At 35.8% G+C, this 144,179-nt stretch overlaps 4 protein-coding genes and 1 pseudogene across 7 annotated transcripts in view; 4 read left to right on the top strand and 1 right to left on the bottom strand.

Annotated features, from left to right (window-relative positions):
• LOC105057580 (probable glycosyltransferase STELLO1) overlaps positions 1-4,433 on the top strand; it is an 8,661-nt gene extending 4,228 nt beyond the window's left edge. For both annotated transcript variants that reach the window (XM_010940228.4, XM_010940227.3), the window contains 2 exons: positions 3,586-3,712; positions 3,806-4,433. In XM_010940228.4, the coding sequence (XP_010938530.1) occupies positions 3,586-3,712; positions 3,806-4,282 (604 nt within the window). In that variant the 3' untranslated portion in view covers positions 4,283-4,433. The remainder of the gene's footprint in view (positions 1-3,585; positions 3,713-3,805) is intronic.
• Positions 4,434-31,409: 26,976 nt separating this feature from the next.
• Positions 31,410-61,423, top strand: LOC105057579 (alpha-N-acetylglucosaminidase). Of its 2 annotated transcripts, XM_010940224.4 has the most exons (19): positions 31,410-31,814; positions 31,995-32,068; positions 32,474-32,685; positions 33,379-33,500; positions 34,633-34,718; positions 36,852-36,946; positions 37,604-37,685; positions 42,808-42,914; positions 45,650-45,680; positions 49,744-49,861; positions 50,414-50,464; positions 53,074-53,183; positions 53,393-53,495; positions 55,234-55,332; positions 56,935-57,045; positions 59,890-60,134; positions 60,435-60,672; positions 60,754-60,832; positions 60,945-61,423. In XM_010940224.4, exons 1-19 carry the CDS (start codon positions 31,584-31,586, stop codon positions 61,178-61,180), a joined length of 2,430 nt encoding a protein of 809 aa, XP_010938526.1. In that variant the 5' UTR covers positions 31,410-31,583; the 3' UTR covers positions 61,181-61,423. The 2 variants fall into 2 exon arrangements, with proteins under 2 accessions (XP_010938526.1, XP_073104485.1); XM_073248384.1 differs by lacking the exon at positions 32,474-32,685 and having other exon boundaries at positions 31,769-31,814.
• An 82-nt stretch (positions 61,424-61,505) lies between these two features.
• LOC105057577 (protein DECREASED SIZE EXCLUSION LIMIT 1) lies at positions 61,506-97,103 on the bottom strand. 2 transcript variants are annotated; one of them, XM_073248530.1, is made up of 14 exons: positions 96,810-97,103; positions 96,660-96,722; positions 96,502-96,570; positions 96,339-96,395; positions 95,826-96,070; positions 87,939-87,997; positions 87,720-87,813; positions 86,696-86,762; positions 75,473-75,555; positions 75,240-75,331; positions 73,304-73,459; positions 72,071-72,177; positions 62,771-62,834; positions 61,506-62,133 (listed from the first exon to the last, which is right to left on the bottom strand). In XM_073248530.1, the coding sequence occupies exons 1-14, from the start codon at positions 96,914-96,916 to the stop codon at positions 62,029-62,031; spliced, it is 1,368 nt and encodes a 455-aa protein (XP_073104631.1). In that variant the 5' UTR covers positions 96,917-97,103; the 3' UTR covers positions 61,506-62,028. The 2 variants fall into 2 exon arrangements, with proteins under 2 accessions (XP_073104631.1, XP_010938523.1); XM_010940221.4 differs by lacking the exon at positions 73,304-73,459 and having other exon boundaries at positions 96,810-97,100.
• An 11,928-nt stretch (positions 97,104-109,031) lies between these two features.
• LOC105057576 (iron-sulfur assembly protein IscA-like 2, mitochondrial) lies at positions 109,032-115,720 on the top strand. The gene is made up of 5 exons (XM_073248668.1): positions 109,032-109,193; positions 109,434-109,699; positions 111,080-111,210; positions 111,324-111,432; positions 115,398-115,720. The coding sequence occupies exons 2-5, from the start codon at positions 109,559-109,561 to the stop codon at positions 115,458-115,460; spliced, it is 444 nt and encodes a 147-aa protein (XP_073104769.1). The 5' UTR covers positions 109,032-109,193; positions 109,434-109,558; the 3' UTR covers positions 115,461-115,720.
• A 150-nt stretch (positions 115,721-115,870) lies between these two features.
• LOC105057724 (uncharacterized) lies at positions 115,871-139,546 on the top strand (annotated as a pseudogene).
• The last annotated feature ends 4,633 nt before the right edge of the window (positions 139,547-144,179 follow it).

The following is a 144,179-nucleotide window of genomic DNA, read 5'->3' as shown; positions in this document are numbered from 1 at the left end:
ATTGTTTCATTAATGGACCTTGTCAGAAAGCACTTTCATAGACATGCTTCTAAGTCAGTATTGTAAAAGCACCTAGTGTGGGAGTTTTTGTGCAGGTGGGTGCTATTGGGATCAGATTTGACTTGGCCATGACCTAGAACACTTTTGGTTAAGGACTTAAATTTGAACTTAACCAGTGCACCTACCCACCATAAGTGGGTCAGTTTCAGGTCAGGTTGGTTTGCATTATCTGCGTCTGACCATTCACCATGAAGCATTTGAGTCTGCTTCAGTTGGCTTTGGCTATAATTTGCTATACTTGCTGGAACTGTTCGGAGATTTGGGGTCAAGGCATAGAGTTTCTTTGACCCATAGATAACTATCAAGTTCATGTTACACCAATCTTTTTGCATCAACATTGAACCTAAGAACTTGACACACATTAACCTCCCTTGGAAATGAGAAAATACCTAAATCTTACCCTTAAATGGGTCTAACTGAACATCATAGACATGCAAAACCAGAAAATATCTTTCTAGCTTTTCTTAGAACTTACTTTTTGATTTTTGCTTGTATCAGAATCAGTTTTAACTGGGTATGCCAAGCACATTTGTTTGTGTATGCTACGTGCTCTCTCTCTCTCTCTCTCTCTATCTATATATATATATATATATATATATATATATATATATATATATATGCATGCATGCATGCATGTATGTATGTACATATATACATACGTGTATATATATGCACATGTGTGTGTTTCTCACTCTATCTATATCTGTGCGCATCACTTTTTGTTTGGAAATGTAAAAAGACAATTTCTGAAGCACTAGCAGAAGTTCTTTAAATTTACGTGATATTTGCTCCAGCATTTGCTTCCTATTGCCATAAATTTAAATGTTTTATTCAAAGTAAAAATATTTCTAGAATTATTTGACATGCATTTGGTTGAACATGGCTCTTTATTTTCCATATTAATCCTCGGTGTCTGTATAGCCATGTAAATGTTCTTTTCCTCCGAAGTATCACTTTTAGCTCCTTTATGCTAGTATATAAATATACTTTATTGACATATAACAGTTTTTATCTAAATTCTTAAAGTCTGGCATCATAAAACATGCTATTCATATTCTATATGCTGATTATTATTGACACATGCATTGCGTGGTTTCAAGATATTTATCATACAAGGAGACGCAACACAACTAAATCTATAACCTAACAACTCAAATATGCTTAAAACTAATGGTAACAACTATAGCGACATATATCCAACGGAAATGCTGAGGAACATACAACTTAGCATGTGTCTCAAAGATATGATAAATGGAGGAGTAATTCTCCGTTACATAATATTAGTGAGATACTTATAAGGCATAAATGCACTGTAAATTTAGTAATTAAGTTAACAGTGGTCAGAATTTTTTTCAAGAGTTCTTTTTTTTTATTTTATTACTAAAAGTATTTTTTACAAAATAGTTCGTAACATTTCTTTTCTGTTTTATATAACAAGGTGAGCATGTGGATTAGCCCCCCTCCCACCATTACATAACCAGAAAAGATGCACCAGAAAGGAAGAATTTTTTTTCTAGGGTGATTTTAGATCTGTCTTGATTTTGGCTAATAAATTTGGGTATAACCCATTTCTCGGCCATGTTATGTTAATTCTTAGTTGAATTGGCGACTCATTTATGATTCTGGAGAAGAAGGCTTAGTTCTTCAATTTCCATGGTCTAGCTTGAATTTAAATCAAGAAAAATCTGATTTATTAAAAACTTTTTAGATAGATCTAGAAAAGATAAAGAAATTAGTTACCTTAGTGTTTTATTACATGTAGAGTGATTGTTTTGCATCATTACCATATCCACTCCATAGATTGGGCCTTCAAATCCATAGGATGAATCCTAAAAGTCAATGGAAAAGAGCTCAGAGCATCTTTAGGAGCAATTAGTGGCTGTTTATTAACTATTAAATGGTAGATCTGTGTGCAGACAATTGATATCAAAGCAATAAGCATGATGCAGGTTGATCTGTGATGATCAAGGTAGTAAATAAAATAAAGTGGTTTGCACTCTTTTCACTGCTCACACCCTTTTGGTCCAGGACATACTCTAAGGTATCTATTGGTAGAGATGACAACTTGGGTTCCATTGTTAATACTGTCGAATCAGTTAATATACAAGCATAAAAAACCAGAAATTATGATATAATCATCCAGTATTTTGTCTCATCTTCTTTAGTTGTTTTCTTTTTATGCTTTGTCCTCCAGGTGGATTTAACATTTCCATATTTGCTGTATGCAAATAGAAATCCCACAACTTACTAGATAAGATTCAACTTTTCAATATGTAAAGCACCCTGTCCATTGCCCAAGGGCATCTCTCTTTTTTACCTTCTCTTTGAGAAATTTGCCCAACTACCAATGTCCTCATGATCCATTAGATTTCCTGTTCTCTTAGAAGTGTATCCCGTTGATTATGAAAAGCCACCTACTCCATTAAAATTTGAAGCAACCAGTAATATTATATATACCAATAAATCTCAGATTCTTAATAATGTCATTATATGACAGTGGACCATATGAAAAGGTACATGGCATTATTTTGTACCTTGAATTGAAATAATTGTTTAATTAGAGATGATTTTATATTTGTTAAGCTGAAAACTGGCATAGTTAAGTAATTTAAATTTCAGTTCAGATGGGTATTTGTCCCATAGTTTGGTAGTTGGTACTCGTAGTACATGAGGATCAGCACATGATAATCATTGCAAAAAGACGATATGGTTCATCTAACCTTCGATTTTAAATCTGTGAACCATAGCTAATAAATATCCAGCACATTTGTGATCTTCACACTCCTTCAAACTCTATAGAAGTTTTAGTCTCCAGATTGTGACACAATGGTTCAGGTAATATCTCCCTGTAGCATACCAAGAATATATATTTTTTCGAGTGAATATACCAAGAATAAGTTAAAAGTTATTTAATTTCTTTAGAACATGACTTTGGTCACTTTCCATCAGGACCTAGCCCCCTCCATCCAAGAAAACGTTGGTTGAGTGCAGATAAATGACACAACAACCAGTGGAATCTGTCTTCTTCTTGAAGGGTGTTGTTCTTGTGATACTATTTTCTGGTGAATTGGTTCCTCTTAGAAAGCTGTAGATGTATTTATGCTTTGATAGTATTATTGTTTGGGATATCATTTTATGCAATGTCTTCTTCGTCTGTTTTTCTGGAGGACCAAAGTGGGAAAGCTCTTCTAGGAAAACAATGAGTGCCTTGTTAAAAGTATATAATATTGCATGCAGGTCCCTCACAAGTATGCTTAACATCATACTCTTATGTCACTGCAGTAGATAAGCTATTTTCATAGAAATATCTGGAATAAATCGTTCATCTTTGTTATTTTGCATGCCTTTTCTTGGATTCTTATTTTCCCTTTTTAGTTTGTAAATAACCCTCTTGTTATATAATTATACACTGGATTATCATTGTTTGTCTGTAGAACTACATGTATGGGATTCTTGATGTTTATCATACAGTTGATGGTATCTTTTGATCTTTTAATGATTTTATTTGGTGCTGTGGTGCCACAGGTACTTGCCAAAGGTGTTCGATCAATATAAAGGTGCAGAGGGATTTCTATTCATTCAGGATAATATGATTCTTAATTATTGGAATCTCCTACAGGCAGACAAGACGAAACTCTGGATAACCGACAAGGTAGTTATCTTCCACAGTTGTTTCCTTGGTTTTTTACTGAATTATCCTCCAAAGATACACTAAGCAAATATTGCCTTTTTTTCCTTTTCTCAGGTCCCTCATTCTTGGGTTTCTATTCCCTTTGATGACAATGGTGAGCAGTGGTTTAAAGATCAAGGAGCAATGGTGAAGAAGGTTGTAAGCAACTTTCCGGTACATTTCCAGGTCAGTTACAAAGAAAGCATGAGTGAAGATAAGCTCATCATCTGTGGTAGTGAGATATTCTATGTTCCTCAAAGATTTGTGGGTGATTTTGTTGATCTTGTGGGACTTGTCGGAGATTTAGATATTCATCACAAGATTGCAGTGCCGATGTTTTTCCTGGCAATGGATTCACCACAAAATTTTGACTCTGGTGCTCTAGCCACTATTGTTTATAAGCCGAACTTGTCAGCTAATGAGTCATTCTCAAGCTATTATACAGCTAAAGCACCTGCTGTCTATCCATTGGAAGTGCACAATGAGCCCGATTTCATAAAGCTAATCAGAATCATGGCTGCAGGAGATCCTCTCCTGATGGAGCTGGTGTGATCTATAGGCAAAATTTATTTAAGTGCATATTCTTACGACGGGATGGAGAAACAACATTATTGTTTGTTCCATCAGAGTTTCCGCTTCACAAAGCGGGAGACTGCTGTAATTTCATTTATTTTGTTTTTGTTTTTGTTCCTTTTTTTTTTCATTTTGGTCATTCCCTTCTTGCTCTCTCTGTGTCTCTCTTTTCTTTTTTTGGTTGGTGTATGCTGTAATATTCAATTTAATTCAGAAAGATTCTCCGTAATTATCTATTGTAAGTTTCCATGTCTAAAGCAAAAGAAAGAACTTATTGAGACATGCTTTTGGTGAGGCAAATCTTGTTGCATACTTCATCAAATCAGAAAAATCATAGTTTGGATCACGTTTCATAGGACTGGATGGTTGAATTGGTACTTGCAGAGTGAGCTATTCCTTCGCTTTGTACAAAGAAAAAGTGTTATGTTCTTAGGTAAAACCGAAAGATTTCTTTGGTTGCTGTAATATTCCAATGCTCTGAGGTAAGGTTTCCTGGCTGAAGTTCCCAGATCTGTGTATATCCAGGTACAAAGAATGAAGGGAAAAGTTTGGATTAAGGTCAGTAAAGATGGATTAAGGTTTGAGGAGGGATTTCAAGTAGATCTGAGAGGGAAATAGAGAGGGAAGAAGAATTTAGGGAGGAGAAGGAAGGATTTGAGAAGTAGATCTGAGAGGAAGAAGAAGGAAAATTTAGGAAGAAAAAATATTCATTCATTCATTATTTGGAATTATTAGTTCTTTATTATATATTATTTATACTTCAGCTGTTAAGTTGAGTTTATTGTGAAATGCTTTTAAAATGAAGTATATGGTTAGTATTTGAATGGATTTAGATAGGTTTTTACCGGTTTGGACTTGGGCTGCACTTGCTATTTTTTAATGGGTTCGGAGGAGTTCGGATTTGGATTTTATCTGTTACCCGTACACCCATAGAGATCCGATATTTCAGGTTAGTCTAGTCGAACTTTCTGAAATCCTTCGGTCTCTATCTTGTTCGACTCTCCTCTTTTCTCCTCTTCCCACTTGGAAATCTTAGTCGTCATCCAAGGTTCAATCTCCTTCATTAGCCTCAGATTAGTGTTCCAGATAGACAATGAAACTCTTCCCTCCCTTTCACTGATTTTTCTTCACAGATAAGTACTTTTCTCTCTTGTTGTTTAGCTATTTCCTTCTTTTCTATAGCTAAAGGTTTCTTTTTTATTGCAGAGGGTGTTACATTCCCTCCTACTCCAAAGGATCCTTGTCCTCAAGGATCAAACTGAGGGTATTGGCTCTTGAGGACCCAATAGTCTTCCCAGATGGTTTTTTCTTCATCTAGATTACTCTATTTGACCAGCACTTAAGTAACTGCTTTGTTTCCTCGACGGATCATTTTGCGGTCCAATATCTTTTTCAGTTGTGCTAATAGCTATCCATCTTTCCCAGTGAGGAGAGTTGTCGGAGAGGCCTGTTGTGGGTTCTGTATCCCTCGTTTAAGCAGAAAAATATGAAAGACTAGATGTATTTGGGACCCTTTGGAAAGTTGTAGCCGGTAAGCCAATGGTCCTATCCATTTTAATATTCTGAATGGATCGTAGTATTGTAAGGTAAGCTTATGATTCCTGCGGATGGCTACTGTGTTTTGCCTGTATGGCTGAAGCTTATGATATACCATATCTTCAACTTGATATTCTTTGTCTATTCTTCTTCTGTCTGCATTTTGTTTCATATGGTTTTGAGCTTCTCTCAATTTATCTCTCAGTATCTGTGTTATCTTGCTTCTATCTTTGTTCCAATCTTTCACTGTGGTGTATACTTCCATCCCCAACTGGACCATGGGATACATCGGAGGTGGCTACCTATACAAGGCTTGATAGGGTGTCATCCCTAAGGAGGAGTGGCGGTTAGTGTTATACCATCATTCAGCTAGGGATACCCACTTGTGCCATTTGTGAGGGCTCTGGAAACAAAAACAGTAAAGGTAAGCTTCCAAGCAATGGTTTATCCTCTTTGTCTGTCCGTCAGTCTAGGGATGGTAAGCTGTACTAAGCTGTAATTTAACCCCCATTAGTTTGAATAGATCTTGCCAAACTTGACTGATGAATACCCCTATTGGATATTATGCCCTGAAGCATTCCATGCAATTTGTACATATTATCTAGGAGTGCTCTTGCTACCTCGTATGCTGTATAGGGGTGTGTTAGGAAAATGAAATGTGCATACTTAGTAAGTCTATCTACCACCACTAACAGGATATCTTTATCTTCTGATTTGGGCAGTGTCTCTATGAAATCCATACTGATTTCTTACCAAGTCTGGGTTAGAATTTATAGTGATTGTACCAGATCTGCATAAGGAGTTCCATCAGTTTTATTCTTGATACAGATTTCACATTCTTTCACCTTCTCTTCCACTTCTCTTTTCATTCCAGACCAGTAAAATAGCTGCTTGATTCTTCTATAAGAATGACTCATTCCAAAATATCCCCCTAGAGATGAAGCATATATGACTTCTAATAGTTTCTGTCTTAATCCTCCTGTGCTTTCCACATAAATTTTTCCTTTGAATTTGAGCACTCCTTGATGATAGAAGTAATCAAGTAGGGATTCAGGTTGGATAAGTATCTCTACTATGATCTGTTAGGTCTGTTAATCTCCTTCATAACTATCTGCAATCTCACTGCTCCAAGTGGGTACTACTGCAGATATAGCCTTTGTGCTTCCTTCCTCTAATCCCCATCTGGACAAGGCATCAGCTACCAAATTTTTTTTTTCTTTTTTGTACTGTATGGAATAATCCAACCCCATAAGCTTCAGCATTCCTTTTTGTTGAACGGCTATAGTAATCTTTTGCTCTAGTAAATATTTCAGGCTCTGGTGATCAGTTTTAATGATAAAAAGTTTGGGGCTGATGTAATGCTTCCATTTAGATACGACCATCAGTATGGCTAAGAACTCTTTTTTGTATATTGATAGTTTCCTATCTTTCACTCAATCCTTTGCTAAGGTAAGCTATGGATCTCCCTTGCTAGGTAAGCACTGCTCTAATTTCATGTCCACTTGCATCTACTTCTAGAGTAAAGGGTAAGGTATCGTTGGGCATTACCAAGACTGGTGCTGTTGTCATTATCTCCTTTAATTTCTCAAAGGCCTCTTGAGCCTCCTCATTCCAATGGAAGTTATCTTTTTTGAGGAGTTCAATCAAGGATCTACTGATGGTTCCATACCCTTTCATGAACCTCCTGTAGTACTCTGTGAGGTCTAGAAATCCTCTTAATTTTTTGAGTGTAGTTGATGTAGGCCATTTTCTCATTACTGCCACCTTATCTGGATCAGTGGCCACTCCTTCACTTTTAATAATGTGCCCAAGGTACTCCACCTACTGCTGTCTGAAGAAGCACTTGGACCTTTTGGCATACAATTGGTTCTTCCTCAATAGGTTCAAGACCTCCTTGAGGTATTCCACATGCTCCTCCAATGTTTGGCTGCATATAAGAATATCATCAAAGAAAACTAATACAAATTTTTTGAGATAGGAAGAAAAAATATCATTCATGATGGCTTGGAATGTTGTAGGTACATTGATTAGCCCAAAAGGCATAATCAAGAACTCATAATATCCCATATGAGTCCTAAATGCAATCTTGTGCACATCTTCAGGGCTCATCCTTACCTGGTGATATCCAGACCCCAAATCTATTTTAGAATAATATTGAGATCCTACAAGCTTATCCAGAAAATCATCAATCAATGAAATGGAAAACTTGTCCTTCACAGTTGCCTTATTCAATTACCTGCGGTCTACACAGAATCTCCAACTATTGTCCTTCTTCTTTACTAGGAGCATAGATGAGGCATAAGGGCTGATACTGGTTTGTATGATTGCAGATTTAAGCATTTCTTGAATCTGCCTTTCTATTTCATCCTTTTGCTCAAAGATGTATCTGTATGGTCTAATGTTAATAGGACTGATTCCTAGCAGCAGGGGTATTTTGTGATCCTGAGGTCTGCTAGGTGGCAATCCCTTAGGTTCTTGAAACATATCTGGATACTGTTCTAGAACCTCTTTCACTGTAGAAGGTATCTCTGCTTCTCTTTTGCTTTTTTCAGAATTCACCAAGTGCACAATAGCACAGCAATTATCCTTCAGTCCAGCCTTGTACCACTATGTAGCTATAACCATTTGGAGTTTATCCTTAATAGATTTTAGTTTTGATCCTTCTGTTATGTCTTTAAGTATCATCTGCATCCCATCCTTGGTAAATGTAACAAAATTATTTTGGTAGTTAAAAATTATCTTCCTATAGATTTTCAATATTAGATGTATGTCCTAGAAGCCAATATAGCTGGCACATTATAATAAAGCTAGGACACAATTTTATACTTAATACATTGATTTGATCAATAAAAGGATAAGTTTATTTTTCATTCAAATGTGATGTATCCTTGAATTGTCCATGGAATTAACATTTCAATACATATTCTTAAAGTGTTGAGAATTAGAGACATATATTTAATTCTTAAATACTCCTGATCATAGTATCATCATGAGGATGGTGATCGATCCGGATAGACCGACGTACAGATCGATTCCTTCAGGGTAGATGAGTCTCTGATCGATAGTGTAAAGATACTGAGTGATGAATGCAGATAGTTGTTAGAGAACAACTAGTACTGAGCATGATCATACAAGAGATCACTTGAATTTTTACTTGATCGCAGTGATTGTCTCGATGCTATAGTTGTGTGAATGATCTTTTGACCTGCGAGGTATGACTGCTCATAGTGAGGCTACTGAAGTTTGACTGACACATAAACATGGTCTCAAAGATCCTTGTAGTAGATGTTGGTGACAGTTGGTCCACTGTAGGAGGAAGGTGTGCATCAAGATGGAATCTATTGACTTGATAGAAAGAAGTTGTCTTATAAAATTTGAGAGGCTAAATCCGAGAGTCTGTGGCCACAGCAATGTAATTGATGAAAAAGAGTTTCTATAAGGATCACAATTGGACTTGAGCTGATCAAATCTATCATATGACTGATGATGAGGTTTGATGATTTATCCATGACCTGTCATCTAGTCGGAACTCACGATAGAAAGACTGAATCATACGTTAACTATACCTTGAGATTTATTTTCGATTCTATTGGGTTGCCACTATATACTGCTAGGTGTCACTGATGGATTGTGAAAGCTCACTAGGATTGCTCAAGACCAACAATTCTTGATTAGTCAGAGTAAAATTGTTTCGACCCATTGAAAAAAATTTCAATGATACTATGATAGAGATCATTGTGTATCTTACTATCAGTTAAAATTGAACCTATGGGGTCACACAATAAAGGGATTAGATAAGGAATAAGCAATTGGACTTATGAAGTCTCAATTGGGTTTAGAAAAATCCTAATGGGTTCAGGATAATCTTACTAGCACATGGTTGGACCCAATTTTTTTTTATGTTTGAATTTCTTATTTGATAAGATTAATTCAAATTTAATTATCTACTAATAATCTAAATGAATTAGATTCATTACGCTCCAATTGTTGGGTGCTTAGGATTTTGGATCAAATGAATTAAGGGTTCAAATCTTTAATTAATTTTCTTGATAGTTTTGATTGGGTGCCATTTGATTTGATCAAGTTGGACGTGTCCACCCATTAGAGGGTATGTGGGACCATCATGGGGCATCCCATGGGTGCCATGTGGGGTGTGTATTTGTGAGTGCAAAAGCTTCAATAGTTGGCCCCTAAAGGATCTTCTAAAGGGAGTCAAATAACTAAAGGAATAAGGATTCCTAATACAAGTAGGAGTTGTATTAAGTGGTTGTTTGATTTTGAATAGGATTCAAACCTTATGCTTATTTAAAGGGACCTTTCCTAAGGTCTCTCAGCAATTGAACCAGCAGCCCTATGCCTCCCTTGAAGTGCCCATGCCCCCTCTCTCTTCTCCCCACTTTCTTCTCCCTTGAAGAGCCAATGCCCAAGGTTGGGCATCTTCCATCTTCCACACCCAAAGGAGTTTGGGTGTCCTCCTTGTTTGCTGGTTTTCAGTCTCTGATTGCTTCATAATTAAGAAAAAAAAAGTAAGAGAAAAAGAGAAGAAGAAGATCAAGAAAAGGATCAAAAAGTTGATCGCGATTTAGGCTTCGTTCAGATTCACAGACTGATTTTTCTTAGAGAAGAAAAATCAATACCAAAAAAAATTATTCCAGACTGATCCAAAGTGGAAACCCATAGAGGCCAGGCTAAGGGAGAACCTTGTTCCAGGCTAAGGAAGAACCTATTTTCTTTCAGATCCAGATTTAAAAAAAAAATTTGTGAAACAGTATATGACTCGATCACATATTCAATTTCAATATATATTCAATTTCAGCATATGAAGTAGATCCTAGTACTTTGTATTTTATGCATGCATGATGTAGATTAAAATATATTTTAATCTTCTATTTTCATACATTATTTAAAAAAAAAAAATTTGAAACATATATGCATGCCCCAACACAAAATCCAACTATGATATCAGAGCCATGGGTTTCATATGCATGAAATTGACATGCATATTTTGAAAAGTATTTTAAAATCTGATTTTTTCTTAATACATGAGATGTATAGATGAGTGTTTTGAATCTAAAATTTATTTTAGATTTAATTTCAGAATATATAGTTGATATGTGAAATCATGCATAGATTTGAATTTTATTTTAGAACAGTTTCTAGTTCATATTCATGTAATAAGTAGATACATGCATAAATCTGAAATTTAATTTAACCTGATTCATGATTCATATATGAGGTATATGATTGTATATTTAGGTCCAAAAATTATTAATGATTTGTATATCAGATATATAATATCATGTTGTAATCTGAATTTTTGTTTAGATCTAATTTTACATACATATATGAGATATATGTTTGTATGTTAAATCTAAAAATTAGTTTCATGATTTAAAACTTACCTTTCATACAAAGAATTTACATCTAAAATTTAATTTTAAAATCTAAAATTTGTATTTGTGCATAAGAATTTTGGTTATGGAAAAATCAAAAATTAGGTCATATAATTAGCTTGCATCTAGAATTTTTAATTTAAACATAATAGATTTAATTTAATTAAGTAATTGATCAAACTGAATCAAATATTAATTAAGGATAGATCAATTAAGTTATTTGATCATGTAATTATTGTTGATCAAATCGATTGAATCCCATGTGTAGAATCGATTAACCTAAGGACCTAATTCGGCTCGATGGCTTGAGCCTGATTCGCTTAAGCTAATCTATTTGGATCAATTGACCTATTAGTGTCTAAGAAAAGTAATTGAAAGGTGGTTATTTATTTGGTTTCATTTGCTGACCTGACTAATTTATTGATATCTAAAAAAAGCAACAGGAGGACTCCTACCGATCTTCACTTACCTGATCAATTTGAAAGATTGAGTCTTGAATGAGGTTGCTTGACGGTTTGGTTTAGCCCATACCAATTAAATCAATTATATGATGACTGATTAGATGAGACCTAAATCTAAATCTCTCCATAAATATTAAGTCTATAGGTCTTTCACTATTGTAGATGTACGGACGTACTGCTGGTCTTGATTGTTCTTGACTGATTACAGTGGTTCAGTTGCACCGAGAGCACACAATCACTCTATTAGCAAAGAGCTACTCCAAGATAAGGATGGGGTTGGGCCCGATAACTATTAGGTGAGAGACCCAATGACGACTTTGCACCTGCTTGTGAACGGTGGATCAGGCTTAATTAAGGAGTGTGGTCAATAACTATTAGGTGAGCCCACATGACTTAGAGATTAAATCACTGCAATATACTTAGAAAAGTATTTGGGCAAAGAATTATCCACACATTGGTGTATATATTATCAATAACTGTTAGGTGAGGTACATGGCATTGGTGGAACCATAGCACCTACTAAAAATTTATTTATCGCGTTTGAATTTTTATTTTCCATCCGGAGAGTGGAAGGATCCAAAAAATTAGTGAAAGTCATTATTTGCATCTTAAAATCTTTAAAAGTAAATATAATTTTAAAATATAAAACTCTAACTTGAATCTTTACTCTCGCAGTTAAATAATGTCAGCCTCAAACCCTCTAGTCCGCATCTTTTAATCAAATCGTTTGATCGAAACAAACTATAAAGACTGGCTAAGAAACTTCATGATTATTCTGACTTCTGAAAAACTAGATCATGTACTCAATCAGGAACCCCTAGTGTTACCAAACCATACTACTACCGAGCAAAGAACTGCTTATGAAAAGTGAACGGATGAAGATAGTCGAATCAAGTGCTATATACTGGCATCCATGTCAAATGAGTTGCAAAATCAGCATGAGTATATGCCCACTGCCAGGACTATGATCACTTACCTACAAGAGTTATATAGTGGGCAGAGCCGTACTGGATACTTTGAAGTATCCAAGAGACTCTTTAATTTGAAGATGTGCACAGGGCAGTCGGTCCATGAGTACTGTATGATGGTGATTAAGGATATTGAGGAGCTTGAGAAGCTCGGACTTAAATGCAAAAGGAATTACAGATGAATTTGATCTTTCAATCTCTTACAAATTCATATAATTAATTTATTATAAATTTTTATATGAACAAATTTGATTGTACTATACCCAAACTGGTCAGCATGTTGGTCACTATGGAAGGAACCTTGAAGAGTTCAAAAGGCACTGTTCTCACTGTGGAGCAGATTTCTTCGACCAAGAGAAAGTCTAGTTGGAAGAAGAAGATCAAATCTGCTAAGAAGCAGAAGAAAGAGAGCAAGCTAAAGAAGAACATTCCAAAGAAGGCTGAAGCAAAGAGAAAGTATTTCCACTGTGATGCTGAAGACCACTGAAGGAGGAACTATCTATTCTACCTGGAGAGCCTAAAGACTAAGAAGAGTGATAAACCTTCAGAAGATATGCTTGTAATTGAATCTTACAGTTTCTTCTACTTTCAGGTGGGTATTGGACTCTGGTTTGATTACTCATATATATACGTCAATGCAAGATCTAATAGAAAGTAGGAGATTAAGGGAAGATAACATGATCCTTCAGATCGACAATAGAGTAAAAGTTGCTGCAGAAGTCGTTGGCACTTATCCTCTTCGATTACCATCAGATTTTAGATTAGATTTAAAAGACTGTTATTTTGTTCTTATAGCTAGTCGAAAATTGATTTTCATGTTCGTACTAGCATAGACTGGTCTTGAATTTAATTTCAATAAAGATTTTTATTTTATTTATTTATAAAATAAATTGATTACATGAGGTCTTTTAATTGATAGTTTATATCACTTGCATATTGATACGAATGTGAATTTGAATGAGCAAATAGTGAGTATCGTAGATCAAAAAAGATCCAGAGATGAAATTAACCAGAAGTACTTGTGGCATCATAGACTAGGCCATATTGGAGAGGACAGAATAAACAAACTGAAAAAAGATGAGACCCTTGGATCTCTTCGTCTAGAGTCGTATCCAGCTTGTGAATCTTGCCTTCGAAAAAAAATGGTTTACCTTTTGTAAGATATGGAGAAAGGGTCATTGAGTTACTTGTCATGATACACACCAATGTATATGGGCTATTTGATGTACAGGATGGTTATAGCTACTTCATTATTTTTATCGATGATCTATCTAGGTATAGGTATGTATATCTGATGAAACATAAGTTTGAAGCCTTTGAAAAGTTCAAAAAATTTAGAAATGAAGTAGAAAAACAAACAGGCAAACCCATTAAGGTTCTTTGATCTGATCGAGGAGGTGAATACAGAAATTTCTGAGATGTCTTAAGGACAACGGTATAGTCTCTCAATAGACTCCTCTAGAAATACTTCAACTCAATGGAGTATCCGAAAGGAGAAATAGAATCATATTAGATATGGTCAGGTCTATAATGAGCTTCACTGATTTATTCTTATATCTTTGAGGACATGCCTTATTAACTGTAATTCACCTATTGAATAGGGTTCCATCAAAATCCGTTCCTATCATACCGTATGAGATATAGTACGATAAGAAGTCGAGTTTAGGTTATCTTAAGATTTGAAGATATTCGACCTATGTCAAAAGATATATGGCTGATAAATTAGAGGATAGATCTGTAATAGTTTATTGTATAGGATATCCAGAAGAATCAATGGGATACTACTTCTACTTTCCACAAGATCACAATATAATTATGAGTCGGAACACCATATTTCTAGAAAAATAGTTTATCCAGAATGATGGCAGTGGAAGGTTAGTTGAGCTCGAAGAGAATATCTCTGAAGAGCAAGGAGCTATAGATCATCAGAAATCCGTTATTCTTGAGCCAGTAGTTGATGTTCCTCAACCACCTAGTAGATCTAGCAGGATCTTACGACCTTCTGAAAGGTACATGAGTATGCTTACAAAGAAAATAAAGAAAATATTTCTTATGAGAGATAAAGATCATGGTGATGATCCTAATACCTTTGACGAGATGATGTCTGATATTGATTTCGAGAAATGATTAGATACCATGAAGTCAGAAATTGACTCGATACATTTGAACCAAGTATGGACCTTAGTGGATCCACCTAAGAGTATAGTATGCATTGGGTATAAATAAATCTACAAAAGAAAAATTAGTGCTGATGGTAAGGTACAAACCTATAAAGCTAAGCTTGTGGCAAAAAGTTATAGCCAGCGCAAGAGCATTGACTATCAAAAAAAATTTTCATCCGTAGCTATGCTGAAGTCCATTCGCACTCTACTTGCTATTACAGCTTATTATGATTATGAAATCTGACAGATGGATGTAAAAACTGCTTTCCTGGATGGATATCTTGAGGAAGATATCTATATGGAGCAGCTTTTGGGTTTCACATCTGGTGATGGTGATCACAGAGCCTGCAAGCTGCAAAAGTCCATATACAGATTAAAGCAAGCTTCTCAAAGTTGGAATCTTCATTTTGATGATACGGTCAAATTATTTAATTTCATCAAAAATAAAGAGGAACCTTGTGTATACAAAAGGATCAGTGGGAGTGCAATAACATTCCTCATATTATACGTGGATGATATTCTTCTCATTGAAAATGATATTTTCATGTTGACCACGGTTAAAAGATGGTTGTCTAAGAAATTCTCTACGAAAGACCTAAGGGAAGCATCCTATATTTTTTAAATAAAAATTTATAAGGATAGATCTAAAAGGATGCTAGGCCTGTCTCAAAAGCTGTACATAGAGAAAGTGCTAAAGAGGTTCTGCATGAAAAACTCTAAAAGAGGATTTTTACCTTTTAGGTATGGTATTCATCTTTTCAAGATGATGTGTCCGACCACATCTAAAGAAGTTCAGCACATGAGTAAGATTCTTTATGTCTCAACCATAGGGAGCATCATGTATGCCATGCTGTGTACTTGATCTGATATTATCTTTGCTGTGAATATCATGAGCAGATATCAGTCGAATCCAGACGAGGAGCATTGGATAGCTGTGAAGAACATCCTTAAGTATTAGAGAAGAACTAAGGATTTGTTCTTAATTCTTGGAGGAGGTTCTGAGATGCGAGTCGAGAGGTATACTGATTCAGACGTCATATCTGATCCTAATGATAGAAAGTCTACATCATGATATATATTCGTATGCAATGATGGCGCAGTCAGCTGGGAGAATTTCAAGCAACCCATCATAGCGGATTCGACCACAGAGACTGAATATGTCACTGCTTCGGATGCTGCAAAGGAAGGTTTTTGGTTCAAGAAGTTTGTCACGAAACTTAGAGTTATGACATTAGATGCCATACCACTTTATTGTGACAACAATGGAGCCATAGCACTCGCTAAGAAGTCAAGATCTCATCAGAAATCAAAGCACATCGAACGACGATACCACATCATACGTGACTACCTCAAAAAAAATATGTCGAGGTGTGAAAAGTAGACTCTACAGATAACATGACAAACCTGCTGACAAAGCAATTAAGCCAGCCGAAGATCGAAGTCTGTCTTGAAAAGATGAGACTTAGATTAGTGGCCAATTGGCTTTAATCCAAATAAAAGATTGTTAAATGTATGTCCTAGAAGCCAATATGGCTGACACATTATAATAAAGCTAGGACACAATTTTGTACTTAATACATTGATTTGATCAATAAAAAGATAAATTTATTTTTCATTCAACTGTAATGTGTCCTTGAATCATCCATAGAATTAATATTTCGATATATATTCTCAAAGTATTGAGAATTAGAGATATGTATTTAATTCTTAAATACTTTCGATCATAATATCATCATGAGGACGGTGATCAATCCAGATAAGCCGACGCATAGATCACTTTTTTTGAGATAGATGAGTCTCTGATCTACAATGTAGAGACATTGAGTGACGAGTACAGATAGTTATTAGAAAATAACTAGTACTGAGCGTAACCATACGAGAGATTTCTTAGATTTTTACTCGATCGTCAATGATTGTCTTGATGCTGTAGTTATGTGAATGGTCCTTTGATCTGTGATGGTATGACTGCTCATAGTGAGGTTGCTGGAGTTTGACTGACATATAAACATAATCTTAAAGAGTTCTTGCAGTAGATTTTGATGACAGTTGATCCATTGTAGGAGTAGGATGCGCATCAAGATGGAATCTATCGACCTTGATAGAAAGAAGTAGTTCTATAAAATTTGAGAGGCTAAGTCCGAGAGTCTGTGGTCACAGCAGTGTGATTGATGAAAAAGAATTTTCATAAGGATCACAATTAGACTTGACCTGATCAAATCTATCATATGACTGATGATGAGGTTTGACGATTTATCTATGACCTGCCATCTAATTGGGACTCACGATAGAGGGACTGAATCACATATGAACTACACCTTAAGGTTCTTTTTTGGTTCTACTGGATTGCCACTACATACTGCTGGTGTCACTGGTGGATTGTGAGAGCTCACTAAGATTGCTCAGAATCGATAATCCTTGATGAGTCATAGTGAAATTGTTTCGATCTATTAAAAAGAGTTTCAATGATACTATGAAAAAGATCATTGTATATCTCACTACCAGATAGAATTGAACTTATGGGGTCACACAACAACGAGATTAGATCTGAAATATGCAATTAGACTTATGAAGTCTCAATTGGATTTAGAAAAATTCTATTGGGTTCAGAATAATCTTGCTAGCACATGGTTGGATCCAATTTTTTTTTTATATTTAAATTTTTTATTTAATAAGATTAATTTAAATTTAATTATCTGCTAATAACCTAAATGAATTAGATTCATTGGGCTTTAATTGTTGGGTGCCTAGGGTTTTGGATCAAATAAATTAAGGATTCAAGTCCTTAATTAATTTTCTTGATAGTTTTAATTAGATGTCACTTGATTTGATTAAGTTAGACATGTCTACCCATTAGAGAGCGTGTGGGACCAGCATGGGGCGTCCCATGGGTGCGATGTGGGGTGTGTATTTGTGGGTGCAAAGGCTCCAATAGTTGGCACCTAAAAGATCTCCTAAAGGGAGTCAAATAACTAAAGGAATAAGGATTCCTAATGCAAGTAGGAGTTGTATTAAGTGGTTGTTTGAATTTTGAATAGGATTCAAACTTTATACCTACTTAAAGGGGCCTTTCTTAAAGTCTCTAGGCAATTGAACCAGTAGCCCCATGCCTCCCTTGAAGTGCCCACACCCGCTCTCTCAACTCCCCTCTTTCTTCTCCCTTGAAGAGCCAACGCCTAAGGTTGGGCATCCTCCATCTTTCACGTCCAAAGGAGTTTGGGCATCCCCTTTGTTTGCTGATTTCTATTCTCTGATTACTTCATAATCAATAGAAGAAAAAGCAAGAGAAGAAAAAGATCAAGAAAATGATCAAAAAGTTGATCGCGATCTAGATTTTGTTCAGATTCGCAGGCTGATTTTTCTTAAAAAAAAATTAATACCAAAGATGATTATTCCAGACTGATCCTGAGTGGATATCTATAGAGGTCGGATACTTGCGTGGCTAAGAAAGAACCCATTCTCTTTTAGATCCAGATTTGAAGAAAGAATTTACGAAACAGGTATGTGATTTGATCACATATTCAATTTCAGCATATGTTCAATTTCAGCATATGAAGTAGATCATAGTTCTTTATGTTTTATGCATATATGATGTAGATTAAAAAATATTTTAATCTTATATTTCACTGTATTGCTTAGAAAATTTTTTTTTGAAATACACATGCATACCCTAACACGAAAAATCCAATACTCAACCAGTCTATTCTCAAGATTATACTTGATCCATCTAGCCTGATCACCCTTAAATCAGCCTTATATAGTTCTCCTTGCATAATCCATTAGAAGTTGGCACAATTTGGTTTGCATAGGGCCTTGTGTCCATTGACTACAGTTACTATAAGAGGGGTTGCAGGGGTAAGAGTAACCTTCACTTCTTTAGCTACTTGGAAATCTAGAACTATGAGTACTACCGGTATCAATCAAGATAATCATTATTTTATTACCTGCTTCTCCTTGTATTTTAATGGTTTCATATTGATTCTTTCCAACTAAAGCATATACCATAGTTTCCAACTCATTCTCTTTTCCTTCCTCCATCATATTCTCCTCCTCTTCTTCTTTCTAATGTAAAAGATGCTCATCAATTACTTCATCTGCTTCTAATATGGCATTGATGGAATGGGCTGACTTCTAAGGGCATTGGTAGTCAATATGATATTTCTCCCCACATCTGAAGCATAAGCCTGCTGCCTTCCTTTGTTTCCATTGCTGCCTTCCAGCTCCTTGAGGTAAGTTTGCAATTCTGGTACTTTGGGGCTTGTGGGCTTCTCCTTGTGTAACAATTTTTGGAGCATGATACCTAGCAAGTTGTGAGGGAGTTGTTTTATTGGCCATTTTACTCTTCCTCCACATTACTGTCAGTGCCATTTATGTAGTTTAGCCTATTCATATACTTTTTTCAATGTGGTAGGATGAGATAAATCAGTAAAGGGTACCAGCTCTTCTTTTAATTTACTGATGTAACTTTCTATAAAATGTTGTTCAGTGAGGATTGGATTGTGGTACAACATTCTAGCTCTTAGATCTTCAAATCTTTTCGAATATTTTTTCACAGTTCCTGCTTGCACCAATTTATTAAACTCCTTGACCAATTGTTTCATGCTATTACCATCAAATCTCCTGCATATTGCCTCTACCAATTCTTCCCATTTCACATTCTGTTTATCAATAAAATAACATTCTTTCTATTTATGTGCCCTTCCTGTGAAATACATTATCACTATTTCCATCCAATGAAGAATAGGTATCTAGTATATTCTAAAATATTATTCACATTTTTAGCTCCATTCTCTGGGTTCCTCTCCACTAAAGGTTGGAAAATCTAGTTTTGGATAAGGTACATGAAAGTTTGTTCTGCCTTGATTTTCTTCCATGCTGTCAGATGGTCTGGGTGGAGTGGGTAACAGCTCCTTGCCCTTACCTCCAATAGATACTACAAAGGTACTAGTGTCAGGATGTTCTATTATATTTGTCTTTCCTTCTCTTATGGTGATGGGAGTATTGTGTGCAGGGTACTGATCAGTGGACTGAGATATTAATGGCTGAGGATCATAATTTCAGCAACTACTTATGTCTATGGTTTTATTTTTGCATCATAATCTCATGCATCTTTGCTGCTTCAATCTATAGTGCTTCATATCTTTATTTTTTCTTCTGTTGCATTTCATCTAGCTGTCTTGCTAGGATTCTAATTTTGGAATTATAATCTTCTGTAACCTGCTGCAATCTTTCTTCTAGCTGGTTGTGACATTCAGTGGTGAGTATCTGTATTTTTTCTTCTAAGTTTCTAATATTTTTATAGATTTTTCTCAATTTAATTCTCTCTGCCATGTTTTTCTCTACTATTTGGATTTGATTGTTGTTTTTCAATTTGTTTGTGTTTCACCCCTATTTTGGATACTTTGAAACTATTTTGAGTAAATTTTTTTACAAGCATTGGTTACGTACTACTTTACACTCCTAACTATAGAAAAATTTACAGCCAAGACGGCCAATGATGATCTTGAGGCTTGGTTGCTATTTCTAACTTTGAAACAGTAATCACTCCCAGATCTTAGTATAGATCAGATCTAATGCTATTACTATCTACTATGTATGAAATTCAGAGATCTTGATATAGATCAGATCTATTGCTATCACTGTCTACTGTGTATGAAATTCAAAGTTCAACTGAATACTTTGTTGATCTGCTAAACTTGATAGATCTATGGAGAGTGGCATCCATGCCTTCAGATTCGAGGAATCCACTACTCTAATATCAAATTTGTAATACCCCAATGCTCTGAGGTAAGATTTTCTGGCTGATGTTCCCAGATCTGTGTATATCCAAGTATAGAGAATGAAGGGAAAGGTTTGGATTAAGGTCAGTGAAGATGGATTAAGGTTTGGAGGGATTTCAAGTAGATCTGAGAGAAAAATAGGGAGGGAAGAAGAAGAATTCAGAGAGGAGAAGGAAGGATCTGGGAAGTGGATCTGAGAGGAAGAGGAGGGAAAATATTCATTCATTGCTTGAAATTATTAGCTCTCTATTATATGCTATTTATACTTCCGCTGTTAAGTTGAGATTACAGAGAAATACTTCTAAAATGAAGTATACGGTTAGTATTTGAATGGGTCTGAATGGGCTTCTGCTGGTTTGGACTTGGGCTGTACTTGCTGCTTCTTAACGAGGAGTTTGGATTTGGGTTTTACCCATTACCTGCACACCCATGAAAATTCGATATTTTGGATTGGCCTGGCTGAACTCTCTGAAATCCTCCAATCTCTACCTTGTTCGACTTTCCTCTCTTCTCCTCTTCCCACTTGCAAACCCTAGCCACCGTCGAGGGTTCAATCTCCTTCATTGTCCTCAAATTAGTGCTCCAAATGGACAATGAAGCTCCTCGACCCTTTTCACTGGTGTTTCTTCATAGATAAGTATTTTTCCCCCTTGTTGTTTCGCTAATTCCTCTTTTTCTACAGCTAAAGATTTCTTTTTTATTACAAAAGATTTACAGTTGCAAGCTATTGTAATGCTTGACTGTTTTTCTGTGCTTTTTATATGTTTTCTTCAATTTACTTGAAATAATTTAGGTATTTTTTTGTAACAAATTTTTGAACAGAAGGATAATAAATTCTAGAAAAAAATATAGGAGTATCATGTACTTAGTAGGATGAATTCATAGAAAATAAAAGTTCATGTTTTAGACTATATTGGAATGTGACATAAGTCAGCTTTGATCCTGTGTGAAAAATAATTAAAGTGGCATTCAGGATAGCAATAGGTTTAATATTAGTCAGATCTTGATATTCCATCATTTATTGCATTCAGATGTTTGAGGCCTGTGTTTTGATTTTTATTCTCCTCACTCATGTCCTTATACAATATGTATATAACAAGAAGTGTTTCGTGTAATTGGATATACTAATCAGTTTAGTGTCATTTCAGTAGTGAAAAAATAAAAACTGATAAATTCTTTAGCTAAAAGTTGTCCATTTGAGGGTGTCAGGATAGTTAAAGTACTAGCATTGTTGAGAACATTAAGGACATGATCATTTAGGTGGAGAAGGAGAGATCTTTTTTTTTCTAATTATTAAAATGAGTTAATAGGATAGACATATTGAAATTTTATTTTATACTTTTTTCCCCTAAGAGCATCTTTGAATTTTTGTAGGTATTAAAAAAAAGTGGGGGGGGGGTTTATAGGATGGGAATTTATCATTTTTAAAAATTATCTCTTTTCTAATTAATTGACATTTAGGAGCAAAATTAGTCTTTGGTATGTTTGGCCTCGCTCTGCTCAATCAATTAATAATGTGTTGAGATTTTTTTTGAGCTTGAGTTAAGCTCAACAAAGAGGAGTGTACATAGTCTAATTTGAAAATATTTTTCAATCAAATTAGTAAATTATAATTTACTAATTTTATAAATCAAATAAGATTATTTTATCATCCAAACCAGACTAGACTAAATTAGTAAATTATGGTTTGGTCTGGTCTGATGAACGGTTTGACATATTACAATATGAAAAATAAAAAATTATGAGAAAAAAGATATTCTAGCCAAATAAAGATTAAAATTATCAAGATAGCTTTCCGACCAATATATAGCTTCGATTTCTGGAACCATTAAAGTGAAGATTATGCTTTTAGGTCTTATTGCTGTTATAAGTATATTTACTAATTATTTGACATTATTTGAAATCTGCAAATAAACAACCAAACAAAAATATCTATAATTTCTAGAGAATTTAGATTATGCAATACTCCAAAGTGCAGAGTAAATTTACTATTACTAAAAGAAAGTATTAAAATTCTTGAGATCAAGAGACTAGTTTAACATTCAGTTCTTTAATCCTCTAACTAGAGATTAAAAGTGTTGCATTATAAAAACTATTTAGAGTGAAATACGTAAAAGAGTGTTTATAACCCTTGTCAAAACAATCTCTAGCTGCTTCGATCTTTATTACTTTAAGGTACTTTAACTGAAAATCAATTACTACTATTATTTTTATTTCATTACTATAGAAATAAAACTTAGAAAACATAAATGCAGCTAGATAAGTAAAAGTTGTAGAAGAGAAAATAATGCAGACATAATGAAAAACACTAGCTTAGAAACATGTGCAACATAATTATGAAATCAAAGAAGTTTTCATCCAAATTGACCAAAACAAAAGTACATAATCCTCTAAATAAATACCTAAGCATTATGACATCATCTGAAATAAAAACATGTTCCAAAAAATTAACATCTGAAATGAATATGCTACTGATCTTAGAAACCTATTCATGCATGCCTCTTTTAAGCTGGTAAAGACTCGAAACATGGAATATCAATGATAGAAGGTGCACATGCTATACTTGCAAGATCTGTAAAATAAAAAATAACATAATTTAATATTAAAATATGATTATGAAATAAATGATGTCAAAAAAATAAAAATTAATTATTATCATTTTTTAATATTTCAATCTCATCTAACTTTTCTTCAACATCGAGAGGTTTAGAAGATGTCCGAAGCCAATCTTGAATGCAAATAAGAGCTTCCACCATCTTAAGAGTCAAAAAGCTTCTAAAGAGATCTAGTAAATAGCCTTCGGTATTAAATGCCGACTTTGATGCAACAATAGAGGCAAGAATCACGAACATCTCATGTGCTAATTCTGAGAGAATGAGAAACTGTGTGCTATTGACTTTCCACCATCCTAAAACGTCAAAGGAATCAGTATCTTCTTCTCCTTTTCTTCTAGATATAGATCCAATTCTGATTTTGAATCCTCACAATCCTTTTTGGCCCTCAACTTCTTGCACATACATCTAACTAGGTACTTCTTTTGCAATTGGGTCTCCACATCATCACCACTTACACTACCACTTTGAGACATTTTCCTTAGATGGTCACTTAGCTTCAAGTTTCTAGTCTTGTACTCATCAAATAAAGTATAAAAAGCTTTTTTCACCTTCTTAATTGCTTTTGAAGTTTTTTTGGTTCATACATTTGAGAAATCTCAAAATCTAAGTACTCAAATTTGTATCTAGGATTAATCACAACTGGAATAAATAACATGACATTGAGTTTATCCATATTTTCTTGATACTTATCATATTTTTCTTTCATTTTTTTGACTATCTCACTAAACTCCAAATCATCACTTGCACACCATTCTTTTAAAAGAATAGTAATGTTGTTTATTTCATGAAAACAAATATTGGAAGTAATATATAATGAACCTGAAACATGCATAGTAAAATCATAAAAGTGTTCCAATAGTTGTGTCGAGTTCCTAGCCATCTCCCATGCCTCTTCTCTAGGTTTTTCTCTTACTTCCTTTCCATCTTTGCTTTCATTAAGCTCACTTGCATAAAAAGGGTTATGTTCCTCAAATCTCTCAAAAGCATTTTCAAACTTTTAGATAATGTGTAGTATCAAACAAGTCAAATTAATTTAGCTGGGACATCAAGACATCATAAGCTCATATTTTGTGTTTTCTTCTCCTCCACATATGCTTTAAATTTTTGCAATCTAGATGGAGATTGCCTCACATATCTTACCACATTTCGAACATGCACAATTGACTCATTTGCAAGCTTTAAATCATCATTCACGATAAAGTTCATAACATGAACTACACATCTCATATAGATAAACTTCTCTTTTAAAATACTATCATTCTAATTATTAATTTTCTTCTTTAAATATGCAACCGTAACATCATTAGAATTTGCATTATCTACCGTAATAGTCATAACTTTCTTAATACCCCAATCAAGCAAGTATTTTTTAATTGTCTTACCGATAGCTTCATCCTTACGGTTAGAAATTGAATAAAAATTCAAGATCTTTTTGTGTAAATTACAATCATTATCAATAAAATGAGTTGTTAGACATATATAGTTAGTTCTTTGTATGGAAGTCCATGTGTCTGTAGTAAGATAAATCCTCTTATAGTTAGTCTCTAGAAAATTTTTTAACTTTAGCCTCTCCTCCACAAACATTTCATAGCAAGTTCTTGCAACTGTGACTCGAGAAGGAACACGAAACTTAGGTTGCATTTGACTGCAAAAGTATCTAAAGCCCTGACCCTTAACAAATTTAAAGGGGAGCTCATCAATAATTGTCATATGTGCTAATGCCTTCCTAACAATCTCTGAATCATACTTCCAAGTTGCTAAAGTACCCTCTCCTTGTTGACCATTAGGGGCTAATTGAAAATTCAATTGTGCTTGCCTAGGTAAGGTCTAATTGTGACTACTATGCGGATATTTTGCACATCTAGTCAAATGGCCTTCTAAATATACCAGTGTCTCGGAACTTAGTACCATATTTATAAATTTGGCCATCGTAGTTACACTTACACTTGAAATCATTTTCTTTCTTAAACTTGATAAAATGATGCCATATATATGCTCTTTCCTGTATCTACTTTCTTTTTGCTTTTGACCTCGAGCCTCCACCCGTTTGAGTTGTCACTTCCTCCATTTGAGTTGTCATCTTTGGATTTGTACTTGTTGCTTCCGTTGTATATAACAGATCACCCATAGTCATCATCTAATAAAATGAGATTTTAAAAGTTAAAAATTTAGTTACAAAATAAAAAAGCAATCTTAATGAAAGATAATTTATAATTAGAATCTAAAGTATAAACTCATATTATAAAATGTGCAAAATGATGCTGTTGTATCAATTGATAGAAATTGATGAGATGAATTTAACCCTTCTTAAGTTCAAAATTTAGACTTTGGCTTAAGTCTTGCACGAAAAAAGATGGAGTCTTTTTCTAAGAGAGAAACAGAGTTGGAAATGAAGGCTCCTTAGTGAATGAAGGAGATATGACTTTGTAATGAAGGAGAAATGACTTTGTAATAAAGAAGAAGTAGAGCTCTTTGGTTCGGACTTCAGTAAAGGAAGGGGAAAACCTTAAAGGGCAGAGATAATGAAGTAAACGGCTAAAAAATAAAAGAGACATATATATATATATATATATGTGTGTGTGTGTGTGTGTGTGTGTGTGTGTGTGTGTACACACGCAGGCATGCACATATGTATTATGGTTTATGGTTATATCTGATTTAATATTTTTGTAAATCAAACTAGATTGTTAAACTGATTTATATGAAAATCATAAATCAAACCAAATCATTTTAATTTTCAAACCAGACCATATTGATAAAAATGGTTTGATCTGATTTGGTTTAACGGTTTGAACCATTTAGTGAATAGCCCTATCAACAAGTACTATTCAAGCTCTTATGAGCTACAAAAATAATTTGAGCATGAAATTATATTCATTTTTGAGAGCAGTAGGTTAAAAGTATTTCTAAATGAATCATTCTATAGGATTGTTGTTATAAAATAGATGATATGGTATCTTTTATATTACTAGATACCTCTAATTGCTAACCAGCAGGAAGATGTGATCTGAGAATAAGTCCTAGCTGGCTGGCCTAATATCTTCAAAAATTTAAAAATTAGTGTAATTCTTTATCCACCGCCTTTCTGTGGAGAAAAAGCATACCATCTAATTACATTGGGCCATATAGTGCAATAAATAATGAAGCAGATATTTAATGATGCTCAGTTTTTTTTCTCAAATTTTTTCTAGCAAAAATACTCTTTTTCTCTATAGAACAAAGAAAGAACAATATTATTACTTTGTGATACCTTATATGACTTTCTATGAATATATATGATATTCTAAATAATATATATAATTTTTTGTGTCTTTGTACGATACATTGTTAGTTATTATCATTTCTTAATATCTTATATGACTTCTTGTGAATATATATGACATCCTAAATAATATATATAATTTTTTATGAATATATGAGCCCTTTTGGATAGAGGAGCTTTTAACTTAAAGTAGACTTAAAGTAGATAGTAAAAGTCTTGGGAGTTTGGCTATTACAAATGTTAACTTAAAGTAGGGTCTTAAAAGTTCAAAATAAGCAAGAAACAAGAAGTAGGTAGGTACTTACTTTGAACATAAAGTTCAAAATAAAATATCTATTTTATCTTTATTTGTCTATTTTAATTCCCAACCAACTACCCCCTAACGTCTCTTTCTTTTTCTTTCTCACATCTTCCTTATCTCTTCCACCGAAAGCAATCCCTTATCTCTCTTGCCAAAAATAGCACCCACTACCATGAGTAGAAATGCTACTGATAAGCTGCCTCTCCTCCTCTTTATTTAGTTTTCTTACACCACATATTATGGACATTGACATCAGTGTGTGTGTGTGTGGATGGTCATGCTCTGTATTTGGTCTATTGTATTTTGCTCAATATGTTAAGGGTTTGAGGGATAATTATTTGTAGTCTTAAATGTTGTTCTATAACTTATTGGTTTTAGGTGATGGCTACAAGTAAGAATAGGCATGCAGCTAACTGGGATGACAATCCCACCTTGTATTCATTGAAGTTTGTGAAGAACAAATTACTAAAGGAATTAGGCTAGGTGATGGAACGAGCAAAATGGTTAGGCCAATATAGCCCGATTATTCAATATGTATTCTGGTAGAAATTACACCAAGAAGCAATTGATGAATCATTGGACCTCGATGAAAAGTGAATGGCTTCTTTATAAGAATCTTATCAAAGGAGAAATAGGATTAGGATGGGATGACACTAAAAAAACTATTATGATGTCTGAGGAGTGGTGGGCAGTAATACTTGAGGAACCATCTATTAAACTTGTTGTTTGAACTTTCAAGATTTCATAATGTAATATCTACTAATGTATATATTGATGTTGTGCTTTTTAGAATGATTGCAGGCTAATACGAGTTACAAGAAGTTTAGAAATAAAGATTAGAGTTTATTGTATTTTTGTTATGATGATTTGTTCTCTGATATTGCTACAACTAGTCATAGAGCGTGGGCACCATGCCAAATTCATTTAGCCACTCAAGAGAGTACAAAGAATCCAGACTCGTTTGACAATGCCTGGGGAGATACACTAACCATAGCCCAGATTGATGCTAATCAATAGGAAGAAAGTGGTGACAGTGATGACCCGGGGATGGATGTTAGTGCTCTTGGTGATCCCATATTTTCATCAGCTCTTAAGAAGAGAAAAAGATGAGAGGGAAGAAATAATGCTAGTAAGAGAAAGGGCATTAAGTCTGTACAATCCACTGTGAATCAAAATGTAGAAAAACTTCTGAAAGTTGTCAATGATTTGAGCACTGGTACATCATCTGACCCACAGGCTCCAAAAGTATCCATCATTACTGAATGTGTGAATGTTATTAGAAGTTTGCCTACAATGGATACAAGGAGCTCTATGTATTTTTACAGTATCAACCTAATGACAAAGCCCTACAATCGAGAGTCTTTCATTGCTCAGCCAACCGATGAGGACAGCATGGGCTAGATTCAGTATAACTACTACGAGTACTTGGAGAGTAAACAAAATAGATTCAAATGATAGATAGTTATTCTAGAAAGAATATGTGATGCACTTTTAAGTTGTTTTGTAGCTGTCTATGTCATCGAATTTGAAAATGACAAACTTGTCATGTTTATTTGATTTTTCTAATATGTATGCATGGTTGGACAATTATTATAGATATGTGATTAATGTTATAGCATGTGGATATTATCTTTAGACAAACTTGCTTATGGATATGTGATTAATGTCATCATGTCTTTCTCCAGACTTATGGAATCTTCAGATATCTATGATGTTGTGAATGCTAGTTTCACTGATGGCGACGATGAAGAGGAGGATAAATCGGAAGAGATCAATAAATTAGCAATGATGAAGGATATAGCAAGGCAATCTTGTCAAATAGTAGGTCAGTACCTGGCAATATACTATGCCAAATACTTTTGCAAAGAACCATGGCGTATGTCAATTCGTGAAAGGCATATAATTATTCTTGAGATTTTGAATAGAAATGATGCTCAATGTTACCAAAATTTTTGCCTACACAAATTAATTTTCAAAGATTTATGTGATAATTTGAGGGATAATTATGGCTTGAAGCCCACAAAGAATGTCTCAATTTATGAAATGGTTGGTATATTCTTGCTCACTTGTGCTCATGGGGTTAGGAATCGACTGGTTCAAGAAATGTTTAACCACTCAAGTGAAATAATTTTGCAATATTTTCATAGTGTTCTACGGGCAGTTGTATTGTTGGCGAGAGATATAATAAGGCCTCACCCTAACTACAATAATGGATCACAATTTCACGAGCCAAAACATCCTTGCTATAAGCCTTATTTTGATGTAAGTATACTTTCATAATGTATTAAAACTTTTACTTTATTTTTTATGTAACATCGGAAAGAGCATATTCTATAATTGCTAATATGATTAAAGGTTATTTTTGTTATTGTTTGAGTAGGATTGCATTGGCACAATAAATGGTACACATATGAAAGCTTGACTTCCTACAAAGGAAATCATACCTTATATTTCTTACAAAGATTATGTTACTCAAAATATCCTTGCAGTGGTAGATTTTTGTACGTGTTTCACCGTTGCATGGGCTGGATGGGAAGGAGCTGCCCATGATGCTTGTATACTTGCTGAGGCTCTTCGAAATCCCGACCTTCAATTTTTTCATCGAGCAGGTAAGAAGTATTATCTAATAGATGCAGAGTATCCACATAAAAGGGTTACATGGCTGCTTATAAAGGTCAAAATGTAAGATATCACTTTCAAAAATTTAAGAGGACTAGAACTCTATGATTGAGTGCACCTAATGGAGCTAAGGGAAAAATTCAATTATTTGCATTCATCTTGTCGAAATACCGTGAAAAGAACATTTGGCGTGTGGAAAGCATAATGGTTTATTTTAAGAGACATGCCTTTTTACACTATTGATGTCCAGATGGAAATTATGCTTGCTACTATGGCAATACACAATTATATTAGGAAAAAATATGTCATCGACAATGCTTTTCAAGTTGCAGTAAGTGAAGAATATATCTCCAGCTCAATGAAGCTGGTTCACCTTCTACTCAAATTAATGAAGATGGTATAGAAAATGAGATGGGCAATACTGATCTCTTTTGGATGGCTGTACGTGATGAAATTGGTTAGAATATTTCTAGGGATATGTAACAAATATTGTTGAACTATTTTATTGGATGATAATACTAGTTCATCAAATTGTTAAACTATTTAATCCTTTACGATATTCTATTTGTTTAGAAAATTTTTATTTTATTAAGATGTTATTAACTTATCTTTTCCTATATATATTGCCTACCATCGATTGTTTTTGTTCCACTAGAATAAGATTAAGAAGGAAAAAAAATTTATTTCAAAAGATATTTTTATTCCTCTAAAAAACTCAATATCAATATGCAAATTTCAGTCTACATATTCTTTTTGGTCATTTTGACTGAATAAGTAACTTTTCAGCACTTTTTATCCAAGCAGCCAGCCGCTTATTTTTTTACTTTAAGTAACTTTTTAGCACTTCCATGCAAATACTAAACAGCTTATCAGCAAAATGACTTTTAGCTAGAAAGCTACTTAAGTCACAAGTAACTTTAAATCTACTTTAAATAAGTCAATCCAAATGGGCTCTATATGATATTTTGAATAATATATATGGCTTCCTAATATCTTATCTGACTTTCAATAAATATATATGACATCTTGAATAATATATATGATTTCTTGTAAATATATATATATCATCTTGAACAATATATATTACTTTCTGATGTCTTATATGACTTCCTCTAAATATATATGACATCTTAAGCAATATATATAACTTTCTATGAATATATATGGCATCGTGAATAATATATATGACTTCATAAATAACATATATAATTTTTTATAGTTATTATGATTTTTTTATATCTTATATAACTTTCTGTTAGTTATAATAATCAATAGAATATTATATAAACACATAGAAAGTCATATATATTATTTAGGATGTTATATATATTTACAGGAAGGAAGTCATATATATTATTTAAGAAGTCATATAAGTCATCAGAAAATTATATAAGATATTAAGAAATTATAATAACTAATAAAATATCATATAAAGATATAAAAAATTATATATATTGTTCAAAATGTTATATATGCTCAAAGCTATATAAGGCATCAAAAAATAATAATACTATTCTTTTTGTGTTTACAAAAAAAAAAGATATTTTTATTAAAAAAAAAAAAATTGAGTGATATTAAATATCTATCTCATTATTAATTACACTATGTGGTCTAATATAATTGGATGATATATTTTTTTTACTGAAAATAATAAATAAAGAATTCCTCTAAAAATTATTAAAATAAATTAGTTGATTAATCTGTCCTATAAAGGGCCTACCAAGTATTTCTACTGCAAAAATTGGACCTACCTATTTTGGCCGGAGAAGCTGTGTACACCACCAATCACAGCCCATTATTTTTATAATAATGCATCGAGATGAGCAATTAATGAACAAGATCTATAAAAATGAGCGATTGTGATCGATGGCATCTACAATGATATGGTGCATACCGCGGTGGATTTAATTTAAGCTGTATGCACCATCTACGGTTTTTGAGTAACAAACTTTAAGATTGGTCTTCTTAGTTCGTCGGACTTGAGAAAAGACGCAAGGAAAACGGCATCTTGCGCTTTCTCTATCCCTATTCCAAGCCCAACCGATGCGTACCACCAACAGTCCATCAGAAGCCTCCGCAGCCCACCTGTCTCTCGGATAGGTTGACAGGATTCCTTCTCTGACCACTTTCGTTTATTATTCCATCTATAGAGAGACGAAGGGGAAGAGGAGTCCTGAACTACAACAATGAGGGCTCTCAAACTTCTTCTCCTTGATCTCTTGCTTCTTCTTCTGTTGCTGCCCTCCTCATCACCTTCTTCTACTCCTCCGTTTGGGAAAGCGGCAGTGAAGGAACTGCTGAAAAGGCTGGACAGCAAGAGAGCTTCTCCTTCAATTCAGGAGGCCGCCGCCCGGGGAGTTCTCAAGAGACTGCTCCCCACCCACCTCTCCAGCTTCCGCTTCGAGATCGCCCCCAAGGTGGACTCAAGAATCTTGATTTATTTTTTTAAAAAAGTTGTAGTTTTGATGAGTTAAATTTTATATTATTGAGATCTTTATCCATCATTAGACGACAAGCCCTTTTTGTTCTTGTGTTTCAGCTTGCCATTTTTTTTTTTTTCTGTCTTGCATTTGCTGACTAGCTGGATATTTTGGCAGGGCATTTGTGAGGAATTCGGTTGCTTTCGGATAAGCAATATCGACAATTCAAGTTACGGTGGACCGGAGATATTGTGAGTTATTCTACCACTTGCCAGAATACTTTTCTTGATTACTTTCCATTTGGTATCCCATTTTTCAATAACTATTGAATTTTAATAGTTTTTAACATCTCTGAAAGAATTGTTGATGATCACGATAATTTCCTGAAAGACTGCAAGCCAAGTTGGATTTCATTTTGCTGGCTTATTCCTTTGATCTCTCTGCGGGATCTTAATTCGTTCAGATTAATGTAACTGAAGCTGGTGAAATTATGGAGGTGCTTTGTTGAATATTTTCTAGCCAATAAAAAGTCAAAACTTTGCATGCTAGTTTCTTTCTTTTTCTTCACTTGCAACTTAATCTCTAAGGGTCTTGTTATGATCATATTTTAGCTAGTTCTTAATTTTATATTTGCCATTTTTTTCTTTGCTTTGTAGAATTCAGGGTACTACGGCAGTTGAGATTTCATCTGGCCTTCACTGGTATCTAAAGTACTGGTGTGGGACTCACATTTCATGGGATAAGACTGGTGGCAATCAAGTTGCTTCAGTTCCGCCACCTGGGTCGCTTCCAAGGGTAGAGGGCCAAGGGGTGAAAGTTGAACGCCCTGTTCCATGGAATTATTACCAAAATGTTGTGACTTCCAGCTGTAAGTACTCCATAATTTACTTTTCTTTGAAGAAAAAGAAGCACTTGGTTTCACAGCATCAAATTCAGTTAGGTGTAAAAGAAACGCAAAGTTCACCATGGGTCTTAAAATCCTTTAATGTGAAAATGGCACAAGAATATTGATTTTTGATGCCGATGGGTGGACAAAATAGTCAAAGAGGGTAATTCAAGTCATAAGCTTGTTGGAGATATGTCAGCTGGTAATGAAGTGCTGATATTGCAGAGTATTTCTTCTAGAAACTTGATATGATTTTTGTATCCTAGAAGCTGGACCAGTCCCCTTTTACAAAAAGCAATTTCCTGACGGTCATATAATTTTGATTTGGCTGTAATTATTGCATTTGAATGCAGTCTTGTTATGAAATATATCCTGTATGAATTATTCTCATTTGAGAATATTCATGGTCAAGGACTGTCAGTGCATTAACGAGTGATGATTTTGGAGATTTACTTGACAATGTAATTATCTGAAGGCTTGCTTTGAACATCTGATATTTGCCCACATTTTCTTGTTTTAGAATTCGTTCTTTTGTTTCTTGTAAGTGTCTTTCATTTCTTATGACCTGATACTTTAAATTCTCTGGTCTTTTAGCTTGTTCTATCCTTCTAAATATTGGATTATATGGTCATTTTCGCTCATCAGGTTTTCTTTCTCAATTAATCATTTGTATAGACTCTTTTGTATGGTGGGATTGGAAAAGATGGGAGAAAGAAATTGACTGGATGGCTCTTCAAGGGGTGAACTTGCCTTTGGCATTTACAGGGCAAGAAGCCATATGGCAAAAGGTTTTCCAGGTGAAGTAGATAATCTTATGCTACTTAAATTAGGTCCATTTCTATCAAATCTTTCTTCACAAACCATCCATGAAGCATGGATTTGCCTTCAAGACACGGGTATGATACGACACGGGCATGCTGATACAACAAACCTGGGAAAACATAGAACAAGATACAACTAGGGTATGGCAACTAATAATTAAATGTTATTTACATGGATGTAAAGTAAGCATTCTTGAAGCATAACGTGGTATCATAATATCAGTCCATACACCATCAATAACACCCCAAAACTTCTTCACTTAGTCATAATTCAAACATGGAACATAGGCCATATTCCATATCATGACAACAACATCACAAATTCTGAAATTAATCATCCATTGTTTTCATCATTAATAGTTTATATTCATGAGAATCAGCTGCATGCATATCCAGAAAGTATTCCAGGCATTTTGTAGGAAGTATCCAGAATCTTCTTTTTCTAAATTAACAAAATATTATTGGGAAGTATTTGAAATGAATCTTAAATTATCCGACAACGTGTTGGTAATTGATACAGATGGAATACAGATGCAATATGCGATTTAAGGTGTCAGTGTATCCTAGCAATTCTTTAAATGACACCTGTTTCCTTCTTGTGATTGCATAATGCTTGGTTGTCATTTACCCAACGAATCACTGAGTCTTTCCAGAATTTTCCAATAAACTATTATTATTCAACTTGTTGCTCTAAAATGAATGATTGACATGAAACTTTTGCTGTATTTGGTTCATGTTAAAACTTTAATCTAGTTGTCATTCATAGCAACATCCACTGGAATGCTTTCATATACCTGTAGTACTATGGTTCGGTTAACATTTGAGCATATTAATAGCTTTTATCCATTTTATTGAGAGCCAACATGATTGGGTTGGTACACTATAATTGTTCCCTAAATGGTCAAATTATCTTTTAGTTCTATTGAATTTTATATCTGATTTACACTCCAGGGAGATAACCACTTCCATCTCTGGTGTTTGAAGTATAAATCAGCAGGTTTATTTTTATAACAAATATCCTTGTTTTAAATAATGCTGCAAATCCATGTTGTTTCATTTCCTTTTTCATGTTTTGTTAAGTTCACTGATTATGAAATTCTTATTTCAGGATTTTAATGTTAGCAGTAAAGATTTGAATGATTTTTTTGGTGGGCCAGCCTTTCTGGCTTGGGCTCGAATGGGAAACCTACACGGGTATATTAAAGATAAATCTAGAATTGCTGGAACATGCTATTTTACAGTCATGTACACATCATGTTTTAGCTAAGAGATGCAGCGACAAATATTTATATATCATCTGAGTTGATTGTTTAGATTTGAAGTATCTGTAAGCAGGATTTCAGTGGTATCTTTGATCGTGATATGTTCTACTCTCTTTCAGCATTACTTTTGTTAGATCAAACCTTTGTTTAATGGCTTTTTCATATAGAAAGAACCTTTTAATTTTTTGTTTAATGAGTTAGGGTCTGATGCTAAGTTTAGAAAGGTTGATGGCATTTTAGAATTCTATCATTGCACCAGGCATCCCTAGGCTTATGTGAAGCAACAAGTCAAAATAATTGTTCTTTTCGCTATTGGTACATTAGCAAACTATGGATGGTTATGAAAGAGGACATCAGAAAATGTTTCTCTATTTGGTTGCTCAGTACAAGACTTTCCCTTGATTAGGGTCGTTATATGGGTTTCAACTTTCACTAAACTGGTTAATAATTTTATGTCATTTATGATGCAGTATTTTGTCATCAACGATGTTTTCACTATAGAGAGACATTGATGGATAATGATTCTTGATTCAGAAGCCAACAAGTTGGAGCTTATAGATTTTGTCCACTTCACGCCCTAAGACTTGAACCAACTCAAATCCCGAGGCATGATGATCAGTTTGATACATAGTAACATTAAGATGAACTATTCTTTGAAAACCATGTGATTGAACAAATTATTGCTGAAAGTGTTACCAACCATGAATTTTAGATAAAATTTGAGTCATAAAACTTTCAGTGGCAACTTATATATAATAGTAATCTTTCAGTCATACCCGACTATACCCACAGTGCTGTCACAACTCACAATTAGCACCACCAAGAAGCAACTGTGGGCATCGAGGCCACAGAAAGGTCTACCACAGCTATCACCTGTCACTTTGAAAAGGGTCTTACAGTTGTTGGAGTGAGCTATATAACTTGATACCAAATTTCTGCCATTATCAAAATCTAAGTTTCCATTGAAAACAAATGCCTGTAAGATGTACAGCATAAATCAAATTGCTATTGGCAAACCTCATGCAAAAGTTCAATGAAACAATTTTGTGATGAAATATCAAAAATTAGAGTTTCCTAATAAAAAATGAGATAATGTGAGATGATCCAGACATATTTATCTTAAGTGTTGAACTTTTGATGATCCATGTAGGTTCTTCCACATATATCTTCATTGTTCATTGGATGAGGTCACATATATTAATAACTTGGGTGAGGCAACACACATGTCACTTGGCTGGAGTTCCATATATATACTCATTGATAATTTCAGAAGTCTATAAAATAGCACCTCACCAAGATCCACAGATATCTAACAGAATATCTTTTTGGTCATTATAAATATTCCTCAGAAAGCTCCCTTGAAGACAAACACTCCATTACATAGCATGTCTGTAACAAATTCTAATAAGAGAAGGAAATCAAATCAGAATGCATAAATACGAGTTCAGAAACATCAATTCAAAAACTCCTGATTTTGGAATATCCAAGTAAAAGCAAAGCACAATTTTAGCTAACATATCACTGGGTTCCACAGAAGATGAAATTAGGATCCTTTCAACTAACTATAGATTTAAAAAGACATGCAAATCCAAAATGAAGCTAATTATAGTCCAAAATTTCAGAAGTTGGAAATGGCGATAAAGGAAGAAAAAAGAAGAAAATAGTATAACACTTGTGTGGAAATGCTTGCAACTTGAAGATGATATTGTCTAATACTTAAAAGAGTTAAAGAATAAAGTGTATTTTAATGGGATACTCCAGAAAACCATGCTATATGCTGACGCTTCTTCATGATATTAGCTAGATGATCCTTTTTTGGGGTGCTTAGGAGCAACATGTGTCTAGAAGTGTCAAGACTGTGGAAATATAAAAAACTTACTTTCCAAGTAACGTTGTCATAGACTTGAGCATGGTCAAGTTTGATAAGCTAAATAGATTACCTTCAATGCTAGGGACATGCAACTTATCGAGTCGTCATTAAGCAAGATAACAAAGCTAATTTTGACCACTTATTGTGTTACTTCTTATGATGTCTTGTTTATTTTTTCTTTCATTTGTGTCATAGGTGGGGTGGACCACTTACACAAAATTGGTTGGACCAACAACTGAGACTACAAAAACACATCCTATCTCGTATGATTGAGCTTGGAATGACTCCCGGTAATTCTTTTATTGGAGATTAAAGGGTCTTATGATTAAATGTGCCGTACCTAATGAATGATTGGGATGTAAAGTATCATGCATCATTTCTACTTTTATTAGGGCTTGGTATTCCAAAATGCACTGTATCTCACAACATACAGACCAAGGTTCGCCATCTTGGTACGGGACCCCGTGCCAATTAAATTTCATTATAGTATCGATATGCGGTACGATATGGTATGGTGTGTCAGTATGGGGTGGTTCAGCGTGTATCAGTACAGTACGCCCCATACCGCCTAGTATGGAGCGGTGCGGCGAATGCTAACACAGACTATAATGAAAAAATATAATTCAGCATGACATTACTTTGTGTTTGTAGAAAAATAATTTAGTTAGTAGCTAAAGGGATGATTTCTGGCTCTTCTCCTGATCAAACATATGCTTTGATGCCATTGTCATCATCTTAAATTCTCTGCAGTAGAAAAATAGTTCATAGCTGTTCCCATATTTGTCATAAAGTATTTATATTTGTTTAGGTTTTTTTGTAGCTTGCATCATTATATTGGTCAACTGCAAAATACATGAAGTTTCTAATTATTAGTTATAAATTCTTATCAGTATCACCAGTAATGGTTATCTCACTTTTTCGTTTCCATAATCTTCTAACTTCTTCAGTGTTACCATCATTCTCTGGGAATGTGCCGGCTGTATTCAGAAAGATATTTCCAACAGCAAATATAACCAGACTTGGAGATTGGTATTTTGCTGTTCTGAATTTTTTATTTGTACCTTTCAATATTTTCTTTTAGAGATTTATAGCTAACATCAGTTTTATAGTCTTTTGTTAAACTGTATTAGTGCAAATTTATCATTTTTTTCATTGCTACCACAGTGTACTAATTATGCTCCATATTTTGGTATAATGTCAATGCCTTTTTTTAATTATTTTTTCTTAGTTGATTTTGTTCTGCAAATGTTGATTTTGAATCATCATCATATTAAACTGGTTGTGTTTTCCGTATTTTCTACATTTGGTGCACAAAACTGCTTTAAGCATATTAGCTTGGAAAGTAAATCTCTTAATCTTAGTATGCACTGCATCATCTTAATACAAGAGTATAGGATGCTATGATATGATCTGCATTCAGTCTTTTCCTAGGAAAATATCAACTTGGGAAATTGAAAAGTTCAGAAGCCATATGAACATTAGTTCAGCAGGAAAGATACTTTTCTTAATTTCCTATTTTTTGTCATGAGGAAAGTTGGGAACATGCATAGTTAAATCTATGTGTATTTTTGATGGTGGAAAGAAGACAAGAGAATATAACCATATTGTCAGCCTTGGTTTCCAATGCTGCTCCTTGGCATGAGTAACTGGTTGCAGGAATTTATTTGTGCAAATAAAGTAATTATGCTGCTGAAGATTTCTTTCATCTAATAGCTGATCAGTCTGCAAGTATGCATTGTGGACTATATTGCAAAAGAGATGAAAATGATTCTATGCTATAGTGGTGCTCTTGGTCAATTCAAAGGTTACTTGCATTGCTAATTACCTACATCAAAGTGGCACACAAACTTGTTGAAGGATGATTAATATAAATAAAATTTTGAAAGCTATATTTCATCCTAGGTAAAGTCTATGCTGTTGGGAATGGTGCTGTTACAAAGTTATGATTTGTTGTATGAGAGACAAAATGAGGCATTAATGAAGTTATTTATTCCTTTATTGTACATACTTGGGCATTATTTAGTTGACATGAGATATTTGACAGTGTTAAAGATACATAAGATCCATAGGGACTTGTAGGAAACTAGACTAATTTCTTTGAGCAACCAAAAGAGATTTGGCGTGGTAGCTTCTTGTTCTTTAAACTTGTGACAGCTATGGATAAGTCAGAAGACTTAATTTTTGTGGTTGCTAGTTGTGGATAATGATCATAAGAGGGTGGCAATTTCTTTCAGTTATTAGAGAGTGACTCTACATCGACATTTGAATCTATTATGAGACATTGACGAGGTGACCTGAGATCAAGTCTTGTTGAAACTGCACTGTCAGGAAGACTGAGCTTGCAATGAGGTTTTGAAAGCTGATGTTTAGCAATTAGGACCATACCAATCCCATGTTGGTAAAATATGTACTATGGTGCATGACATACTGGCATTGTGTACTGGCCAGCATGACTTGGGTCAGCCGATGCTCTTGGCCATTTTTGCCCTCCAAAATTTTTCTGGCTTTTTTTTTTTTTTTTTTTTTTTTTTTTTGATGCTCATTTTGCACAAATATATGATAACTTCAGCGATTAATACTGAAATCATCTTATCCTATGTGTTTTGAAGTTTCCAATTGCTATTTAACATGTCTTTTGTGGTGTAGTACATGATTTCATATAACTTATCATAAGATTTACATCGAATAATTATATTTTGTACATTTTGCACCAAGCAGAATGGTGCAAGTTCGAGACTTGTAGAGCTTCCCACTGCTTCCTTTCCTTCTCCCACCTTCACATGATGAAAAAAAACAAAAAGATAAGGAGGACTATAGGTGTCTTGCTAAGTATGATAGTATCAAGCAATTCAGGCTCTGTCTGGGCTCGATGTACCCTTATTCTATGCAATACAAATGGTTTACGCCTAGTTTTTCCAGATAATGAGATGTACCAAGGACCTGTGTCCCAACACAAGCCCTGTATTGTACATACAAGCCAGCAAGGGGCCAGTATGTCTGGTACAAGCCCTGATTCTTAATTTGTGATAGCATTGGATATTTCCTAACCTGAGGAATCCGTATGGGCTAGTGTGATTCATAGGCACTTTGATAGCCATACCATGCATATGTCAAATTAGGAATATCTAAATGCATATTCACATTATGGGCATAGAATGCCCAACCAGGGATAAACTATCAGATATGGGAAAATAACTCAATTAGGGTGATTGGATATTTATGGTAGGCTGGTAGTTCACTGGGAGAATTGTGTATTTATTTTTTGTAAAAAAGTAATGAAACAGTTGTATAAATTTGTTCTTTTTGGGATGAAAGAGTTTCTTTAGTGTTCAATAACATTCTTGCCATGTTATCCTCGAGAACTAAAGCAAGTTTTTGGCAAAGGTGGTGGATGCTAGCGAAGATGATTGCACTGTCTCACTGGGGGCTTAGATCCTCTTTTGCATTTTAGGGAGTTGGTTGCAATGCTATTTCTCCAGGTAACCTACATCTTAGGTGTTAAGGTCATATGAAATGTGATAAATCCAACTAATTATGTGTGAATTAGTCATATACCTAGATAAATCTAGTAACCAGCCTACCTACATAGTCCCATATGCACAAGATATGATCCTACTTGTTCAGATATGCATTTAGATGTGATCCTAGGCCGTAGGGTAGGCCTTGATGCAGGCCCTAACCCTAGCACTGTAGGGTGAGAAGCACAGGAAACAAGAAGAGAAAAGTGGAAGAAAAAACCATGAATAAAATTCTGTTAATCAATCAAAAGTCTGCCCCAAACTAAACCCCAGGCTGCCTTATATAAACAAGCTTTACAAGTCATACTACAGATAGGAAATCCAACCCAAAATAAAAGGAAAACATGCTAATACTATTTAACCCAAAAATAGGAAAATTTGATAAAAAAAAAAAAGCTAATTCAAATATTGGATTTTTGGAGTCTCTGGCTATGAATCCACTAGCTTCTATGAGGTTTAGCATGGTCCAACTGATCATAGTACCTACCAGCTATATCCTTCACTGCATCAATTCTAAACTTGCCATTGAAGTCATATGGATGGTTATAGAGTGTTTAATAGTAATAATAATAGACCATGTCACATGTAGAGGATGTCTTCTGGTCTTTCTTTAGGCCTTTGGGAGCATGTGGAAGAGCACTTTTGAGTTTTGTGTATCATCTTACTAAAGACACTATCTATGATTATGGGTTACTAGGCTTTAGAAGCCATGAGGAGGCTTTCTATCAGAAAGACCTAGCCCTGTCCTGAATATTAGGAGAGCTAGCAGTCTGGCCTCACTATTGAGGGGTTTTCATCTCTCTTATTTGTGATTGTTTAGTGGTGGCCAACCTCCTTTTAAAGAGATCAGGAGTGGGCTCACCTCCGAATAAGTGTGGCTGCCCTTTCTTGTTGGACTGGGATGAAGATGTCTTTCTCATTATAAAAGAGGAGAGTTCGGTCTCTAATCCCTTATCCTGATTGGATTGAAGTTGCACTTGTCTTCTCTTGGTTTTCTTGTATTCGGTCCATGTCACACCATCACTCTTAAGGCTCTTTGCTCATCATACCCTTGGAAAAGAACCTCAGATCACACCAAAGATCAATTCCACACGACAACAAAAGAATAAAAAGCACTCATGATTAACCAATTTTGACTCAAAATCTATTTCATCTTTGTAAAAAGCAAGAGTACAAAGGTTGACATGGGTGTTACGACTCCATACCAAGGATGGCGGAACCAATATGGACAAGCATGCCGGTTGGCAACCAATATGGTACAATATTGAACTATGGTGTATTGCAACCACAGGAAGGGTGAGGGAGAGGGTACTTGAGGAAGAAGGAGAGGGAGAGAGAGAGAAAGGGGAAGAGAAAGAAGGAGAGGGAGAGGGGGAGAGAGAGAGGGAGGGAGGGAACTCACTGGAGAGAGGCCGGATCTAAAGCCACCACCTCTTCTTTACTGGAAGTGGCCATGGGATCCCAACCCAACCTTATGGCGGTCAAAAGATGTCGGCCCTATCACAATCAAAATATGCTAGCCCTATTGTGAGAGGAACAGGGGGAGGTAATGCACGGAGCCTTCGCCTTAGCCTTGGTGAGCAAGAAAGAAGTGACCATGATTCGAAGGGCTATTTCAAAGGGCCATCAAAGAGAGGTTCCCTTGGAGTTTCAAAGGGTTGGAGGAGGCAGAAAAGGGGAGAGGGGGGAGGAGACTAGAGGAGATGAGGGTTTCGAAGGGTCACAATGGGGAGCAAGCACTTCTATTTTGGTGATGGCAATGAGCATTTCAAAGGAAGATTTATTGTTTCAAAGGGTCACAATAGGTAGAGAGCTTTTCTTTTGTGTGTGTGTGATGGCTGCGAGCGTTTCAAAAGGGGATTTATTATTTCAAGCCCGGAACCATATCAATAACCAACTGGTCTGGTTCGTTACATCCCAAGCCAACCAGTTCGGTACATCTCGAGCCAGCCGGTTCGGCATGGTTTGGCAATCAATGCTCGACACTGAACCTAGACTCCACCTTTTGACTCAGATAAATTAAATCTCATAAACAATCTAAAATTTGATCAAAACTGATATATGTACCGACATAATAACAAAACCAGTATTTTTGACAGTTCTAGCAGCTCTTTAGTAAAACAATTACAACTTCGTATTATCTCCAATTAACATGACTGCAAGCTATTAGATGGTTTATTCAGTGAGTTAATTAATCAATCATTTGGCTCTCTTGTTAAACAACTAGGATTAATAGTTGGTTCCCAACTGAACAACTCTAAATCAGTTTTCTACACTTACAACTTGACTAAAATAAATGCTTAAAAGTCAAAATAAAACTCAACAAGTGAAACAATTTTGTACTCAAGTTGCTGATCAAATGGCAATGCACTTGGTCTTGCAGAACACTGGGGCCATATCTGCTATGACATGCAGATATATCTGGCTGGAAGACTTACCTACCTTAGCACTAGGTAGGATGTTGCTATTGGGCTTGTATCAAAAATATCCTCTACTTGCATTAGGTTGTGTTTAAAATCTTTATGCACATGTATAATGATTTTTTTAGTTGTTTAGAAGAACACAAAATTAAAGATGCTGCTTTTCTTACATGGGAATTCCTCACTGATAGTTCAACTTTGCCTTTATTTCAGGAACACTGTAAATGGTAATCCCCGCTGGTGCTGTACATATCTTCTTGATCCATCAGATACTTTATTTGTTGAAGTGGGGGAGGCATTTATTAAACAGCAAGTGGAAGGTGCACTTTTGTATTATGATAAATGCTGTAAATTGATCTACAAATTACTGACATAGAAATTTGAATTGGGAACTATGTGATTCAAGATTTTGAATACCGGTATTGGTAGCCATTTTGTCCGACTGATAGCACAGTCCGACATGGCCCCGTGTCAAACTGGACCGAACCAGTGCGAACCAACGAAGCGAGGAAGGGACGAACCGTGGAGGAAAAGAGAGAAAGAGAGGAAAAGAGAGAAAGGAGGGGAGGGAAGGAGGTTGAGGTGGTGGAGACACCGCTGATGGCCACATGAGGGCTGCGCAGGCCCTCGGAGGGCTGCGGTGGCCATTGTGGCTCCGCGTCGTCTGCGGGAGAAAAGACATAAGAGAGAGGGGGGAAGAACCGGACCGAGGGGGGTCCGGTGAAAAGGCCGTCGGTTGGCTGCCGTGACCGTTAGACGGCGTAAACGCCACCTCCGACTCTGCGGCTGTGAAACAGGGGGCTTTTTTAAGTCTCCTGTTTCAGGAGTATTTTAAAAAAGCCCGACAACAGTGAAGCTGGCGAAACAGTGAACCTGGCTTCATTGTTTCTAAGTTTTTTTAAAAAAGCATTGAAATGGTGAAGCCGGCAAACCGATTGCTGACTTTACTTTTCAAATTTTTTTAAAAAATTCTTAAAAAATAAAGCCGGCAAACCAAGTGCCGCTTCACTGTTCATCTTTCTTTTTAAAAAAGGGCTAATGCGTGAACAGAGGTGGAATGCCGGCTTCATTGTTCATCTTCCTTTTTAAAAAAGGGCCAATGCGTGAACAGAGGTGGTCGCCCCTATTCCGCGGCCGCGACTCTACCTGCACTGCTTCCATCGTCCGGTGGTCACAACGACCATCCGAAGATCTCCGGCGGCCCCTCTACCATTCTGTCTTTCTGTCTCTGATGGCCTCTCCCCCCCTCTCTCTTTTTCGCTCGTTGCAGCAGCCCTATTAAGCAAATCGAGCCACAGAGGCTTCCGTGGCCCTTCAGCGGGCATAGAGGGCCACCGCCAGCCTCCGGCGGCCTCTCCCTCTCCTCCTCTCTCTCTCTTTCTCTGTTTCCCTCTCTTTCTTCCCCTGCACTGGCATGTGTCATTTTCCCCACTAGTCCGGTACGACACACCCCGAACCGTCCGGTTCGGGACGGTTCTGAAAATCATGATTTGATTAATAATTTGCAATCAATTAGTAAAGGAGAATTATATGATTACTAAATATCATTTCTAAAAACAAAAGAGAAAATGGGGATATATCTTTTAAAGTCTTTTGCAGTGGTATAAAGGTATACATGGAATGCATGATAGCAGAACATGTAAAATAAACTGCTTTACTAGTGATGCTGGTTAACTTAGAGAGGGCTTGTGATGCTTAGGTGAAGCTAAGGGTTAGAAAAATTTAGGGGCTTTGATTACAGAAATAATATCTTTTGTGTGAATACAAACGATCCAGGGATGAGTTGAACCTTCTGTGTGCATTAGAGAATTGCTAAAAATGTAGGAAATTCTAAAGGTCTTATGGGACTTCCAGACACTTTAGAGTTGATCATTAAGTGAATTTCAGATTACAGAGACAAAACTATGCAGAAATCTGGATACAGCTTGCAGATTTTAACATCAAATGGAGGCGAGATAGTTTAAAGATGTGATGAAAGGGAATAACCACGATAGTAATTATCCGCTGAAGTCAATCTCTTTGGAGTAGATAGTAATTAAAGAATTAAAACATATCATATATAAGAAAAGGATTAGAGAAAAGGAAAGGAGGAAAAGAGAATAAATAGGACAGACTGAAAGAAATAGAAAATTTTAGGAAGAAAAGAATTATCATAGCATGATCTTTTCTTCTCTCTTCTTTCACAAAACAAAAATGTCACATCTGGATTTTTAGTTTCTGGCCATATGGCATTTTTATGGCCTTCACTAGTAATCTAAGTTGTTAAACGAACTAAGTAGTTGTCCTTATGGACACCCAAAACCTTTCCTACTAAAACATTCAAATTCCCATGAATCCCTTATTCAAAGTCACCTCAAACTAAGCAAAAATCGCAATTACTATAGGACTTAAATAATTTCAATATACATAAACCAGGAACTCCAGAGACGGTCCTGCACATAATATAACTCATTAGCCAACACTAAACATTATCTAGATTCTAGATACAAGATCCAAACATATATTAAGATCTAAGACTAAACTGATCTGCTCCCTTAAAAGAGATAGTTTCTTCCAATCTTCGAGATAGTTTCTTCCAATCTTCTAATCATGGTCTTATTACATGCATGGAAGTTTGAGCTTGACTCAAAGGATACTCCTCGTGGCAGGATAAGGGCCTAAAATATCCTCCTAGGCTCTTGATTGAGTGATTGAAGCCGTCTATCATTTAAGATCTTGCCTTGGAGGTCTTTCTTCTTTGGCCTTCAATATATTATCAGGAAGAATTTCAACAAGTATGATTTTGTTCTGGTATATGTGATATCAAACATGTAATGGATGCTTATTCTCTGTTGTAAACAATGCATGGGCAACAACTAAACTTTTCAACAATAAAAGCTCATTAAAATTCACACTTAAGACACCATTTATTATTATAGGTTTTAGCTTTGTTACAATTTGATTGTCTGTGTAGTTTAGATTGATACATTGTTCTTTTCTACTTAATTATACTTTACATATAATGTATATTTATTGGTTGTAATCTTGAATTTTTGGCTACCTCTACAACTTGCAGAATATGGAGATATAACTGACATCTACAATTGGTAATCATCTTCTCTTTTGCATTTTAAATGGTTCATATTGGATATTGCATAATCAATTTAGCCTTCAAATACTTGGATTTTTTTCCCTAAATGCTTTGTCCATATAATCAATATCATTCATAAATCATATGATGCTATGATTTAATCCTTCATGTTTTAGTTTGAAAATACTTGTCAAGACCATGGTTAAGAAGCTATTTCAAGAAATTCAGGCTTTCCAGGAAAATAAGATCTCATAGGATTAGTAATATTGCTAATAGAAGATAAATTTTAAATAAAAGTAAAGAGCAAAAATTGCAGTTTATTTATTTAACTGAATCATCTACTCCTTCATTATCACTAATCTGCAACAAAACAATTTTTAGGGCTCTACTCTGCCAGACATTTTATTGCCCTGAATCGTTGTTCAGGACCTGATTTCTTGTTGGATCTGAAAAGTGGATGACAAATTTTCGTTCACCTGCATTCTTATTTCATACCCTGAGGCCCGAGCTCAGATTTAAGAGCTTGAGCTTTTTGGTGAAAACATATATGCAGAAATAAGGAGAAAAACGGGCAGACAGTCATGGATGCATCAAAATCTGTATAATCGAGCCTTGTTTTGTCTAACTGGAAGGCCTTGACTAGAACAACCCCATCATCTAGTCAATCATGTCCAATTACGTTGCTGATGAATCAATCATTTTAGAAATCAATGCACTCTTCAAAGCAAAACTCTTCTGAGCATGGTTGAGTTGCTTCTTTTTCAACCTTTTTAATACATGTTGAAAGTGCAACTCCTACAGACCACAATTATGTTTTCAACTGTTGAAGAATCTGTCAGAGAATAGTCCTCCCTCCTCTGGTCATCTCAACTCAATCCAGACAAAATGAGCTACCAAAGGCGGATATGCCTTTTCTCTGAACTTGCTAGAAATCAGAACTTGTCACTTTCAGATTATAGATTACAACCCTCTAGTTAGCCTCCTCTGATCATAAACTTTCTGAAGTCCACTAAAGTGGAAACTTCAGACAATGACTAACTCTGAAGTCCAGTGAAATGGAAGCTTCTGACAATGACTGGCTTTCATCTTAAAACAATTAGCTTCATTGAATGAGAATGCTGCACCCCAACTTTCAGATCAGACTATTCATCCAAATATGGCTTTAGTCCCAAATCTGGAGTGTATTTGGAAGATCTTGGATACTTGAGCAAGGCCAAGGACCCCAATTAATTGACTTCTGTCTGTAGCCCTTTTGGGTGAGGTCTTGTTACAAAAATAATTGGGTGTTCAATCCAACTCTCTCATTCATGTCCATGAAACATTGCACCGAGGAGCTCCATCTCTTGTTCATCAAACTGTCGTGGCCAAAATTTGAACTTACTCACATCTTGAGCTGTGGCCATCAAAGTCATTCAAAATTTACACTAAAATTTAATCATCCTCGAAGAAATATCACTAATATTTGACATCCTCAAAGAAACCATTAGATTGAACATGGCATAACCGAAGTTGTACCATAATCCATCTCTTAAGTAAAATTCACTTACACACTAAAATCATAGCCTTTATACACAATATCATACCTTCATAATGTAAGCAACTGAACACAAATTGAGGCGTTGCCAATGCCACTTCAACAACCACTGAATCCAAATTCAACTTAAGAATATCAAGTCAACTTCTTCAAATAAGTCCACTAGAGCTCTCACTTATCACTGTAAAATATTGTATAATAAATGAAGTGATCTCCAAAGCTCAGCAAGCATATTCCTACCATGATTAACGAAATTAATGGTCTACTAAAACACAAATGACTTTGATATGAAACACATGACCAAATTATATATGGAAATAATTTGAAATCATTTTTATGAAATTCCTAGAGCATAGTTTTATATAAGAATAAGATGTTATAAAGGTTCAAACTCAAATGTAGAAATGAATCTAAATAATTTATAGAATATCATAAGTCGTATACATATTCAATATTAGATGGCCAAAGCATAATTTATATTTAAGAAACTCTTATATTTCACATAGTTCCATATTCTCTTTCCAAGGTTCACTTATGCCTTAAGACCTTACAAAATCCTCATTATAAACTACATTAGAACATATATATCCTGATGACTGAATCGGTAAATGGATGAGGTTACTTAAGTCCTCCCTGCTAATGTGGATGAAGCCACATAAAACCCTCGAGGTCCGCATATACCACTTGGCTAGGGGTCCATGTAAATCCTCATCAATAATTTGAATGACACTACATATGCCACCCAGCTAGAGGTCCAAAGAAATATCAAAAGAAACAGCTAAGACTGAGATTTAGAACCTTGGAACAACATATAAACTTCAAATTGGCACAAACTTCAGAAAACACAATAAATCCTAAGTTTTGAAAACTAATTGGAGTTTTATAGTTTTAAAACAACTCTTAGGCTTAGAATTGATTATTTTTAAAAAACATAATTTGAAAACATACAAAATTTAATTCAAGCATGGAAAAATTACATAGAATGGACATCATAGTTTTTAAAAAGATGATTTAGGTTAGAAATCCAAAACAACATGTGAGCTTATATCAAGCAAAAACAGTAACCAAATCTGAAATTCAAATTTGTGGTGAGAGGTTTACTTACAATTTGAAGTCAATAAAATCCAATCCAAGCTTCCGATTTCATCGTCATCATCATCTCTTCACTTTTTCTTCTCGTCCTCCTACTCCTAAAGGACCATCCACCTTTTTCCCTTTCCTTCCTAGGTTGCCCTCCTTAGCCATATTTATAGGCAAAGGAGGGAAGTTCAAATCGGTGCCTTGCTTAGCTGCCTGGCTAAGTCTGCTGCCAAGTATGTTGGTTGAGGAGGATGTCTTAGTTGGATGGATGGAAGAATACCAAGATAGAGACTAGATAGGCGATTAAGGCTAAAGATAGGCTAGTAAATATCCTTGTCTTCCTTTTATTTATTTACTTGAGAACTAGGGCTTGAGAAATCCTAGCCAAAATTAAGATGAGGACAGGACATAACTTGTAAATAATGAAGTATCCCCAAATTCATGGTTCCAAGTAAATATTTCAACTCTCAAATCCAAGGTAATTCTTAATCTTAAAGTTTCATAAATTCTAATATACCTAAATATTACTAAAATTTAGAAATCTAGCTAGAGAATTCTTGTCCCCTTTGAAGCGCTTCTTTCCACCAATGGGATCTTCAGCCAAAGGCATATGGGAAGCCCTTTTGTCTACTGACTGAATGCAGGATGTCCCAACCAATGGACAGGAAATTATTCTCCAAGGCATATTATCTATTAGTGCTATTCAGCACTTGGTGCATTGACAGAAGGGTTAATATATTGATCTTGCAAAAATATATCTAACTGCCTAATTTGTTATTACAAAACATGCACCAAAGTTCTCTAGTGAACTTTGGTCATGATATTCTACAATGACCATTATTTCTTTGAACTTATAGATGTCCCTAGTTAGTAAGATGTCCAATTCTATCCTTGACAACCCTTTAGTGAAAGTATGATGAATGTCCTCTAGTTTTTAATTAATTATATATTGTAGATATATATAGCTGCTAGACCTTGATTACTTGGGACCATTATTAGGTGATAACTATATTTACTTAGCTATGATATTATTTGGTTAACTAGCTTCCAATATTCAATGAACAATATCATATAAGTAGCATTTCATGATGTTCATCAAATTCATCCTTAGGTATAACAAGTTGTTGCACCTAGGTTGACAATTTATATCTGCTTCTATCTTTATCTTATAAAGATCAATGTATTATTTGATGTTATTGTACAATTTGTTCCCACCTTTGATGGAGTTCATATTTATTATTTTCTTGTTTTGTAGTGCCCTAGCCTTTCTGTTATCTATTTATTTGTTTTACTAGTTTCTCTCTATTTTGAGAAATACAACATGATTATAAGTACAAATGGTTTTCATGATTTGATAAGTGGTTTTATGAGGTTATGTTGCTGAATATAGTTACCTTTGTCAATGGTTTGAATTTACATATATTATTTGTAAATGTGAAATATAAATTAATAACATCATTAACAGTGACACATTCAATGAAAATTCCCCACCTACAAATGATCCGACATATATCTCATCTCTTGGAGCTGCTATTTACAAGGCCATGTCGAAAGGTGACAAGGATGCTATATGGTTGATGCAGGTATAAATATAATAACTCTATTGCTTCACATGGTTAATTGCATTAACTATCCTTGCATACCAATGTACGCTTATTAGGAGCTTGTGTCGATGGTCTCAATTGAAATTGCATATCTTTCCTTAGATGGCACGAATGAATTTGTAACTTTTGCTCCACAATTTTTGGGGAAACATGAATTTTGCTGATAGTGATTTTAGTGCCGATCAGATGGTGAGGTGTCCAACGATCCCAAGTGTGGGGATGGGACACAATGGGACAGGCGAGACTAGGATGGGAAGGGACATCTACCATCCTAAGTGCCGGGACACAACTTGTCCTGTTCTATGTGAAAACCAGGATGGCCCTGTCCCATGAGATTTGAGTCATTGTTTGGTAACACTCTTAAAATAGTTATAACATGGAAAAAGAGCCATGACAAAAGCATATGTATTCTTTTGTCTAATTAACATACTCTTTTTTTTGTCATATTTGTTATTGAGAAAAGGATTTTTATCTTATGTTACACACTTACACCAAATCAGTGCTTGTCATGACTCCTTTTCTGGCATGCAGGGTTGGCTATTCTCATCAGATGCAGCATTTTGGAAGCCACCTCAAATGAGAGTAAGTGTCTCTCCCTCCCTCCCTCCTCTCTCGTATATATAGGTCAAGGTGTCAAACAATGGTGGGACGACGGGGCATTCCACCATCCTGATTGTCCGGACGTGATAAGTTGGGAAATGGTCTAGATACGCACGGTGTCCTATTCCACAGAAAAAAAATGATACACCCCAACCCACGGTATTGAAAACCTCAACACACACACATGATATCTGTCTACTTATCTGTCTAGCTGTGAATACACATGGATAAGTACACATCTTAAGAATTTGCTAGAGATATATAGACGACCAATAATCAAATGGTTACGAACAATTCTTTCATGAGTGACAGTCTTTATCATTATAAGGATACTAGAGTCCATTACATGCAAGGATCACTTTTTTTTTTTGACTTTTTTGGCGGGGGTTGATTGAAAGACGTGCATGAGAAAGAGAAATGCATTTTTATTTGCAAATGTTGAATCTGCAAAGGCATGCGAGCAACTCTTTTTTTTTTTCTTTTTTAGTTAGGAGGGAGAGGGGTGAGGGTCGTGCTCATGGGTAATGGGGAAAACCATAACCCTTTCTTGGAGGTGGAATGCTAAAGCCACAAAGGCTTCAAGCTTTGGAGGATGGGTGGCCACATGAAACCAGCCTCCAAGCTCCTGTCATTGCATATAGGAGAGAAGAAATATCGAGAAGAGAACTTGCCACCTTGCTTTATCATGTGAATGACTGATTTCCTTATTCCATACCTGTGTGTCTAGAAATTAAATAATCATGTTTAAGTGCATCCATGTTGTCACTTGTTATTTCACTTTCACCATCATTACTATTTTGTACCCATGCTCTAGCCATATGATTTTTGCAACCATAGTTCTAGCAAAAAGAGATTGCGAGATAAGTAAAGGCTGTATGAAGATAGGATTCATCCTGACTCCGGCACTATCTTTCATGTTTGGGAATAGTGCTTGGATTTGTGCCCAAACCATTGCTGATTGAATTGAGTTGGTTCGTGGAAAAGAAAGAAACACTGTTTCATCAAGTGCATACTTGAGAGTTGAGACGAAGTGTGTACTTGGTCCATATTAGTCAAGTGACAGCAAAGCGATGAAGCATCCACATGGAAGAGGATACATGGCTATCTAGGAGAGAAAATGTGGCTGATGAGGAGAAGAAAAACCACATGATAGAGGAGATAAGTGTCATTAGAGACAAACATGAAGGTCAAACAGGAGAGGAGGAGGTTGAAGGGGAGAGGGGGAGGAGGGACAGCACTGGATAAGGAGGATGAGGCCCAAAGAGGGAAAGGAGACTAGAGGTCGGCAAAAGCCAGAATAATAGAGAGGGGAGGTTTTGTTATATGATAATATCATAAAGGAGGCTGGATTAAGCAGGAATCATTGATGAGGTCGACTAAAAGTTCACATGTTCTAGACTTGTAAATTATAAAACTTGAGCTATTTTGGATAGAAATATAGGGAACCAACAGGCTCCCTTTTATTTAGCAGGTTAGTTTTCAGGTCTGGTTAATCTAGCTATTTGGTCCAGATATTCCTGGGTCAGATCACTGGTTGATGCTCCCATCTATAAACCTAACCACAAGGTTATTCATATGTCCACCACCTATTGGGATGATATATTTAGGAGAGTATTACATCTCTTGTTTGTTCATGCCATGTTGAAGGGTATACTTGTGTACTCAAAATACAATGCCTAAGTTGCATTTTTACAATACGTAGCCCCTTATTTTGTCTAAAATGCTAAATAGTGGTTGTTGACCTACTTCGTCAGGAGGCTTCACTTGCTTAACAGAGAAGTCCTCAATTAACAAATAAGAAGGATGCTCATCCAAACTATATCTTGGCGCAACTTTCACCATTTGGGAATGTCCTGAAGACTTTGGCTCTTTTTCCAATAAAATGAGTTGTTGAAATCCTAATATAAGGAGTCTCTACTGCATTATCATTTGAAAAGGTTAGTTCCAAATAATTTTATACAAATCTAACAAATTCATAGTCATTGAGCATAAGAAAGAATGTTGAATATCCAATGAGATCTAGTTGTTCTGAAGATACAGTGACTAGCTTTAAGCGAAGGGCCCCTTTTCCAGTTCAAAACTTTTAATCATTAGCCTATTATCTGTATGCATAACTGTGCACAAACTTTTGTTGGTTGATGACAGTATTTGTTCCTGTGAGGTCATGGATTTAAACTCTGGCAATTCTTCATATCTACAATGTCAATGAGCTATCTAAATTATGTTGAGAAATTTGGAAAATATATTTCACATACATGAATTTCTTCTATGACTGGTTTCTGTTGTTCCATTCAAGATCATGTGTATGATTTTTTGACTACCCTTAACATTCGAATGAGCCATCTATGGAATCTAAGTTACATGGCTAACCCAAATAAAACCAGTTTATATTGTTGACATTTTTTTAATTTCTCAGGTTTAGAATAACAACCTTGTTTTGTTACATCTAAATTATATGACTATATCTCTTGGTAATGTAAGTAATTGCTGCATCTTCAAGGACATTGTTGTAACGTTGTTCCTGCCTATCTACTGCAACAAAAAACCCTTTACAACAGATTATAGTTTAATTGATCATACTCAAATTGCAGGCACTTCTGCACTCAGTTCCCATAGGAAAGATGATAGTGCTGGATTTATTTGCCGACGTCAAACCCATATGGAAAACATCCTCCCAGTTCTATGGTGTTCCATATATCTGGTATTTATTCTATCATGCATCATTTTTTTTTCTAATTCTGACTCCAATATATTGCTTCCCTTCAAAGTCTGAAGATCTAATATTTCATTTTAGCTGTAGAAAATCCACTTTTCATGGATCAAAGATTTATCATACTACATTTTTAAGCTCAAATTATTACTTATTGTAGTTGCATGACCTATGTTTTCCTGATTGGCTATTTTTAACAGGTGCATGTTACACAACTTTGGTGGAAACATTGAAATGTATGGCATGCTAGATGCGATTTCATCAGGTCCTATTGATGCTCGTGACAGCCAAAATTCAACTATGGTATGCTATGGGTTTCTTTTACAGTATTTTGTTTGTCATTTTCAACAAGGAAAAATGAAAATGGCTATTAGAATAATTTCTTCTTTGGTGTGGATGTTGTCTTTTGCATTGAGAAGTAGGTTAACTTGTCAAATTCAGCTGCATGGTTGATATGGATTTACAAACCAACAATTTCCATTAGTATATATATCCTCTGATTAGACCCTGATGGCCAACAAAAATAATATAATTCATTTTTTTGTATTTACGGAACCTTTATGTAATTTTAAATAGGTTATAGAATCCTATTTTAAGTGAACTTGGTGTGAGCAAGTCCTAGAATAGGTATATATTGGGTTGAACAAGTCATGGAATCATTAGAGTTTGATTTTTGGTTGTTTAAGTACCTTTCTATATATAGGCATAGGAGTTGTTCTGGATTTTGTTAGAAAATATTTTGAGGATTGGTTACTTGCCTATCAACAGTCCTAGCTTGATTTGTTATTACACGATTTGTACATGATAAGTATATTTTACGACTATTTATATGCAAAAGAAAACTCATCAAAGTAATTTTGGAAAACAATCAAATTTATTTTATTTTTTCTGACCAATCCCCTTAGCTTTTATTGTGCTCTTTTTGTCCAGTAGTAAATTCCTTGTTGGTTTCTCATTTATCCTCAAGGCAAGTATCTTACACCTGAGAAGTCACTATAGATGTAAATCTTCATCTATGCAGTCTAGCATCACAATGACTTGTCCTCACTTCTTATTGGTTTACATGGATCTCTTGATGTGGAGGACAATCAAATGCTATTACAATGAGATTATTATCAATTTTGATAAGTAGGTTCCAACTAGACATGCTCTCATGTCAAATAGTCAGTGTGATGCACCTAAGGGTTGATGTGGAATCTCTACACCATCATCTAGAAAGTCATGGTTATCATCCAAAGCCAAGAACCATTTGAATGATATCTCCCAACCTCATCCTTAATACTGGTGTATTTAACGAAACAAGAACAAGAGTCCTAGTTCTACCTAGATGGCCGTAATAAATTGGCAAGATCTCCTATAATATTCTTGGCAAACGAGGATCCATAAAGCCAACTCCTAATTTTTGGGTAAAGGTTGGATGGTTATGGCTGAGTCTCCTGCAATAATCTTGTGGATTGTTGGTATCTAATGCCATGTAGATATCTCATGCTAATGTCAAATACCCAAATAATTATAGAATTATAAATAGAAAAAGGTAATCTCATTGCTGCCTCAAAATAATGTATCTTACACAAGATCATAGCTTTGTTAATACATGAACTCTGACACCTAAGACACTAGCCACAAAGCAATGCTTGACTGAGAAAAAATCTCTTCATTATCTGCTTTCTAGGAGATTAGAGACTTTCAAAGTTATGCCAAATAAGCTAGTTATATATCAATAATCCATAATAATGCTAGCAAAATTAGCTTCTTATTAGGCACAAAGCACAAATAGAGAGCGAAGAATGGTGACATTCATTCCTCATGAAAAGGCAAATCATTTCCTTTAGCTCTAAATTGCATACCTTGTAACATACTACCGTGAAATGCTTTCAATCAACAGCCTTTTCAAGTAAATCAATATTACCGTTGTGTATCATTTGATTCCTCATAGGTCTTCTTTCTTCATTATTTAAAGGCTGTATATTATTATTCATCCATTTTTATTAAAATGAGGATGCATGCTTACATTTTTGTTAATGTGCACACTGTCCTTTAGGTCGGTGTTGGCTTGTGCATGGAAGGAATAGAACAGAATCCAGTTGTCTATGAGCTTATGTCTGAAATGGCATTTCGGAATCAGAAAATTCAACCTGAGGTGATAAAATTTGTTGGCTTGCTGAGTATTGAATATATATTTACATAAGGGAAACAATAATCTTTTATAGAAATATTCATGTATTAGTTTCATATTTGGTAGTTCAATGGATTATACCTTTTCTAGTAGGTTATCTGCATATAATTGTCTGGTTGAACAAACAATGTTTTGTGACCCACCATTTATCAGCAGACCCAAGATTTTGGACAAGCAAAAAGCTTTTTTCTTTTTTCACTGTTGCATGGGCTGGTTTTCTCTGTAGAAGAAGAAAATGTTAGTGAGGTTTGACCTGAGAAATGATGCAAAGCAACCTCACAAAGGTCACCATTTGTCTCCATTCCTTTATAATGGTGACATAATAGATAAGCTTTAGTTGCTTTAACATGCAAATTGATTTGTTGCATTTAGTATTTCTATATGATGTCATCTATTCCTTTTGTTTGTTGTGAATTTTACATCTAAGCAGCTATTATCTTTTAACTTAAATTTCCTGAATTACCAAATGCATAGAATTTATTCGTGATCACCTTTCTTTCGCCAAACCTGAATTTGTTAAACTTCCAGATAATGCTTAAGGAATTTATAAACCTCTCTCTCTCTCTCTCTCTTTCTCACACACACACACACACACACAATCTACAGACTGATCCATCCATCTATATCTCTATGTTGGCAGCCATCACCTTCTTAAGAGTCTCTAATGAAAATTTGATCTAAATTTCTCTTTTCAATGGAACCTTGAAAGCTCAAATCTCGAATATCTTCTTGCAGTACAGACAAAAGCCTCACATAGATCTTTGCTTCAAAGAAGTTGCCTTATATGCAAGACATATGACTAGATAAAGGAGCAATGATACAGAACTGAGAGAGAAGAGACGAGGAAGGAGAGAAGGAACATACGGAAGGTAGAAAGATGGTTGCACAGACTAAATTGTCCAGCCATGCACCTCTATATTTTATTAGATAGCTAAGCCATCCCCTCCCCAGGTGGTTAAATGAGAAAAAATAATTGTAGGGAATCTATTGGCTTATACACTAGGGTGATGCAAGTTATTATGGACAGATAAAAAACAAAAATTTGACCTTCAATCCTCTGTACTTCCCGATAAACAACAGCATAGATATCATAGCATCGAAGCCTGGAGCAACAGTCAAATAATTTTGTCTGATATGATAATTTATGGACATGTCAGCCAGCTGCTCATCAAATTTTGTATTGGATATTATAATATATATTTCCTCCACTTTCTCTCCAATGACATAACAATCCGCTTCAATATGTTTCAGGTTCCCTTTCAGAATGAAGATTATTTTCATGCAAGAGTCCTTAACCAGAATTGTTCAATAAGTGATCCTACCCAATAAACATCTAAAGTATATACGGCCCTATATAATTTTTGGTAGCACAGCACCCTATAGATTCAAGCATATATGGAAGGGTTTAATTTGTAATGCTAGCCATCTCTTTTTTATTATCTTATTTCAATTACCGAAATATTTATAACATACTGATTATGATTTATGACCATGAATTTTTAGAGGCTGATGCATTCGAGTGCTGAAAGAGTGTAGGTTATAATTAAAGTTTTGCTAATCTTGTAGGCCTGGTTAAAGAGCTACTCTTATAGGCGTTATGGTCAAGCAATACCCCAAATTGAAGCAGCATGGACAATTTTATATCACACAATATACAATTGCACAGATGGAATTGCGGTATGTTTCTTATCTTATTATTGGCATTCACTTTCTGCAGTCCTACATCATTTATGGTAATTCCTTGGTAATAATGTTAAGTGGATTCTTTAATTGACTAGCTGCAACATGTAAATGTCACTTTCCTTGCCTACTATTTGTCATATTCTAGTTTTTTTTAAAAAAAGATATCTAGATAGTTATTTTTTCTATGGTCATGTCCATGTCTGAGTTGCTAGAAACCTTTGCTGTTTATTGTTTGACATGCAAACTATAGTGAGTGACTAAATTTTGAAATTTACTAATCATTAGAATAAATATGCAGAAAAAACTCAATGAAGAAGATCAAAAAGAATTGCAAATACAAAGAAGAATATGTAGGATGCTGGGCTTAAATTTATCTATAATTGTGGGTATCACTGTTCAGTTCAACACGGAAGAATACGGTGACATGGTCCAGCAGAAATGTTGCAGAAATATGCACCCCTGTGCCATCCCTGTAACCTGTTGACGCAGTGCATGTCGTTGAAATAGAATGACATGAAGAACATATAAATCCTTGCTTGCAACTATCTAGTTATTACAAAATTTAATTATGAGGTTTTGGCATTACCTGATACGTTGGTTGTCTAAGTTATATTATTACTTGGAGAGGGAAATAAAGGAATGCCAAGCCAAAAATATGTTTGTGTCAGGAAAAGTGTGAGGTGTGTAGGCCTGGTAGAAAAGTGAGGATGCTGGGCTTAAATTTATCTATAATTGTGGGTATCACTGTTCAGTTCAACACGGAAGAATACGGTGACATGGTCCAGCAGAAATGTTGCAGAAATATGCACTCCTGTGCCATCCCTGTAACCTGTTGACACAGTGCATGTCGTTGAAATAGAATGACATGAAGAACATATAAATCCTTGCTTGCAACTATCTAGTTATTACAAAATTTAATTATGAGGTTTTGGCATTACCTGATACGTTGGTTGTCTAAGTTATATTATTACTTGGAGAGGGAAATAAAGGAATGCCAAGCCAAAAATATGTTTGTGTCAGGAAAAGTGTGAGGTGTGTAGGCCTGGTAGAAAAGTGAACCGCAACTCAACAATAATAAAAGGAGAAAGGAAAAGGAAACATATAAATATTATGTATGAAGATATTCACTCTCAACCCCCTCCCTCAGGGCACCCAAGACAGGAAAAAGAAAGCCATGATGGACTATTAATTGAGACTTCACCGAGAAGGGAAGCATTAAAGAATTTTGTGTTTTTGTGGAGTAGGCAACTTTATTGGCCGAGGAAATTTGTAAAAAGAACATTCTAACTAGCAATGTTGCATAAAGAGAAATTGTCAACATCCCCAGTAAAATAAACACTCAAGCAGCAATCACATTATAGTTCTTAGGTTTCCAAGAGATGAGAAAATTTCAGAGAGGATATAAATCTTGTAATGCAGTTGTTATCCATCAAAATTTTCAACACATTGAGGGTCATGAAAGGCAGAAAGATAGAGTTCCCATGAAGAGGGAAAAAGAGTATGCTGTTTACATAGAGATATCTGTAAGAAGGTGAAAGATAACAACATAGAAAGCAGTCTGGCAGGGCATCTTACCCACTGCATGGGTAACAGGCAATGTCTGGGTCAGATATTATTAGGTTGATAGCAATTTTTTTGGATCAAACAAAAGGCTCGCCATTGTCATTCCTAAGCTTCTGGCAAATCAGAATAGTAGTAATACCTGTACGAGTATTCGTCAAATGGGCATGAGAATAATGTCATCAGCATTCTCTTGATTGGTGAATATCATCAATAAGCCATAGTGAGAGAAGAGCTTCTTTTCTGTCTTTTCAATTTGATCTTCTGCAAACACTATCGACTGTCTTTTTGTCCTGATGTGGCCAATTCTTTGGGAAGCAAATGAAAAGAAAGTGTTTTGCCTTATCAAATATATTTGTGGATCCAGATTTTGAACTTCCAAATGCATCGAAGATAATTGCTGATAAATACTGGTGCTAGTCTGCCATTTCTTTTGTCAAAATAAGGAATTGCAGTATTTTATCTCCTTTTCCAATACAATCATGAAAATGCTTCTTTTCCAGTATGATCATGAAAATACTTCAAATACCCCTTTGTCAGGAACATACATCTAGAATTTCCATTAAGGACAGTTATTTTCTTTTTCTGTCTCTTGACAGCTATCTTGCTGATCCACTTCATGTTTGGTCGAGGAATCTGGATGTCAAATCCAGTGCATTATGGCGTTTGTGAGTCAACTAAAGGGATCCAGATTCATAGACAAGCTGTGTTCACACAGTTATCAAGGCTCAATTCAACCACATGGCAATCCCAATCATTTGCAATAAACGAAATTTATTTGATCTCCAAATAACTCGATTTAAACAAGAAAACATGTGTAGCTTCTCTGTTACTGCACACAAGATGCTCCTATGCAGCATGGTGTAGATGTGAGCTCTTTCTTGTAGTATCACCATGTTTTTTCACTAGACTGGTATGTCATACATAGTATGTAAAGTTAATTACAATGTATGGATTTTGCATGTTTAACATTGGCTTGATCAAGCTTCTGATCAGGGTCTGAAGCAAGCGTCATTATCTAGTCCAGTTCGTCACTATAACCATAAAGCCATAAATATAACCTGCAAGCCTTGTATATGGTTGTAATGTAATTTGGTTTTAAACTGGTTGATGGTTATATAGAATCTAATTCATAGTGTATGATTTGGAATTATGAGTACTTATCTTTCAGTACTTACTCTTAGATCTTAACATTGTTGAAGTTTGACTCAGGCAGTAGTGTGTCAAACTGAAACCTTGTCTTGATCTGTTGCCTACTTGCTGGATATATTGAAACAGGACCATAACAAAGACTACATAGTTCAGTTCCCCGACTCCAGTCCATTTCTAACGGATTCTCAACTTTCTAAAGAAGGATGGATACAAAAGCTCCCAACGTTGGAGCAAAACCATAGATTCTCCTTCAGGGAGACCAATGCTAATGTGCCACAGCCACATTTATGGTATTCAAACAAAGAAGCAATCAAGGCCCTCAAGTTATTTCTTATTGCAGGAAATGATCTTGTGGGAAGTCTTACATATAGGTAAAAATGTACTTTCAATTGTAAAAACACCTTTATTTTTCTGATTTAAATCCTCAATTATGACCATAGTCTTTGCTCAATTTTTGCATTTTCTTTGTGCCATAATTTTCATTAGCATTATAGTTGTCAAACATAGTGCTTAATATGTAAAAGTAAAATAAAAGATTAAAAAATTACAAGCCAAAAGGAAGAACACCTAAATGTCGAGTGCCAAATAGTCAAAATCCACCCGATATTTACCAAGAAATTTGGGTTAAACAATTTTTATGAAGTTGTACCTAAATTATTTTTTTTAAACAGATATGATCTTGTTGACCTTACAAGGCAAGTACTATCAAAATTAGCAAATCAGGTATATTTAGATGTGATGATCGCCTACCACAGCAATAATGCCAGTGCAGTAACTCTTTATAGCCACAAATTTTTGGAGCTCATTGAGGATATTGACACACTTCTGGCTTCTGACGACAATTTTCTACTGGGAACATGGTTAGAAAGTGCGAAAAATCTATCAGTAAATAAGAATGAAAGAAGGCAGGTCAGATCCAATTTTCGTTTTTAAGTACTTTATGATGTTAAATTTCCTTTATGTTTGTAAGTAAATCATTTTTTTGTTCAGTATGAGTGGAATGCAAGAACCCAAGTGACAATGTGGTATGATAACACAAAGACCAATCAGAGTAAACTTCATGACTATGGTAATTAATACCCTGCTTTATTCGGTTAGGAATTATGATAAATTCCAAAGAGGTGTGACATAACATCATGGTTCGTTTTGCTTTTCTTCCTTGTCATCTATGTCATTATCAGCTAACAAATTTTGGAGCGGGCTATTGAAGGGCTATTACCTGCCGAGAGCTTCAACTTATTTCAGTTATGTATCAAGAAGTTTGGAAGAGAATGGCAACTTTCCATTAGAGGAATGGAGGAAGGATTGGATATCTTATTCTAACAATTGGCAGGCAGGCACCGAAGTCTACTCAGTTAAAGCAGTTGGTGATGCTTTGGCCATTTCTAAATCCTTGGCAGCAAAATATCTAAGCTGATCCCTGGAGGGCTTTTAAATTAGCTGACTTGCAGTCTCACTGCTTCACTTGCTATTTCCAATTTATTGTCTTAAAATGCAAGACTTACATTTTGTAAAAGACATTGTAATTTTCTTTTGATTAAGATCCTCCTCAGAGAATAAATTTCATGTTGGTGTAATTGACGGGTTATGTTAACTTTAGATGGTTTGGGCCTGTATTGTTTATCATAAAGTTATGAATGTCAAATATTGAAAACTCAAATTTCTGGTGACTAGTCTGCAATCCCTTTCTGAGCAGCAAACTTAAAAGTTAAACCTTTTAAATAATGAGTTTGAAAATGAAGTTTGATTAGACAATAGAGGCATTCACCTTTTCCCCTTTTTTTTAATATTTGAAAGGTAAGGTAATTCATTAATGAGAAAACGTGCATCAAGTTCCAGCGTACATCTCTGCCGCAGGGCATTCTTACGAACCGTCGGTGATACAAAGGAGAAACAGAAACATGAAGTTTATCAGGTACATACACCTCTGTAAATTTGTGAGATACCCAGAAAAAGGAAGGAAAAGCCTTGCTGCTTCAACAATTGACCTTCTTGCAGATTGCAGCTGTTCATAGGTAGTATGTATTCTCTGCCACCATGCACTCCATAAGGATTTCCTGTCCCTCTTTGAATTTCCATTTTGAGTATATATATATATATATGCGCATCAAAATGGCATAGGCGCCAGATTGCTGATTACTGAGAGAATATCATGATTGGCTCAGTATCGCCAAGACTCGAGCCAAACAAGCACACTACCGGACGAACAGCCAATTGCTAGAAATGACTGCTCTAAGTTGTTTTGCCCTAGTTTATTGACTCCATTCATGTTGCATTTTGAGGAGGGTACAGTTCCCACAATGCCACTGTTGCATCCTCAGAGCAGGAAGCCATCAGCTTGCAGTCAGTTGAAAATGTCACCGCATGACACTGCAGATCCAATAAAGTCTCATCAATTAGATTGGCAGTCTAATCATCATGACACCAAATTTGATGTTGTAGGTGATTAATTAGAGGCTACAATTCTGGAGTCTGGCCTTGAAAAAGACTTCGAATATTCCATAAACTGATGCTGAAGAAATATAAACTTACATCTTCAAGAACTGCAAAGTTACCTTTTAGTTTTAGAAGTTTTAATAAAATCTACATTTGAATAAATAATCTAACAGTATTTATAGACTAAACCTGTTAGAATGAAGAGTACTTATGAATGAATTTAGAAGTACTCTGACACAGCCAACAATTGGTCTTTGATGCTAGCGTTTCAAAGATTTTAGCTTACTAATTTTTCTTTTTTAATTATTTTAGTTAATGCTGCTATTTTTTGTCAATTTTAATAAGTGACATCATTGCGATGTTATCTTCTTCATGAAACATTAAAACAGTAATGGTGTTACAAGCTACTTCTCACTTTCTTATTTCTAGAGTAAGTCCTTCCATCACCAAAAGATACAGGATTTAAATAGCAACAATATGATAATGAGCTGACAGCAACAAACATATTCATGTTGATAATTGTTTAAATCCATAACAACAAAATTTAAATTACATAATTATATAAGCATACCAAAGCACTGTGATACTTCAATATTGCAAGAGCATTCCCTTTACGATAATTATATACTCGTACTCTGCCACATTAAGTAAAATACTTTGTGAGACAAGCACAAATTGCAAAACTATAAGAATGAGGAAAAAACAATGCATATGCTCGGCAAATGAACTTTCTAAATGTATTCCAGTGTCTGGATACTTGGAGAACAGGAAAATTTAAACAATAAAGTCAAGCATCCACTTTTGGCCATTGCCTGCGGTTCAAAAAGATATCATGCTTGAAGGATAGGTCTGCCCAAAGCATGTGATATCTGGCTTATTTAATGTGGGAGCATATGATGAGCAGCAATAAAGAAAAAAAGCCAGATACGGGAGTATATGATGAGCAGATGTGCAAAACTAGCAGTATATGTGAAGCCTAAGATTTGAGGAGCATAACAATATTCACAATCACCAACTTACAATTTTCTATAGTCCCTGTTCTACCTAAGGAGACCAACATTCAATTTATTTGAGGATTCCCTGTATCAAAAGTAAGATTATGATGCATAGGCCAAGTAATAATCATCTTTGGGGAGAAACCTAGCAATTTGACATGTTCTGACTTCTGAGAACTTGAATATTAATACCCTTTACACAAATCCAGCATCAAATTCACACTAGAGGCGCATGCCTACTACCAACTAACAGGCCCCTAAAATATGCATTACTCTGTTAACAAAAGGACAACATACAAATTAAGAGTGATCAATATTAAATTGGATCATCCTAACAACGAGAAGCTAAAATTTAAAGTGAAAATTATAAGAAGAATAGCTAATATATAATATACGGAGCATATGAAAAGAAACAAATTAATCAGCAAACAGGCAGAAAAATGAACATAGAATCCACTCGTTCCCTTTGCATTGACCTGTATTGCAGTCTGATGCACTGATGCACTATAATACAAACAAATACAATGGGATATGGGCCAGTAGTACATAATGCATCATGTGCGGAAACTAAATCTTCACTTGCACACATAATATGATATAATATGATGAGAATCAATTTTCAACCCTTCGTGTTACCTGGGCACATGAAGGAAACCACCCTAAACTGATGAGATCATACAAAAAAGGACTTAAATGTTAGATTATATTTTCACGAACCAAGGTTTCAAATCTTTACTAAGAGACTGCAGATCACATGTTGGATTTGCAGTCCAGGACTGTGATGGTCACATCCTAGCAGCCAGAGTTGTGCAGGTTCATGGTAGACTGTTTCCCATTTGTGAACTTATAGGTGCTTGCGCCGGACTCAGGTTTGCTATTCATGAGCTTCAAGCAAACAAGATTTTGCATCAAGGGGATTCTATTACAGCAGTAGCATGGATTTAAGGAGGTTCATCCTCATCAGTGCACCCCTACTTACTGGATTTGGATACTAAGAATATTGTAGACACTTTGGTTTTGCATATTTTCCATACATTCAGAAAAGGAAATCAAGTTGCTGATTTTATGTCTAGAACTGCTTGCTCTATTGATAATATTTTAACCTGGACAGATAATTTCCCAAATGGACTCACTGACTCACTTAATACTGAAAGTGGAGGGTATGGATTCTTGAGATTGCAAGTGTAAGTGGTTTTGTTCTAGTTGCTATGGCATCGGCCTTCTTTGTTTACACACAAACACACATACATACGTACATATATACACACATATGTACATAATACATTTTATGTATATATATATATATCCCCGCCGGGGGGGGGGGGGAGGGGGCAGTGTGTATGTTGGGCTTTGCTACATTCGAGTGGATCTCCACTCAGATTTGGTCAGATCTATATCAGACAATAGGAGTCCTACATCAATGATATAAGCCATTGGATATGATCTACTATCTCTAAAATGCTTACATACCAAAAATTACATGATTTAAAGTGTAACATCCGGCCCATTGGGCCTTAAACCCAGCCCACAAAAAAAAAATGAAGAAGACTCCCGCAGGGAGTCTTCTTCTCCCGACCGGCTCCTAATCGGAGTCGGAAACCTCATCGGAGAGGAGTCAAACTCCTCTCCTCCGGTTCTATTTAAAGGGGAGACCCTTCTCCCTTCTTCCCACCAAAGAATCCTGGAGCGAAACGGTGAAGATCGTCGGAAATTGCTCGCAGAAACCGTCACCGTGCCCGTCGCAATTCCTCGCCGGAGAGGTCGCCGGAGCTCGAGATAAGCATGTGGTTCTCTTCCTCTTTTCTCTCCCTTCCTTCCCGTGCCGGTGTGCACGCTCGTCGGTGATCGGAGTCGCCGAATTTTGTCGTGGGAGAGGTTTCGATTTTTTTTTATTTTCGAACGTCGGTGGTCGTCGCCGGCCACCGGTTTGGGACCCTTGGAATGGCGGTGCGCTCTCCTTCGGCTGCCAGCCATTCCCGTGCCGGCCAATCGTCTGTCGGCCAACCGTATGAGGGGACCATTCGGTCTCCTGTTTCATTTTTTTTCACCCAGGGGAGGCCACGGGAAGAAGTAGAAGAAGGAAGAAAAAAAGAAAAGGAAAAAGAAAAGAAAAAAAAAGAAAAAAGGAAAAAGAAAAGAAAAAGGAAAAGGAAAAGAAAAGAAAAAATAAATAAATAAATAATAAAATAAAAATGAGAGAAAGTTTCTCTCTCTTCTCTCTCTTCTTTCAGTCTGAACCCTTACTTTCTCTCTCTAAAATTGGACTTTCTCTCTCTAAAATTGGACTTTCTCTCTCTAGAATTTTTTCTCTCTAGATTGTTTCTCTCTCTTGATGGATTTCTCTCTCCAAAGTTATCCTTCTAAGATTAGCGTAGTGAAAGGCTTCATTTTGATGATTTTGATCGAGTTTAGGGAAGAATCTGATTCTAAGTGAGGTTTTGATTTGAAATTTGTTTAGATTTAATTTTGAATTAAAATTAATGTAAAAATATACTTTTGGATAATAAGCACTGAAGAATCTCTTAGAAGTTAGTCGATCTATTCATTCAGTACTCTGTGAAAGGTAAGTAATGAATCATCTTCTCGAGATATTTCATATTTATTTTGAAAATAAATAATTATTCTCTGAAATTATGCATGATTTATGAAATTATGTTTTGAAAGAAAAGTACTTTTGAAATATTATGGTACGTCGATTATGCACATGTTCAGTAAAAAATTATGATATATTATGATACAAAAGTATTTTGATACAGATCGGATCTATGCTCTCAGCCTAACTATATTTCAGTGGGCCCTGCCAATGGGGATTATAAGTTGGTACTCAGTGGACCCTGCCAGTGAGGGCTGTGCGCTGGTATTTAGTGGACCCTGCCAGTGGAGGTTGTGCGCTGGTGTTTGTGGACCCTGCCAATGGGGATTGTGCGCTGGTATTCAGTGGACCCCGCCAATGGGGGTTAAACGTTGGTCATTGTCGAGGCTGTTGAGTTACGAGTGTTTTGAATCGAATCGGATTTATGATTATATTATATGTGAATATTTGAAAAAATTGAATTTGTATAAAATCAGCATGAAATATATTTTTATATTTATTTACAGCATTATTCTTGAAAATTATATAATATCTGAAATATCTAGTTGAGATATTTGTTACTTACTGGGCTGTCTAGCTCATTACCTTTCTTTCTATTTTTCAGATTCAAATAATTAATTACGAACGTGGGAAGAAATATTGAGACAGAGCTTTTAGAGACGAGATTTAGCATTGTCAACTTCATTGAACTTAGATCTATTGTTTTATTTTTAGTAAAATTTTATTGGATGTAAGATATTTGATTTAATTACTTGAATTAAAGTTGAATAATAATTATTTGAATTTATTCCACTGTAATGCATTGATATCGTGATAAGATGCCTTGCATGCTTATGGAGAGAGTTCTTTATAAGTATGTGGCGGTTGCCGCGACCTCCTGCTCGCGATCTCGGACCGGGGGCGTGACAATTAATATGGTATCAGAGCATAAGTGGATAAATTATGACACATAGAATTAGACATAGTATGAATGTAGGTGGGTAAACATTAGAAATATTAGGACGTTAAAGTATGAGCATCATAATAAACCCATCCTAACAAATAGATAAATGAATCTAATAAGGTTTTACTACTACAAGGTTATCATGCCTCCCCGTAAAATGACAAGAACTACTCAAGGAATTGCAAGAGAGACATCACAACCATAGGATGGTAGCACTCCCCATCTGACCAGTGGCACCCCTCAGGAGGAGGGAGTCGTAGATCCTAATGAGAGTACTTCGAGAGCACGTCAGGAACCAGATATGGCTCAGTTAATGCAGACCCTAATCGGGATAGTACAAACGCAACAACAAATACAGCAGCAAATGCTTAAACAACAGCAGATACAACGAGATACATAACAACATCAGCATCCACCACCACAACATGGAGAGCAACCAGTACAACGAAACAACATGTCAGAATTTAAAAAGCTTGCTCCTCTAGCTTTCAAGGGGACTACTGAACCTTTGGAGGCTGATAACTGGATAATGGAGATGGAGAAGGCCTTCGCTGTCCAAGAGTGTCTTGATGAAGAAAAGATTCGATATGCAGCTTATTTACTACAAGGAGAAGCATACAACTGGTGTCAGCGACTACAGCGCAAGTATGAACAAGACGGCGAAATACTTACCTGGAAAAGATTTCAGATTACATTCTACGATCAGTATTTTTTTCGAAGTATAAGGATCCAGAAAGAGCAAGAGTTTATTTATTTGAAGTAAAAGGGTATAAGTGTGACTGAATATGAAGCAAAATTTACAGAGTTAGCAAAATTTGCTCCGAGATTAGTGGATGATGAGCAAGAACGTATTCACAAATTTGAGATGGGACTGAGAACTGAGATTCGAAAACAAGTGATTCCATATGAATTGACAACTTATGCAGATGTAGTAAACAAAGCACTAATAATTGAAAGAGAAGTCAATGAAGAATGCATGGAAAGGGAAAGAAAGCAAAGAAAGAGAGCAAAATCAAATGATACACAAAGGTAGAATAATAAAAACATCAAAAGTTCAGCTAAGGGAGCAATAGATAATAAGACTCAACAGATTGATGGTGAGCAGTGCTCCAGATGTGGCAAAAATCATGCAGACAAGGATTGCCATTGGAATACAGGTGCTTGTTTCAAATGTGGTCAGATGGATCATAAAATTGCTAGCTGCCCGCTAAATACTGAAAATCAAGTTGGCCAAAGAACTTATGAAGGACAACATAAGGGTGGTGGACAGATTTCTAAAGTCCAGAGAAGAGTTTATGCGCTTACTCAACAGAATGCACAGGCTTCCAATACAATGGTGACAGGTAAGAAAAATTTCGAGGACGAAATTTATTTTTAGGAGGAAAGAATGTAACATTCGGCCCATTGGGCCTTAAACCCAACCCACAAAAAAAAAATGAAGAAGACTCCCGCAGAGTCTTCTTCTCCCGACCGGCTCCTAATCGGAGTCAGAAACCTCATCGGAGAGGAGTCAAACTCCTCTCCTCCGGTTCTATTTAAAGAGGAGACCCCTCTCCCTTCTTCCTACCAAAAAATCCTGGAGCGAAACGGCGAAGATCACCGAAAATCGCTCGCAGAAACCATCACCGTGCCCGCCGCAATTCCTCGCCGGAGAGGTCGCCGGAGCTCGAGGTAAGCATGTGGTTCTCTTCCTCTTTTCTCTCCCTTCCTTCCTGTGTCGGTGTGCACGCTCGTCGGTGATCAGAGTCGCCGAATTTTGTCGTGGGAGAGGTTTCGATTTTTTTTGGTTTTCGGACGTCGGTGGTCGTCGCCGGCCACCGGTTTAGGACTCTTGGGATGGCGGTGCGCTCTCCTTCGGCTGCCAGCCATTCTCGTGCCGGCCGATCGTCGATCGGCCAACCGTATGAGGGGACCATTCGGTCCCCTGTTTCATTTTTTTCACCCAGGGGAGGCCACGGGAAAAAGTAGAAGGAAAAAAAAAAGAAAAGGAAAAAGAAAAAAGAAAAGAAAAAGAAAAAAAAGGAAAAAGGAAAAAGAAAAAAGAAAAAAAGAAAAGAAAAAGGAAAAGAAAAGAAAAAATAAATAAATAAATAAATAAATAATAAAATAAAAATGAGAGAGAATTTCTCTCTCTTCTTTCAGTCTGAACCCTTACTTTCTCTCTCTAAAATTAAACTTTCTCTCTCTACTTTCTCTCTCTAGATTGTTTCTCTCTCTTGATGGATTTCTCTCTCCAAAGTTATCCTTCTAAGATTAGCATAGTGAAAGGCTTCATTTTGATGATTTTGATCGAGTTTAGGAAAGAGTCTGATTCTAAGTGAGATTTTGATTTGGAATTTGTTTAGATTTAATTTTAAATTAAAATTAATGTAAAAATATAATTTTAGATAATAGGCACTGAAGAATCTCCTAGAAGTTAGTCGATCTATTCATTCAGTGCTCTGTGAAAGGTAAGTAATGAATCATCTTTTCGAGATATTTCATATTTATTCTGAAAATAAATAATTATTCTCTGAAATTATGCATGATTTATGAAATTATGTTTTGAAAGAAAAATGCTTTTGAAATATTATGGTACATCGATTATGCACATGTTCAGTGAAAAATTATGATATATTATGATACAAAAGTGTTTTGATACAGATCGGATTTATGCTCTCAGCCTAACTATGTTTCAGTGGGCCCCGCCAATGGGAATTATACGTTGGTACTCAGTGGACCCTGCCAGTGGAGGTTGTGCGCTGGTATTTAGTGGACCCTGCCAGTGGGGGTTGTGCGCTGGTATTTGTGGATCCTGCCAGTGGGGGTTGTGCGCTGGTATTCAGTGGACCCCGTCAATGGGGGTTAAACGTTGGTCATAGTTGAGGCTGTTGAGTTACGAGTGTTTTGAATCGAATCGGATTTATGATTATATTATATGTGAATATTTGAAAAGATTGGATTTGTATAAAATCAGCATGAAATATATTTTTATATTTATTTGCAACATTGTTCTTGAAAATTATATAATATCTGAAATATCTAGTTGAGATATTTGTTACTTACTGGGCTGTCTAGCTCATTACCTTTCTTTCTATTTTTCAGATTCAGATAATTAATTGCGAGCGTGGGAAGAAATATTGGAACAGAGCTTTTAGAGGCAAGATTTAGCATTGTCAACTTCATTGAACTTAGATCTATTGTTTTATTTTTAGTAAAATTTTATTGGATGTAAGATATTTGATTTAATTACTTGAATTAAAGTTGAATAATAATTATTTGAATTTATTCCGCTGTGATGCATTGATATCGTGATGAGATGCCTTGCATGCTTATGGAGAGAGTTCTTCATAAGTATGCGGCGGTTGCCGCGATCTCCTGCTCGCGATCTCGGGCCGGGAGCGTGACATAAAGACTCCTAGCTTATGCATCAAGCGATCAAAAAAACACATCTAATTTAATTTTATTTAAATTGTCCAATTTTTTGACTACTTGATGCATAAGCTTGGGGTCTCCAAATCACATAATTTTTAGTATGTAAGCAACTTAAAGATGGTAGATCATATCTAACTCGGATCATCAATGTCAGACCTCTACTATCCAATATAGACCTAATCAAATCTAAGTGGAGATCTAAACAGGAAAAGAAAGAGGGGGCGATTTGATCGATGAGGTTTTGCACTTCGAAGATTAACACACAAATAGAAGTAAACTAAATTGAAGAACCCTTTGCTTAGTGATGGCAATTCTCTTGAAAATTTTTATTAATATGTCAAAAGGCTATCCCTTACAATGCATTAAATGCATTTTTATAGGACATGATCTCCTAACCCTAATTTGGGCATTAAACCTGATATAGAATTATACTCGAAATAGGACTCGACAATGAAGAAAGATGCTAGAGTTATTCTACTATGGATATGGAAACCTGGCTAAAATTCAATATTGTCTCTAATGAAAAATTTATAAGAAAATCCATCAAAATAAATCAAATATTTACTTATCAAAGCCTAGGCCCATGAATCCGTTGGCTCCTGCAACAGTTGGTATGGTCTAGCTGGTCATGGTATCTAGCGGCTGCACCCAGTGCTGCATTAAGACCCACACAAGTGTAGCCAGGTCTCTCTCTCATTGTGTGTGTGTGTGTAGTAGCATGGTACCATATTGTTTACTTGTGGCTACAGTAAGTACCATAGTACCTACCAACTCAATGGACTAGCCAATATTGAAACAAAAAAAGGTTGTAAAACTCCGCACCTAGCATGGGCCCAGCACAATCCAATGCAGGGTGGTCCAGACTTTGGACCAATTTACTCATGATAAGGCCCCAGGGGATTGCCGGTTACCCATTCTTGGCCTATACATACCATAAAGGCTGATACAAGCTTGTATGCTTGGCATTGGAATCCTTATTGTCAACAAATGTCAACATATATTAAAAATTGAGGATATCTAGCAATAAATGGTGGATGCTTTTTGGCTGATATAAACACAGTATCCAATGTATAAACAACTTCAGGTAGTTCAGATGCATAAAATTATCTGAGATGGCCAGAAATGAAGTAGGTAGCAGCTATATGATTATGATATTCATATATGACTACCACAATTTAGCAGGATGCAAAGTGTGACATATTGAAATATCCTCCCTGATGAACCTTGAGTTTCTAAATATCATGATTTTGAACAATTAATCTCACTCCAGAATTAAATCTCAAAATTCACACTAGATAACACACAATCATCAGCAGAAGTTCGAAACAGTTCCCTAAAAACACATATGAGGATTTCAGTTTGATCTTTGTCTCCTTTTATTTTTCTCTACTTATTTGGAACTAACATCACTTGAAAAAAAATCACCAACATGTCAGCTATATGTAGATGTGATTGCGCAACAATAAGCACAAAGGGCATCCACATGTACCCCTTAAAGAAACCAACACAGCAATGAAGCACCCAACTTTGGTATCAAACAGCTAATTCCATCGTCAAAAACAAAAGCTATATTTGTGTGAAATATTAATCTTTTACTTCATATCTTTCCAAGAGGTGCTTGTTTTTTTTATATTGTAAGTAATTATAGTTAATGCACTATCAACAATCCAAATAGTTGGAAGTCACTATCATCTTTATTGGAATCATCATCTGGAAGATATTTGGTCAGTGTGATGTTACTTACACATAAAAAAATCTGCAACTAAAACATTTTAAAATTTTGTACAAAGAAATTGCCAATAATGGAGTTTGATTAGCTGTGATATTTTCACATCACAAAATTTTTAGATAATAATGGGCACAGATTGTGGTGGGGTGGGGGGGAGGGGGGTGGTGGGAGGAAGGTTACAGAATGAGAAAGCCAACCTGTGATCCCATCCAGCAGTTGCCATGATTTTACTGTCAGCTCGAATGGAAGTGCCTGCTATACCAGGTCGTTCCAGACTTATTTCTTTTCTAATAATACAAGTACCCTGTTGCAGAAAAGAGAGGGCCAAGGAATATATTATTTGCTTCTTCAAGTTATAAGCATGTTAAAATCTATAGCAAAAGAGAACTACAGAAAAATTACTCATATAGAGTCGTTTTCCTGAAAACAAAAAATACCTTTTTGTTTGTTGTAGATATAAGCATTTAAAACATATCAAAATTTGTAAAGATATTAAAATTCAAGAATAGTACAAAAAATGTAAACAAAAAAAAAATCATGCAAAAAGCAATATAATAAAATTAACGGAAAACATTACTTGGTGGCAAAGCCTAGAAACAATATGGTTAAACAAACAAATAGGTTTGAAACAAAGATAATTACTTGTTGTACTCTTAATCCCATTACAAGAACAAGATAATTGCCATTATTCATATTCTTATGCTACAAGCCCAGCTGCTGAATTATCTCTAGAAATTAAAAGAAACTTAAGTTCTTGGATAAGCAAAAGCAACGGCTGCTTTTTTAATATGTATTAGTTGAATATTTACTTATTTGGGAAAGAAGGGAGGGGGTTGAATTCATTAAGGACATATGGCTAAATTGTAGACTTGTAGTAATAATAACGAAATATTATCTGATTAAATTCTCTAATCAGATGTTTCATTGATTGTTTACTGCCTTGTACATCAAAAGAGTTGAAAAAGAGGACAACCATCAAGGATGATGCTAACATATATGTCAACCAGTGTTAGTTGAACCATGCCGAATCGGTTGGTTCATGGTGTACTGAACCAAATTGATCGGTTACCACAATGGTTTAACCCTCCCCTTCAGTTCGGAGTATAAAATCACCCCTCTTTGCTTAATTTGCCTCTCCACCATGTCGAATCCCCAACCTCAAAGGTTGAAGCCCTCCATCCCTGGCTTAACAACGATGATGAGGGGTTCCCTGGTCAGGTAAGTCTCCCACTCCCTCTCTCTTTTGCCAGATTCGAGCCCCTCTTTCTCTGCCTCTCTCCCCCTTCCTCCCTCTCCCTCTCTCTCTCCTCTCTTCGGTCCGAGCCTCCCTCTCCCTCCCACTCTCTCTCTCTCATTTCCTCTATCTCCTTCTCCCCCTCCCTCTCTAGCTCTTCATATTTCGGTATGCCCCGAAATGGCACGATACATACCTGTACTGTGCCTAACGGTCGTCGGTTGGTACAACCTCCGATACCAGTCCAGTGAGCCTTGGGTACTAATGCTTGAACTTGAATCAATACTATTTGCAAGAAGCAACATGTTATACAAGTTTTCAAAAGGGGCTTAATAGAATGGCTATTTTGCTCCTGCAAGGGATGTAACAGAAAGACACTATATTATTAAAAACCAAAAATGCTCAACTTCACACAATAAATAGGCATTCAAATAGAAATCACATAAATGAACTTCCCTGGCCATTTTAATATAAGCATTGCACATGCCATAACAGCAAGCTTCTTCAACTAAAAGCTGTGTTTATAAGGAGTTACCTACAAAGCATAGAGTAAGACCAATGCTACTGAGAACTTGAAATTAATTAGTGACTTGTACTTACACTCCGATGACAAACAAGTCACATCTATTTTATTCAATGCAGGCTCTAATGTGTTATGTGTCCCAGTTCACCACTAACTGGACCAAAGAAGGAAATGGACCATAGTCATCAACTCACAATCATCGAGTCTTGTCCAATATTTGGCTTTTAGCACTATATTTACAGATGCAAATTAATTCCTGTTATAGGCAACCTTTTCTGTCATTACCTTCAACTAGAGCAACTCCTGCACCTCCTTTTACATATCATCCTCACTCTTCCCTTTTAGTTTTACCACAAACCCATCTTAAGATTCTAAATCATCCCACATTCTTTTGCTCGGTTCCTCTTTTTGCCCATTCTGTGCCTAAGGATGTTATATCGTTACTGTGTTAATCAATGTACCTCAAGGTCACATATAGTTTTACATGCATGTATTTGTGCATAACACCCATCACCAGCAACAAGAACCAAGAGTTGGAGTACCAGTCCATACCAAGCATATCATTGCCTGGCGTTAGAGAACCGGTACTCAGTACTCCCCTAGGTATCATGACATACCAACACATGGTAGTCCCAGTCATCTTTTGTCATGCCAACACCAACATACAATGCGACAGCCGACATGCACCTATACTGTACAGCGCCAATCCCCAACCAATATGGTTACCAATACCAGAACTCCAACCTTGGTAAGAACAACATTGTCAGGATCAAGTTGTAATTAAACTATTACAGATTATATGATTCTTTTTTGCTCTCCCATAAAACATAAAATATTAAAAAATATAAAAATTGAAATAATGATGAGACAATTGCATAGTACATGAATAGAGAATAAGAAGGTGTACATACAAGAAGTCCTGTTTTCACATCAAGCCCATATGTAGCATGTCAAACAAAGTTAATATCACAATTATTCAAGATATCCATATAGAATCTATCAACTGAATTATCCTTTTAGGTAGAATATTTCAGAGCAAAAAAAGAATCCAGTTTTAATGGGTTAGCTAGCTATACATGCTCAAGGATTACTAGTTATAAGTAGTTTTAAAAGCCACATAGTCAAATAAACTATATAGGACTTCCGCATGATTTGATATGTGAAAAACATGACCAAGTTAAATCTTATGATCCAAGAGGCTGTAAACTTGGTAATTTGTATTGTGGCATTAATGGATCACAAATCCAAGGATGAGGTCCAGATTGTTTGGGGCCATCTTGAACCAAATCATAAGATCTGGATCATGGGTCGCAAGATTTGACCACATTGAGTAAGAAGTAGTATTCCATTGACAAACCTGACAAGCTCCATTATTAGATGAACAAAATAGACAAGTAACTTAGAAACTAAAATGATGAGTGGAAGGATGAATTTTGGCTGTTTAAAGCAGAAATACTAAGCTACTGACAAGAATTTTTCGAAGCAGAAATACTAAGCTACTGACAAGAATTTTCCGATCTTGAGATACAATACTGTTTGATGATCAAGTGCACAGCTCGTTATTGCATGTCTTAAGCTAGTAACAATTATTGTCTATCTTGGATATTACCGTTTGATGATTAAGAGCAAAAATCATTATTTTGTTGTCAGCAGATCCAGAGATGCCACCGTTGCAAAACCCATCAATTGCAAGGGATAAAACTGCAACCAGATAATGTTTTTAGAATATTGCTCCAAAGAGACTACAAATGCAGATCTAGATAAAGACCGAATTATTATAACTGAGCATCACAATTAAAACTGTGATTGAAAACAACATTATCTAGACACAAGGAGTGAAACCTGCTTCTGAATGATATTTTACAGATGATAGTGGAATCCCAGGCTTTCGCACATCCCACCAGAGCATGCTTCCATCTTCATAACTGCCAAATGCAAAACAGAGTATGTTATTTTTTTTTCTTCCTTAAATCAATGTGGCATGTTGTTGTAAAGCAAAATGCTGCATAACAAAGTCACACATAGAAAACTTACACAAAGACAAGCAAAGTTGATGAAGTGTATAACAGATGCCTTAAAGAAATTGCAAGCCCCATGAATACTTTAGTTGATAATACAAAAAATACTAGGCATGATGACAAGATCAGCACAACTCATGTACAATACTACTGGAGTGTGGGACACTTCCAGGTGTCATTATTTTAAGAGTGCCAACAATCCTAGATTCTTGGAGTCAGCAGACCCGGTAGAATACTCCTAGGCACCCCAACAAACAGAATATGCCTATGTCAACAAGTATCATTATTAAACATATTTTTTTGGGTTTTCCTGTCAAAAGACAATTCAAAGCAAGGTATAAAGGACAGTTACACAGAGGTATACTGGTCACATACTGGTATGGTGCATACCACATACACCTATATGGTTCCTCAATACGCCTCAGTACAGCAAGTGGTAGGTACCCCTATATGTCTCAGTACGATGTGGACCAAGCCGCTGTATAGTTAGCCCATCAAGACTTGCTTTACAGCAAGCACTTAACTATTAAATGAGAGTAGCTTAAGCATCAGAAACTTTTTAGTGAAGCATGATGCAATTTTCTTCTTTTTCATTGATGTAACATGCATGAAATGAAAGTTTTTAAATTTTTTAAAAAAAATGTCTAGTCAACCTAGTCTGCCAGATTACATACTTCAGTAATATATCATGCTTTTGAAGATTCATAATCAGACCTTAAACTGTACACTATTCGGGTCACTCTGGAACAAGTATTTAGTGACCATACTGTACCAGTCAGTACCATATTGTTACATATCACGTTGTACATGGATTAGTTACCCATTATAACAACTATAGAATAGTAACTTAGTCATGTTATAGGAGATCCAAATTGTGAGTTTCTACACTTACAAACGGCAACCTGCTTGAAAACAAAAGACAAAATTTGGTTTGAAGTTCATTAGCAAGTCAGAATATCATATAATTAATGGTTAACTGCTGATGTGGAATCAGTATTCATATTAACTATGGTCTGAAACTGTTATCTTATTCTTGATTTCAGAAACCACATATTAAATATGTAGCTTACTGAATTTCATACCCAACCCATATTCAATCCATATGGGAGCAGTTTTATGGATCAAAGCATGACTCATTGGAGTTTGAGATATTTTACAGCCAACTCCCAGTCTGGAATCAACTTTCTAATTTGGCATGAAACACTACTTTGGGCAAGGTAGAGGTTACCATGATTCCTGCAAGCTAGAAGGCCAATTGGAGTAGCACTACATTCTTATCACTCATGCAATTTAGGTCAACACCATGGAGCAAACCTCTAACTTTTGCTTAGCTCAGAAAGCATCTATAAGAGAAGGAAGAAGGGCAAGTTTGATGGAAAGAACAACATTTATCCCTGAGGCACAAACTATTATCCAACAAGATAAATAGAAAGACATGGCACATACATTGAGATGAAGTCATGATCAAGGAATACAACTCAATTCATCAATCAGAAGACCATCAAGAGCTCATCAGGGTTTGCATCATGTAACTTGTAAGAACAGCAAGCCAGAGAATGAACCCAAAGGACTAGCAATTATTGGTGCTAACCTAGCTTAACAAGCAGCATTACAAAATTGAACACAGTTGCGCAGATTCTGCAGAACCTTCTGTGTCTTATCGATTTTACTGATTTAATAAGGAAATATTTGACTGAAATTTATAATTCTGCAATGAATAAATTTGCTCATTTTCCCTGATCAATCTCACAATGAAATATTCAAGGACTGCTTTTTCATCACTAACCACCCAGTTTGGGGCATATCAACCCAAACTGATCAGTGATCAGTTACTATGTCAAAACAAGGTGTGAGTCAATAAGTGGCTTGAACTGAACCACTTGGGCCTAACCAAGTGGAACTGGCCGATTCTACTTGGTTTGAGGAAGTTCAGGTTCGGGCCCTTTACCATCCCAATGATTAGGGTGGGAGGCAAAGAGGGCCTTCATAACTTCTTTGCCTTCCCTTAGAAAAAAAATCAACCGTAACCATTAGGTTTTATCTTTGATGAGGAGGCACAAGCAAGACCCATAGTGGTAGAGACAGCCCATGCTATCACAAAATTCATATATAACCATAGATGGATTTTGCCTTCAAAGAGGAAGCACACCGGTGTGGGATATCGACATAGCAATCACCCGCTTTGCCATGCACTGCATTGCACTTAACAGCTTTATGGAAAAGAAGGCCAGATGTTTGTGAGTGCCAAGTGACAGGAGAGTAAATATGCCCCATGGTGGCACAAAAGGCAGTTATATGGAGGGTTTACTGACAAGCCAAGCGAACTGAGTTACCGAGAGATCAGTTAAGACACTTGAACCACAATATCGAGTACTCAGATCCATGGATAGCGAGTGATCCCCTCAAATGGCTTCTTATATCATATGGTGATGGTTACCAAGGTCAAGATCAGGCAAATGGATACAAAGTAGGGTTTCTCGTACCGATCCGAACTGGTCGGTACGGGACGTACCGAACCGAACCAGGGGAGAACCGGCGCAATTCACCCCCCATTTTCGGTAAATGAACCAAACCACATCGAACCAAGCCGGTTCGGTGCAGTTCGCTATCGAACCGCTTAAAACCAAGGGTTCCCCTCGGTTCGGGTCGGTACCGCTCGGAATCGAGCCGTACCAACAACACCATGTGGGGGGGGGGTCGGGGGGAGGAAAGTGAGGGGTGGGGGTGCCCACGGGGGTGGCTTTGTCTCCCTTCAGCCTGAGACCCTGAGAAACCCGAGAGCAAACTCTCAGGTTCTTAGAGTTCGACGATGGGTACGACGGCCTCCCAAAAAAAAAATACAAGAAAAAATTTCACAATTCCTTCGATGGGGCGATAAATTTCGACAGAAAGTAAGATAATCCTTCCTTCTGTCTCTAAATATTTTGCTTTTTCATCTTTTTTTGGCCAATAACTGCTAAAAAAAAATAAGAAAAAATCATGCCAAAATTTATGATTTTGGTGTGATTTCATTATATTTTGCAGATCATTAGACGATCTACATGATGACACTAAAATCATTAATTTTTGTTAATTATTTTTTTAAATATATATTTTTTTAAAAAATTTATTAAAAAATTAAATTTCAAAAAAAATATAATATCAAAAAATTATTAAACTGTTGTATTTTGCTAAACTTGTAGAAATGAGTAAGAAGGATCCAGAGCATGACATTGGCTGGAAACATGGTGAGATACTCTCAGCTCGGCACCATTGAAGATGCAAATGGTGCGGCACAGAATTCGAGGGGTGACTAGGTTGAAGCAATATTTAACTGGTGATTATCAAGATGTGGCCATGTGTCGAAAATATCCACAGAAAATTCGACAGCTTATGAAGTACTTCGCTAATCAGAAAGCAACAAAGGAGAGGGCAAAGAAAAAGAGGGAGGTGGACCATCGAGCTGAAGAGCTACCTTCTTATCATTTCAAAGAGTCAGAAGCCTCTGCTCCATATGACGAGGAGACAAAGATTGAGGTTGCCATTCAGACAAGTCTGGATGAGCAGTACAGGCTAGAGGAGATGGCTAGATATAAAGAGTGATTTGGACCGTCATTCTATGAATTGGGATCCCGCTCTGCGACCACTAGAAGAGAGTCTGAGTTCAGGAGGGCCGCCTCTGTCAAGAAGCCAGTCAGTAGAGGGAGGGGTATTTCATCAATAGTGGGGGCTTTTGATGGAAGAAGGAGAGATCCGACAGAGATATTCCAGCTGGAGCCACCATTCATGATGTGGATCCACATGCTTTTTCTAATAGAAATTTAAAACAGCAGAGGATTGACACTATGCTGAAGAAGGATATGTGACGAGCTGTTAGATCATAATTTTATTTTAGCCACATTCCAGTAAATGCAGCGGGCAGGGCCCTGATGTAGATCCCCCAGCACCCAAAGATATTCATGGTCAGCTTCTTGACAGCAATAAAGAAGAGTTGGAGAGATAGATCTCTTCTTACAAGAGTAAATGACTCATATACGGATTAGCGATGATGTGTGATGGTTGGACCGATCGTACTAGATGGAGTATCATAAATTTTTTGACATATTGTGATGAAAAAATATTTTTCACAAATCAATTGACGCTTCAAATAGAGTACACGATGCTGCATACATCTTTGGACTGGTGGAGGGGTGATTGATTCAATTAGAGAGAAGAATATCGTGCAGATCGTCACAGATAATGGGCCGCAATATAAAGCTGCTGGCGAGTTACTGATGGAGCAGCGATCGTATATTTACTGGACACCATGTGTTGCACATTGCATTGACCTCATGTTGATGGATATTGAAAAGCTTCGTAGAGTGCAACAGGCAGTAGATACAGCCCAGTCTATTACTAAATTTATCTGCAATCATACATGGGCGCTGTCATTGATGCGAAAATATACTAGGGGGGAGATCTTGAGATCGGATGTCACACGGTTTGCTACAAACTACATAGCACTTGATAGTCTTCTGCAGAAGAAAGTAGCCTTGCGTCAAATATTTGTCAGTGCTAAGTGATGGGAGAGCAGATATACAAAGGCCGGCACTGAGGGAAGTTATGTGAAGAACTTAATGACCAGTCAGTCATTCTGACAACGAACTGATAAAATAGTGAAGGTTATCAAGCCATTATATGAGGTGCTTCGCACCGTGGACAGCGAGAGGTACCCCCAGATGGGCTTTCTATATCACATGATGGAAAGAGTAAAGTAACATATCAATGAGATAGATCCCAACCATGCCCAAAAATACATCAACATCATTGAGCGTCGCTGAGATTATCAGATGGACAATTTTTTTTTCTTGCACTAGTATAAGTTTACTTAATCATTTGTGGAATTTATTTTCAGCTTACTATATGAATCCGAGGTTTCAGTACAGCATATCCGGGATAAATATGGATAATGAGCTCCTCACTACTCTCTGTAATGTTATATATAAGATGGTGTCCGATCTCGAAATCGCATCTATATATCTGCAAAAGGTACGTTAGGTCAATTAAAATGCGACCATTTAATTTAATAATATATTTATTACTAAAATGAATATATTTTTTACAGACGAAACAGTTTAGAAAAGAGACAGACGGCTTTGGAGTCTCATCGACTGTCGTAAGCAAAAAAAAGATAAATCCAGATAAATTACATATCAATAGTGAAAATTTTGTTGAAATTACATAACTACTAATATCATAAAATCTGATATATAATTTTATCTAATTTTGTGATAGCTAAATAGTGGATCTATTTTGGACAATCCGCACCAAATTTGAAAAGTATGGCCATCCGCATTCTTTGCCAGACGATCTCCTCTAGTGGGTGTGAGCGCAATTGATTGACTTTCGTTCTATCTACAGCAAACAGAGAAACCGTCTAACACAAAAATGCCTCAATGATCTTGTTTATGCGCATTATAATTTAAAATTGAGGCTAAAATATGTCCAAGATGAAGTACAGCTGAAGTATATGAATCCGACGATAGATGATTCTGCCATTGATGATGAGAATCCGATGATTAGAAGGCTTGCAGGCCAACAATAGGAGCCGAAATGAGATCCCCTCCACGACCAACCAGTGGTAGCTAGAGAGATCAAGATGGATCCAAGACAGTGGGTAGAAAAAAATATTTCACATAGAGTTTCAGCTGATCAGCCACAGCCTGAGGGATCATAGGGGAGTCATTCATCACGTGACTCCATATTTGAGTCATCCGGCCAGATGTTTGAGCGAAAAATGCTGGGACGAGGTCTGTCACAGTGGAATACTGAGGGAATTTGAAAAGGCAAAAAAAAAACAACAGTTGTAGCACCCTCGAGAGTACAGGAGTCAGTTGACTCACATTCAGAGACTATCGGCAGTGAGAGTGATGATAGCAATCATGGATCTAATGATCAAGGAGACTGGAGGATATGAGATCACTATTCATAAGACGCAACTGTAGGATGGTATTCGATTCACCGATGAGTCCCAATTTACACATGCCACACAAGATAGGGACCATGATGGACAACCTGATAGACCTCATAAGGAGATGATCTCATATAGACGACGGCCTCCCAGAGATCGTTCAGTGTATGATACAGCTGTAGATAATCTTACACGTGAACTAGGATCCATGGATGTATCTAGATCATTCTCATATTATGGATCCTATCACCTGCAGACAGCTTATGATCTATATAGATATGGTGTATCCGAGATATCGGCTTCCAGTGGCTACTATCCTATACAGTCCGGAATATTTTATAGATCGAATTTTGCTACTGGTATATTTGGATGAGTCTCTCCACAGCCATATCATCATCCCGAAGATACCTCTCAGAATCAAAATTTGAGCGAGAGATCTGATGTCTTACAAACTAGAAAGGATACCTTATGGAATGCATATTCAAGATTACAGTGTTACTTGGTTAGAGTGATGGACAGATGTTCTTCCAGAATATACGGATGATCCGGATATCTACGAGCGACACAGACACTTGACGAGATATTAGATCAGTAGAGAACCTAAGGTTAGCATATTATTCTTTGTAATTTATACTTTAGATATATTTAATATATTTTTTTAGTCTTTTAGATTTTTTTTGGATGGTACAACTGTTATATGGCATAAATAAATATTAATTTGGATATAAAGTAATTTAAAAAGTAAAAAAAATTGAAATCAAATTCAACTAAAAAAATCAAAAAAAAATTGATGGCATACCGGTATCGGTACGCCATTGCGTATCGACACACGGTATGGTACGGTTCGCAATACCATACCATACCGCATCAAAATCGATACGGTGCTCAGTATCGATTTCAGAATCCTGGATACAAAGCATGATGATGAGTACATCGACATCATTAAGCAGAGGTAAGATTACCAAACGAACAAGGAGTTGCATCTAGCAGGTAATACAAATACAATTCTCAATACTTGTTTACTCATAAAATAAAATTCAAGTGCAATAAAAGATTTGTTTAATAAATCAATATGTCTTGGCAGCTAACTTTCCTCAATCCAAAGTTCCAATGCAATGTCTCAAAAAAGGATACGGACAAGGAACCTTTGACCGCCATGCACAATGTTATCTCTAAGATGAAGTCTGATCCGATCATCATTGCCAATGTTTAGGATGTAGGTTAATTGTAATAGGATATGGGGATCCTTATTTTGTCAATTTGAGCAAATCATTGACATCATATATCATGCATGTTTCACAAACTCAAGCTTTTAGAAAGGGCTCCCACAATTTTGGTTAGCTGGCAGTTGCGGCAGCAAATACAACACGAATCTAGATATTTTTGGACGATTTAATATTTCATAATAAATAGTATCTAATATGCAATTAACTTGATTGCATTTGCCACTGAATAATGGTTCCACTTCAAACTGCCATGAAAAACCACGGCAAGTTAGCTATCCAGATCCACTCACAAATGGCCTCCTCCAGCGGCTATAAATACAATTAGTCAACCTTTTGTCCTAATTCACAAGAAACTGAGGAACTATTTCACATACAAGCAACTGAATGACCTGGTATACGTGCATTATAATCTAAGGCTCAGATTGAAATGCATCCAAGAGGAGGTAGAGCTGAAGTAATGATGATCCGTTTTACAATGCTTTTGTATATGAAGAAGAAGATTCGATAATTCATTGGCTTAAAGGATGACAGCAGTAGCAGCAACTAGAGCTTGATGAGTCAGGATTGCCTTCTCAACTGGTTAGTTTCATAGTAAAAGAGGCTAAGATGAATATAGAGCAATGAGCAGAGCAACACATTCCATGCTCATACCAGCTGAGGCTACTGTGCAACCACAAGGGTTATCATTGTAGGCTCTATATTTGAGATATGCTCCCAGAGATATAATAGAGAGATTCTAAGAAGAGATCACCATAGTAACCAGTCCAATCAGGGAGGTAGGGCCAATGAAAATGGTGGACCGAGTTGAGGCACCCAGAAGAGCTAGGCAAGCAAGGGCATCCAGGCAAAAAAAGAAATTTCCAAGAGCAGCAAGAAAGGGAAAGGAAAGATAACTGCAAATTTGTTGGACAGAGCAGATAAGGAGGCTGTTCGCTTAGATCTAAGACCAGTGAGCCCTCAAATGACTGGTTGCACAAATCATCTCACAATATAAACCATGATGATAATGACAGTTGGAGCAATGATGCATCTGGTGACCAGGAAGGTAGGAGTGGACATGGTGGTAATGCATATGACTTACAATCAGGGTTTGTCGTATTGAGCAGAACCGTCCAGTACGGGATGTACCGAGCCGGACCGGTCCCTTACCGATCCGGTTCGGGCCTGTTTTTCGAAAAACGACCCCGAATCGCACCGAACCACCCGGTTCGATACGGTTCAAGCCCATACCGTCCGGAACCGGGCAGTATAAGCTCGGTTCATCGCTGGTTCGGGATGAACCGAACCGTACCGCCCGAGGGGCCATTTCACGTTGGGGGAGGGGAGGAGGGGGGAAGGTAGGGGTCTTTTCACGTGGTGGGTCGGGGGGGATGGGGGAGAGAAATGGGTGTGGCCCACTTCACATGGGTGGGGGGAGAGAAGGGGGGAGGGCCTGGTGCTTACTCCGACATGTGCTTTAATAAGCACCAGGCCTTCGATGTTCTCTGAGAGTTCTCAGAGAATACCCGTGGCCGTGGGCAACCTTGGTCTCAACGGTTTCATTGAGACCTCCAAAAAATTAAAAAAAGAAGGCAAAATACCGTGAAATTGGAGGAGTGATTTGAGAAGAGGCTGATCTTTGGCCGGAAGTAAGATAATCTGTTATTTTATTAGTAAATATTTTTTTTATTTTTATTGTTAGAAATAGAATAAAAATGAGGTAAAATGAAAATAGGAGAAAATCATGTCAAAATCTTATGATTTTGGTATAATTTAATTATATGTGATAGATCTTTGGATCTGATGATCAGGGAGGAACTGGATGACAAGAGACCACCGTTTATGAGACACAGCTACAGGGTGATATTCAATTCACCGACGAGTCTCAGTTGACACATGTCATGCAATATAGGGATCATGGTGGACGAGTCGGTAGAGACCGTGAGGAGCCGATTTCATATAAACGACGGACTCCTAGAGGTCGTCAAGTACATGATGCAGCTACGAACGATCTTGCACGTGGAGAAGGATCCATAGATGTAGCTGCATCATCCTCACATTATGGATCCTATTATCCGCAGCCACCTTATAATCCATATGCATATGGTGCATCCGAGACATCGTCTTCTAGTGGTTACTACCCTATGCAGTCTGGAGCATCTTACGGATCAGATTTTGCTACTGACATATTTGAATGGGCTCCTCCCCAGTCGTACCATCATCCCGAGGATACTTTTCAGAGCCAGAGTTTTAGTGAGAGGTCTGAGATGTCTTACAATCCAGAGAGGATGCCTTATGGGATGAATATTTGAGAGTATGGTACAGCTTGACTAAAGAGTTAGACTGATGTCCCTCCAGATTATGTTAATGATTCAGACATCTACGAGCATCACAGACACTCGACAAAAAATTAAATGCAGAGTACATCTTGAGGTTCGTATATCAGTTATTGCGTTTTATACTTAAATATTTAAATATATTTTAATGCATATTTTATATATTTTTTCTTTAATTTTAAGATTACATAGTTGAAATATAATGTAAATAAATATATGTTTGAAATTTTGGATCAAAAATCTTTGTACCGCTACCTAACTCCAAATTGAACCCAAATATGTCAATAATATGCAATATAATACCATTTTGAGGTTGTATTTATTAATTATTAACTTCATCCAAAAAAATTGAAAATCGAAAAAAAAAATTGTGTACCGATACGCTTTAGGGTATCATGTGTCGGTACGGTACGGTACCGGTATCATACCATATCGAGACGGCACCGGCACGCCATCCGGTATCGGTACAAGAAACCTTGCTTACAGCCCTATGATCTCTAGTTGATTCGCTGACAAGTCAAAGTTCATTCATGCCATGTGGGATATAGACTTCAATGCACAACCTAAAGCCTACAAGGATACAGTAGCATATAAGAGATGGGGCCCTCAAGGTGGTTTAGGACACAATAATGCTACAGATGACCTAGCATGTGGAGTAGGTCTTTGGACATATGTGAATCTGAATCGTACATGAGATTCTATTCCATGCAACTAAGATATAATCCATATGGATATCCTATGTCTAGGACATCATATTCGAATCGCTACCATCCACCATAGTCTCAACCAAATTATGCATCAAAGTTCGCTACCACAAACTGGCCTCATATGGCATGGTGAACCTAATAATATCAGACACCAGATTAGAATCAAGGTGGCTATTGAAGAGGCTCAAATTATCAGATGCAAAGGTGGGCACAATATCTGGGTTGGAATCAAATCCCATACCCCAACAATGATCAAGATCCCAATGTCTACAACCAACATAGACCAAAGTTCGCCGTATCGGTACCGGACCCCATACCGATAAAATTCTGTTTAATGTCGGTACGTGGTTCAGTACAGTATAGTAATGTCTGTATGCTTCAGTATGGTGTACCGATACGAGACCGGTACGATATGATACGGATGGTACAAGATGGTATGGCATTCCATAGCATAGACACTTCACAAGGAACTAGATATCAGTACATATTTTATAATTCAGATCAATCTGATATATGTATTTTCAAGATCAAAAATATATATTGTCCATATTAATTATATCACAATTGCATTCATGACCGATTATACAGTCTATCGAGACCAATATGACATAAAATAACATCAAAATAGCATCAAAATAATCCCCCAAAATAAAAATTGAAAGAATAAAAAACAAAAAAGGGTGTACATATGCTGAACCGATATATCAAAGTGCACCGGGTGTTAATATGGTAAGAAATGGGACCATATGGGACCGGATGCTGATTGGTATAGCAATCGGTTCCGGTTCACTAGACCTTGAATGTATCCAAATGTCAGGGCAGTCATGGAAAATTTTAAAAACTAAATATGTAAAGCTTAAGAAGACACACCCAGACAAAACATTTAAGACCCCCTGTGATTCAGATGGTAGGAAAGCTTGAACAGCCATACACATCCCTACAAACATCAATTAAATGACAGGTGTTAGATATTGGAAGTCATAAAAAAATTCTCCAAGCATTATGTTTAAAAGATTTGACAATCAAGAAGTTGAGACAACACAATGATGGGAAAACTGACATCAGCAACATGAGCAGGATACTGATATTGTAAAGGAATATGCACTCAACCTGAAAGTCTCATCATCAACAACTTTAGTAGCAACATAAAACTATTAATATAGTAGAATAAGTGGTCAATCAATTGTAAGTATGAGTCCTACTAAGTACTAACTTCCTAACTATATGATTATCAGCATGTGCATATTTACCCTACATTGATGCTTCTTTACTTGTCATCCTCAGCATTTAGAAACCTTCAAGTTTCTAAGCATTCTAGAAAGTGCTATACAGGTTGAACAACCATTCCTCATTATACTTTCTACTAAAATATATATATATTTATATATATATATATATATTGCTCTTTCTTAAGTCACATAATGCTATTTAGAGATATTCTGCCATCACATTAATGATTTCTTTTCTCATTTTATTTGGGAGAGTAATTGAATCAAGCAACCAAAACAAGAGCCACTTCCCATGCCAAAGTGCAACAAAGCAACTCCAGCATATGCTAGCAAGTAAAAGCACCTATCACTTGTCTATAATCTATTATACTTCTAATCTAACTAAAATCTCTTTAACATGATTATTGTTGCCTACATTCAGTGGCAATGAAAACAATGATAAGTCAAGATTGATGCAAAAGAATTGAATTTGCAACACTTGTGAAATAAAGACTCAATCATCAAATATGCAAGCAGAAAGAATGGAATTTGGAAGCAGGTTCAGCTCCCTATGGATTTATGCAGTAAATTCAAGCATCATAAATGCTGAAGCACAATAAATGGAAATTCCACAAAATTTTCATTAAAACACATAAGTTTATATGTGATTCAAAAGCAAAGTTCACCTCTTTTCTTTGTAGGGTGCTCAGTGGAACTAGCATTGGAAGTCTGAGGTAAGCAAATTAACCTTTCTGCAGTGTTGAGATCCCAAATTTCAACCTTTCCGCCAAAAAAGAACAATACAAGGTGACAAGGTGAGCAAACAAGACAAAAATCATAACCAACAAGCCTCATGATATCTATCAGGTCTCACAATTTTATGTGGAATACAGTTGCAGAACTACCTGTGATGATTCTTCACCAGCTAGGGCCATCAACTTAGGTCCACAAGTGGTCAAAAAATCTAATAAATGTTAATAAATGAAGTCAGTAGTCAAAGAATCTAAGAAAACTGAGAAAGGATTGATAAAAGCACTTATTTCTATCCTAAATAATAACAGATACCCACTTGTGATTTCTATTGGTTGGAAGCAATCTACACAAAAAAAATGAATTTTCTAATGGAATATCCAACACAAAGTTACCATGATTGACTATCCATAATGCATCGGCAAGAAAAAAACTTGGAATTTAAAAAAAAAAGTGACATTTTGTAGAAAAATAAAAGAGTTTGAGATTAACAATTTTTTTTAAAAAAATGCAAGGAATGTAAAGTCATTGATATATCAACATACAAATATGGGCAAAAGCAAAAAAATTATACAGGCAACAACAGAAAATAGCAATTCAAATACTTCAAAAATACATATATGACATGAAAAAAGAAAGATTTTTTTGTGAGATTAGTGAATCACTGAAAACGTGGTGAATCACATATGTGGGAATAATTCACAGAATCCTCACCCAGATTTTTTCAATAATTCAGAGAATATCATGATTATGATGTATAGCATCATTTATTTACAAGACATCAGGAAACTGTGTGGGAAAACAAAAGGATTTCTATATTTGAGAGACACCCATCAGAGGGTCATCTTTGAACTATCAGCTCTACCAATTTGTCAGAAAATGAACATGGTTAATTAAGAAAAGGTCATTCAAGTAGTTAATGCTGATGATAAAGGGTCGAGTGGTAAGACTGAAAATTGGAGTAAATGCTAAATTAAAATTTCACAGGAATTATTTGGAATATGAGGGCTAAAATTCAATGAATTGGGACAAAAATGATTGAAATGAAATGCAAATAAAGACTATATAGGAAAGAGGACTGGTCAAAAGCCTCTGTAAAATCCCTATTACTTTCTTCCATTCAATGTCATAATAACCCAAACCCTTCATTAACGTAGACAGGACTGATGATCCTGACACCACCGACTCAAGCATCTTTGAATGCAACCCGTTTACTAAAAGAACAAGAGATCTTGTCTCACATTCCTGCACCTTCACCAAGACTTTGGATTGTGTGATGGCCATGTCGCTCTATGGTTGTTTGGTTTGGAGTTATTCTCCCTTAGCATTGTGGATCAGATTTCCTCTCCTTCACAACTTTTTTTGTCCATCATGTTAATTCATAAATCCAATAACCTAGATCTAACCTGATGACTAGTTCATAGGCTACCAGGCTTCTTTACTGAGATTAACATACTTCCATATCTAGATGCGAACTCTTCAAACATGAGTCACTATTCACTGAGTTGTATGGGGAATATTTTGGTACATATTGGCATACCACATGTGTGACTCTTCTAACAGCCTTAATCTACAGATCGAATCATAATACGTTCATGAACTTTATTAGGCCTTACCTTGATGCACAAAGCTAAAAACTCAATGATACAATTTGGCTTTTTGATTAATATAAGTTATCTACTATTACATATATTTTTGGCATTTTAAGATTGGTTCAAAAGAGAGTGAGAATGAAATTTACGAAATAGCTAAAGCTAGAGAGAGGAAATCTAAAAGCACTGATCAAGTTAGATGTAGTGAAAGTGAGGATAATAGGATATCTGTGAAAGATGAGAAAATTAAAAAAAGAGGAGGATATTATTTTGAAAATTTTTAATTGAAGATTCTACTAGACAAATCTTCATTGAAAAAGAAAAAGAAAAAGTAAAAGTAGTCAGGCATCAAGGTTCTATTTGTACAATTCATAAAAGTGAAGTGGAGATAGTTTTCAAAAGAATGCAAAAAGGTAAGGCATTAGGGCTAGACAAAATACCAATTGAGATTTGCAAAATCATGGAGATATTGGGTAAAATTAGCTTACTAACTTATTTAATAAAATCTTAAAAACTAAGAAAATACCAGATGATTGCAAGAGAAGTATTGTAGTACTTGTACTTATCTACAAGAATAAAGGTAATGTACAAAACTGTTCTAATTATTGATGAATTAAACTTATGAGTCACTCTATGAAATTATGAGAAAAGGTAATTAAACAAATATTAAGAAAAATAAGAAATGTTTCACATAAGCAATATGGATTTATGTCTGAAAAATCAACGATGAAGGCTATCTTTTTACTTATATATAGAGAGAGAGAGAAAGCCAGACTAGAATCAGGTTGATTGGATTTAAACTCAGATCCGGTCAGGTCAAAAGTATATAATAAGGATCCTACATCAATGATCCAAGCCGTTGAATATGATCTACTATTTCAAACTACTTGCACACAAAAAATCATATGATTTGGAGATCCTAACCCAAGATTCGTGGACTCGGTACCGGAACCTATGCCGGTTGCCGGCCGGTACCATACCGTACTGTATCGTATATAAAAAAATAAAAAAATCCCATCCAACAGCACAAAAAAAAAATCAGGCCGAACCGGCCCCGAACCATACCGAACTGGACCAAACCATCTGGTATCGAGTGGTTCGGGCTAATACCGTATCGAACCGATCAGGTCGGTCCAATTCAGGCTATTTTTTTGAAAATCTAACATGAACCAAACCGGTTCCCCACCGATACAATAAGGTATGGGATGCACCGATCGGTTCAGACCAGTACGGAATACCATGTCCTAACCTATACATCAAGTAGTCAAAAATTGGATAGCCTAAATAAAATTATATTAAATATATTTTTTGATCACTTGATGCACAAGCTAGAAATCTCCAAATTATATGATTTTTGGTGTACAAATAGTTTTGAGATAGTAAATCACATCCAATAGCTTGGATCATCGATATAGAACCCCCATTGTCCAGTTTTAATCTGATTGAATCTGAGTCCAAATCCGATTGATCTTACCCAAGTCTGCCCCTATATATATATATATATATATATATATATATATATATATATATATATATAGGAAAAAAAATCTGCATGTGGTATTTGTTGACCTAAAAAAGCTTATTATAGGTCCCGAGAAAAGTAACCTAGTGGGCATTAAGAAGAAAGGTAGATATAAGTTGTATATTAAAATAATTGAGGATATGTATACTTGGACATTGACAAATAGTAGAAGTCATTGTGGTATAACAAGTGTATTTCCAATTACTAAAGGCTTGCTTCAAAGATCAGAACTAAGCCCATATATCTTTTAGGATCAATAATGGATAAATTTACTACTAATACTTAGGATGAATTACCACGATGTATGTTATTTGTGGACATTATAATGTAAATTGATGAAAAGAGAACTACATTAAATAATGAATTGGACTTATGAAATAAAATTTTAAAGAATAAGGGCTTAAAGATTAGTAGAACAATGACAAAGTAAATGAAATGTAAATTTAGTGAGAATAGAAATGAAGATGTGATACCAAAAAAAATTGATGACCGAGAGACACCATAAAGTGATTATTTTGTTACTTAGGATCTATTATACAAAATAACAAGGAGATAGATGAAGATAATAGAATTACAGTTGGTTGGATGAAGTGAAGAGGTACATCTAGAATACTATTGATAACTGCATATCTTGGAGATTTAAAGAAAATTTTATAGAACAACAGTTAGGCATGTCATGCTGCATGGTTCAAAGCAAGGTTCGCCATGTCAATTATAGACCCTAGATTGGTTAGCCAACGATACAATTCGGTATGCTGTCATACCATTCCGCACCCCAGCCAAACCAACACAGCAAAGAGGACGAGAGGGAGAAGGAAAGAGAGGGAAAGAGAGAGAGGGGAAGGGGAGGGAAGGAAAGGGAGAGGGGAAAATGGCCTCCAAAGGCCGTCGGAGCCGCTGCGAAGGCTGTGGGCCTCCGTTCGATCGAACCGGGGGCAGACTTCACTTGATACATCAAAAATAAAAAAGAAATAGAGGCTAAAGCCCCTATTCCGATCGAATGGAGGTCCACGGCCTCTGCAGCAACTCCGGTGGCCTCAAAAGGCTATTTCGCCCTCTCCCCTTCCTTCCCTCCTCTTCCCTCTCCCTCTCTCTCTCTCTCTCTCTCTCTCTCTCTCTCCCCCCCCTTCTGTTCCCCAAGCTGTGTCGGATTGGGACAAGGCCCACCGACTCCGCAACGCCTCCAAAGGCCCTTTTGCCCTTTCCCTTTCCTTCCCTCCCCTTCCCTCTCTTTCCTTCTCCCTCCCCCGTTTTGTCGTTGCTCTTGTTTTGAAGGCCAGAACCTTCCTGATCCACCATCGGTACGATTCGGCAGCCCCAAATTAGACAATTCGAGATGGTTCAGCCTTCCTTAGTTCAGAGTGCTAGACAATAAATAAAGTACATGAAAACAAGTTAAGTATAGCAAAAATGAGAATGTTAAGGTGGATGTGTGGAAAAGTTAGAAAAGGTAAAATAAGAAATGAATATATTAGAGGAGTTGTAATAGATGCACAAAGTAAGAACAAAATAATGAAAAATCGACTGAGGTGGCATGGACATGTACAAAGAAGATCTAAGGAAGCTCCAGTAACAAGACACCTTAGTGTGTGTGGAAGGTGGTAAGAAAAGGACAAAAGACCTAAGATGACATGGATGGTGATTGTGAGGAAGAATATCGAGAACTTAGAATAGCATCAAAGATGGCCCTAAATAGAAATATTTGGCAAATGGGGATCCATAAAGCTGACCCCAAACAGTTTGGAAATGACTAGATGATTATGGTTATGTATCAATGTATATGTTGTACATACTTGTAGTTGATTATTATGTTTACATGTTATACAAGATGGTCATAACCTATTGTTGTGCATATTCTGCCACTCCCTCTGTACCTTGTAATCATGGCACATTCGTAAACATCTCATAGCTGCTCATGTTATAGATCATGTAGATTAATTATTTTTTTTATCAGGTCATAATCTATTGTCGTGCATATTATGCCATTCCCTCCATACTTGTGATCACAATTGTGATCATCCCATAGCTGCTCATGTTATAGATCATATTGATAATACTTTTTTTTAATGGTCATAACCTATTGTTGTGTATATTCTGCCATTCCCTCCATCCTTGTAATCATCACACATTTGTAAACATCCCATAGCTGCTCATGTTATAGATCATGTAGATTAATAATTTTGTTATCATGGTCATAATCTATTGTTGCGCATATTATGCCATGCCCTCCATACTTGTGATCATGGCACAATTGTGATCATCCCATAGCTGCTCATGTTATAAATCATATTGATCAAGGTTTGCTGTACCGGTACCGAACGGCATGCCGGTGCCGGATCGATACTGTACGGTACCGATACCATACCATACCGACACACGGTACGCCTAAGCGTACCGGTCCGGTACCGGTACACAATATTTTTTTCGATTTTCATTTTTTTTAAAAATTTTTAAAGTTAATAATTGATAAATACAACCTCAATATGGCATTATATTGCATATTATTGACATATTTGGGTTTAATTTGGAGTTAGATTGCGATACAAAGACTCTTGATCCAAAATTTCAAACATATATTTATTTACATTATATTTCAACTATGTCATCTTAAAACTAAAGAAAAAATATATAAAATATGTATTAAAATGTATCTAAATATTTAAGTACAAAGCGCAATAACTGATATACGAACCTTCAGATGTACTCTGTATTTAATTTCTTATTGAGTGTCTGTGACGCTCGTAGATGTCTGGATCATCAACATAATCTGAAGGGATATCAGTCCAACCCTCTAGTCAAGCTGCACCGTACTTTCAAATATTCATCATCCCATAAGGCATCCTCTCTGAATTGTAAGACATCTCAGACCTCTCGTTAAAATTCTGACTCTGAGAAGTATCCTCGAGATGATGGTACGGTTGTGGAGGAGCCCATCCAAATATGCCAGTAGCAAAATCTGATCCGTAAGATGCTCCAGACTACATAGGGTAGTAACCACAAGAAGATAATGCCTCGGATGCACCATATGCATATGGATCATAAGGTGACTGTGGATAATAGGATCCATAATGCGAGGATGATCCAGATACATCCATGGACCATACTCCACGTGCAAGATCGTCCGCAGTATATATATATAATTAAAATATATACAAGTATAACAAAACACGATAGTTTAATGATAATTAAAATAATTATATATAATTTTAAAATAATTTTAATAATTATTTTAAAACTTATAAATTCAAAATAAATATGTTATATGCTTCAAATAATATTTTTAAATTAACTAAAATATAACATTATTTTTATATATTTTTTATTTTATAATTAAATTTTTTAATTTAAATAATTAAAAAAATATTTTTTTAATTTCAAATATTTGAAAAAAAATTCTGAAATTAGATATAAGTAGCTTGAATCATTCTAAACATGATTCCTAAACTCTAATTTTTTTCCTAAAATTTATATTTTTTTATTTTTAAATAAATAAATATTTAAAAATATTTAAAAAATATATAATTAACGAAAATTAATAATTTTGGTGTCATCGTGTAGATCTTCCAAAGATCTATCACATATAATTAAATCATACCAAAATCAAAAGATTTTGGTATGATTTTCTCCTATTTTTATTTTACCTCATTTTTATCCTATTTCTAACAACAAAAACAAAAAAAAAATATTTACTAATAAAATAACAGATTATCTTACCTCCGACCAAAGATCAGCCTTTTCTCAAATCACTCCTCCAATTTCACGAAATTTTGCCTTCTTTTCTAATTTTTTGGAGGTCTCAACGATTAAATTGCCCACGGCCATGGGTGTTCTGTGAGAACTCTCAGAGAACACCGAAGGCCTGGTACTTATTAAAGTACTAGGTCCTCTCCCCATATGAAGTGGGCCACGCCCATTTCTCTCCCCCCTCCCTCCCCCCAACCACGTGAAAAGGCCCCCACCTTCCCCCCTCCCCCTTCCTCTGAGCGGTACAATTCGGTTCATCCCGAACCGGTACCAAACCGAGCAATACTGTCCGATTCCGGACGGTATGGGCCCAAACCGCACCGAACCGGACGGTTCGGTGCGGTACGGGGTCGTTTTCCGAAAAACAGGCCCGAACCGGACCGGTAAGGGACCGGTCCGGTTCGGTACGTCCCGTATCGGACAGTTCGGCCTGATACGGCGAACCGTGGAATATTGATAATACTTCTTTTTTAAATCACGTAATTGGGATCACATCTAAAGTTGCAAGTAATGATTCATGTTTGAGATCTTGCGGTGGTTTGGTTGGTAAATAGTTTAATGCGGTTCATCTTCTGTCCATGCTTGCCGTTAGTAAGCTGAATAGAGATTTTGAAGGATACAGGCCTAGAGGTGTAAGTAAAAATATGATCAGTATTACTTTGTTCATATCATGTGATATATCATGTGATACATGCTTTTTCTTGACACGAGACCATAGATTTTGTTGGACTTCAATGTTAAGGCATATGCTAACAAAAGAGAACCCTGCTGTCTGGGAAACAAAGAAGGATGTGTGGCTTCCACTGATAGGTAATTAGCACATACTACTCATAGATTTTGTCTAAATTGAAGGCCTTGAGATGTGTTGACAAATAAAAGAGTAAGATAAAGATGCATCTAAATAATGGTGTGTTATACCATATCAGTTGCAGTTCAAAAGTTAGCAATATAGACAATTGAAGAATCTTCAAGAATAGATTATCAAGCATTTTATCAAAAGGCTGCCTCTTTCTTTAAAACTTCCAAAACAAAAAAAAAATGCTGTTTAATTTCATCTTACTTGTTACGTTGATAAGGTGTTTTCTATGTGCTTCCTCTCTTCATCATCTTAATTTGGAATGAATATGTTTCAAACAATGAAAAAATAATAATAACAATCTCAACAACAACAGAAATATACTAACCTTCCATCTGTGTTTGAGATTTTTCCTCACAATTCGCATCAGAAAATTCTACAGAAAAGTTCCCTTTTTCTGCTGAACCACAATTATCCTTATCCTCTTCTAATTCAGTAGTAGAGCAATCAGACCTCCCGGCCAATTCATCAACAGACAAGGCCTGCTCAAATGGTGACGTACAAGCGGGAGCTTTCACCAAGGAAAGCTTGCAAAAATGATACGAGTTCGTCCTCAAAGTAACCAAGGGCTTCCTAACAACAAAAGCAAAGCATAAGAACACACTCTCAAACTTTGGATGCCAATAGACAAGATAGTGAGCAATATGACATCTACTGAATAATTATCCAACAACCCAGAGCAAAGCTTCTAGTCACTTGGAAGCCTGACAAATAAAAAATCCCAAATTTCCCCAATATACCAACAAGAAAGCAGGGAAAAATGAAAGGTATCCATAAAAAAAAAAAAAGAAAGAAAGAAAGAAAAGAAAAATACGTCTTTACAGAGAATGATTTGAAGTACCTGGACAGACCAGCTTCTTCAATTTCCCAGCATTTACATGTCCCATCTCTACCCTGACTACATATCCATTAGAAAACATATTAATTGCTCGGTCTAATAGCCGACCTCTCATACTAGCTACGAAAAATCAACAAAAAAGGGGGAAAAAAAAAACCAAAGGTACCTCACGACTTTGTTCCCGATAGCAGAACTGGTGGCGACACCGTAGACCCCGGAAGCTCCACCATGAGCCCTGCACGATGCCCCATGAAGTAAGCCTCTACAGTTCGACGCATGGAACCATCACTATCTATCAATTTAGTAGTAACAAAAGAAGGATACCAAGTGGAAGAGACCGTTCGGTGCTGCACGGCATCCCACAACCGCAGCTCTCCGTCGGAGGCACTAACACAGCCAGTAACAATAAGTTCAAAAGCTTTTCGGAGTGCGGAGATTTAGAAGAAGAGAGATGGGGAAGGCGAAGGTGGGCACCCGGAGAAAAGTAGCGGTTTGGAATGGTGGAAGCAGGCGTCCATGACGGAGGCGCGATGGCCCCTCAAGACGGCGACCGGGTCGGGCGGAGGGCGCTTCGTGGTCATCGTTCTAGCTGTGGAGGCTGGTGGTCGAGGAGGAGAGATGGTGGTCGCCGGCGATGAGTAGCGGGTGTCGGCGCCGGCGAGGGGAGAAAGGAAGGGCGAGGACGATTGGTTCCCGACTCACCTGCTCTTATGTTCCGGGACGGGCTCGAGCCCTCCAAAGTCGGGCTCTCCAGCCCAACCGCCCGGCCCAGAAAAATCGGGTCGTCCGTGATAAACCAAGCAAGGTGGATTCCAAAGTTCCAAACTTAGCGGAACTATCCACGCATGCATTGCCGTCCTCGTCGTCGTCCACACTAGTCTAATACGAGTGAAGCTCAAGAGATCAGAATATAAAATATTATATAATATTTTTGGACGAAGCAATCCACTTTACAGCACTATTCATCTTTCGAAAAAATTTATTAAACAGTCGTCATATGGTGGAACGTCTGAGGGCTCCAAATATCATGAAGCAGCAGAGGAACATCAAAATGCCTTATCTCGTCCTTAACGAAGATCTCTCGATTTATAGCTCCAGCGATCGAATATGTATTATTCGAAATGAAAAATGTGAATGCAAAATTTTTATTTTTATTTTTTAATTAAATGGATGGATCATGCCTCTATTTAATTAAACAAATATATATAATAAATTAAAAAAATAAAATATTATGAAAAAAGAACAATTGGCAAATCAGCCGATAGCACTCCTTTAAGATGCTCCACCGCATAAGAGATTACCCATTCTCCAACATTATTGTGCCTGGCACCTTAGAAAACATAGTCGCTCAAAATCATCCGTATATCATTCACTAGATGAGTCCTCCAGAATCTCTATTTTTGTCTTCACCTTTAATATATAAAAATCTTTATCATTACTATCAAAAATTTATGAGTTTTGAAATCTAAGAATATTCCTTCATGATTATCTTTGTCCTTTTCTATACTAATAATTAAAAATTTTACTTAATTATAGTTATAACAATAAATAAAAATATATATATAGTCAAACAAAAAGTATAATAGAAAACAAAAAGAAAAAATAGAAAATGCAAATAATAAATAAATAAAGAAAATCTAATAAAAGATTTCCTTTTTCTTGAGATCATGCCAAAAATCCTTTTTTATTATTTTCTCACTATCATTTTGTGATAATAAATAAATAAATATTTGTTGCAAATAAATAGAAAATTGACATAATTAGAAGTTTATGAGAGTAAATAAATTAGTGACAAAACAAATACCGACTATATAAAGAAATATTTTATTATGTTATTTATGAAAGTAGGTAAATACAAAAAAAATCTGCAATCAATATAAAAATCTAATTATGTTTTAATATTATTTTATAAGATTTATATACATTATAATTTAAAATTTTATATTATTTTCTTAAGTATGCATTGCATGTGTTCAAGTGCTAGCTATGAATAAATCATCAACATAAATATACATAGAATATGAGAGCAGCATACAAATTATCTGCAAATAAAATCAAATATTGAAAAAATATATTTTAAAGTTTTCTATCTGAACTCCATTATACATCCACAATAGCATCTAGGAAATAAAGTAGTAAATGAAAGAATATAATAATTGCTTAGAACTATTTCTGTTTGAGAATTAGTACAATGTCCACAAGTAGATTAAAATAACAAAAATGTTTAGTATATTATGTATAGGAGAAAAAATATATTGGAAAATATAGATGTAAAGTATTATATTATAGGATGGAGCTCATACCATCATTCATAACTAGCTAACGTTGATCACTCCAACAAAAATTTATGTAGCTATATGTGTGAGCTGTGACTTATCAATTAATTAGATAAAAATAAAATCTTTATCTAAAATAATATTTTAAAACTCAACTCAATATATTCCTAAACTATAAAGGCTGAAATTTCAGACCTAATTGCATGTTTCAAGCTCAAAGCAAGGTTCTTCTCCACTTTCTCTTTAAGGTTGGGGATATAATTAATTTCACTATTAATAAGTATTTCAAGGAGGAGTCTAGCATTTCCTTTAGCTTACTAAGACTTCATCACCGTTATTAGTTTGTTGACAAAGTAAATTATCTGTCATGTTAAAAATAGATAAAATATTGGAAAAAATCATAATTGTTAATAAATTTTTAGATTAAATAATATCTAAAAAGTCACATGGGTCTATATTTTATAATACTCTTTAATTGAAGCATAGATAGAAAACAATCATGTATCTTCCCCCTTTAAAAAATAAAAACATTTATGTGTAACATAAAATAAAATGTAGAACTTATTAATATTTTTATTAAAATTTTGAAAATATCCAAAAGAATAACATATAATTTTATTCTTGCTAAATACCACTTTTTTTGTTTAATCAATTTTGTTCTTGCCAAATAATCAATTAAAAAGTTGCTACAGATTGTGGTTTATTAGTTGAGATAATCTTAGGTCATCCAAACATTTGGAGTTCAAATCTCACCAAGTAAAAAATTTCTAGATAGAAGCATCAAATTGAAGCATAGTATAGAATTAATTACTAAGACATAAAGCAAAAGCTCATAATTTTGTCATAGTATCTAGATCCAAATATGACTCAATTTGACAACGAAACTTGATATTCTTATTTAAAATTATGTCATAGATTTTTGTTTGTAAGAGATGAAGTGTAACTAATTTAGATGATTGGCCATACTAAAAAATGCATATTTTTGAGATATAATGCTGGAAATTAGTTTGACCAACTTACTTAATCCATGGATTTGGTATCATATTTATATTATCATGACAATAGAACTTCATAAATTAAAAATTTTGTAGTCAAAGAAGAATCCATTCGATCAAAGATTCCCAAACCTACAAAATATCAGGTTTCCGTCAAGATTAATCTCTCAAAACCTTATGGGACCAGCTCACACTGCCACAACTCATTCTAGAGAAAGAAAAAAACTCCAATTGGAATCTAAGAAACCCTTCCGATCTCCATCTCTCCTTCCCCACATGTATCCGAAAAAGAGAATGAAATGAAAAGAAAAAGAAGGGAAAAGATCTTACCTGTTAATTTTTCCCGTCCTTCCTTTGTTTTCATTGATTTTTTCTATGTTTTCCCTAGGTATTTCCTCTAGTACTTCCATCCATCGGAGTCTCCATTGAGTGGGGGGTTGGATCGACTTGAATTGTGTTTTATTTATATATACTTTTTTAATAGATTATAAATTATTATCAATCAATTAAAAAGTTGCTACAGATTGTGATTTATTGGTCGAGGTAATCTCATCTAAAGATTTGAAGTTCAAATCTCATCAAGTCCAAAATTCCTAGACTGAAGCATCAAATTGAAGCATAGTATAGAATTAATTACTAAGACATAAAGCAAAAGTTATCTCTATGTAGCCCTTTATAAAAGAGCTATACTTCGTAATTTTGTCATAGTATCTAGATCCAAACATGACTCAATATGGCAACAAAAGTTGGCATTCTTATTTAAAATTATGTCCTGAATTTTTGTTTATAAGAGCTAAATTATAATTGATTTAGATTATTGGCCATACCAATAAATGCATATTTTAAAGACATAATGATGGAAATTAGTTTGACCAACTCACTTAATCCATGAATTTGGTATCATATTCATAATATCATGACAATAAAACTTCATAAATTGAAAATTTTATAGCCAAAGAAGAATCCGATTGATCAAAGATCCCCAAACCTATAAAATATCATGTTTCTACCAAGATTAATATCTCAAAACCTCACCAGGCCAACTCACACCGCCACAACTCATCCTTGAGTGAAAAAAAAACTCCAATCATAATCTAAGAAATCCTTCCGATCTCTATCTCTCCTTCCCCACATATATCCAAAAAAGAGAATGAAATGAAGAAAAAGAAGGGAAAAGGTCTTACCTATTAATTTTTTTTGTCCTTCCTTTATTTTTGTTGATTTTTTCTATGTTTTCTTGGGGTATTTTCTCTTGTACTTTTATCCATCGGAGTCAAAATCAGGTGGGGGCTTGGATCGGCTTGGATTGTGTTTTATTTATATATACTTTTTTAACAGGTTATAAATCATTATCGATTGATTAAAAAGTTACTACAGATTGTGGTTTATTGGTCGAGACAATCTTAGGTCATCCAAAGATTTATGTAGTCCTTCATAGAGGAGCTATATCTCCTCCTTTATTCTTTCTCTATGGGTCAATCTTGAGCTTTTTTTTTTGGGGGGGGGGGGGGAAGGGAGGCCCCTAAACCTAGCCAAAGCTTGAAAAAAGTTATGGATTGCCCTTGGATTAGAGGCATGGCCAACCCATTTTCAACCTTAAATCTAATATAGGAATGGTAGTCAAGCAAATTTTTTTGCATACGTATATCCATCCCAAATTCTATTATGACCTATTTAGCAATATCCTATAGAGGTATTTGGTATGGGATGATCCTGTAAGGATCCAAATTTTCATACAAATCTTAAAGCCAAAAAAAAAAAAAGAATGAGAGTCTTGATTGGACTTTATTTCTTTCTCTCCTATGACCGATGAAACCAAGAGATAGAGACTCAATCCGAACCAAATTAGATCAAGAAATCCTAGAAAATCTCATCTATAGGAACATATCTATCCTGGAGTTTCATCCTTAATTCCTCGAGAAATCACTATTGATCTTTTGAGTTTTTCCCTTCAGTTTTCACTGATTTTTCCATCAAAAGGATCATAGGAACCCTCCCCATTGGCATCATAGGACTAGATAGTCTCTTTATTTTTTTGGCCCTATAAATATCGTCGATGCTTGGTTTTAGATCAATAAGTTGCCGGTTTGGGCATGAACAGAGATTTTTCATTTCGATCCCTTTTCTTCCCCTTATTTTGGGGTTGCACCACCTTCCGCCAGCTAGATTTTTTCCCTTCTTACTCAACTGAGTGCCGCCATAGATCGTCAGTCTTGAGCTTTCCACTGCCATGGTTGGGAGAGAAGAGGGAAGGGGTGGATGCCCCTGTTTTTCTAGAAGAAGAGAGGAAGAGAGAGTTCTTCCTTCTCTCTCTTCTCATTTTTCTCTCCTCTCATTTTTCTCCTCCAACCTTTCTCTCTTTTCCCTAGTTTTTGTTATTCTTTTTATTTTATTTATTTTCTTTTAGATGGATCAGGAGATTTATGGGGGAAAAGGATCTAGAGGATTTGTTGGTAGACCTTAGTAGACCCTAATAGAAAGTTTTAGACAAATAATTCCTACGTTATGGATTTTATTTTAATATTAATTTTGGATATATAGGAGAGTAAATCCTTGGACAAAAGGATATCGAGCAAGGTTCTTGATACTTAGATTGTAAATCTAACGAGTTTAGTTTAACGACGATAGAGGTTAGAAATTATGGGCATTGATCATTTATTTATATAAAAATGATTTCATGCATCGATGATTTCGATCCATATATTTTCGATAATGACATGTTATATACTTAATTGTTAAGTATATATTTATGGCTTATATGATGTTATGTGTTACATATCACTGATTATGAATTAGATGGATTTTAAAAATCATGTGTCTCAAGTTTTGCAAAGAAATATAATTTTAAATTATAATACCTAACAAGCTTGTAATTGAGTTGTGTGACTGAATGTGGAGTTGTGATGCTCTGGCTAGCCACTTTATTGATACTTTCTCATAGATTTGAAATATGATCGTCATAGTTTAGAGTTGAGTACTTATGATCCTCTACGTTAGTTACTTTATTGCTGCCTATCTATAGACTTAAAATATGACCGTAGTAGTTTAAGATTAAGTACTTGTGGTCTTTTGAATTAGCTACTTTATAAATGTCCCACTATAGGATTGAAATGTGATTGTGATAGTTCAGAATTGAACACTTATGGTCTCTTGGATTAGCTACTTTCTTGGTACCCTCTCTATTATGGGTGGTTGTGGTACTTTGCAAGACTATCCATTTTTTTAATCTTTTCACAAGCTTAAAATGTGGCCATGATAGTCTACAGTTGAGCACCTTGATATGATCAAATCTGATGAATGTTGGTTTGATACAATTGTATGATATGATTAACTATGCAAAAAGATATATGTTTGCTATGCATGTTTTATGAATCATGTCTTCTGACATGTGATTTATATAAGTAACAACCATTATTAGTTTTTTATTTGTTATTATTATTATATTGATATTGGTGTGTGAGAATTTTTATTGGGTTGTAAAACTCACAACTCTAGTTCTCTTTCTTTTTCAAAGTTACAGGATGTCTGTACTTGGCTAAGGTTAGGATTATGATTTGAAAAGATTAATTAGATACAATATCAACAACATCAATCGAATCTTACAAATTATACAAGATTTGATATTTATTAATATAGAATATTTATCATAAATTAAGATCGATAATGTTTATGGGATATTGAGATTATAACAAATTTCACAGATTTTGTATATTCTTTAGGGCTCATCCTAAGAAGTATGCGGCCATCGCATGTCCGACTCGAATGTTGGATTCAGAGCATGACAGATCCATCCAAAATCAAGAATGATGTAGATGGAAGTGATAAAATCATCATACTTGATTGCATCTTGATGATCCTACATACTAGTAATCTTTAATCATCTCCGCTCCTCAAATCACTAAGCAATCTAGTGGTGTGATATCTATCAATGAGATTAGAAATTTAAAGTACCTGTGGATAGTGATCTTGGTCTGAAATTTAAGGATAAAAATATCCTTCAATTTAATAAAAAATTAATACATGAATATATTATTAATATATTATATTAATATTATATATATGATATTATATTATATTGATATTATATATTATATTTATGATATATATTATATTATAACATATTATTATCTATATTATAGTCATATTACGATTCAATGATAATTTTAAATTAGAATAGAAATTATTATTATATTTTATATTTATATAAAAAATATTTAATATATTATTTCTATTTATCTTAGTTTTCTAATCAAAATAAATATTCATATTAATAAATAATATATTATAACTATAATTAAAAATATTAATTTTATAATAAAAATAAATATATTTTTATAAAATATATTTATTATTAATAAATATATTTTTATGGAATATATCATGGATAATTATAATAGTATTTGTCCAGTGATCTTAAAATATATCCATAATAATATATGTCAATTATACTTTATATTAATATAATAAAAATATTTAATATATTACTTCTATTTTTTTTATTTTTAATCAAAATAAATATTCATATTAATAAATAATATATTATAACTATAAATAAAATTTTAATTTTATAATGATAATAAATATATTTTTATAAAATATATTTATTATTAATAAATATATTTTTATAAAATATATTTATTATTAATAAATATATTTTTATAAAATATATTTATTATTAATAAATATATTTTTATGAAATATATGATGAATAGTTTTAATAGTATATGTCCAATGATCTTAAAATATCTCCACATTATAAATTTTTATAATAGTATACGTCCAATGATGTTAAAATATATCCACATAATATATCTGCATTATAAATTTTTATAAAAATATATTAATAACGGGATGGAAGGATTTCAACACCAGATCTTTGGATAGTGCACCAATAACTCAGACAATGAGCTACAGTTTATAGTGCCCATATGCTGCTCCATAAATCTCTGTATCCTTAAGGCTATTATGTATAAATCTAATATCTAATATATATATATATATTAAAAGAGAGCTTCTGCATTGGTGCGTCTCTGTTTGACACGTGGACAAGAGCTTTTATGCCACGTGGTGATGCGGGTCTTCGGAGCGGAGAGGATTAGGGTGTGGTCGGTGAGGGCGAGGTGGGTGGGGGGAGGTATAGCGGAGGAAGTAGGGGTGGCAAACGGGTCAGGTCGGTCATAAACAGATTGGGTCATAAACGGGTCAGATCAAAAAATGATCAACCCAAACCCGACCTGTTTATTAAATAAGTCAAAAATTCAAACCTGAACCCAACCTGTTTATTAAACAGATAGCACGATCCGATCCATTTAACCCTTTTATTAAATAGGTCAAATTAGGTTAAATGAGTTAAATGGGTTAAATGGGTCAAGTTAAATGGATCAGAAACAGGTTAAATAGATTTTAAACAGGTTAAACGGATGTTAAATGGGTTAAACAGGTTAAACAGATCGGGTTAAATGGATCAGAAATAGGTTAAACATGTTAAATGAATTATCTGACTCAACCCAACCTAAATATTAAACGGGTTAAACGGGTCAGATATCTAAAACCCATATCCGATCCAATTATTAAACGGGTTAGCCCTAGGAGGAAGCGATGGTTTGGATCATCGAGGCGCTTGATCTTAGCATTGACGGAGTCGAGATTATAGGTGGAGGGTTCGAAGATGAGGGCGAGGGGCGAGGGTTGGGGCTAGGATGGATGGGCGGGGGCTGGGGCAGGATCTCGGTCCGGGCGGAGGTGGCTGGATTACAAATGAAGTAGGAGGGGTGGTGGAAAGGGACGAAGCAGCAAAGGAGGCCATTGGATGAGGATTGGATGATGATCGTAAGGTGGGGGAGAAAGGAGAGGGAGGGGTCGGGGAGGATGTGGGCGATCGGGTCGAAGGGACTGAAGGACAGGGGATTGAACGATAATCGTAGGGTGGGGAAGAAAGGAGAGGGAGGGGTTAGGGAGGGCGTGGGCGATTGGGCTGAAGGGGCTGAAGGATAGGCGGGAGGCAGCAAAGGAGAAGATGCCGAAGATAAGCGGTGGCTATGGGACTTGTGAGGGCGAAGATAGAGAGGAGATGACTCGGGATGTAACGATATGACTGCCCCACTATTATCTTACGGTCATGCATCAGGTGCAAGTGAACCAGGGAAAATCCGGGAGCATATGCACAGTGGAGAGTGCACAATCAAGAATTGGTGAAATACAAGGGGTCACGTGGCATGTCATTCACCATGGGATTTGCACGATCCAATTGCACCTAGTTGCATGCAATACCAACTATTAAGATGTCATCTCGCTCGCACCATTACATGGGCCCCATACAAAGGTCACTTGGGAAATGAAAGTTGGAAGGAATCGGTTGGCTGCACTATTCTAAAGGTATAGCTGAAGGAAAAACATGTAGTTCAAAGCATGTATTTTTAAAATTTTACAGTAAAATAATAAAAAATTAAATATTTTAATCTTTTGAACATGTCTTAAATCAGATCTAAACTACCATTAAGGATCTATGATATGAAAAATTTATATATAAAATATGAAATAAAATAAAAAACTGCATCGATCACATCGATGTCCTGAATTTGATCTGACCTTTAGATTACGTCGGTAGAGTTCAGAACTCATCATTTTTTTGTGGGTTAATGATCTTCACTACTAGTAAGTATGGTATGAAGCTCTCACTGATGTCGAACAGCCGCACAAGCATCTGACCTCTATGGATGGTTCATACGAAGCCCCTCGGACCGATCAGCTCTCCGCGGGAGTGCTAGCTCGTGCAGTCGGCTTCTGATGGCAGATCTAACTTGATCTCCATCTCTGATTACTTCGAATCTTTTCGATGTTGAAGATGGATCAGAGAAGGATACTGGATGATGGAGAAAATTTAGATGGAGACTCTCTTCTCTTTGAATTTTTCCTCACCTAAAAACCTAGAGCAGTTCTAGGTCTCTCACCCAAGAAGAGAACGGTCTCCTCTTTTGTTCACGCCAAAGAAAAAGGAAACCCACCCAATCCTCACATCCCAAAGAAGTATTTTTAACCCTATTTCTCTCTAATATCTTGTGGTGAAGAGCTCTCTTCTTTTTGCATACAAAATTATGGCCTTTTTATGGTTGTCGCACAAACTAGATAAAACAGGATAAGGGTTGGAGTTTGTTGCAATTCGAACTCTTTTGAATTTCAATTCGACTCCAACTTTTTCTCACCCTTATATAACTTAAAGAGGGACTTATCAGAGAAAATTGAGTATAAAAATTAGTTAGAAAGACCTCCTTTTCTCATACACAATAGATCCCTTCAAAAGCAGCCAACGTGTGGAAGGATATGGATAAGGTTTTAAGTTGAAATTCAAACTAATTTGAATTCAAATCAAAACCAACCAATTTCTATCCTTAATGAGCGATAAAAGAAGGATTATTTTTTAATTTTCTCATATACAAACTGATTTTGTGCTGTAAGAAAAGGTGTGAGATAATTTAGGTAGTGCAAGGGAGAGAGTCCTACTCATTTGGGACTCTAGGGTTTAACCAATTGGATTTCTTTCAAACCCAATCCAATAGATCCAAATAAAACATGGTGAACCTGTTCTAATTAGGCTCTTATAACTTCAATTAAATTTGATCAAGTCAATAAATTAATTGAACCATAGATCCGATCAAATCAGGATCATTTCTCTTTTACCGATTAGGTCATCTAATAACCTAATCAAACTTGACCTGATTGAATCAAATTCAATCAGACTTGATCCAGACTTTAATGCTCAATCAAATTGAGCTAATTAGTGATCAATCATTAATTAATCCTTCATTAAAGATAGAGTCTAAGTCTAGTGGGACTCTTCTCTAGAGTCTTCGTCAAGTGTGACTCTTCACTAGAGTCTCCATTGACTGGGACTCTTCAGATTAACCAAGTGATCGGAGAAGAACTTCTAATGTGTGTGACCCCATAGGTTCGAACATAAGCCGATAGCACAGGAACTGATTCTTTTACCAATCGAAGTAACCATCTAGCAATGATACCCGACGTCCGGATAGGTCGAATGTATGCTAAGCAACACTCAAGAACTTATTTGAATATAATTACCGTATAATTCATCCCTTTGATCCAAATACTCAAGGTGGCATAGGATTTAACTGCCAACCCTGATATAGCCATCCACATTATATTTCAATTTTTAAAATCCATCATATGGATTATCCGGTCAAGATATTTTGAATTGAAACACACTGATACAGTAACTCTTATTTATTCAGAGGGGTCCATTATATCTTGACTCACACGTCGACTTCACAAGATTTGACTATGCCCAAAAACTTTTGATCGCCGAATTAGAAATTCAGATAGTCCAGCACCAAAGCACAGTGAGTTGCTTGCAAGTCACTGTGGTGATCTCAGATTGGAGGGACACTTATACCTATATTCCTTCAGAGTGACTTTTGACAGCAGAGTACTTCGAAGTTGGTCACGTTCAGTGAAATGTACTCCTATATTTCACCTGCATACCATACTAGCATCTCCACGCTCTTTGGTTAAGAGGATAACCAACCTATATGGCACACAACGACCTACACTTGATATGTCTATTATTCTAGTAATAGCATATAATTTGATCGTGAACTCATTTAAGGACTAAATGATATATCCTTCTGTATCGAATTAAATAATCCTAAGGATTTCATCACATAACAGGAGTTCAAAATGAGATGTACATAGTGATGAAAAAAATTAAATAATATTTATTAATTCAATAATTCATATACAATTACAATGATAAGCACAACCGTCAACAGACCGACGATTGGATATGGGATTTACACGATCCAATTGCACCTAGTGCATGCAATATCAACCATTAATATGTCATCTCGCTTGGGTCATTATGTGGGCCCCATACAAAGCTCACTTGAAAATGAAAGTTGAAAAGAATCGATTGACTGAACTGTTCTGAAGGTATAGCTGTATCTGAAAATATTCTTTGTATTTTCATTAACGACTTCACCGCTGTTCTACTATAAGTATTGTGGTTTTTCAACTTAATTTTTTTAAAAAATAAAAAAAATCAGTGAATTTGATGATATATTTTTTTTAAATTTAAAATTTTAAAAATAAATATCAAATTTGATTAAAATTTTTAATATATATATATATATATATATATATATATATATATATATATTAGGTGTTCGGTACTGACACACATCGTTAGACAAGACAATATGCAAAGTTTTATGGGATTATGAAGAATTTCAGATTCTAAAATATACATGAAGTTTGGAGCTTGAATTTGGACGGACAATTGCTTTTAATTTTTTTATTATTAAAAATAATTAATTTTAAATAATATTATTTTGAATAATATTTTATATATGATATATTTTTAAATAAAAAATGTGTCCCACGCATCGCGTGGGCAGTATGCTAGTACCCAACATAAAGCTCAAGCCATCGTCCGACCTCCTCTATTCGGCCGCTCCAAGCTTCCCACCCGACTGAGGCTCCTGAGGACGGGAAAAAAAAAAGAAAAAAAAGGAAAAATCGGGGGAAACAAGTAAAAATCAACCAAAACAAAGAAAGACGGAAAAAATTGAAAGGTAAGAACTATGCCCACACAGATTGATTATGGTTTTTTCTCTTCTTTTTATTTTCATTTTATTCTCTTTTTTCGGAGATCTTTGGGGAAGGAAAGCATCTGAGCGAGATCGGAGGGGTTTCTCACTCTCCGGTTATGGTTTTTTCTCGAGCGTATGGGATTTTGTGCGATTTGTAGCGGTGTGAGTAGGTCCCTTGAGGTTTTGAGAGCTTAATCTTGGGAGACGCATGATATTTTGTAGGGTTTGGGGATTTTTGATCGAAAGGATTCTTCTTTGGGGATAGCAAGACAAGCTTCACATGTGCCTGTGAGTTGGGGAGATAGAGAGAGGAAGGGAAGGAAGAGGAGGATAAGAGAACGAGAGTGATGTCAAGATCTCTGCTCCGCCGGATAACGCCGTTAGTTCACAGCCGGATACAATGGAATCAGAAGCTCCTGAGCTCCGCCGTGGAGGAAGTGCCTTCTGAAAGCCCGGATGCCATTCGCATGACAGAAAACTGCATTCGAGTACCCTTCTCTTGCCCTTGCCCCCTTTTCTCTTTTTTTTTTTTTTTTTGATTTTTTTCTCCCCATTTTATTCACTTGATAATTTCTTTGAGGAAAATACTGTGATTTTCTAAGCAATCAATCATAATTGTTTGTGAGAAATACGGTGGGTGTTTGTTTTAAATGGTTAGTGATTTGTGAAAATTATAGAATTGTATGCCAACATATATAATAGGTTCTGTATAAGTTACTCAGAATTAGGTAACTGGGCAAGCAGTCCTCAAATTGTTTTGAATTGGTTAAAGGAGTTCTTTAGATGTTGGTATTTATGGATATTTGTTCATAATCATAATTGGGGCTATTTTCATATTTCCAGCAAAGATGCAAATTTGAGGGTTCCCCCCTTTTTCCTTGTAGCTGTAAAATAGGGATGTAAGCTAAACTTAAGATGAAATCAAATTATGAAATAATGAAGCTCAAGCTGAGGTCGCTTTTTTTCATGCCAAGCTTTAGCTGCACACGTACGACTTATTTAAAGAATTGGAGAAGAGATTTAAGTCATAGGGAAGCTTTGTATAAATTTTTATAGATAATATTAGTAGGTTATGATTGTATAATTAAATTAAAATTACAAGTGTTTATTAGCAAAGAGAAACTAAATTTACATACACACGTGTGCATATATCTGATCTTAAGCAAGCTGAGAACAAACCCTGAGACATGTTAGTCTGTAGGTTGTCTAATTTTGCCACTTGAGCAAGCCCTTGTCAAGTAATGATCAAGCTGTTCTGGATGACAGTCCCATTTAAAGTTAACTTGGTTAATCCTTCCAAACCTTTCATTTGTTGGGATGACAAGGAAATACTCATAAAAAAAGTTTAGTCGGCACTTCAGAAGGCTTGTGAGAGACCTTGGAGGCATATTAGGCCTCTCACTATCTAAGAGATACATTGATACATTTGGGACATTCTTGATATCTTGTGGCCTGATGTTGGTGAGAATTTCTATTCTCGAGTGACCTGTAGATATCAAAGCAAGTTCAAATTTTAAGAACTTTGGATAATCAAAGGTGAACGGACATACAAATCTGCTGATTCAAAAAAGAATCACTCTTTAGTCAATAGCTTTTCTTTTGATAATTTGAACATGTAAACACTGCTTCATAGTTCAGTTGATTAAGTAATCTTTTTTTCCTTGAAATGAGAAGGGTTGTCTCTATTTTCTAGCCAGTAGCTTAGTTTTGACAAATAGGAGCTTTTTTGAAACCCTAAAGAATTAACTTAAAGTGATATAAGCATATCATGTGCTTTTGCTCAAGTTTTAGTCTATGGTGTCTATTCTTTTTAATCTTTTTTTTCCATTGTTGCACTTAGTAATATTGACTATAAGTTTGTTTTGTAGAGATTAAAACAACTGCATGCCAAAGAGTCATCTGCTCAGGGGAAGATGCTTCGATTAAGTGTAGAAACTGGTGGATGTTCCGGATTCCAGTATGTCTTTTTGCTTGATGACAAGAAAAATGCAGATGATAGGTTCTCTTCTATCCTTGAGGAATATCAGTTGCTTATGAATAACAATTAGAATTGTTTTCCTTTCTTACAATGGTATATTCAATCTCATATATATGTTGTTGGAATGCTTGTAGACTCTTTGAGAAGGATGGTGTTAAGCTGGTGGTTGACAACATCTCCTATGACTTTGTGAAAGGTGCCACCATTGATTATGTTGAAGAATTGATTCGTTCTGCATTCCTGGTTAGCTCCTTCCTTCCTCATTGAATGCCACTCTTGGACATACATAATCATTTGACACACATATGTTTGTAAACTATATATGCCCCATTTTTATTACTTGTACTAATAACAATTGCATGCAACCATTGTTAGTTTGAATAAATTTTATCACATATAGCAAAAATAAAAGTGCTCACACAAAGGGGTTCCAATGATTGTTTCATTTGTCTTATGTCTTAAGTGATTCTTTTAAACATTGTTGTGGCACAGAATTACTCTGATGCTGGGATAGGTCTATATGAGGATGGTTAGAGTATAAAGTTAAAATCTGTTCAGCTAGGATTGAAAAAAATTTACAATGAAAAACAATCTGAATATTCTAATCTATGACAGAAGGTAAAGAAAAAAAAGCGACTCTTTTGATCTAATAAGAATACAATAGAAGCTAAACTTAGAAAGTGGTTGACCAGCAAAGAAGGATCGAGATCTGTGTTTTAATGTCACTGCCTTTGTTATGGTGCTGAAACCCTAAAATTTCTCTCAACCGCAAAACTTAAATGGGTCTTAAGAAAATTCTCTACTAATTAAACATCTTTATAAACGAAGTGATTTCTTTCTTTCTAAAAAAATGCTATTGGATTACAATTGCCACTGTTTCAGTTGGCACAAGTTTGTAGGTGCCACTGGGCCAATCAAACACGTCATGGACGCATGCTATTGCCTGTGCCAGTATGTGCCTATGTGTGCTAGTATGTGGCAAGCACTGGCATGGCCTGAAAAAAAGTAGCATGTATGGTGCCATTACCAAGTTGGCAAGTCATGGCAGAGGCAGTAAAACCTTGATTGATAAATCATTAAATACTAACGTCGGACAATTGCAGTGCATGTGCAGAAGCATAGATGGCTCACATACCCTAACTGACTTTTATGTGTCTTGATAAATACACTTTCAGCTGATGGTCTTCTTGTTCTTGCCCATGAAGAAAGCATGAATGTAACTAACATAGAAGTGTATATTAAAACAGAGATGGTTATATCTTTGCAGTTGGTGGAGACTTGTGAAGTTGTTTTCTTTTTTTATTATCATTATTTTGGGTGTGTCAGGGGTGGGGGTTAAAGATATTATGTGGACTCACAGACGAGAGAATTGGGACAGCTCATGGATGGTAGTTGGATATTTTATTTCATTAATGATAGTAGAGATAATCCAAACATGTTGACTCTGATTTAGCTCTTTAAGCTAAGAAAGCAATAATGGATCTAGCTCTATGTCTTCCACAGACCCCCTTCTTTTTTCTTTTTTCGTTTTGTATAACACCATTTACATATCTCTGGAACTCAAAAAATTTACAACTACTTCTCGCCCAATCTCCATTAAAAATTGTGTGCTAGAGTTTAAGGTCAAAAAGGTCGTGCTCAGTGCTGAAGGAAAACTGGTCATCATTAGAATCTGGGATGTATAATAAAAAAGGTGTAAAGTCTGGTTTTTTTCCTTCAAGAAAAAAAAAGGATTGGAATATGTATTATTTAGGCCAACATATTGGTGCACCAGAAATGAACTTGTAGGATGGCGATCAAGTTAAATATTAATTAAACAGACTTGAGGACAACTCAACATTCAGCTGGTAAAAGGATGACATCGAACCCTATTTTTGATAAGTATGTAATGTGATAGGCTACAGGCTTAGGAAATTTATTGTATAGTTACTCTTAACTTATGTCATTATTGTAATTAAATTTTAAAGTAGGTGACGAGTAATTCATTGTGTATTCTGATCTTTAAGAAAAATTGAACTCATGGACTTTCTTGTTAGAATCTTGTATTCTGTGGCACACTTTTGGTGAGAATCCTATCTGCAGGTGGTGTGCCTAACACGTCACTTTTGGTGAGAATCCTATCACAAACATAAAACAACTTATGTAGTCGGTATGTTTGATCAAAAGAAAAAAAAGGCACAACATTTACTTGTTCCATCTAAAAAATAACATCTAAATGGTTACTCCAACGAAATTTGTCATATCAATGCATATGCCCCATACCAGGAGTAGCATATTGTACTAGTACCAAACTGAGACTCGGTATGATCAGTACATCAAACCGACCCTAGTAGTAGGCATACCGGCACTATACCAACATGGTATAGGTATGAAGTCTTGTACCAAGACAGTGAACCTTGACTCTAACCGAACTAAAATTTTTTAGATAATAAACCTGAATTTTTGTTTTTCTTTGAACTTATCTTATGCAGAAATCTAGATCCCTTCTCCAATTGATCGATGTTTAAGCATTAAATACCTAACATGAATAAGAAATATATGACAGAATTTAAGTGGCAAAAGATGAACAAAAGAATCAATTATGAATTGATGTCCCATAAATTTTGTTGAACATAATAAAATAATATACCAACATGCCTATTTGGGCAAAATTGATCCAAAGGGACAATGGTATGGAGGCATGCTAATTAGTCTCAAAAACATTGCAATAGGTTTATGTACCATCCCTTAAAAGTCCAGGACGAAGACACTAGGAAATGGGAAGAAACTTAGAATTGAGAGTGAGGGTAATTATTTGCACACTGCAATGATTCACGTGGTAAAGTCATGTCTAATCATCTCATACTCCAGTCCCCTAGTAAGCGACCTCAACTTCCAATCAATCAACTCCAAAAGCTTAGTTCCATGTCTTCACTACCCATACTCATTAGGCAAAGCAGCAGCAACATCGATGGTCTCATAAACCTTAAATGATGGATCAAGATGAACAAGGTTGGACCAGGAAGATTGCTTCCAGATCTTCTGCAAATCACTTTGTCCATGTCCTCACACACACTCTGTAGGTGAAGAGAGACAATTTAAACTGTCTTATAAACCTTAAACCATAGATCAGCATGAACAAGCTTGGACCAGTAAGTATTGCCCTACTAATCTTCTGCATTTCATTGTAAAGAGGTTCAACAGAGAGATGCACACACCCTTGAGCCTTGTCTAGCACTTTCTCAAGGTACCAGCAACAGTCTTGAACATCAGTGCTAATGAAAACAATCACATACGTCTTCATTTGTCTACCTTAATAGTAGAATTTTCTGAAGGGTAGGATTATCATCTTGTTTTCTCTGTGAGTTGAGCTTTACATGATTTTTGTTGTATGGTTGCATGCATCATTATGGAAGCTAGTAAACAGCGGGTATTTCTTGGAGCTTTTGATCTCCTTATTGTTGTCATCATTATAGCAGGGAGGATGGTTTTTTAGCATAATTTGTTAGAATTGGTAGAGATCCGGCGTTAGATTTCCTTTTCTGATCTATTATTGTTGATGTGTCTTATTTTTTGAACTCTTTCTGAATGTACAGCTGCTCTTGTAGATCCATTTGTACTATCCCAGTCTACTAAAGCGCTAGACTAGATCTTCACGTGTTGCCCTTTTTCTGACTTGCTAGGGCAACACCCATGTTTTGGAACTCAATTGTTTCTTTAATTCAATACATCAGTTCTGAGGCAAGACTACGACTCAAATCTCATTTTGCTATTTATATAACAAAGTTGCTTCTTGATACTAGTTATGGTTCACGCATTGTGGTTATCCAAAAGAATGTCTTACAAGTTTTCTTAGTTCTATATGTTTGATAAATTTCATATGTTCTTTTTCTGTAGTTAATTCACTTATTATAACAATCCTATTTGTACTCTCTGATGAAAGTTATGGATTGTGAGTAGGAATGGCACTGCTTTGTGTTATTTTTCTCACACCAGAAAATAGACTTTTTATATCCTTCTGTTGCATTGTGTCTGAAATTATGTTCTTCATCAATCTGACTCCCTTGACTGAATTGTTACAAGTTCTACCCTCCCTATCCTTGTTGCCAATTATATGATATGTAGTTGGGGAGGGATGATTCATTGCCACATTGGAATGTGTGGAGAAAGTTTCTTGATATGTTTAAATCTATTGCATGGTAGTTGATAAAATTGAGCTTTTTGTGCAGGTGGTAACCAACCCAAATGCAGTTGGGGGTTGCAGCTGTAAAAGCTCCTTTATGGTCAATTAAGTGCTAGGATGCTGGGACAAAACACCTCCTTCCATTGCTACGCAGATGTTTTCCACTGCATTTGACTCTGATGCCATTTATTTGCTGTAGTAATTGATAATATCTGTAATACTGAATCGAGTCGACATCATGTACCTCTTGTTCATTCTTGTAAAAGTTGAGCTTGTTGATGGCAGAATTGTATATCCATAATAACATCAACAGTTTGGTGGTGTCGCCTACTCTTTTTTTGAGATAAATTTTGATAGGCAGGTTGGATCTATGTGATCTATTTGATGTCTAAGCATGGTCCAAATCCCCTTTTTCCATCTTGGATCCTTCATCTCATCGGATTTGCTTGGGCCTATATTCTTTACTATTAATAAAAGTTAGATCAGTAAACTTTATAGGACGTGCCATTCGGTCACCAAAGTTAAGTAATTTCTTTCATGATCTGGTCCTGTGCATGGTGAAGTTAAGCACAGATGTTATGGTCCGATTGCATAGCCAAGATAGTGAAACTAGGCATAATGAACTTGATTTTTAATCACAAAACAAAACACCTTCCTTTCGAATCCCACTACCAAGTAGCTGGGTGAGAGAGCAATCCTCCCCCTTTCCTTTATGCTAGGATTAACACTTATTGTATCAATTATGGAACGAGAAATAGAGGACTCACAGCAGAACTTGGCTTCAGACACAGCATCGGGACCTAATAAAGAATTGGATTTGGTATATTTTAAATGGAAAGCAGCCTTAATCGGTAAGCCCCTTGGCCATGGTTTATCTCTAGATTTTATTCAAAAAGATTTGAGGGTAAGGTGGGGCTTGGGGACAATCTCCATGTTGTGCCACTCTTGGAGGGGGTTCACCTTTTCAAGCTTCCTTTCGAGGAGTTTTGTGATAAAATCCTTTGCCCACAGTCTCTATTTTTTGGTTGGCCAATTGCTTGCTCTTCAGAAGTGGCGGCCAAATTCTCGACTTGGTAGGGATATTATGAACTATGTAGCTATCTGGTAACACATGCCTAATCTTCCTATTGAACTTTGGGAGGAGGATAAAATCCTTTGTATTGCCTCCAAGGTAGGTAAGACATTGTTCCTTGATGTCTAGACCTCCACTTCTAGGGCAAGATTTGCTAGGGTCTACATCTAGTTAGATTTGACTCATTCTATTTATTTAGATACTCATATTACGATTAAGGAAGCTTCTATATGTTAGGAATTTGTGTATAAAAAACTTACTAACCTCTGTTATCACTATGGCCATGTTGGACATCTTTCTGATCACCATGTGTTCATATTAGATATCTTTGGTCTTTGGATCAGGATGGTTAGAGTTCATCTAATATACCCATCTTCGCATGTTGCTGCTCCTTTTGTTTTTAAAGCCGTGTCTACAACTTTTTGTGCCACTACTTGTAGTACTCATCGAGCTCAACCTAGTTCCATTTTTTCTTAGAGTTCATGATAGGTCGAGAATTTATTTGGCTCAAGGTTTGCTCCTTTGGCTACTCTCAATCTTGAATATGATCTGAAAGCTATGGAGGAAGAAAAGCTTAATTCAACATCACCAACCATTTTTTGTTGGTACCAACAATGAAGGGGAAGAGATCCCCTCCTAAACACTCAAAGTCTCAGTGGGTTTAACAATCTAATTCTTCTTCTCAATCTAAAGTTAAGGCTGACACATTGGATAGAATTGATGGTGCACACTATGATCCCCTATTACAGGCTGATATCTCAATTGCTTCTCAACCATATGCCTCTTCCACGTCAACTTTTGTGCAGTTTGTACCAATGTTGGATCATGAATATGTCAAGCTGATCCTTCCCTTCTCATTTCTACTGTCCTTTTTCATCTTCACCTATTGATGGTAATTTTGAATCGCATGCTATCTTCTTTGGTCAATTACAGGTGGCGTTGGGTGTAGACCATGTTATGATTGAGCAGCTTATCACTACAATTGCTCCTACATCTATCTGTTTCCAGTCTCAATCTCCATTAGGTCTTTATAGGTATTTGCGACCTACCCTTAGTATGAAACTATTGTTTTGGAACTGTTGAGTGTTGCGAAGCACTCTTTTGTTAATTACATTTAAAACTTGATAATAATTCATAGTCCAAATATTTGTTGCGTTCTTAAAACTTGTTTTTCTGATCTTTCATACTCAAGAATTCAATGCACACTTGGTCCGTCTTGGAAGTTGTTTATGTTACCTGCTATTGGCAGGCAATCACTAAATATAGCCTAGCTTGATTTGGATGGTTGTATTGGCCTAGTTCGCGAATTCTATGGGATTTTGGTCCCAACCATCCAAACAGGCTCTAAGTAATTAAAAAATCACTAGATTTTCCGGCCCAGAATGGCTTAAATAAATCTTTGATTGAATCGTCATGATTTTTTTTGGAAGTTTACAACTAAAAAGCATAGCTGCAAACAAATTTTTAATATTTATTCTAAAAGAGCCAACTTATATGAAGATATGTGAGATGACATCATAATTGCATGAAAACATGAATACAAAAAGAAAGCAACGAGAAGAAAATCGTAGGGATGTTGGCTAAGATTTGGCCTCTTCGTCTCCAAAAGACCTCTTGAGGAGCGTTCACTAGCTCAATATTTTTTTTTTAGAAAATCATAAACATTGGTATATCTGCAATAGTACATATCTGAATTGGTAAAGCATTTCTATCCATGGGATCATGAAGATATATAGTTCCAATTGGAGAATTCATATGACACGTTGATTTGCTTGCTTATTTTACTTATCTTTAGTTCATCTTCCTCTCAATGTTTGATACTATAAAAGAAAATAAAATATTCATCAAAAAATTACCCCCAAAAAAGATAAATGTGATTTACAAAGAGAAATCTTTTTCATCAAATACATGCTTAGGTTAAGGTCTAGTATGGATCATCTAGGGCCAGCATGGATATCTATGATAGGCTGGAGTTAGGGATGGAAGGGATTGAGATCTTTTCTACATCCCATAAGGATCAAGTCCCGACATCCCCCACGCTCCCTCTCTCCCTTCTCCCGCTCCCTTACTTCCTTTCACTAACCCTCCAACACCCCCTCTTCCCCCACCAAGTTCATGCTTGATCTTATGGAATTTTGTCAAATATGCCCCATGAGTCCTCAATAAGGACAACAATACATTGGGGCTATTTGATTCACGACCAAAATTGGAATTGGAAGCAGAAACAAAATGACTATATCCTCTAACATATTTGGTTCAAGACTGAAGCTGGCGATTGCCCCTGTTTCACACCTATGGAGCCGTAGGCTGCGGTTTTGCCATCTGGTGGCCATAGCAGCTAGCCGGATGTCCTTTAATGGCCTCTCCGCTAGCTTTCCCTCCTTATTTTCTTTTCCTCCCCCCTCTCTCTATCTTTCTCTCTCAGTCGAGATTTGGCGGAGGAAGTGATGGCCTTGGTGGCCCTCCGGGCACGTCCGTGGCCCATCTGTGGCTACCGCTGGTGTCTTCTCCGATCACCCTCTCCCTCCTCCCCATCTCTCTCCCCATCCCTCCCCCTCCCCTCTTTCTCTCTTTTCCTCCCTTCCAGTTCATTTCTTCTCTTCATGTTGGTTTGTGTCGGTCCGATCCGGTACAGACCACGGTCGGCCGGCACAAGTTCGTATTCTGATTTCGCAGATCTTGGTTTGAACTGAGCCGAGCTGTGTGGAATATTGCGATTTTGCTTAGTTTGAATTGGTTTGGATTGATTTTTGTTGAGTCCCGAACCGATCACGCTAACCTACCCGATCCCACGCTAGTTTGTTACAGTTTGGGGTCTTGTATGATATGTTCCAAACCGGGCAGTTCAGGTTTGTTTGGGGAACTTTGGCCTAAATAAACTCCTAAATTTGCGAGAAACAAATAAAAAGGTAAGAATCAATGAGATCTGGTTCTCTCACCAACTCCGCAACTCAATACAACTAAATTTGGGTATCTTCAGTTTTAGCTTTAAAACTTTCAGAATTTCATCATATATGATGAACAGAAGGTAATGAACTAAACATAAAGGAAAAAAAGAGGAAAAATGGTCATTATCAATGGCGTATTTGTTGTCCACAACTGTGGCGGCCATCCTGCCAGTACACTATTTAAGTATGATGCACACTATGGTACGTGGCTAACTTTACCAAAGGCTGGTATGGTCCCATATCTCAATATTTGAATCCTTGATATAATGTTACTGCAAAGTTCTTGTCGGCATTTCTTGTCTTGATTCATGCCATTTTTTGCTTTCCTTTAACATATATTTAGTCTTTATGTGCATACTGCAGTCCTATATGCGAAGGCCCAAATTGTAATAATTTATTAGTACGATCTTTTTCCTACTGTGAAAAAAAGAAAGCTGAAATTTATTTTGTAGTTATATTTCAAATTTATGGAGATTATCTACAAATTGATATCCCAATGGAGAAGGATAAAAAGAATCCTGCATATGACAGAATATTGGAATGTTCTGCAATGAACAAGGACTTAGATGCATCATGTTTTTGGTGCTTGCAACCTGTAACCATTTATTTATTTTTTCCTTGTTTTTCTTTGTTTATTGTTTTTACTTGGTATAGTCCCAAATGTTGAAGTCTGTATGTGCTATGAAAGGAAGAATATGCTGCATATTGGGTTTAGGTTGTGAAGAATTCATAATATGGCATCTTCATGTGAGATGATTGAGACATTATGGTACAAGGAGGGTCTTGTATTGTTCAAAAAGCAAAAAAAGTGTAGGGAACGCCTCAGGAAAATGCTTAGTAGTAACTTGCTGACCTTGTAGCTTAGTTACAATCATGTTATTACAATTTCAACCTGATTCTCTTTACAATCACAGTACTAGATTATTTCCACTTGTCCTTGACCTCCTGAGCAGGCTTCTTAAATTATTAATCTTTTGATGTTCTACTCAATGTTATTGGGATCAAATTAAGTTGTTGATCATAGAGGTGGTTCCATCGGATTGGATTGTGGATCATAAAATGTTCTTGATTTTTTAGAAGATATAAAAGCATAAAAAATGAGTTAATAAAGCAGACAAAAATAAAATTCCAGATATATAAGAACCGTATTCTTGCTCTTCACAAGCCTACATATTGCATATCTAGTGTTAGGACTTAGGAACATCATGTCTTGTTCTTCAAGATATTTGTATGCTACTGATCAATTCGAGTATTCCTTTAGATATATACTTGTTTGGAAAAGGAAACAAATTTTTCGCAAATGGTTGTCAAAATAGAAAAGCTAAAATTTCTTTAAATCATGAACTGATCAATTCAGTTATTCTCTTTCTTTTGAATTACGAACTCCAAATTTTCTTTTCTTTACTTTTAAGAGTTAAAAACTCTCAGAAATATGCTAATTTTATGTTCTCAAAGTTTATTAGAGATCAAGAAATAATTCTAAAAGGGAGATAGCTAAATTAATTACATAAAATGGATTTTGCATTGTTTTATATGTTTGTAACATGATCAAGTTGGATCTTATGCTCCAAGGGATTGCATGATCCATAAGATGGATCTAGATCTCATTATCCTAGCTGATCCTAATCCAAGGATGAGATCCATATACTGACAGCCACTTTGGTATAGGATTTTAGCAACCATGGCTTCCAGAATTAAGTAGGATGGATAACTCTGCCATTTTACTATTCCAGATTTCTGACTTGTTTTAGTATGGTGAATGGACACTTAATAGACTTGTCCTGCTGTTGATAATTAATGTTCTTTTCATTTTTTTTGAAGCACTAACTAACAGTTATGTTTAGGGGAAATTTGGAGCCTTCTGCAAAATGCTTTCAAGATCTTATTCTTCAGGATCAAAACTATCCTGCTGCTTTGATCAATTATGCAGCTTTCCTTTTGTGTAAATATGGGTCCATCATCCCAGGTATGACCTTAATACATTTAGTTCCTTCCATTTATCTGCCCTACTTATTAGGCTGATGTATATTATTATGGATTTAACGTGGGAATTTTATGCTTGTAATATCATAATTATCATTTTCTTTTTGCTCTCAGATGTTTGTTCCTGTACTTATTTCTTGTCCTGTCTTCCCTAGATTTACTGCATAGGCTTTTCATGTTCCTATGTTTGCGATGCTCCTCTTGCATACTGGAATATGTTTATTTGTTAGAATTTGAAGCATAGCATAATGCAGGCAAAATTACTGATTGGTATCTTCCTTTAAGTTGCCCAGTAATGCATCGACCAGTGGTCATATAAAACCATGAAAGCACCTCTCTTCCTCCTCTATATTATTTGTGGATGAAGTTTCCAATGATGGAGGGAACATGACCTTGGTAGTCATGTGCGTGAATGGGCACGAGGTTTACATGATGGATATTTGACAGAATTATTTTTTGTTGTAATGGTTCAAACTGGTGTGAACATAGTCACAAATTTGGCAACTGGGAATAGTTTGGCATGGTTAAAAACTTCAGAATTTGGAAAAAATTAGGTGCATTCGGAAGAAGTTTGGAAAAATTTGGAAAATTAAAAATAAATAATAAAATAGTCAAATCAAAATTCTTATATATAAAAATGGTAGTACATATATTCATGATTGCCAATGTTATTTCATAAGAAATTTTAGTTGGCTAATTTTCAACCCAATCAAGAGGAAAGATTCACAACAAGAAAGAAAAAGGCTTTCTGGGATTGGTATCAAGGGAAAGACTTAATGTTCCGAGCCACTTGCAGTTCAGAAAAATTATTGGAATATGTAAAAGAGAACTAAAAATTTTGAAGATCTAGAGTGAGGAAGGCAGAAAAATTGTCCAGAAGGGAGATGTGGTCTGACTCTGTTGGTTTGATTGGAGTCCCCGACTCCATTATTCTTGTTGTTGTTGCTATTGTTATTTTTGTGTCTGACTTGAGGTAGTAAGCAGTGGGACCATGCATCTATTCACACATGTAACTCTCACATTTCCCCACAGCCTATCACATCTGTTCACTAATGAGAGCCAACCCTTATTCCATTCATTTGAACTGCTGCCTTATCACATCAGTGATCTACCAAAGTGCAATCTATGTCCATGTCAAGACAAAACTGAAGCTGGAGCTATTCAGCTGTCTCGCAATCTCTTCATGAAATCCACAAATTTTGTGAAACATCTGCGATCAGTTAGCAAACCAGCAAATTAGTCATAGAACTATTTACTTAACTTTCAAGTCATGAATAATTTATGTTTTTTTTTTTTTTGAAAATGGTGAATTTTGTTACTATGGCGCTGAAAGAAAGAACAATAGTGCCATTTAAGGATCACTTAGCACCAAATTATGGTGATTAATTTTTCTCAGATCCTTGCATTAGCTTAATTAGTAAATCTAGCAGCAAAACTAAAGTTAATTGGGTTTTTTTATCTTGTAACTGTTTTTTCATTGGTTTAAACTAGTCATGATACTCTTTGACATTCCATAAGATGTCTGTGATAGGGTGGCAACGTTGCTCAATATGTGTTCAAGATACTTATTGATTCTCGATGTGTTTCAATGGATAGCTAATCCCTTTCTCTCTTATATAACAATAGTTATGAGGATTGTCCATCAGGTAGTTTGTCATTTGGTTGTCTTGTTGAATGTACAGGTCCAGGGGCTAATGCAGGTGAAGGGGCTTATCCCCATCAAGTTGAAGCTGCAACTGTTGCAAAAGTGTGCTTAACAGCAGCAGTAAAAGCTGAACCTAAATCTGGGGCACTATGGGTGAATCTTGCTAATGCATATTATGTAGCTGGTGATCATAGGAATGCAAAAAAGTGCTTGGAGCAGGTATCAGCATGTCCTTGGCTCATTTCTTCTTAAAGTTTTCAGTCTATTCTTAATGTAGCTTGGGCATTTAGGAGCTCTGACTCAATCTATTAAGAAGTGGAGAACTAAAATTTCTTGTTGATATGCCAAAAGAAAGGAAATGACATTTTGTTATGAGGTGGAAATTTTTTATTACAAGGAAACCTTTCTGTTTTTCTATGGCCATAATTGCTCCACTTCTATCTATATTGATGGGAGAACTAAATTGTGAGTTTTTAGTAAGGGGAGCCATGTGACTAACTACAGACTTTTAAAATTATTTTTTCATGTTAATCTGTGGAAATAACTCACTAGAATATGTTCAGATAAAGGAAGGTACCAATGGAGTGCAGATTGAAAGTCACCATGATTTCTTATACTAAGTTACTCTTGCTGCATGCTTATCTCTGTGCAGGCAGCAAAATTGGAGCCTAATGAAATGTCTGCTTGATATGCTATAGCAGTTCATCGAATTGAAGATGCTGAATGGTCACAAGATCCTACAGAGCTGCTTTCCTGGGCTGCAGATGAAATGGCATCGATTCTAAAAGAAGGGGACCCTGCAATAATTGATCTTCCGATAGCATGTGCAGGGTTGGCAATGGCTCACAGAGCTCAATATGAAATTGCAGCAGCTTTTGAAACTGAGCAGAGGGGTTTGGTGGAGGTAGAAGAGCGAGCTCTGTATACGTTAAAGCAGGTGTCGCCTCTTTTATCAATTTGAACACTCAACCAAATTAAATTGTTCCACAATATGTCCTTTTTTATTTGTTGGCAATCTTTCTGGTTGAACTAGATGCTATATTATCTGAGTTGAAGATCACCTCTTACTCTGCAGTGTAAAAGATTTCAGAAATGCATCTGCAAATTCTCTTGTAAGATGTGATGGTTATTATCATTTATTTTTATTTATTATAATTCTTGCTTTCGTAACAAACATGTTCTTGTAACAGTTCTGCAAGTTAATTAGCTTTTTTATTTTAAGTACAGCACATAGTTATAACATAAAATCTAGTACATTCTAGGAAATATCTAATGGGTATTTCTCTTCGACATCTTTGTGTTGGTTATGCGGTAGAAAGATATTATCCATTTTTACTTGGCATCCATTTGTTTGGCATGAACTTCTTATACCTAAGTATGTGTCTTGTAAGTTTGCTGTCAGTTTCACTATGCATAGTGGAGTTGTAGATAAGGATGTATTACAAGGACATTTGATGAAGTGGTGCTCTGTCACTGGACTGTTTTTGAATTGTGATTGTCTAATACCAATGAGGCTTCAACGGGAAATAATGAATAAACTGTTAGACAAAATCTATTGGTTAATTCAGGATTTAGGCTGTAACGTATTTGTGAAGCATGCAAATATAATTAAAAATGGATATCAAAGTGGATGCATGCTACAATGAGGGAGGATATAATTGGAAATGGTTAAATCAAATGATGCCTTGTAGTAGCAAAATTAAGGGTGTTTTCTTTTACCACATATGATGGCCAGATCAAGGATCAATTAATATATGTAGGATTGTTGATGTTCAAGTTTCTCTGATCTAGGGGCAGCAAAATTGACAAGGAGCAATTATTATATCTAACAGTTTAACCGCATGTAAGGTTGGCAAAAAAAGTGAGCTGTTCATGAGCCAGCTTGCATTTGGCTTGGAATTCAGCTTAAGCTCGGCTTACTTGATTAGTCAATGAGCCAAGCATGGGTTCGGCTCAGCTAGCTTACTTTCGGCATGTGAGTTAGCTCATTATATTATCTTATATTATATTATATATTATATACTATATATTATATTATATTTTATACATTATACATTATCCGTTGTACATCTATATATATTATATATATATTATATATTCCATATTGTAAGTAATCAGTATTTACAGATTTATAAGTAATAAATTATCAGTTGTTGGCTTTTAATCCAATGGCTGGCTTATTAAATTGTTCAACCATTGGATTAAAATTCAAGAAGTCTAATATGAAGCCCTAAGCCCCTAAACACCTCTCTCTCTCTCTCCCTCCCTCCCCCCATTGGATCACCATGATCCACTTTCCCTTTCTCCTGGTTCCCATTGTGGCATCCACCTAGGTAGAGCCGTCAAAACGGGCCGGCCCGGCCCGTGGAGGGCCGGCCCTTCACAAACCGGGCCCATTAGGGCCGGGCCAAAAAAGCCCTTTTGATAAACGGGCCATTAAATAGGCGGTCCAGCCCTAGCCCTTATAAGTGAAGGGCCTAAACGGACCGGCCCTTATAGCTCACCAAAAAAATTAAAATAATTATAAAAATTATAAAAATTAAAAAATTATAATAAATTAAAAAACTCTCAAACATAATACTTCATCAAATAAATAAATAAAATCAATCCCTACATCAAATTTTAAAACACCAAAAGTAAACATGAAAAAACTCCAAAATTTTTGTAATAATATCATAATCTCCATTCTCCATAAGAAAAAACACCACAGACTAATTAAACTCCACAAAATCAAACAAACCAAGAAGTAATAAATATTGTTCAAATAACATTGAGTCCAACTATTGAAATTCAGTCCCTGTTCTTAAGATTTTTGCCAACATTTCATGAATCAATAATCATCCTCATCTTCGTCAATTATAACATTAGAAACTTGACAATCTTGTTTTGACAAATTTGCATCAACTTTTGTAGTTGAATCATCATCTTCATCTGCAATCCACAAGTAACAAATAACAAAGATCAATAAATAGTTAGAAAAAATCTATTTTGCATCCAACTAAATTCAAATTTTTATCTTAAATTATAAAAAAAGATATTACCATCATGAATAAAGCCATGTAACCAATTGCATGTGCAAATGAGAGCTTGCACATGATCACCAAGGAGGCAGCATCTATATTTATTTAAAACACGAGCATTAATGCTAAAAGCTGATTCGTTAGCCACTGTAGTGATTGGTATGCTTAGTATATCAAAGGCCATTCTTGATAGATTAGGAAACCTATGTTTATTATCTTTCCAATATTGTAGCACATTCAATTTTGAAAAATATTTAGGTTCAAGTTTTGGCTCCTCCAAGTATAGATCCAATTGTGACTTTCCAATTGTAGAATTGTTTTGGCTCACATATGTTACATACTCCTGCATCATTTCAAACATATTGGCAACAAAGAATTATTAATCAAAGGAACAATTAAGAAAAATTATCATACAATTGAATTTTTTAAAAAGAATATCAAATACATTCAACTTACATCAAATGCATCCAAGCCTTCTAATTGTATTTCCTTATCTTGTCCTCCTCCAACGGGCGCATATGTAGATTGTAGACTAGAAGAATGAATCTGGGAATCACTTGATGCACTTGGATCACTAGAGGATTTGTCTTTTTTATATTCCTCAAAAAGCATATACAACTTACATTTGATGGTTTGCAACTTCTCTTGGCAAGTAGTGGGCTCAAGTTATGAGTAACAAAAATTTAGCAAATCAAACTTCATGCGTGGATCAAAAATAGCCCCAAGTGCAAGAACCATGGTTCGCCGTACCGGGCTGAACCGCCTGGTACGGGACGTACCGAGTCGGACCGGTCCCTTCCCGGTCCGGTTCGGGCCTGTTTTTCGGAAAAGGACCCCGAACCGCACCGAACGGCCCGGTTCGATGCGGTTCGGGCCCATACCGCCCGAAATCGGACGGTACGGCTCGATTTTGGATCGGTTCGGGGTGAACCGAACCGTACCGCCCAGGGAAAAGGGGGGAGGGGGAAGGTGGGGGCCTTTTCACGTGGTTGGGGGGAGGGAGGGGAGAGAGAAATGGGCGTGGCCCACTTCACATGGGGGGAGGGTCTGGTGCTTTAATAAGCATCAGTCCTTCGGTGTTCTTTGAAAGTTCTCAGAGAACACCCATGGCTGTGGGCAACTTAATCGTTGAGACCTCCAAAAAATTAGAAAAGAAGGTAAAATTTCGTGAAATTGGAGGAGTGATTTGAGAAGAGGCTGATCTTTGGTCGGAGGTAAGATAATCTGTTATTTTGTTAGTAAATATTTTTTTTTGTTTTTGTTGTTAGAAATAGGATAAAAATGAGGTAAAATAAAAATAGAAGAAAATCATACCAAAATCTTATGATTTTGATATGATTTAATTATATGTGATAGATCTTTGAAAGATCTATACGATGACACCAAAATTATTAATTTTCGTTAATTATATATTTTTAAAATATTTTAAAATATTTATTTATTTAAAAATAAAAAAAATAAATTTTAGGAAAAAAATTAGAGTTTGGGAATCATGTTTAGAATGATTCAAGCTACTTAAATCTAATTTCAATTTTTTTTTTCAAATATTTGAAATTAAAAAATTATTTTTTAATTATTAAATTAAAAAAATTAATTATAAAATAAAAAATATATAAAAATAGTGTTATATTTTAGTTAATTTAAAAATATTATTTGAATCATATAACATATTTATTTTAAATTTATAAGTTTTAAAATAATTATTAAAATTATTTTAAAATTATATATAATTATTTTAATTATCATTAAACTATCGTATTTTTGTTATACTTGCATATATTTTAATTATATATATATACTGCAGACGATCTTGCATGTGGAGTAGGGTCCGTGGATGTATCTAGATCATCCTCGCATTATGGATCCTATTATCCATAGTCACCTTATGATCCATATGCTAATGGTACATCCGAGGCATCATCTTCTAGTGGTTACTACCCTATGCAGTCTGGAGCATCTTACGGATCAGATTTTGTTACTGACATATTTGGATGGGCTCCTTCACAATCGTACTATCATCTCGAGGATACTTCTCAGAATCAGAATTTTAGTGAGAGGTCTGAGATGTCTTACAATCCAGAGAGGATGCCTTACGGGATGATGAATATTTGAGAGTACGGTGCAGCTTGGCTAGAGGGTTGGATTAATATCCCTTCAGACTATGTTGATGATCCAGACATCTACGAGCGTCACAGACACTCGACAAGAAATTAAATGCAGAGTACATCTTAAGGTTCGTATATCAGTTATTGCGCTTTGTACTTAAATATTTAGATATATTTTAATGCGTATTTTATATATTTTTTCTTTAGTTTTAAGATGACATAGTTGAAATATAATGTAAATAAATATATGTTTGAAATTTTGAATCAAAAGTCTTTGTACCGCAATCTAACTTCAAATTGAACCCAAATATGTCAATAATATACAATATAATACCATATTGAAGTTGTATTTATCAATTATTAACTTCAAAAATTCAAAAAAAAATTTAAAAATAAAAAAAAATATTGTGTACCGGTACCGGACCAGTACGCTTAGGCATACCGTGTGTCGGTACGGTACGGTACCGGTCTGGAACCGGCACGCCGTCCGGTACCGGTACAGCAAATCTTGGCAAGAACAATACTGTAATCACTCCAATACTTATCAAACTTTTCTTTCATTTTACTAGCCATGTCTTTAATAATTGGATCTTCACTGTTCACATTATCTTTCAATAAACACTCAATTTTCTAAACTTCCATAAAATACAAGTTTGAGGTTGGGTAAGATGAGCCGGAAATCAAGTTGGTCATCACATAGAATGGGCACAAGAACTGAAACATTTTTTCTCCTCTCTCCACTCTTCATTTGATGGATAAAACTTAAAATTTCTATCATTCAATTGAAGACTAGCAAAAGCACGTCGATACTTAATTGCACTTTCAAGCAGAGTATAAGTAGAATTCCATCTAGTAGACACATCCAGACGCAAACCAACTGAAGTATCAATACCACCAACTTGTTGAACACATTCTTGAAAATATATTTTCCTTGCCTCCGATACTTTTACATATTTGATGCTCTCTTTAATTTTGTGCAAAGCCACACTAGTCACTTTCAAATCCTCTTGAACTATAAGATTCAAGATATGTGCACAACATCTCACATGAAAGAATTGACCATCACATAGCAAGCTATTTTGCAAAGCAAGTTGTTCCTTCAAAATATCTTGCATATTATCATTAGCAGAGGCATTGTCCAAAGTAAAAGAGAATACTTTTCTATATATTTTTCAATCTTTCAAACAATCAAATACCTTTCTTGCCAATTCAACCCCAGAGTGCAGAGGCTCCATTTTACAAAAAAATAAAATTTTACTATTTAGCTTCCAATTTTTATCAACAAAATGTGCAGTCAAACAAATATACCCCTCACTAGTATAAGCAGTCCAACAATCAGAGGTCAAACATATTCTACTAGGACTCTTATGCATGACTTGTTTCAATTTCTCCTTCTGAGCCATATAAAATTTCATCACATCAGACACAACAGTATTTCTACTATAATCTTTTGCATCTGGATTAAGAGTGAAGTTCTCTAATCCGTTTATATTCAACAAATGAAAATGGAAGATCATTCTCAATGATAGCCATAGATATGACTTCACGTATACGCTTATGATCAAGTTTTCTAGATTTTAACTTTCCAGTATGATCTAATATCATCTCACCCACATTAAAAAATTTAGGTAGAAGCTTACAACTCGACATGTGATGAGATAGATGAGAAGTCCCATTAGCACTACCCGCAACAAACTCTTTTCCACACCCATTACATGTTGCATTTTCTTTACCATTTTTCACACCTATTTTAGTGAAACAATTCCATACCTGTGAGCTGGTAGATCTAGCTCTTTTACTTGATTTCTTCTCAAAATTATTATTTGTGCCTTCTTGTTGACTAGGAGGAATTTTAGGTGCATCCAACATTTCTAATTCATCATCATCAATATTTTTGCTATGATCAATATTTCCAAAATCCATACTGCAAAATTAAATTAAAGTATCATATAATCAATCATCCAATGATTAACCCATCAATATTTTAGCATGTTTATTTTTGAATAAATCAAGAAAAAATAAAAACATGTAGCTTGGAGATAGTACTGAGTATGGTAAAATAGTAGATAGTGAATGTATATAGGAGCAACTTGAAATAAGATAGCATCATCAGCATAGGGATATTATAATTTGTAAAACAAGTATTGACTGCCTCTCTGAGTTGGTAGAAAAGGTATGAAGTAGTTGTGAAGAAACATTAACATAATAAGCTCCATGGCAAGAATAAAAAGTGAAATCCTACGTCTAGTTTTATAATTTCTTCTGTCAGATTCTTATCAATCATGAAATAAAAAATAAAAAGAACATAATCCATCAATTTCTTTTTGCTTCCCACTGTATTCCATGTCCGGATGTGTCCTTAGGAGCCAACCATGATGCATCCGTATGCTCCTCTCTCCGAAAATCAGAAAGAGCTAGCAATAAAATTTAAACTTTGACAGCGATGGGTGGGTGGCATTGTGGGTGAGAGGCAACGGTGGGTTATTCCATTAGATTTGATGCTATATCTATTTGTTTGTTTAGTAATGGAACTAAAAAAAGAGACAGATGGGAAGCAAAAAGTTCTGGCAATAAAATAGTCTCTCCCCCGTGTCTTGTCCTCCCTCTTCCCTAGCATCTGCGTCCTCCTCTCTCTCCCCTGCTCTTTTTTTTTTTTTTGCATCCACGTCCTCCCTTTCCTCCGGTGTCCGCATTCGTGTGTGCATCCATGGTGAATCCGAAAAAAACATGAAGATAGAAAAAAAAATCGCATTTTTTCTGTGATTCGTATGTGCATCCATAGTGAGTCCAGAAAAAATATAAAGACAGAAAAAAAAATTACATCCTTCCTGTGATTTATGTGTGCATCTATGGTGGTCCAGAAAAAACATGAAAATCAAAAAAAAATCGCATCCTTCGCATGACTTCATTCCATGAAATCATTATAAACATCAATAAATTAAAAAAAAAAAGATTGACAAGATAATAAGACGTATCTTTGAGGGCTTAAAGAAGCAGAAATACAGAACCACCACGGATATTTGAAGAAAGGAGAGAGTAATAATGATCAGATGGGTAGTGGGAAGATGAACAGGGACTAAGGCTTGAAAAAAGTGATTTGAGTTATTAGACATTAACGATGGAAGTAATGACTAATGAGGCATAGAAATGAGAAAAAGGATATTTTAGAAATAATTGATTATTTACTGATTATTTTAAGTGGTTAAGTTATTTTAAAATAATTTTTTTTAAAAAAACGGGCTGGCCCTTCACGGGCCGGGCCATAAATGGGTCGGGCTGCAAAGCCCTTTTGTTAAACGGGCTGCTAAAACACTGGCCCAGCCCTACTATTTTAAGGGCCTAAACGGGCCGGCCCGCGGGCCAAGGCCCGTTTTGATGGCTCTACACCTAGGCACCCACTAACGGCCTTTCCTCTCGATCATTCACCTACATGCCACACCAACCTCTCCTCTTAATCCCTTCATGGCATCTCCCGCCACCACTAGGCATCCATAGGCTTCTCTTGATCAACAATGCATTCGTTCTCTCCCGTTTCACCTTTTTTCCTTCCCCTTCCTCCCCTCCTTGTGGTTACAAGTGATGATGGGAATGGTGGTTGATGATGATGAGGCAGCAGGCACTATGTGATTCCCTCAAGGTAAAGGCTTCCCCCTAATCTCTCTTCCACATAGCACCATCCCCCTCCCTCCCATTCTCCATGGATTGGCAATCTCCTTCCATCAAGGGTTTCATGCACCAAAAGGAGGATTACATTTCAAACTAAGCGAGCTGAGCTTGAGCTGACTTGATTATATATGAGCCGAGCACAAGCTAAGGTTTCTCAACCTAAAGCTTGGTTGAGTCATTTTAATTTCAAGTTGAGCTCGAACAAAACTCAGTTTGCTCATGTTTGGCTCATTTCCACCCCTAACCACATTAGAAGTCATGAAAAAAATATACACATAGGAAAATGATGAAAATGTTTTCTTTTTTTACTAAATTTCTTATATTAGATTAAAATCTTAGAGTAGAAAAATGATAAAAACATTTGGCCATGTCGGGAGTTCTGCAAGTGTTTAAACTTGTCATTCATCCCAGAGTAGATGAATGCTGGCTTGTCATAAAATTTCTCTTCTTATAATCGCTGCATAATAATAGTGAAGGCCCCATTGAAACTTATTAGAGTTAGTTTTGAACAAATCAGAGTTAGGCCTTTTTTGAAGGAAGAGTATCTAATCTAGTAGCCGTATTACAGTAGAGTCCCATAAATTAGATCTCTTCGACCTCCTTGGTGTGTGACTTGATTTTCCACGGAAACCTGATGGTCTCGTTCTGCCCAGATGAGCAACATCGCTACTCCTAAGGCAAAACAAGATGGAGAATACAGCTATTTTGGCTTACTTTTATGGAGTTGCCCTCTTAATTTTGTAAGAGTGTCTTCCATGAGGAGAGAGAGAATGGGGTTAATGTAGAAAGTCTTCCAAATATAGTATATGAGCAAAGAAAGAAAAGATGGTATCCTCTGAATCAGCCTTGGAAATCATTCACTTGGGAGTAGCATAGAGGCTAAAATTGTAAGTGGTGAAGAATGACTAGCTAATTCTTTGCTGCTTGTTAAACATAAAAAGCTGGACTTATGCACATGATCTGGATTCCACACAAAACCATTGCAATTGTCGCACCACATCCTGACCGAACACTAGAGTCCATAGATATATTGTAGAAATGACATGTGGCATGTCACAGACCATGCCCAAACAATAGTGTAGTTGTCATGTGGTGTTATTGAATGCAGGCTGATTTATTTCATCCAAAAGCATTGAATAGCCATGCTCCTTCATCAGGGATGACCTATATCATTAAAGAATAATGATGGGCTGAGCAAAGGGGGTATCAAATGGAAGTTGGCTGATAGTATAGTTTAGACCGAGAATGTATGAGAAGTTCAAATATATATTGAAGACACACATGCTACAGGCTGAATGTGGGTACTCAGACAATACTGATGGAAAATCGGTCCCAAGGTAGTTGTTAGGCAATATGATATCGAAGATAAGGGGAAAATTCAAAATTTGAAGATACTGCTCGCATTTAATAAGGAAATGGGGGTAGTGGTAGTAAATTACTAGTAACACCACGACATGTGGCAAAATAGGGAAGGACATGGAGTAATGATAATAACCAACCAGGATGCATGGCGAAATCGGGAAATCCCCAAGTGGTTGGCAAAAGAACGTGGTGACGGGAGATGTGTAAATATTAATTTGTATAAGGAAAAAGGAGACTCCCAAATGAATGAAATTACTAGTTCTATTTTATCTTTTATCTTTTATTTTTATTTTAATTTTCTTTAATTAGCTTTTAATCTTTGGTGCATAAGTGACATTTTGATAGTTAGAAGTCTTTTGAACTTCAAAGCAATCGAACCCATCTACTTCTCTATTTTGCCATGGTGAAAATTGGTTGCACGCTCACATAGTTATCCAACCAATCATAGATTTGTTCTCCTTTGCCATTCCTCTTGAAAAAGAGGGAAACGTAGAGTAGGATGCAATGTTTCAAAAACCGTTGGAATGGGATTGTATGAGTGGTATTGCACCTTTCTAGTGGTAAATTGGCACGAATACGGTGTCCGTATGGGACCTCCATCATGTGTCAGTATTTTTTATCATACTTGCAAGGTTTGCTTGACTAGTATTGGTTGGCAATTGATTTGGTACAAAACCAGTGTGTATCATATTGATTTGAGGTGTATTGATCTAGGGGGAGGGGGGAGAGAGAGAGGAAGAGAGAGAGTGAGGAGGGAGAGGGGCTTATGGAGGGGTGGAGAGGGAGGAGAGGGAGGAGGAGAGCGAGGAAGAGAGAGGAGGAGGGGGAGGGAGAGGGAAGGGGGGAGAGAGAGAGAGAGTGGGGCCCTTAAGAGAGGGGGGAGGAGGAGGAGGAGGAAGAGAGGGAGGGATGGAGATAGTGAGGGGATTACCTCATGGTATCGATTAGGGTTCAAGATGTTGGCGAGGGACCCCAGTGCATCTATCGAGGACAACAGTGTCATCTTCGATGTCATTTGAGGGTGACGGTGTCGTCTTCGGTATCATTCAATCGGCATTGTCTTTGGCATCATTCAAGGGTAAGAAACTAAGAGCACTTGAGGCTTTCTGGTGGGGGGAGGGGAGGGTTGGTTATAAGCAGAATTGATCCAAAAGACCAAACCATCTCAATTTCGTGTCGGTTCAGTTCGGTGCAGGCTGAATGGGTTCCAATTTCGTGTTAGTTCGGTTCAGTGCAGGGTTGGTTCGATGAGTGCTACTAATCTGTTTTTCGAAAAACCTGTATGCTCTCCGGTACCCATTTTTTAAAGCCTGGTAGGATTCTTTTTGCCTTATAATATTTCAAACATTTTAAACTTGAAAGTGTTCTAAAAATTGTAGAACTATGGACACCTCTCACAACTGCCAATGGGGATGGCAGCCAAGCATGGACACCTGGATCTCTGACTTCATGCTTATCTCTTGGCACCTTTCCACTAAACCCTCAGGTTTCTATGAGCTCCACCTCCCTTTCCTCTGGACTTTTTGGGTCCCTATAAGATCTTTGTATAGCTGATTCAACTTGAGCCCTTACGAAATTATACTTACGTTTATCTACAAGATCCAGATGAAAAGCATGAGACTGAAACCGCTGCACCAACTAATCTCATATGGTTGCAGGGAATATTTACCTTGTGCTATTTCTTGGAGTATTGTTTTTGAAATGCACTGAAGCTTGCAAAGTTCATCAGACATGGGGATACTGAGGCAGATTGGCTGAATGTTCCATAGTGTTCTCTGCGTCAGGGTACGAGATAGCTGGATTTGGAAGATAGAGGGCTCTGGGAGTTAGCAGGCTGAGAGCCAGGAGATGTAGGTAAAGGTCAATTTCTGATGACTGAGGATTATAGATCTGCATTGGCAAATATTTGTGAAAAAGTTGTAAGAGCAAACTTGACAGTATGGTTCCTCTTGTGCTTGGCAAAGGAGGTGATGCTGTAGAAGATAGGGAAGCCCTTTCACCTTTTCTTGTGCTTTCATTTAGACAAGTAATGGTGGTTCTGAATTAGATTTTTTTTCTACCTAAAAACTCAGGATTTTTTTTTTTTTTTGGTGGGGTTTCCGGGGGGGGGGGGGGGTTGTGGATTTGCAGGTGTTCAATGTTTGCCATATAGACAAACAATTAGATAGGTCTTGTTTGAATGGTTCGAAAATGAGATATGCTTGGAGATGTTTTCTCACAAGTCAGTTGTTTTTTTCCTTCAACACTGTACTGAAAAGAACTTTCATTTGAAAATGAAACAAGCAGAAGTGGAATATAAGATATAAGTTTTACAGTGAATCATTCAAGAATAATGCTGTCTTTTTTGTTGAAATTTGAAGCTGTTACTCGGAATTTATATGTACCAAGATCCCTTGCCATTGGGTCTTCTGTATTTTGTTCTGTTTAATAGTAAGCTAACGTGATGGTGAATGAGCTAACTGTTCTTGTGACTATCTCATCTAAAGGAAAAACATCCACATCTATAAATTAAAGTATCACTTTGAGATGCATAGTCATTTGATGTCTAACTCTTTAACCATGAGACAGTCTGGTCTTTTTTGTAGTCTTTGATTATGTTCGTATCTTTATTTGCTACTGCTTTTTCAGGCAGTAAACTTAAATGCATAGACTTGCATGTTTAAGTTTGCTGAAGCACCTTTTTTTCTTAAATTTGTGAGAGAGATAAAGGGAAGGAATACCCACCTGAGATAAATTACAAAGTTTAAACATTTGGAGATGCATCACCAAAGATTTGAACCCAGAACCGCCTTCTAGGAATGGAGAATGTGACCACTGGGGCTTTGTTCAATTCGCTGCTAAATCACATTTTGAAGGGAACTTCTCTCTTAATATGGCATTTTCCTATTCTGATGATTCACCTAAGAATGCATCCCCTTGTAACATTGATTATCTGAATCATCACAGCCTTGCTCCAATTCTCCAACAAGTTAGTCTACATCCATCTTTGACACATTAAATTCTTCACAGTTATTCATGAATGTTTATTTTCTTGCATTTATTTTCTGGCTTCTCTTGACTTATATGCAAGGATTGCTCTGCAACAGGCAATCGAGGAGGATCCAGATGATGCAGTGCAATGGCATCAACTTGGTCTTCACAGCCTTTGTACCATGCAGTTCAAGATGTCAGTTAAGTTTCTTAAGGCTGCAGTAGCCCGATGCAGTGAATTCAGTTATGCATGGTCCAATCTTGGTAATTGTCCTCTCTTTTTAGCAGTTAAATATCCTTCTTTAAGTGGGTTATGAGTCTGCCAAAGACAGCATGGTGGAAATATGATTTTTATTAGTTTACTAGTTGGCTGCACATGTTATTTTTAAGGAGACTGAGGAAGGAAAAGCCAATGGTTGGGGAAGGTGATGCATAAAATTTAGGATGCCTAATGTGATTTTGTAAGATGATTGTGTTGTATCCTCTAAAAGGATGAAGGTGGTGTAGGGCCTCCACAACTAAATCTCTTGATGATTTTTTACTATGATCCTTGTATGGCATTTTAGGCATCCTAGATTCTCTTGATCTTCTATATGATGCTGGAACTGATTGATTGGGTTAAGAACTAGTTAACTGGTTTCATTTCTCAATTGAGTTTGCTGCTTGCATCAATCTTGTTCTTACAGTCGGGAAATGCACAAGAATAATTTTGTAAATGACATATAAGTGCCTAAACTTTTTTCAAAATCCCATGTTGAATAATTTTCTATAGCTTATCGCATATGCATGCTAAAAATATTTTTTAGGCTAACATGTTAATCTGATACATAAAATTCTAAGTTGAGGCTTGGTTTTTGATTTTCGAGTTCATTGTTGTCACATGTAGGATAGGTGTTTTAAGAGCAATAAACGAGACCTAGTTAAAAAAGAGAAAATAAAAAAAATGTACAATTGATTGCTAAAATTCAGTCTGAAATGGTGCTAGCATCAAGATTTAAAGCCTGGTATTGGTTTTTGGCCAAACCAGTACAGCACTAGGCTGTCCTGTACCAACACAATATGGAGCTTCGTACTAGAACCATGCTAGTGCCAAAATTCATTTTTTATTTTTTTTTCTTTTCATTACTTTTTTGGAATTTTATGCATGATGAAGATGTGTGGGGTGGCTTGTTTTTTATTCCTTAATATTTAAAGGATGTTTTTAAGGTTATGTGATAGTTGAATGCCGATATTGATACTGACACTTAATCATCATTCAACTAACAATATTTACGGGTGAAGAATACCAAATAAAATATAATACTAAAACAAGAAAATTTAACCCACTTTAGTAGTATAATCCCATGTAGAATGTTGGGGGATGTTTGGTTCGCAATCGGAATCAATTGGAATCACAATTGGAATGGCCAAATCCCCGAAGCATTGGTTCATGATCGGAATCGGAATTAGAATTTGAATCGGAATGAAAATTTGAATTCTTACAAGGGAGTAAGGATTAAGTTGTAGGTATACTGAATTATTCCCATTCCACCATGGAATTGGAATGGAACTGCCAACCAAACGGTTGGAACGAGAGTCACCCATTTTCATTCCGATTTCAGACCCCAATTTCCTCCAACCAAACATCCCCTTAATGTCTTTCAATATACTATACAGGTCTTGCTGGTAGTTCGGATCTAAACATTATACCAGCTTGGATATTGTCCTTACCCCTACTTGTCATAAGATGTCAGATAATGACTCGGTTGTGGCTCCTGATGTTGCGGATATATGTACGTCTGATACTTGTCAGAGCTTGGCCATTCCTGCACAGGATGGTAGGAGTTAGGAAGTAGCACTGTTCCACCCCTTTCTCTCCACTATCCTTCTCTTTTGCTCTCTTTCTCACATTATAGGGTCAAAAGGGCCTCACAAGATGCTTAAGGGCATGTCTGAACCCAGCCTCCCCCCTGAGAAAACACCTTTCCTTAAAGGAATCAAGAGGCTTGTACCAACAATACCTGTATTGGTATCAATCTAGTTGAGCCGATATTCTATTTGGGACTGGTTTTGGTGGTGCAGGCCCTGTGTTGGTGCTGCAATCCAAGCGGAAAGTGGTAGCACTGGTAGCATCCTGTTTGACTGGTATTTTGAACCATGACCGACATTCTTGAGATATGACCATGTGAATATCTATTTGCTTATCAATCTTTTCTAGTTAGTGGTTCAAATTTAGTTAAAACATCATTATTTCATATTTCATAAACTGGATATCTTGTATAATTTTTTTTACTTCTGCCAGATTCCATATTAAGATCTTTCTGACCCAAAAAAAAAAAAAGAGTTCAACAAATTTGACAATATATATTGCATGTGTCAGGCAGAAAATTCCTCTTATTTTGTGAATTAAATTTGTTTAGCTGCTCCAAGATTCCTGAGCTTTTCCTGACAGAAGCTACAATTTTTCATGATTATAGGTATTGCATTGCAGTTATCCGATGATCCATCTTCAGCTGAGGCAGTATACAAGCGGGCACTCTCACATGCTACGACCCAACAGGCCCGTGCCATCCTTTTTCTAACCTTGGAAACCTGTACCATCAGCAGAAGAGGTTTGAACATGCAGAGGCAATATTTGCAAAGTCTCTAGAACTGTGCCCAGGATATGCACCAGCACACAACAACCTTGGGCTTGTTTTTGTGGCAGAGGGCAGGTGGGAGGAAGCTAGAAGTTCTTTTGAGAAGGCTTTGCTGTCAGACCCATTGCTTGATGCTGCCAAATCCAACATGATGAAAGCAGTGGCCATGTCTAGGATAGGTGGAACCATATAAGCGACTTATTCACAATGGAGTGAACTTGTGGTCAAGGCTAGCTCTTTTTTCAGCCCGACAGAGATCAAAACCAGAACCGGAGATCTTTATTTCTGCTCTGTTGAATATGAAGCTTTTGTCCTGTGGCAGCCTCTTTCTTCAAATCCTTCTAATCTATATCAGGCTCTTTTGATCTCCTTCCTTGACCTCAGAGAGTCCCTTCTTATGAACCATTTGCTTCAGTGGTCAAGGTGTGACTAGAGACTGCAACAACAGATTGCTTCCATGTTAATTTTGGGCATACAGAGACCTGCCCAACAGAAAAGGCAATGGCTTCATGCAATCAGTTGTACATATTGGATAGGATGGGAATATTAGATTTGACACTTTGTACATGCTGAGCTCTGAAGGTACACAAGTAGTATTCTGATCTCCAAAGCTTAAGTAGCATGGTCTCTTTAAATGGCCAAGGGGTGGAATCCCCAAAAGATACTCTCTACTTGTATATATGTGGAGAGAACAAGGCCATTTCGATATGCTGTGCTTCTAGCATTTGTATCATATTTGTTTTGAAGAACCGTTACCCATTATCATGATTGGAAATTTGCTAGTAGGTGACTAGATTACCCTTGAATCAGTATGTGGCTCAATCCAGCAAACTATATGATTAGCTTGTTTCAATAGTCTTGATTATTTCTGCTGTTTGGATTGCTGAGGCTTTGGTGTGTTATGGCTTTGTCGTTGACTAGTGAATGCTTTTAGCAAATATACCTAAAATGTAACGAAGTTTGACATGGAGAATAATTCTTGGAAATCTAGTCCAGGAAGTCAAGTGCCTTTTCTTTCTCATATTGGATTTGCAGCAGCCATGTGAATTGGGGTTATCCCAATTGCCACTTCCCTTTGCTTATTCGCTAAACATTTTGGTTCAAGCCTTGGGTGGTGTATCCCTATGCATTTGGCCTGGGTAACTATCGTGCAGATCTCTCTCTTCCTAGCATGGAGTGAAAACTGGTGAAATATTTTGTATTGCTTGGTTGTTGCTTTCCTTTGTGAATGGCAGGTTGGGGCCCCAAAACAAACAAACCCTGTTCTCTCTCTCTCTCTCTCTCACATACATTTGTGACTGTATGTATGCTTTTAATTTCTTGATCATTGTACTGGCATGCGCATGCACACACACATACATTTGCAAGTGCATGTATGCATTTAATTTCTTGATCATTGTATTGGCTTTTTGTGTATATTTATATTATAGATATGATAGCATCATATCAAATTGAGAAAGATTTGGGACCTCATAGAAAAATGCTGATCAAAAGGTATTATTTAGATTTCTTTGTCTCGTATAAGCATCAAAGATCTTTTCAGTGTATAACTGAATGAGGTTATATACTTATCTGTATGGGTCCTTATATTTACTTTGTAGGACCTAGTATTTTCTATCTTGATAAGGATCTAAATCTAATCAAATTTTAGTTATAAATATTATAATTAGCTCATGGGCAACCTCAAAAGGCTCCATACTATAGTATTCTTTTGTTGCATATGGGTTGTGGGTTGGATATGCTCTAATATCATTTATAATAATTTAGAATCTTATTCAAAAAGATTAGTCAAAAATTTTATTTGGATCTTTTGACTTTGTACCTTATATAAATATCTTAATTTTTTTCAGCATATAATTGATATAGTGCTAAACACATGTGCTCATGGGTCTTACTCCCGTTTATGGTCTGGCATTCTTGTAGGACTAAAGATGTGAGGCTAATAACAAATACTAAGATTGACCTATGATTTTCTATGTATGAAAATTGACAACTAACTAATTTATTTTTTATGATTTATTTGATTTTTCTAGTTTTATTAGAATTATTATTTTTTTTTTCACATATCAGTCAAGGCATCTTAGGCTATAAATATATAAGCCTTTAATCATGTATTATCAATGAATGGAATCATGCTTTAATGGAGGCTTACCATTCTCAAAGTGGTCTTTAGGGGGTCTAGATCCCCTTGAAGCCTTCCATCATCTTTCTTTTCCTTCCCTTTTTATATTTTTATTATTTAAAAATTATGCCCAACAATGCTTTTAGAGATTTGGAGGTAAATCAAAAATAAATAAAAAATTAGGATTTAATATGATTAAGATCATGTTCCAAATTTGATTTCTAGAACCAATAAAAGGTATAGGAGAACTTGGATCGGAGGCATGCTTGGCACAACCTAGGAGTGTTTCCGATTCTTTCTTACAGCATGAATAGCTAATACTCCCAAGGTAATAGATCTTGGTTCCTTCCTAGCATAGTCAGAGTATGTAGAGGTGTTGACCTAATGGCTCCTCTAGTAAAATCTTGGGAAAATACAATAGAAAAATAGTTGAGAATTTGATGAAAAATAGAAGGTTGAAATAATGATAAGATGGAGGCTGTTAGCCAGAAGAAAGAGAGAGCACAAACTGATCTATGTAGAAGTCCTATATGTGGGCTCTATATAATATGGTCCAAATAATTCTCAACTAGTCTTGAATACACTAAAAAAGAACTAGGCATGAATCGTTAATCTATTTAGGGCATGTTTGAATATTTCTACATGATTGGACAAAAAATTCTAAAAGATTCATGGACTAGGCCATTTTTTAAAGTGTGACCTTATATCAATTAAAAACCGCCCAGCCCAAATGGAAGAAACAAGACCTTATGTAGTCCAGAGGTTAGGATTTGGGCTGAATTTGGATAGGCTTTTAGAAATACAAGTTGGATGGATTAACAGATCCGATTTTTATACAATTTTCAGTCCAATTTTATAGAAATATTTAAATAAATCTTTAAGTTTGTAATAAGTGCCTAAGGGTACTAGCCATTATATGGTAAAAAAATCCACTCTGATGGCTAGCTTAACCATTCCCTCTTAACTCTTGCAAATAATCCCAGAATAAAAGTATAACAAAGTTTGCAAATAGGGAAAGTCAAACGGTTCCAACTTGTTATATCTCGTGCTTGTAACAAGTTGTGCATGTGCACACTACAGCCAGGGGAGCCATTCGTGTATGCATGAGTGCATGTGGCATAGACCCATGGATCCAACTTGGATCTACCATTTAAAGAATCTATGAATGCAAGCTATTCCAGTCTTCCTATTTGGGACAAGTTTTTAATGAACAAGTTTAAATATGAGCTTTAACGATTAAACTTTTGTAATTAAATTAAAAAATTTGATTTTCACATACATTTTTATTGAATATTATATAATATGGATAGTGTTGTGGTCAGAGATTCATAGCTCGGATGGATTGGTCTTCGCTCTCATGCACGAGCTATTGTCCGCACTGGTCTCTAATCGCTATGACATGAGATCTCACGATTTTATTCTTTAAAAAGTAACTTAATGGAGAGAGAAAGTCTCGTTCAAAATATGCCAAACTCTCTCTTAACTTACAATCGATGTGAAATTAATGATATCATCCCTCCACAATGGATAGCATAATGGAGATTTGTAGATCGTGGCTCTCACTCTCTTCTACGAGGATCAGGATATTTTAGGACTTCAAAAGTTGTCCGATGAAAATTTTGAGGCTTTTAAATAGTTTTAGTGATATGTTTGTATTTATAAATAAATAGTATATTTCAGCCACATCAAGAAACAGTTATCACATGACACAACACACGGTATATATTTTATCTTATTTATTAATACTGTATTATATTTGACTTCTCTTAAAATTAGGTTGTTCCAAATAACCTTTGAAGGCTCTGATGTATAATTTTTAAAAGTATATTAAAATTTTTAAAAATAAAAATATTTTATAAATTTAAATGATTTTGCTTGTACATGTATATTTACCAATCAGTCTTAACTGAGATAACTAGATTGTCTTTTCACTTTGCAAAATTATTGATTAAACTAGACTAGTCCAACTATAAAGCATTGAGAAAAAAAAAAAAGGAATAGGAAATTAAGAGATACAAGACATGTGTGCATGCATGTTATTTTATGGTTAGATTTGTTCACTCCAATCAATAACTTTTTTCTCCTCCATGTAACTTTGAAAATTTCTCCTTGGAATTTATATTTTCATGCCATGAAAAATTTTTTGTGCATCATGGGTGGTGTAGAAAAATGTGATGTAGAGAGCACCACTTTATATGATTAATCTATTTAGCCATCATTTTTCAATACGTATTTAATGCCTGTAGTTTTATTTTTTCGTTGGAAAATTTTGAATGAAAAAAATATCTCTATTTTTTGAAAAAAATTATGACGTCATGTGGTATATTATAATATCTTATATCAAATTATGACTTCCTACATACAGGATATCATAATATGATCCAAAAAATTATAACATCCTGTGATATATTATGATATCTTATATCAAATTATGACTTTTTGCATGCAGGATGTCATAATATAGCCTAAGATGTCATAATATAAAATGAGTATTTTTGTTCAACCACTTTTAATATTTAATGCCTGCAGTTCTTCTTTTTCGTTTGAAAATTTTGAATGATGAAAATATCTTTATTTTTTTTAAAAAATTATTATATCTTACATCAAAATTATGACTTTCTGCACACAAAATATCATAATATGGACATAAGATGTTATAATTTTTTCTAAAAAATAAAAATATTTTTGTCATTCAAAATTTTCAAACGAAAAAATGAAATTGCAGACATTAAATACGCATTGAAAAGCGGTGGCTATATAGACCAATCACATAAAGTAGTGCACTTCATATCAAATTTTCTGCACCATCCGTAGTGCATAATTTTTTTTTTTTCATGACATATGACATGCTATTGTCATATTTGGATGCATTGGATGGATTGAGCATGTCATATCTTCTAGCAAATAAATCTAACGCCCTCTGTGCCTATGCTCGTCACGATCCATACGTCTCATTCTCAAGCCTGACGTGGCCATGGAAAAAGCGAGTAGTGTCGAGACTTGCCTCTCACTCGGACCTCTCCCGGTCCCTCCGCCATGCTCCACCACCTCATAAAGCTCTTAAAAGAAAGCGATCGAAACCACCGGCAGTCATCGGCAGCAACAGGATAAGACTGTACACCTTCATCCACCCATCTACTCGCTAACTTAACCACAATCCTGGTTTATCCTACCCAACGTCCAACCCTAATCCAACGGCCACGATCACATTGACGACGAAACCCTTGACCCGGTCGAGCTTCGGGTAACCCCATAATTCTCGTGACATATTCCACTGGATTCCGTTGTCGCATTAACAACCTCCTTTTCTTTCACGC

Source organism: Elaeis guineensis, chromosome 14 (assembly GCF_000442705.2).
Source record: "Elaeis guineensis isolate ETL-2024a chromosome 14, EG11, whole genome shotgun sequence".
Classification (NCBI taxonomy): domain Eukaryota; kingdom Viridiplantae; phylum Streptophyta; class Magnoliopsida; order Arecales; family Arecaceae; genus Elaeis; species Elaeis guineensis.
This window is presented reverse-complemented; position numbering and strand designations above follow the sequence as displayed.

Coding starts and splice junctions, on each gene's coding strand:
- LOC105057579 (XM_010940224.4), top strand. CDS start 31,584: ATGAGGGCTCTCAAACTTCTTCTCCTTGATCTCTTGCTTCTTCTTCTG. Junction 55,333..56,934: donor ATCAGAAAATTCAACCTGAG/GTGATAAAATTT, acceptor CTAATCTTGTAG/GCCTGGTTAAAGAGCTACTC. Junction 60,833..60,944: donor GAGTAAACTTCATGACTATG/GTAATTAATACC, acceptor TGTCATTATCAG/CTAACAAATTTTGGAGCGGG.
- LOC105057577 (XM_073248530.1), bottom strand. CDS start 96,916: ATGACCACGAAGCGCCCTCCGCCCGACCCGGTCGCCGTCTTGAGGGGC. Junction 96,723..96,809: donor AAACCGCTACTTTTCTCCGG/GTGCCCACCTTC, acceptor TGGCTGTGTTAG/TGCCTCCGACGGAGAGCTGC. Junction 72,178..73,303: donor GACCGTTAGGCACAGTACAG/GTATGTATCGTG, acceptor TTTCTGCAACAG/GGTACTTGTATTATTAGAAA.
- LOC105057576 (XM_073248668.1), top strand. CDS start 109,559: ATGTCAAGATCTCTGCTCCGCCGGATAACGCCGTTAGTTCACAGCCGG. Junction 109,700..111,079: donor TGACAGAAAACTGCATTCGA/GTACCCTTCTCT, acceptor TTTGTTTTGTAG/AGATTAAAACAACTGCATGC. Junction 111,211..111,323: donor AAGAAAAATGCAGATGATAG/GTTCTCTTCTAT, acceptor GAATGCTTGTAG/ACTCTTTGAGAAGGATGGTG.